Genomic DNA, 144,179 nt, shown 5'->3' on the forward strand with positions numbered 1-144,179 from the left:
TCAAATAGTTCATCATGTAGAGCAGGGGTGCACAACCTGAGGCCCTTGATATCATTCTGTGTGGCCCCCAACCATCTGGTAACAACTATGTTTTGTGACTGCTCAAATGTATTTTTCATGAATTCTTTAGATGGGAGTCCTGCAACTGTAACTTGATATTAATGTTATATACTGTATGTTCAATATGCCATAAATACAGTATTTCAGTTGTTAATACCTCGTTTAAATTTCAATTTTTGGCCCTTGACGTTGGTTCAGTCTGACAATGTGGCCCCCAACCAGAAAACGTTGTGCACACCTGATGTAGAGGGATATCCAGGAAACCCATTATATAAACATACATAACAATAGCATTGAAGTTTGGTATTTTTTTAAGATAAAGGTTTTAAGCTGACCATACACATTCCATAGCTGTTGGGTGAATGATTGTTCAGCTGACAGCTATCACTCCTCCATACACAGGGGTGGGATTCAAATTTTTAACAACAGGTTCCCTACTCAACGGCGGACATGCAGCATCATGACACGTTTACATATACATACACCGCATATATGCAACACACATACACATAAATACACCATATACATGGTACACATACATAAATACACCATATATACACACACCACCCAACTATGGAGCTAAACTGTCAATGGTGCGCAAAGCAATTGAAGTGATCATCTCCAGCAGCCCTGCCGCCACCACAGCACCGGATTGGGACTCAGCCGGTAACTTGGTTCTCCGATCCAGTTGTAATTTTAACAACCAGATCTGGAGAACTGGAGAGAACTGGCTGAATCCCATGCCTGTCCATACACATCCACATTGAACCAAGTATGTAGGTGTTATCAATGGGGTGAGAGAAGAATGTTTCTGCCAGACCCTTCTCCTGGAAGAACAAAACTGTCAGACAAGAAATCTCATCCACATGGTGCTAAAAAACCTGCAGTGTAAACTGACCTGTGGTGTGGATTTTAGGGTATCAATTTATGTTGTGGATATCTATTTATGCTGTGGGTACCCACCCCCATATCTGGCCCAGATCATGATGATTTCTGCCAGCTACAACTTGAAGTTACTCCTGAAAACAACAGTGCCAGATAGTGACCCAAGAAGTAAGGGCTCTATTAGACTGTTCTATATTCAGACAGGACAACTGCATATGGAAAAACCTTTACATCAGCCTATTACACAATCAGTCTTTCCCTATTCAGTTCTAATAGATTTTTGGCAGCACATCCCTGATTACATGGAGAGATGTACTGCCAATAATCGTACAACTTTAATTCAGAAAGATGCAGATCAGTGGACAAATGAGCGTTTGCTTGTTTATTGGTGGCACAATTATACGGGCCAGTTATCGGAAATGAGCATTTATATCAATATTTGTTCCCGATAATTGGCTCAAAAATGTCCAGTCAAATAGGGGCTTAATAGTGCCCCACACAGTAACGGTAGCCTTCCTTGTGCTCCACACAGTAATACTGCCCACTTTGGGTGCCACACAATTATTGTACCCACTTTGTGCTTCCTACATAATTATGTCCCCTTTTGTGTCTCTGGCATGCAGAATAAATGCCCCATATGCGCTCGTGCTCCTCCACAGTACTTTGAAGCATTGTTCTAGTCATAGGCTATTATTACCATCTACTGGATTGTCCCGCATCCAGTCTGCATCGGCCAATGTAAAAAGCCACTCATTCTGGGCTTAAAGGGGTTCTGCACTTTGTTTTAACTGATGATCGATCCTCTGGATAGATCATCAGCTTCTGATCGGCGGGGGTCCGACACCCAGGACCCCCGCCGATCAGCTGTTTGAGAAGGCAACGCTCCAGTAGTGCCGCGGCCTTCTCACTGTTTCCGCCGGCCCACTGATGTCACGACTAGTATCAACTAGCGTGGGCGCGGCTAAGCTCCATTCAAGTGACCAGAGCTTAGCCGCGCCCCCGCTAGTTGATACTAGTCGTTACGTCAGTGGCACGGCAGTAAACAGTGAGAAGGCCGCGGCGCTACTGGAGCACCACTGCCTTCTCAAACAGCTGATCGGCGGTGGTCCCGGGTGTCGGACCCCCGCCGATCAGATGCTGATTATCTATCCAGAGGATAGATCATCAGTTAAAACAAAGTGCAGAACCCCTTTAAATCAGCCCGTGTATGATCATGCTTGCTTCATTTATGTTGCCACAGGTAAAAAAAAAATAAAAAAATGTAAACAATAAAGAAGCAAAACAGGAAGATGTTTTGCCTTATTTTGCTTTATTGGCAGAAGCATAGGCAGAATTACCAACAATCTCATTACAGATTACACTGGCCACAGAGTCAGTCAATTGGATAGGGCCAAATCAGTCCACAATCATTTTCACAAACTCTCTTACATAATCTCTACACACATTCTCTAAACGTATTGACATAAATTAAAGCTTTTGTAAAGATATGTTCCCATGTGTTAGATTTGTTAGAGATATGTCCGTAACTGAAAATCCAATCTATACATGTGAATGGGACTGTTTCTGCAGTATGCACATATCCGGTATGTGATCCAAAGCTCAATTCGCTGAAGCCTATGCAGCACAATCTGAGGAATGAGTGTTCATATGAACATACATTCCCAATAACCTACCTGGGCCTTTAAAGGGTTTGTCTGTCTTTTTTTAAATAAGTGATACTCATCTGACCAGTCCTCTGCTGCTCTCATTTCAGTACTTTCCAGGTCCCCCACCAGTCTCTACTTTTCTGGCCCCTCTCGATACAGGACTGGCAGGGGACCCTGGGAGCATCAGAATCAGAATGGTTGGGGTTAGGGAGGTGAGCTTGACTGTTAAGCCATTATTATTACCTTTTAAAAATGTATCATCGGCTGGACAACTAATTTAATAGCTTTTTCTGTCTTATGTCTTTTCTTTGTTGTGCAGCAATTACCGGCTGTCAGCCTTAAAGGGGCTGTGCAGAAATGGGGGGTTGCAAACCCCCCCTCCCACACACACTTGGCCAGGCCTGTAAAGGAAAGACTGGCTCCCCGCTCCTTCTTCTGACAGCCAATGCTCAGTTGGGCTCCCTTGATGTTAACATGTTTGACATCGCCACAGCTAATTACTGGCAGCGGCATTGACTGGCTCCCATTACATCATGGCAAATGGTCACATGATACAAGGGGTCCAGTCTCTGCCAAACCAGATGTTGACATCGAGGGAGCCCAGCGGAGCATTGCAGACCTGGAGGAGAAGGATTGGGGAGCCAGCGTTGGAAAGCAGGTAAGTACAGGTCCGGCCTAGTGGGAAGGAGGGGTTCTGCCAACCCTTCCTCCATTCTTGCACAACCCCTTTAAATGAAATGATCTATTAAGGCTACTTTCACACTTGCGTTGTTCTTTTCCGGCATAGAGTTCCGTCACAGGGGCTCTATACCGGAAAAGAACTGATCGGGTATGTCCCCATGCATTCTGAATGGAGAGTAATCCGTTCAGTTTGCATCAGGATGTCTTCAGTTCAGTCGTTTTGACTGATCAGGCAAAAGAGAAAACCGTAGCATGCTACGGTTTTATCTCCGGCTAAAAAAACTGAAGACTTGCCTGAATGCCGGATCAGGCATTTTTTCCCATAGGAATGTATTAGTGCCGGATCCGGCATTCAGAATACCGGAATGCCGGATCCGTCCTTCCGGTATGCGCATGCGCAGACTGAAAAAAAGGTGAAAAAATAAATGCCGGATCCGTTTTTGCCGGATGACACCGGAAAGACGGATCCGGCATTTCAATGCATTTTTTCGACTGATCAGGCATTTTTAAGACTGATCAGGATCCTGATCAGTCTTACTAATGCCATCAGTTAGCATACATTTTGCCTGATCCGGCAGGCAGTTCCGGCGACGGAACTGCTTGCCGGATCTCTCTGCCGCAAGTGTGAAAGTAGCCTAATGTCTAGTATGTGTAGAGCCTAAACACTGTGATACATATTTTATATTGCTTCTATTCTCACGTTCATACAGTGTTGTAAGCTGTTCCCTTACTAAATAATTAAATGCCAAGTGCTCCTCTATTGCCTAACCATATTTTAGGAATGATTTTGCATAGCAGACCATAGGAATACACCATTTTATTTCAGTGCAGTTTCCCTGTCAGCAACGAAAATCCTAATTTCCTACATGCCTTCCATACAAAATAATAACTGATTTTACCAGACACACTATAAAGTGCTATTACTACAATTTTACTAATATTCTTCCTAGATAAATGAAGCTCTCCAGCTGGTTATTGTCAAGGGACCCGACCCAATAGCTTTGCATTATACACAGATAAATTAATAATTTAAAAATTAGTATTTGGCCACAGAAAACATGTTAGGCTACTTTCACACTGGCGTTTTGTCTTTCCGTTTGTGAGATCCATTCAGGGCTCTCACAAGCGGTCCAAAACGGATCAGTTTGCATTCTAATGCATTCTGAATGGAAAAGGATCCGCTCAGAATGCATCAGTTTGCCTCTGTTCAGTTCTCCACTCCGCTTTGGAGGCGGACACCAAAACGCTGCTTGCAGCGTTTTGGTGTCCGTCTGATGAACCCGAGCCAAACGGATCCGTCCTGGCACACAATGTAAGTCAATGGGTCGGATCTGTCCTCTATTGACTTTCAATGGTGTTCAAGATGGATCCATCTTGGCTATGTTAAAGATAATACAAACTAATCCGTTCTGAACGGATGCAGACGGTTGTATTATCTGAACGGATTCGTCCATGACGGATCCACGCAAAACACAAGTGTGAAAGTAGCCTAAGGCCTTATGCACACGACAGTTGTTTTTTGAGTCCGCAAATTGTGCATCCGTAAAAAAAAAAACGGATGCGGCATCCGTTTTTTTGGGAGGATACTTTTTTTCCCACAGATCCCTTGTAATAAATGCTTATCCTTGTCCGCAAATGTGAAAAAAGTAGGACATGCACAATTTTTTTTGCTGAAGGGAAACACGGACAACGAACGCGGAACACAAACGGATGAGCTATCAGCATTTTTTTGCTGACCCATTGAAATGAATGGGTCCCCATGCTAGCCGCAAAAAAAAAAAAAAACAGAACGGAGGCCGAGAAAAAGAACTGTCGTGTGCATGAGGCCTAAGTCAGGTATCCCATATACTACCTTGTTCACTTTAAGAGACATTTGTCTGACTATAGATTTGTTAACTAAACAAATAGAGCAAAGTTACATCAATACCTGGCACCGCAGCATTGGAATTGACCTAATGCTAATGGAGACACCAGCTCCAGACATCGGGAGGAGTGCAGCAAGACATGCCTCAGTCTGCTGTACCTGTCTGCAGATTAATGAGGTGATGCAGAATACAAGTGTTAGGTCTGGTGGACAGACCCTCATTATTAACACGACAATAGACTTTTCACAAAGCATTGTAACTCTAATGAGGAGGTTCTGCCACTTACCTGCAGTACAATAAAGATATATTCTAAATACCTTGTCAGTATTTTACTATTCCAACATAGCAATTCTAGAAATGCACCTTTCAGATAGGCCCTTTTACAAGGGCAGATTATCGTGCCCCGTGCCAAGTAAATGTGCCACGATAAGGCAAAATCTCCACGAGGAAGAAAGTTAGTGAAGAGAATTGGCACAAGCTGAGTGTAGCAATATAGATGATGAGAATCATTTTGTGGGGTTGGGCACATCTCCAAGGATTGCTCAATGACCAGAGTCCAATACTGCAACCCTACTGCTGAAAGATGTCGTCGACCAAGGAAAAACTGTTTCTTGTATCCAAAGTGGTCCAAGATATGAGGGAAGTGGGATCAAAAGATCTAAAAATGACAGCTTTCTACAATGCTGATGTTGGCTGTCACGATACAAACAGGAAGCCCCACTGGCAGTACGTGCAGCTCGTGGTTACAGTGTTGTTAAAAAAAAAACTAAGCCCTTGTCAGGTACAAAAATCATTACCCCATAATGGTACTAATTAAAACGTCAATTCATTCCACAAAAGTTATGGCTCTCACAATACAGTAGCACAAAAAAAGTTTTTTATTTGTTTGTAAAAAAAATTATAATAAAACAAATACATATACTGTATTTTTCACTTTATAAAACGCACTTTTTCCCCTAGAAGTGTGTGTGGGGGGGGGAGGGGAATGGCTGTGTGTCTTATAAAGAGAATACTAGTGAGCATTTCCATTATGGAAGCGCTCACTAGTATGCATTAGGTGCTAGGAGGGGGAAAGAAGCGCTGCAAGCGCTTCCGATACTCACCTTCCCTGGTCTTCTTTGCTGGGGCCGGTGCTGCACTGTCCTAACCCCGTACAGCGTCAGGACGTAGTGCGCGCATTATGACCTGACGCTGCATGCTGTCAGGTGACAGTGTAGAATGGGCTGGAGAAGACAGGGGAGCGTGACTTCTGCCGGAGATGAAGAGGAGCTGCGGCAAGGGAGAGGTAAGAGGAGTTTTTCATTTTATTCTGATCTGAGGTCTGATAGGGGTCAGAAACAAAGGGCTGATCTGAGGTCTGATGGGGGTATGACATTAAGGGCTGATGGGGGTCAGAAATAAAGGGCTGATTTGAGGTCTGATGGGGGTATGACATTAAGCTCATTAGAGGTCTGATGGGGGTCAGAAATAAAGGGCTGATTTGAGGTCTGATGGGGGTCAGAAATAAAGGGGTGAATTGAGGTTTGATGAGGGTATGACATTAAAGGCTGATCTGAGGTCTGATGGGGGTCAGAAATAAAGGGCCAATTTGAGGTCTGATGGGGGTATGACATAGAGGGCTGATGGGGTTCTGACATGGAGGGCCGATATGGGGGTCTGATTTGATGTCCTGATATTTATGGGATCTGATAAGAGGTCTGATGAAAAAAAAAAATTCCTCCTCTAAAATCTGGGGTGCATCTTATAAAGCGAAAAATACGGTACATATTTATTATCACCATAATCATACATGTTATATATGCTGCACAGTAAATGATGTAACAGTGATAAAATTGCATTTTTTTTTTTATCCCCCAAGAAAGAATTCACAAACAATTATGCCCCTTAGGCTACTTTCACACTAGCGGCAGGACGGATCCGACATGCTGTTCACCCTGTCGGATCCATCCTGCCGCTATTTCGCCGTGCCGCTGCTCCGTCCCTATTGACTATAATGGGGACGGGGGCGGATATCCAGCACAGCAAGGCAGTGCACGGCGAAAGGCCACCGGACTAAAAGTACTGCATGTCCGACTTTTTAGTCCGGCGGCCTCTCACCGCGAACTGCGCCGGAGCTCCACCCCCGTCCCTATTATAGTCAATGGGGACGGAGCGGCGGTCCGGCGGCACGGCGAAATAGCGGCGGGACGGATCCAACAGGGTGAACAGCCTGTCGGATCCGTCCTGTCGCTAGTGTGAAAGTACCCTAAATGGTGTCATTGAAATATACAACTCATCCTGCAAAAAGATTAAGCCCTCATATATCTGTGTCAATGGAAAAAAAAGAAGAAATGTCTCTCCAAATGCAAGAGTGGAAAAACTGAAAAAATGCTTAGAAGGGGTTGTCCGGCTTAAAAACTATTTTCACAAGCCCCCCTTCTCCAGCGAACCTGTGGAGGAAAGCATACTTACCTGCCACCAGATCTGGCGGGGAGGAGGAGGGGCTGTCAAAATAGTTTTTAAGCTGGACAACCCCTTTAAGGCCAAATAGGTCTGGTTGTTAAGGGATTATAATTTATTTTTTTACAAGGGGACTTTTACTTTTTACCTATGTATTTCAGTGCACTACTAACAATGAAATACACATACAAGCTGTTTGAGCATAGTTGCCCTAATATTGGTTCTCTCAGGGAAGCTTTGGGGACATTTTGTCCCCTATAACCATGAGCTCCCCACTTCATCAAAGCAATTGACTGCAACATCACAAGGGTTAATCTATTATCAGAACTGTGATGAACCTAGCCCAGTTGACTGCAATGTTGTAACCATAAATTATAGATATTTAACACTTAAAGGGGTTGTCCCTCGAAAAATATTCTACAGTTTTCAAACCAACACCTGGATATGAATAGTTTTGTAAATGCATGTAAAAATTTAGCATAGCCACTGAGTTATTCAATAAAATGTATCTGTATAGCGCCACCTGCTGTTTGTTTTTTTCTTATTTCTTTGTCCTGCTCACTGAGAAGGCCGCACATGCTCAGTTTCACCCTTCAGCTGCCTCCTGAGCTGTGATAGGGAGAGCATGGACACGCCTCCTGAACTGCAGCAGAAAAGACACTCCCCTTGAGCTGTCAGCTTGATATCAATCTAGCAGAGCAATGAATCGGGATATCTCTGGATCCATGTGAGGTACAGAGCTGGTTCTAGCTTTGTTAGAAAGACATTGTCATATACTATATTATTTCTGATTTTCATTTTTTACATTACTCTTGGGATAACCCCTTTAATGTACAGGTGAAACTCGAAAAATTTGAATATCGTGCAAAAGTGCATTTATTTCAGTAATGCAAATTAAAAGGAATTGCATTAATGCAACTTAAAATTAGAATATTGTGAAAAGGTTCACTATTCTAGGCTCAAAGTGTCACACTCTAATCAGCTAATTAATCCATACCCCCGGAGCAAAGGGTACCTCAAAATTGTGACTTTGGGTTTTCATAAGCTGTAAACCATAATCATCCGAATTATAACAAATAAAGGCTTGAAATATCTCGCTTTGCATGTACTGAGTCTATCTTATATGTTAGTTTCTCCTTTTAAGTTGGATTACTGAAATAAATGAACTTTGCACGATATTCTAATTTTTCGAGTTTCACCTGTAAATTCAACAGCTAATAAAAGTGAAGTTTAGAGAAACGGCAACTACAATAATATATGCATATGCATGTATACTGTAATCATAAGATTAAACCCACTGACCAGTGAAGCGGGATATATTAGATAGTGAGTCCTTCAGGACTTGAAGTTGATGTGTTGGTAGCAGGAAAAATGGGAAAGTGTAAGGATTTATGAATACCGCTAAAGCATAAAAAGGAAGAAAAATGGCCAAATCTAATAAGGAGGATAACATTTTCTTCAGGTATATTAGTGAAAAAATATTTTTCATGGGGACAAGGCTATCACTGACCACTTAAGTAGCTACTTTTGTTCAGTATTTTCAGAAGGTGGCTTTCAAAATCTTAATGTGTATGGTTACTCATGACATTACTGCTAGCTGTAAAGGCTCAGCCCCAGTGTATTGGGAGGAAGATGTTATGAGTGAACTGGCACATTTGAAGTGTAACAAGTCAATGAACCCAGATGGCATCCACCACAAACTCCTTACATAACCCAGTCTGTGGTTGCTGCTCCTCTTGCTGACTTGTTTAACCAGTCCTTGCTGACAGGGGATGTCCCTGAAGATTGGAGAATGGCCAATGACGTACCTATCCACAAGAAGTGTAGCAGAGAAGAAGCTGGAAACTACAGACCAGTTACCTTGGCTTTAGCAAAGCCTTTGATATAGTGCTACATATAAATCTTATAGATAAATTATTGAAGATTGGATTTAAAGGGGGTTGTGCAGGGGTTTTATTATAAGGATCCTTAGGGTATGTCATCAATATCAGATTGGCAGGGGTCTGACACCCACCACCACTGCCAGTCAGCTGTTTGCTCCATGCGAGCGCTACTTCCAGTGTCGGACTGGGGTGCTTAGGGCCCACCAGTAAAATTTATTTTGGGATCCACCGTACGGATACATTCAAAAATTACCTGCTCACACAGCAGCAAGATGATACCAGATGATTGAATATGGGGGTCCCTGCATCAACTTTGAGAAGGTAGGTCCTGGGCAGAAGAGGACACTGGCAGCTTTCCTCTATACCAAAAAGTCATTTCAGCTCTGATTGTGTCTATAAAAATAAACTGGGGAGTTTCTTTAATAATCTATCAATTTTTTTATATGAACATAGGCTGGTGGAGGTGCTGTACATTGAATATATGTATGTAGTGCAGTAATTCTACTGTGCTATGTGCCACTTGTGCAGGGGGTGGGAGACTAGGGGCCCACCTTGCTCAGGGGCCCACTGGGGGATTCACCTGTACCCCTGTGGGCCAGTCCAAGCCTGGCTACTTCCTCTTCATTACACTGCCCATCATCTCAGAAGTGCAGTGTAATTACAAGCACTTGCTCTATTCACTTGAATGGAGTGAGTACTTGTAATTACACTACGTCGTTGCTGCAAGGGAGATGACGTGTGGAGCGCTGCTTCCTCTTCAAACAACTGATCGGTGAGGATGGCGGGCACCGGACCCCCGCCAATCAGATATTTATGACCTATCCTGAGGACAGTGTTATATGTGCCACCCAGAACTTAAAAACGGTACCTTTGATGTATGTAACGGAGTTTTCTTTTAGCTGAAAATGAACTTTAAAGATTATGTAAATGAGCCCTCTCAAGTGCCCAGGGCGGCGTCTCAATCCTCCGAGCCCCAGGCAGCACCTCCTCAACGGCTCATAACCCCGCCCTCCATGTGCCTCTGCCCGCCCATTTACTCCCCTCCTCTGTCCTTTTCCACTGCAGCTGCGCGGTCAAATTCGTAGCGGGCGCATGCGCAGTAGGTATTGCGATGCCCTGCCAGGAGCGGGCATCGCATTGCGCATGCGCCCGCTACGAATTTGACCGAGCAGCTGCAGTGGAAAAGGAGAGAGGAGGAGAGTAAACGGGCGGGCAGAGGCACACGGAGGGCGGGGTTATGAGCCGTTGAGGAGGTGCTGCCTGGGGCTCGGAGGATTGAGTCGCCGCCCTGGGCACTTTAGAGGGCTCATTTACATAATCTTTAAAGTTCATTTTCAGCTAAAAGAAAACTCTGTTACATACATCAAAGGTACCGTTTTTGAGTTCTGGGTGGCACATATAACACTATTTGATCAGTCTAATATGCCCAAATGTGGTGACAGACTCCCTTTAAGTGTATTTGCAGTTCACTGATGAACAGACACCAGTGAGGAAAGACTGGTTACAAACGGTGTACCTCAAGGGTCTGACCTGGGTCCTATTATTTTTAATATTTTTGTAGGCGAGATAAGAGAAGGTGTGGTAGGCAAAGTTTTCCTGTTTGCTGATGACATAAAAGTGTGGATATTCCTGGAGGCAGTAGTAACATGGAAAAAGAATTAGCTTCTTTGGATAAATGGTCCAAACAATTGAAACTGCAGTTCAATGTGTTTCAATGTAAAATAATGCACTTGGGGAGAAGTAACCCTCAATCTGAGTATCGTACTGGCAGATCTATGTAAGTGGGGACTTCAGAAGAGAAGGATTTAGGCGTCTTCAAATCACACAGCTTCAAAATGAGTGCACAGTGTGGACAGGAGGCTGGGAAAGCAAGTAGAATGCTTGGCTGTATAGCTAGAGGTATAACCAATAGGAAGAGATTGTGATCCTGCTGTATAGAGCACTAGTGAGACCACATCTGGAATACGGTTTCCAGTTCTGGAGATCCCATCTACAAAAATACATAGATAAGACTGAATGGGTACAAAAGTGGGCTACAAAAATGGTGGAGAGTTTGAAGCCCTTGAAGAAAGAAGGGGGAAGGGGGGATATGATCGAAAAGTTTAAGTATGTTAAAGGCATAAATAAGGTTAAGAAGGGAAGTGCTTTTAATTTAAAAAAAATTCAACTCAAAAACATCAAAAACAAGGGGGCACAGTCTAAAATGAGTTGGAGGGGAAGATCAGACCCAATGTCAGGAAATATTATTACACCAAAAGAGTAGTTCAGGCTTGGAACCACAACTCAGATGTGGTTGGGCAATTGGCAGTAAGTGAATTAAAAAATGCCTGGGATAAACACGTCTACCCTAAGATAACTAATAATATAAGAGCATACCTGATGGACATTGTGTTTTTTTTTCAGCAGTCAGTTGTCTATATTTCGATTGGGGTGACTTTGACAAGGGTCTAATTATGATAGCTAGACAACTGTGTTAGAGCATTTCCAAAACGTCAGGTATTTGGGGTGTCGCCAGTATGCAGTAGCTAGTACCTAACAGAAGTGGTCAAGGGAGGGCTAACCAGTGAACTGATGGCAGGGTCATGGACACTCAAGTATAATTTTTTCAGACACAAATTGTCGATTTCTCTCTCCTGCAATTTACAAGATGTCTAAAAATGTGCTATTTATACGTGACATAAATAAATGTGACAGCCACACTACCTTCTAGACCAGTTGAGTGGAGAAAGTTAAGAGTCTGTCATAATGGCATAGCAAGCTAAATGTCACATAGCCATCCCAAAGACATACTGATAGGGAACTCAGATTGTGAGCCCCATCGGGGACAGTTTGATGCTAATGTCTGTAAAGTGCTGTGGAATATACAGCCAGGTCCATAAATTATGGGACATCAACATAATTCTAATATTTTTGGCTCTATACACCACCACAATGGATTTGAAATGAAACGAACAAGATGTGCTTTATCTGCAGACTGTCAGCTTTAATTTGAGGGTATTTACATCCAAATCAGGTGAACGGTGTAGGAATTACAAAAGTTTGCATATGTGCCTCCCACTTGTTAAGGGACCAAAAGTAATGGGACAGAAAAATAATCATAAATCAAACTTTCACTTTTTAATACTTGGTTGCAAATCCTTTGCAGTCAATTACAGCCTGAAGTCTGGAACGCATAGACATCACCAGACGCTGGGTTTCATCCCTGGTGATGCTCTGCCAAGCCTCTACTGCAACTGTCTTCAGTTCCTGCTTGTTCTTGGGGAATTTTCCCTTCAGTTTTATCTTCAGCAAGTGAAATGCATGCTCAATCGGATTCAGGTCAGGTGATTGACTTGGCCATTGCATAACATTCCACTTCTTTCCCTTAAAAAAACCTCTTTGGTTTCTTTTGCAGTATGCTTTGGGTCCATCTGCACTGTAAAGCGCCGTCCAATGAGTTCTGAAGCATTTGGCTGAATATGAGCAGATAATATTGCCCGAAACACTTCAGAATTCATCCTGCTGCTTTTGTCAGCAGTCACATCATCAATAAATACAAGAGAACCAGTTCCATTGGCAGCCATACATGCCCACGCCATGACACTACCACCACCATGCTTCACTGATGAGGTGGTATGCTTAGGAACATGAGCAGTTCCTTTCCATCTCCATACTCTTCTCTTCTCATCACTCTGGTACAACTTGATCTTGACGAAAAATACAAATGTGATAGCACTCTACATCCAGCAATTTGCCTCCATGCTGGATGAGGCATTGGTGTACATTTTGGCCAAAGCGTAGTAAGCCACTCACCACATCAAGGTCGCCTCTATTTAAGTGGTCCCTAACTCTAGTTCCTACCTGTTCATGGCATGGCCATGACAGCCACACAAAATCCAGGGAATGCAGGTCAGCATGCACGCCAAGTACACTCTGCTTTTAACCCTGTCCGGTGCCATTACAGCTTTCATCGGATCCAGGGATGCAAGTACCAACATGCACGCTGAGCCCACCATATACTTCTCCTGGAGCCAAATGGCTACTGGTAGGTTCTATATAAGCAGACTCAGTTTTATACTGACTTTAAAACCAGCCTCCAGGACAGATTGACTGGTCAGGTGTGCAATGACTCCAAGGAGATCGCCACGCCTCCAATATATACTGCAAAGAAAAAATGTGGGGAATTGGGTCAGCACAACCTGTATGTGGTGCACATCACTATGGCGAAATACATATACAAACGAAAAATACAAATGTGATAGCACTCTACATCCAGCAATTTGCCTCCATGCTGGATGAGGCATTGGTGTACATTTTGGCCAAAGCGTAGTAAGCCACTCACCACGTCAAGGTCGCCTCTATTTGAGTGGTCCCTAACTCTAGTTCCTACCTGTTCATGGGCCATGACAGCCACACAAAATCCAGGGAATGCAGGTCAGCATGCACGCCAAGTACACTCTGCTTTTAACCCTGTCCGGTGCCATTACAGCTTTCATCGGATCCAGGGATGCAAGTACCAACATGCACGCTGAGCCCACCATATACTTCTCCTGGAGCCAAATGGCTACTGGTAGGTTCTATATAAGCAGACTCAGTTTTATACTGACTTTAAAACCAGCCTCCAGGACAGATTGACTGGTCAGGTGTGCAATGACTCCAAGGAGATCGCCACGCCTCCAATATATACTGCAAAGAAAAAATGTGGGGAATTGGGTCAGCACGACCTGTATGTGGTGCACATCACTATGGCGAAATACATATACAAACGAAAAATACAAATGTGATAGCACTCTACATCCAGCAATTTGCCTCCATGCTGGATGAGGCATTGGTGTACATTTTGGCCAAAGCGTAGTAAGCCACTCACCACGTCAAGGTCGCCTCTATTTCAGTGGTTCCTAACTCTAGTTCCTACCTGTTCATGGGCCATGACAGCCTCACAAAATCCAGGGAATGCAGGTCAGCATGCACGCCAAGTACACTCTACAAGTTGATCTTGGTCTCATCTGTCCATAGGATGTTGTTCCAGTACTGTAAAGTGTTTTTGAGGCTCACCAATGGTTTACATCTTCTGGTGAACCCTTTGCATTCACTCTGGTGAAGACTTCTCTTGATTGTTGACTTTGACACACATACACCTACCTCCTGAAGAGTGTTCTTGATTTGGCCAACTGTTGTGAAGGGCGTTTTCTTCGCCAGGGAAATAATTCTTCGGTCATCCACCACAGTCATTTTCTGTGGTCTTCCGGGTCTTTTGGTGTTGCTGAGCTCACCGGTGCGTTCCTTCTTTTTAAGAATGTTCCAGGCCACACCTAATGTTTTTGCTATCTCTCTGATTTTTTTTTTTTTTTTTTTCAGCCTAATGGTGGCTTGCTTCACTGATAGTGACAGCTCTTTGCAGGGGCGTAGCTATAGGGGGTGCAGAGTTAGCAGTCGCTACTGGGCCCAGGAGCCTGAGGGGGCCCAAAGACCCTTGCGCCCCATAAGAAGACACCAGTATTATAGAAAGTGCATGTTGGTCAAGTTATAGCTCTGGCTGAAGGGAAGGGCTTGAGTCAAGAATTTGGCATGGGGGGGGGGGGGGTTGGGGGGGGGTCTACTGTTTACATTTTTGCCACAGGCAGCATGAAGGCTATGTGCTTCCCTAGTCACAAAACACTGAGGGAAGGGGGGGCCCAAGCTGAACCTTAAGACCAGGGCCCTTGAGTCTTTAGCTACGCCCCTGGCTCTTTGGATCTCATCTTGAGAGTTGACAGCAACAGATTCCAAATGCAAATAGCACACTTGAAATAAACTCTGGACTTTTCATCTGCTCTTTGTAATTAGGATAATGAGGGAATAACGCACACCTGGCCATTGAACAGCCGAGAAGCCAATTGTCCCATTACTTTTGGTCCCTTAACAAGTGGGAGGCACATATGCAAACTTTTGTAATTCCTACACCGTTCACCTGATTTGGAGGTAAATACCCTCAAATTAAAGTTGACAGTCTGCAGTTAAAGCACATCTTGTTTGTTTCATTTCAAATCCATTGTGGTGGTGTATAGAGCCAAAAAACTTTAGAATTGTGTCGATGTCCCAATATTTACGGTCCTGGCTGGAAAAGCGCTATATAAGTGCGTAAAATAAAAAATATATATATTAAAAAGGCTTTACCTATCCTCAGAATAGGTCTTCAGTAACTTTTCCATGGGGGTCTGACACCTGGGACCCCTGCTAATTAGCTGTTTTGAGAAGGCACCGGCGTTCTTGTGAGTGCTATGGCTTTCACGCAGCTTATCAAGCATAGCGCCGTACATCGTACAGTGGCTGTGCTGGTATCACGCTCAGCCCCATCCATTTCAATGGGGCTAAGCTGCACCTAGGCCACGTGACAGATGAACGTGAAGTCACATGGCCTAGGAAAAGCTGAAAGAAGGCTGCGGCGTTATTGCAAGCGCCACTGCCTTCTCAAACAGGTTGGGCGTCGGACCCCCACCTATCAGATACTGATGGTTATCGGTTATAAAGTCTCAGAAAACCCCTTTAATATTTATCTGGCAAAGTAATATCTCACTGCAATTAATTTACATGTATTTACCTGGTAGACCTATAGGCTATAGCACACAAATTTCACTGTGGAAATCACTTGCTTGGAATGGCCCTTGTGTTACCATATGTTAGATCATCTCCTTAACCAGATCAGACCAAAATAACTAATCTCAGACATAATAGCTATACGAATACAGTCCTGATCAAAAGTTTAAGACCACTTGAAAAATGGCAAAAAATCTTATTTTACATTGTTGGATCTTAACAAGGTTCCAAGTAGAGCTTCAACATGCAACAAGAAGAAATGAGAGTGAGACAAAACATTTTCTTGAGCATTCAATTAATTGAAAATAACGATTAAACTGAAACAGACTGTTTTTCAGCTGATCCAAATTTTAGGACCACATGCCTTTAAAAGGCCAAATCTGTGCAAAGATGTGGATTCATTGTCATTTTCTGTCAGGTAGTCACACGTTGTGATGACAAAGGCAAAAAAACTCTCCCTTTTTGAACGTGGTCGGGTTGTTGAACTGCATAAGCAGGGTCTCTCACAGTGCGCCATCGCTGCTGAGGTGGGACGCAGTAAGACAGTCATTTGGAATTTCTTAAATGATCCTGAGGGTTATGGAACAAAAAAGTAAAGTGAAAGACCCAAAAAAATTTCACCAGCACTGAGCCGGAGGATCCAATTGGCTGTCCGTCAAGACACTGGACGATCCTCGACCCAAATTAAGGCTCTTACTGGTGCTGACTGCAGCCCCATAACCATCAGACGGCATCTGAGACTGAAGGGCTTAAAAAACAAAAAACGTCTTCAAAGACCTCGTCTCCTTGAACGCCACAGAACTGCTAGTTTGGACTTTGCAAGAGAGCACCAAACATGGGACATTCAAAGGTGGAAGAAAGTTTTATTCTCTGATGAGAAAAAATTTAACCTTGATGGTCCTGATGGTTTCCAACGTTACTGGCATGACAAGCAGATCCCACCTGAGATGTTTTCTACGCGCCACAGTGGAGGGGGCGCCATAATGGTCTGGGGTGCTTTTACCTTCAGTGGAACAATGGAGCTTCAGGAAGTGCAGGGGCGTCAAACGGCCGCTGGTTATGTCCAGATGTTGCAGAGAGCATTCCTCATGACTGAGGGCCCTCGTCTGTGTAGTAACGACTGGGTTTTTCAACAGGACAACGCTACAGTACACAATGCCCGCAGGACAAGGGACTTCTTCCAGGAGAATAACATCACTCTTTTGGCCCATCCTGCATGTTCCCCTGATCTAAATTCAATTGAGAACCTTTGGGGATGGATGGCAAGGGAAGTTTACAAAAATGGACAACAGTTCCAGACAGTAGATGGCCTTCGTGCGGCTGTCTTCATCACTTGGAGAAATGTTCCCACTCACCTCATGTAAACGCTTGCATCAAGCATGCCGAAACGAACTTTTGAAGTGATCAACAATAACGGCGGAGCTTCTCATTACTGAGTTCATGTTTGGAAGTTGGATTTCTGTTTTTGGGGGGGGGGGGGGGGTTTAGATTTTTTTTTTGAAAGGGTGTGGTCCTAAACTTTTGATCAGCTGAAAAACAGCCTGTTTCAGTTTATTCGTTGTTTTCATTAAATTGAATGCTCAAAAAATGTTTTGTCTCACGCCCATTTCTTCTTGTTGCATGTTGAAGCTCTACTTGGAACCTTGTTAAGATCCAGCCATGCTAAATATGATTTTTTGCCATTTTTCAAGTGGTCTTAAACTTTTGATCAGGACTGTATATATGCAGCAGGATTAGGCCTGGGAATCTTTATTATCACTTGGATCAACAGATGTAACCTCTAGCACATTGGGACACAAATATGGTTTAAGCATACCTCCCTCATACCTGTGTGAATGAACAGGAAGTTCCTGTCTGATGGTGCTCAACCTGTCCAGCATCACGATCAACAATGATTACACTGTTAGCAATTCTTGTGCAACCATTGTGCCAACCAATCCTGGCAGTGCCCTGGTAGTCACTGTTTAACCCTTATACAGGGATCTGGACTTTGTTGCCAGGCAGCCACCAGGCCGCTACCTCTTGGGATAGTGCTGGTGTGGATGGCTGCTGGCCCATGGGAATCAGAGACACCTGTGGGTGCCATCGAGAGAACAAGTAATACACGTAGTCAACAATCCAAAAGGTCAGGGCAAGTGGCACAGGATCAGTAGGTGAACAGGCACAGGTCAGGAACTAGGAATTAGGCAGACAAGCAGAAAATGGCTGTTTACAGGCTCTAGCTAACTAGAGAGACATAGCAAGATTTGTAGAGATCACCTGATCAGGCAACAGCTGAAGGAAACAGCCAGATATATACTGGAGCAGCTGATAAGCAATTGGACACATACAGCTAACAAAGAGAAAATTAACCCTAACAGTGCTGAAGACAGAGGTACAATCAACACAAACCCTAATTCACACACAGGAAGCTGGCACCTGTGTGCACAGGACAGCGGCGGCCATGAACAACCATTGTAACAATTAGGACAGGCTGATGTCAACAGGGCTGCTCTTTATAAAAATATATCAAGGCTGGGTTTTCATGTTCGGTTTTTTTGAGGCAGTTTTTGGAGCCAAACCAGGAGTGGATTTCAAAAATATTTGAGATAGAATATGTCCTTCATACTTAAAGGGGTTCTTCGGGAATTAAGAAACTGAAAATACTTAAATATTACTTTATTATAAATATATTCCCAAATACCTTCATTAGTTATAATGGCTCTTTTTTTGGGGGAGCAATCATCAGGGGAAACAAAATGGCCGCCATCCTATTAGTACACACAAAACCTGCCCTAGTCACACAGCAACACAAGTTACTTCACAACACTGAGCTAAAGAGCTGCCTCATCCTCCTCTCTGCTTGTCAGGGATTATGATCCTGAATACAACTGATAAGAACTTTAGCTGAATCTCTGTGGGAAGGGGGTTCATGAGGAGACATGAAGTAAAGAGAGGACAGACAGGACAGACTGTGGTAATGTGGGGCTGTGGCAATGGAGACTAGAAGTGCTGCTGCTCATTAGCCAACCTCCTCTCTATATTTCATGTCTCCTGTCACAGCCACTATCTCAGGCTGTGACCTTCCGTCATTGCTTGTTCGGCGCTCCTCGCTGAAGTTCCGTTCCTGTGTAATTTGTGGTTCTTTATGGGTTAACTCCCCTGTGTGCCTATTAGGAGTTAATCCTCTGTCTGCTCCATGGGTGTGGTCTCTCTGCTGCACCCATGGAACCTGTATATAAGGCCTCCTGCACACGACCGTTGTGTGCACCCGTGGCCGTTGTGCCGTTTTCAGTTTTTTTTCGCGGACCCATTGACTTTCAATGGGTCCGTGGAAAAAACGAAAAATGCACCGTTTTGCAGCCGCATCCGTGATCCGTGTTTCCTGGCCGTGAAAAAAATATGACCTGTCCTATTTTTTTTCACGGCCAACGGTTCACGGACCCATTCAAGTCAATGGGTCCGTGAAAGAACACGGATGCACACAAGATTGGCATCCGTGTCCGTGATCCGTAGGTTACTTTTTATACAGACGGTTCCGAAGATCCGTCTGCATAAAAGCTTTTTCATAGCTGAGTTTTTACTTCGTGAAAACTCAGAACCGGCAGTATATTCTAACACAGAGGCGTCCCCATGGTGATGGGGACGCTTCAGGTTAGAATATACTAAAAGAACTGTGTACATGACTGCCCCCTGCTGCCTGGCAGGTGCTGCCAGGCAGCAGGGGGCAGCCCCCCCCCTGTAGTTAACACATTAGTGGCCAGTGGGCCCCCCCCTGTATTTAACATATTGGTGGCCAGTGCGCCGGCCCCCCCCTCCCTCCCTTGTAGTTAACACATTAGTGGCCAGTGGGCCCCCCCCCTCTGTAGTTAACACATTGGTGGCCAGTGCGGCCGCCCCCCCCCCCTCCCCTGTAGTTAACTCGTTGGTGGCCAGTGGGCCCCCTCCCTCCCCTGTAGTTAACTCGTTGGTGGCCAGTGGGCCCCCCTCCCTCCCCTGTAGTTAACTCATTGGTGGCCAGTGCGGCCGGCCCCCCTCCCTCCCCTGTAGTTAACTCGTTGGTGGCCAGTGGGCCTTCTCCCCTCCCTCCCCCTCCTAATTAAAATCTCCCCCCCTATCATTGGTGGCAGCGGAGTGTACCGATCGGAGTCCCATTTCTTTCGCTGGGGCTCCGATCGGTAACCATGGCAACCAGGACGCTACTGCAGTCCCGGTTGCCATGGTTACTTAGCAATTTGTAGAACCATTATACTTACCTGCGAGCTGCGATCTCTGCGTCCGGTCGGGAGCTCCTCCTACTGGTAAGTGACAGGTCATGTCACTTACCAGTAGGAGGAGCTCTCGGCCGGACCTGTCACTTACCAGTAGGAGGAGCTCCCGGCCGGACGCAGAGATCGCAGCTCGCAGGTAAGTATAATGGTTCTACAAATTGCTAAGTAACCATGGCAACCAGGACAGCAGTAGCGTCCTGGTTACCGATCGGAGCCCCAGCGATTAAACTGGGACTCCGATCGGTACACTCCCCTGCAACCAATGATAGGGGGGGAGATTTTAATTAGGAGGGGGAGGGAGGGGAGAGGGCCCACTGGCCACCAACGAGTTAACTACAGGGGAGGGAGGGGGGCCCACTGGCCACCAACGAGTTAACTACAGGGGAGGGGGGGGGCCGGCCGCACTGGCCACCAATGTGTTAACTACAGGGGGGGGCCCACTGGTCACTAATGTGTTAACTACACTGGGGGGGGCTGCCCCCTGCTGCATGGCAGCACCTGCCAGGCAGCAGGGGGCAGTCATGTACACAGTTCTTTTAGTATATTCTAACCTGAAGCGTCCCCATCACCATGGGAACGCCTCTGTGTTAGAATATACTGTCGGATTTGAGTTTCACGATGTAACTCAAATCTGACGGTATATTCTAACATAGAGGCGTTCCCATGGTGATGGGGACGCTTCAAGTTAAAATATACCATCGGATTGGAGAAAACTCCGATCCGATGGTATATTAACTCCTGACTTTACATTGAAAGTCAATGGGGGACGGATCCGTTTGAAATTGCACCATATTGTGTCAACGTCAAACGGATCCGTCCCCATTGACTTACATTGTAATTCAGGACGGATCCGTTTGGCTCCGCACGGCCAGGCGGACACCAAAATGACTTTTTTTTCATGTCCGTGGATCCTCCAAAAATCAAGGAAGACCCACGGACGAAAAAACGGTCACGGATCACGGAAAAACGGGACCCGTTTTTGCGGACCACAAAAAAATACGTTCGTGTGCAGGAGGCCTTAGGCTGAGGTTTCCTCAGTTCTGTGTCAGCTCTCCTGGTGTGTGTTGTGCAGCAGAGTGGCATGACAAGGCCATACAGTTTACTACTGGTGGAGCAAGTCCTTCTCTGCTCATTGTCACTCCTGCTCCCTTGCGTGAACTCCTGCTTGTATTATTAGTTGCCCTGTTTTGTATTTGCCTGTATGTTATGTATGCCTATGTGCCGTCGGTACCTTCTGGTACCTGTTGTCCATTCGCTCCTTCTGTCACTGTCTAGTTCACGCTCCAGAGTGGACCCTGGCAACTTCCTGCGGCAAAGCCTAACCTTACCTTCTGAGGCCCTAGTGAAAACCAGGAGTTGCTTAGTCACGCCCCTCTGGCGTATTACTAGACAGTGGCGCAGTGGGGGTTTTCTCCCACTGTGCTGACGGTACATAGAGCTCATGTTTTGTCTGTGCTGCCTTCCATGTTTTTGTTTGTGCAATAAACTCTTATGTGCCTGTACCTGATTTCCGTTTATTGCTTGGCGACGCGGTGGTCTCTCCTGGGACCTCCAACTCGTGACAGAATGAACAAGTGAACTTTCACCGAGTTTTTTTTTGTTCTGTTTTCTGCTTATCTGTGGTGTGTGTGTGCGCATTCTGTATTTCCCTCTTTATGGTGCCTTTAGGTATCGGATTTGGTTGCCTTGGTGTACTGGCTGCGGTGTTTTCCGTGTATTCTGGTTGCCAGGGGCGACGTCCGGTGTAGCCTTTTAGCTTGCAGTTCTGCCTACGGCAGTGTTTTCCTTTATCGGCGCAGGTATCTGCTTCTGGTCCTGGCCTCCGGAAGGGGGTGTCAGCATGTCTGACCAATCAGTTCTTGGCAGACATGCCATTCTCTGGAGGGAGAGTGGAGGGGGAGGTGTTAGCACACTGCAGTTCACCATCACTTTTGTGGCCGTGTAGGCTGGCTGCATTCCTCTTGGCGTACTGGCTGCGTTTACCGTGTAGGCTGGTTGCTAGGGGCTGCGTGCTGGCTGCGGTCGTCTTATGTGTTCTGCTTGTGTACCTCTGTACCCCTTTGATTCAGATTTTCTTTGTATTCCTGTCTGGTTCCTGTTCCTGGTCCCAATCCTCCGGAAGGGGGTGTCTGCATGTCTGGCCAATCAGTTCTTGGCAGACATGTCATTCTCCGGAGGGAGAGTGGAGGGGGAGGTGACTGCATAGTGCGGTTCACTTGACGTGTATGCCGTGTTGGCTGGCTATCTTCCCCTGGCGTACTGGCTGCGGACCCTCCGTGTAGGCTGATTTTCAGGGGTTGGGCTGGTTGCGGTCGTCGTATGTGTTCCTGCCCTTGTACCTCGTCACCCCTTTGATTTCTGTCCCCTTGCCTGGTTCTGTTTGGTTTGTTGCCCCACTTCTTCCCCTTTCTGTTTGGGAGGAGAGGGGGGGGGCTTTGAGGGGTGGGAGTGTCACAGCCACTATCTCTGGCTGTGACCTTCCGTCATTGCTTGTTCGGCGCTCCTCGCTGAAGTTCTGTTCCTGTGTCATTTGTGGTTCTTTATGGGTTAACTTCCCTGTGTGACTATTAGGAGTTAATCCTCTGTCTGCTCCATGGGTGTGGTCTCTCTGCTGCACCCATGGAACCTGTATATAAGGCCTCCTGCACACGACCGTTGTGTGCATCCGTGGCCGTTGTGCCGTTTTTTTTCGCGGACCCATTGACTTTCAATAGGTCCGTGGAAAAATCGGAAAATGCACCGTTTTGCAGCCGAGACCGTGATCCGTGTATCCTGTCCGTCCAAAAAATATGACCTGTCCTATTTTTTTGACGGACAACGGTTCACGGACCCATTCAAGTCAATGGGTCCGTGAAAGAACACGGATGCACACAAGATTGGCATCCGTGTCCGTGATCCGTGGCCGTAGGTTAGTTTTTATACAGACGGATCCGAAGATCCGTCTGCATAAAAGCTTTTTCATAGCTGAGTTTTCACTTCGTGAAAACTCAGAACCGACAGTATATTCTAACACAGAGGCGTTCCCATGGTGATGGGGGCGCTTCAGGTTAGAATATACTAAAAGAACTGTGTACATGACTGCCCCCAGGTCATGTCACTTACCAGTAGGAGGAGCTCCCGGCCGGATGCAGACATCGCAGCTCGCAGGTAAGTATAATGGTTCTACAAATTGCTAAGTAACCATGGCAACCGGGACTGCCATAGCGTCCTGGTTGCCATGGTTACCGATCGGAGCCCCAGCAATTAAACTGGGACTCCGATCGGTACACTCCTCTGCCACCAATGATAGGGAGGGGAGGGAGCCCACTGGCCACCAATGAGTTAACTACAGGGGAGGGAGGGGGGCTGGCCGCACTGGCCACCAATGAGTTAACTACAGGGGAGGGGGAGGGCCACTGGCCACCAACGAGTTAACTACAGGGGAGGGAGGGGGGGGGCCCACTGGCCACCAACGAGTTAACTACAGGGGAGGGAGCCCACTGGCCACCAACGAGTTAACTACAGGGGAGGGAGGGGGGCTGGCCGCACTGGCCACCAATGAGTTAACTACAGGGGAGGGAGGGGGGGGGGGGCGGCCGCACTGGCCACCAATGAGTTAATTACAGGGGAGGGAGGGGGGGGGGGCCGGCCACACTGGCCACCAATGAGTTAACTACAGGTGAGGGAGGGGGGGGGGGCGGCCGCACTGGCCACCAATGAGTTAATTACAGGGGGGGGGGGGGGGGGGGGGCGGCCACACTGGCCACCAATGTGTTAACTACAGGGGGGGGGGGGCTGCCCCCTGCTGCCTGGCAGCACCTGCCAGGCAGCAGGGGGCAGTGATGTACACAGTTCCTTTAGTATATTCTAATTTGAAGCGTCCCCATCACTATGCCTCTGTGTTAGAATATACTGTCGGATTTGAGTTTCACGATGTAACTCAAATCCGACGGTATATTCTAACATAGAGGCGTTCCCATGGTGATGGGGACGCTTCAAGTTAAAATATACCATCGGATTGGAGAAAACTCCGATCCGATGGTATATTAACTCCTGACTTTACATTGAAAGTCAATGGGGGACGGATCCGTTTGAAATTGCACCATATTGTGTCAACGTCAAACGGATCCGTCCCCATTGACTTGCATTGTAATTCAGGACGGATCCGTTTGGCTCCGCACGGCCAGGCGGACACCAAAACGACTTTTTTTTCATGTCCGTGGATCCTCCAAAAATCAAGGAAGACCCACGGACGAAAAAACGGTCACGGATCACGGAAAAACGGAACCCGTTTTTGCGGACCGCAAAAAAATACGGTCGTGTGCAGGAGGCCTAAGGCTGAGGTTTCCTCAGTTCTGTGTCAGCTCTCCTGGTGTGTGTTGTCTTGTCCTGCTCCTGGTTTGTACTCTCTCTCCCATGCTGCTGACCCATGGGATCCGTGTCTGTCTGCCTGTGCTCTGTGGGTTTCCCTACTTGTTCATTTACGTTCTCTCCCGTCTTCTTTGATGTCCTCTTTCCTGTCTTTCTGTTATCTGTTCTGCCAGTTATGTTTTAGTTACTTTGTGTTTATTCTGATGTCTGTGTTCAGCAAGCCTTTGCAGCAGAGTGGCATGACAAGGCCATGCAGTTTACTACTGGTGGAGCAAGTCCTTCTCTGCTCATTGCCACTCCTGCTCCCTTGCGTGAACTCCTGCTTGTATTATTAGTTGCCCTGTTTTGTATTTGCCTGTATGTTATGTATGCCTATGTGCCGTCGGTACCTTCTGGTACCTGTTGTCCATTCGCTCCTGCTGTCACTGTCTAGTTCACGCTCCAGAGTGGACCCTGGCAACTTCCTGCGGCAAAGCCTAACCTTACCTTCTGAGGCCCTAGTGAAAACCAGGAGTTGCTTAGTCACGCCCCTCTGGAATATTACTAGACAGTGGCGCAGTGGGGGTTTTCTCCCACTGTGCTGACGGTACATAGAGCTCATGTTTTGTCTGTGCTGCCTTCCATGTTTTTGTTTGTGCAATAAACTCTTATGTGTCTGTACCTGATTTCCGTTTATTGCTTGACGACGCGGTGGTCTCTCCTGGGACCTCCAACTCGTGACATCTCCTCAGAGATTCAGCTGAAGTTCTTATCAGCTGTATTCAGGATCATAATTTCTGACAAGCAGAGCAGCGAGGGGGATGAGGCAGCTCTTTAGCTCAGTGTTGTGAAATAATTTGTCCTGCTGTGTGATTAGGGCAGGTTTTGTGTGTACTAATAGGAAGGCCATTTTATTTCTTCTAATGATTGCTCCCCTGACAAAACAAGCCATTATAGCTAATAAAAGGTATTTGGGAATATATTTATAATAGAGTAATATTTAAGTATTTTCATTTTCTTAATTCCTGGAGAACCCCTTTAGGTATCCATTTATGATCCACAACTGGTTTTAGCTTCAGAAAACATGAATGTGGAAACCCAGCTTAAGGGTATGACCACAAGGAGCAGTGTAGCGACGCAGCCACTTTGCGGTTGAATACTGCATGGCTGTACGAGATGCAGCAAGCTCCAATTAACTAATTAGAATTGCCTTGTTTTGTTGGTCTTCACAATCAATAGCTGTGGTTTTGGGGGTGCCAGGTGGCCATTAACAATGAAAGATAACTAAGCAATGCAGTCCTAATTAGTTAATTGAAGCCTGCTGTGGCTTGTATGGTTGTGCAGTGCTTCATCGCAACGCAGCCACGTCGTAACCATGTGTTCGTATAGGACAGAACAGAGTATGTTATACCATATATACAGCCATGCTCTTCCCAATAGTTGGCCCATATAAAGGAGCTGCCGATTACCTGACAAATGAGCAAAACATGGTTATGTGGCTATTGTTCATGCTGCAGCCAAGATTATTGTTGGATGCAGCATGGAAAATACTGAGTTGTTACGCTGGGTAAAAAGCAGATGTCCTGCCTACAATTGTCATGGATGGTGTGCAGAAAGCTGGAACTTATAAATAAACATCCGACTGGCTTGATCCCAAACTAAGGAGCATATGGGTGAGCCCTATAAAACCCCCTAGAGCTCTCCCTGACTGCTATGCCCATGCAAAGGTCTTTATGGTAGACGATGGCATGCCCACGTACCTTATACTATGTGACACCTGAAAACCCTATAATAGTGAGGGGACACGACCACCGGCTCCCTGCACTTAATACGGACGGAGTCAGGGTCACCTACAATCAAGCCAGTAAGGAAACACAAATAAAGGAAACAGACTTATCTGAGGAATCAGGAGAAGCAGCCTCCAGCAGTGAACAACTCATCCAGGAAGTATAAACTGCAAAGTGAGGCAGTATGGGAGGGAATATAAAGGGAGACAATCAGTGCAAATAGGTGACAGCTAGGAGAAGGAAAGGAGATGACAGAGTGAAACCAAAACAAAGAACGTCATGCAAGAGGTAGCGAAGAACATCTAACAGACCTTCTCACAGAGCTGGCGGTGACAACAATATGGAAGGTGATTGGGGGACAAATGATCGTAATAATGATCGCTTGGCCCACTTCATTTTGAATTGGCCCATGTGACAGGCACTTTAAAAGGGGGCTCAACTTAATTTAATTTTGAAATTGTAAGGTTTGGCCAAGCTTTTTCTAATGTATATAGACACCTTACAAAGAAAGGCACTCTAATGCTATTAACATGGTTAACACTGTGTGCAATATATTTGCTCTCTGCCTAAAACTTTAAACCCTTCACGCATTATGACGTATCATACAGCCGGCACCCGCCCACACTAACAGGATGCAGCGATCGTGCCACCCCTGTCATTTAACCCCTCAGGTCGCGGCACCTGTGAGTGAAGGCAGAGGGATGTGGTTCCTTTGCCTTCCAATCAGAGCCCCCGCAGTGAAATCATGGGGCACCATTCTGTTGCCATGGCAGCATTGACCCTGCTGAAGCAATCCAGGCCAGTCATGGCAATCTCCATACGGATCTATGCACGTGGCAAAAGTTTATATCACCCCCTTTCCCACTTTTACATATAAAAATATATAAACAATAAAAAAATAAACATATTAGCTATTGCTGCATCCGAAAATGTCTGAGCTATTAAAACATAAAAAAAAAAAATTCCTGTACGATGAATGCCGTAACGAAAAAAAAAAGAAAAACATGCGATTCGGCATTTTTTTTTGTCATCTTGCCCCCCAAAAAATTTAAGAACCGTGATCAAAAAGACTTACATACCACAAAAATTGTACCAATAAAAAATACAGTTCGGTACGCAAAAACAAGCCCTCATATACCTCTGTAAAGTTATGGCTGTCAGAATATGGTAATGCAAAGAAAATTTAGATTTTTTTCAAAGGATTTTTTTTTTTTTAAAAGTAGTAAAAAAAAAAAAAAAACTATACAAGTTTGATATCGCCGCATTCATATTGAGCCGCAGAATAAAGACGTCAGGTCAATTTGAGCGCACAGTGAATGCTGTGATGCCAAAACCCCCAAAACTTTGGTGGAATTATGTTTTTTATTTTTTTCTTCCAAGCAAATATTTATTTTTCCCATTTTCCAATACGAGATATGGTAAATTAAATGGTGGCGTTAAAAAATGCATCTTGTCCCACAAAAAAAAGTCCTCATATAGCTATGTGAATAGAAAAATAAAAAAGTTATGGTTATTGGAACGTGGGGAGGAAAAATTCAAAATGCAAAAATTAAAATAGGCCTCGACGCCAAAGGGTTAAGCAATCTTCAGCTACCTTTCACAAGTCAGAGGCAGCCATTACACATCCCTTAAAAACAGTAAGTACAGCAGCGTACAGTGGGGTCATGCGGGTCTAGTGATCAGTGGGGCTTTCAGCCTCCTTTATCTCCTCCTTCAATTACTATAGAAACCATCTAGAACATCACATTTTGAATAACCCAGTTATGGAATGTCGGTGGTAATAAATGATTTTATATTTGTGAATATTGCTTGGATAAAGAAAATGATAAGCTCCAGCAGGCGCAGAGCCAATAAACAGAGGCATGTAGCCTGAGAAAGACTTAAAAGGTAGCACTACAACTGTAACTATAGTAAGTTAAGTGGATGATCCGTCCAGATCCTCTAAAGAACAAGGAAGCCTGCTCAGCTTTTATATGAATAGTGCTATCATTAGGATTGCAAAACACGGAAGTACACAATAAAACTCTATTCATTATAAAAATATTCTAATACTGCTGGGAATTTTTATTATTTCTATACTACTAATGTACGGTTACAACAGTCAGAGAAAAGAACAAACTGTAAAGACTACAAGCTTAGGATACTGTTACACTAGCGGTTTTACTGGATCCGGCAGGGTTCAGCAAAAACTCTTCCGTTACTGATAATACAACCATCTGCATCCGTTTGAACGGATCTGGTTGTATTATCTATAACATTGCCAAGACGGATCCGTCATAAACGCCATTGAAAGTCAATGGGGGACGAATCCGTTTTCTATTGTGGCAGATTGTGCCAGAGGAACGGATCCGTCCCCATTGACTTGCATTGGGGGTCATGGCGGATCTGTTTTGCTCTGCATCCCCAGGACGCAAAGCAAAATACAACATGTTGCGGTTTGCTCTCCGGTCTGGGAACGCATTTTGGAGCATTCCGTTCTGTTCAGTTCAGTTTTGTCCCCATTGGCGATGAGTGGGGACAAAATTGAAGCGTTTTTTTGTGGTATTGAGCCCCTATGACGGAACTCAATACCGGAAAACTTTAACGCTAGTGTGAAAGTACCCTTAAGACCCTTTCACACGGGCGAGTTTTCCGCGCGGGTGCAATGCGTAAGGTGAACGCATTGCACCCGCACTGAATCCGGACCCATTCACTTCAATGGGGCTGTGCAGATGAGCGGTGATTTTAACGCATCACTTGTGCGTTGCGTGAATATCACAGCGTGTTCTATGTTCTGCGTTTTTCACGCAACGCAGGCCCCATAGAAATGAATGGGTCTGCGTGAAAATTGCAAGCAAGTGCAGATGCGGTGCGATTTTCACACATGGTTGCTAGGAGATGATGTTAGTCAATTTACTGTATATGTTAGTCAATTTACTGTATTCTTTTCCCTTATAACATGGTTATAAGAGAAAATAATAGCATTCTTAATACAGAAAAGTTGCTTGAGGGGTTAAAAAATAAAAAAAAATGAACTCACCTCATCCTCTTGTTCGTGCAGCCGGCATCATCTTCTTTCTTCTTCTTCTTTCAGGACCTGCATAAGGACCTTTGATGACGTAATCGCGCTCATCACGTGGTGACGTCAGCGCAGGTCTTGTTGGATGAAGATAGAAGATCCTTCTATCTTCATTCAGCAGGACCTGCGCTGACGTCACCACGCTCACCACGTGATGAGCGCGATTAAGTCACCAAAGGTCCTTTTGCAGATCTTCAAAGAAGAAGAAAGAAGACAATGCCGGCTGCGCGAACAAGAGGATGAGGTGAGTTCATTATTTTTTTTTTTAACCCCCTCAATCAACATTTTACTAAGCATTCTGTATTCAGAATGCTATTATTTTCCCTTATAACCATGTTATAAGGGAAAATTATAACATCTATACAACACTGAACCCAAACCCGAACTTCAGTGAAGAAGTTCGGGTTCGGGTCTAGGTACCACATTGCATCTGCGCAATAAAATCTGAACGCAACGCAATCGCAGTCAAAACTGACTGAAATTGTGTGCGCACTCGCGCGGGTTTCCCGCGGTGCACCCGGGACGCATCCAGAGCAAATCCGGGACGCCCATGTGAAAGAGGCCTTAGACAGTATAAGAATACAGTCAGAAAATTCCCTTAACCCTTTAAGGACCCATGACGTAGGCGGGGAGTGAAAAACCAAAACGCAAAAATGGAAAATCCCAGGGTCCTTAAGGGGTTAAAAAAAAAGCAGTGACAATGGCAGGAAGGGGGCGTGACCAGTCACCCCAACAAATTTATGTTATTTTTCGCCAGTTTTCTGACTCAAATGAAGCCAGAAATCCACGTCAGGTCTGAGCTGTCAGAGATTTCTGTTTAGGTGCACGGACTGCCATAGTAAGGAGGGCTGTTGAGCGGGGGGACAGATCTTTGTTGCTCTGATGAATACATTTGTGCAAATCGATCTGCTCACATAGAGAGGAGCATCCTGTCAACCATCACACGACTAAGGCTACTTTCACACTAGCGTTAGCAGGGTTTGGCAGGCTGTTCCCCTGCCGGATCCATGCAAAATCTAGCCCACAAGTGCCGTCGGAAGTCCGCTCCGGCCCCATTCACTGATACCTAGCACGCTGCGTTTCTTGTCCGGCCGCCTCTCAGCATGTTTGCCGTGCTGCGGCTGCATCTCCGACCTGTCCCCATTAAAGTGGATGGGGCCGGAGTGGACTTCCGGCGGCACTCGTGGGCTACAGTTAGCATGGATCACTGTACACAGTGTACAGGGGGTCACGGATATCTATATGCAGTGGTGGGGGTCACATATTACTATATACAGAGTGCAGGAAAGAGAGGGCACACAATTATAGATGGCGAGACCAGTGACTGCTGCTGATATCACTGACCTCAGACATACTGACAGCTCACAAGGGGTTAAAGCTCTGGAACTGTTGGTCTGGCTGTGATATCATGTCTGTGATAAGATCACAGAGCAGAGGGGCCATAAACTGGACAGACACTGGGATTCCTCACAGTTTGCGGTCCACAGCACCATCCTGGCTCTGCTACATCCTCACATGTTGGCAGGATCCTCTCAGTACAGGAGAGATAGAGGGGGCGGAGTCTGCAGTCAGTGAGCTCTGTATCTGCCATCATAGCTTCTCCTCAGTCTCCCTTCCTCCTGCAAAAGTTTCTTTATTTCAGCTTTTAACAAGTGTCCCTGCTAAGCCCCTGCCAGCCAGGGGTGCCAGTCACAGAAGGAAAGCACCTCTGATACAAGCAGGGTGCTTTAGGACCCAGACAGCAGCACACTCCTTCAGGCATGGACAAGGTAGCTCCTCTATGGCAGGAGATGGAAGAGACAGGCAGCTGGAAGGGCAGGACAGGAGGGGGCGTGGTGAGAGCAGGACAGGAGGGGAGTGGTAAGAGCAGGACAGGAGGGGGCGTGGTGAGAGCAGGACAGGAGGGGGCGTGGTGAGAGCAGGACAGGAGGGGAGTGGTAAGAGCAGGACAGGAGGGGGCGTGGTGAGAGCAGGACAGGAGGGGGCGTGGTGAGAGCAGGACAGGAGGGGGCGTGGTGAGAGCAGGACAGGAGGGGGCGTGGTGAGAGCAGGACAGGAGGGGGCGTGGTGAGAGCAGGACAGGAGGGGGCGTGGTGAGAGCAGGACAGGAGGGGGCATGGTGAGAGCAGGAGGGGGAGTGGTGAGAGCAGGACAGGAGGGGGCGTGGTGAGAGCAGGACAGGAGGGGGCGTGGTGAGAGCAGGACAGGAGGGGGCATGGTGACAGCAGGACAGTAGGGGGCGTAGTGAGAGCAGGACAGTAGGAGGCGTGGTGAGAGCAGGACAGGAGGGGGCGTGGTGAGAGCAGGACAGAAGGGGGTGTAGTGAGAGCAGGACAGGAGGGGGAGTGGTGAGAGCAGGACAGGAGGGGGAGTGGTGAGAGCAGGACAGGAGGGGACGTGGTGAGAGCAGGACAGCAGGGGGCGTGGTGAGAGCAGGACAGGAGGGGGCGTGATGAGAGCAGGACAGGAGGGGGCGTGGTGAGAGCAGGACAGGAAGGGGCGTGGTGAGAGTAGGACAGGAGGGGGCGTGGTGAGAAAAGGACAGGAGGGGGCGTGGTGAGAGCAGGACAGGAGGGGGCGTGGTGAGAGCAGGACAGGAGGGGGCGTGGTGAGAGTAGGACAGGAGGGGGCGTGGTGAGAAAAGGACAGGAGGGGGCGTGGTGAGAGCAGGACAGGAGGGGGCGTGGTGAGAGCAGGACAGGAGGGGGCGTGTCTTCCAATAGCAAGGAAACCAGGCAGATCTGCTTAACAAGATATATTAGAACGTTGTTTGTTTCTGTGTTCGTTCCGTTTTTTTTGCGGATAGGATGTGGACCCATTTATTTCAATGGGTCCGCAAAAAATGCGGACAGCACACCGTGTGCTGTCCACATCAGTATGTCCGTTCCATAGCCCCGCAAAAAAAATAGAACATGTCCTATTCTTGTCCGTTTTAGGCATTGTTACAATGGATCCGCAAAAAAAATCCGCAAAACACATACGGTCTTGTGCATGTAGCCTTAATAAGTGCTAATAGAGTGGTCAACCCCTTTAAATGCTCAGATATAGAAAAAACAAACGTGATTGTTAAAGGGTTAAATAATAAGTATTGGCTATGTTAGCACCAATAATCTTTTATTAATCTTGAGAGAATATAAAAAATGGAGCTCACACTGTACATGAAGTTGGTCCATAGGATAGGGGATAACTAATAGATCAGTGGGGCCCCCCACAATCATGAGAACAGAGGCCGTTATCCTGTGGTGTCCCTTGAAATGGATGGAGCAGCTGGTTAAGCATGCACTGCATTGCTCCACGCATTCTCTATGGTATAGCCAGAGCAGTGTCATAGCTAGAAATGACTGGGCCCCACAGCCAATTTTTGAAAGGGGCCCCTCCAACCCCAGCAGCTTCTTTGCAACCCCCTCTTCCCGTACAACCCCTAATCCTGTGGCTAGTCAAGATCGCTCTCTCAGACGAGGCCCGACAGCCGCTCAGTCCATTTCCTAAAGTGTCTCTGTAAATACTGTTGAGTAGACCCTGACAATAAAATCTTTTACTCCTCCTCCTGGGTGGGCCCCTTCTGAGCAGCCGCTTCCCCTATAGCTACGCCCCTCAGCCAGAGTCAATTTAGTACAGCACTCTGCAAGTTCCAGCAGTCCCGCATGGTCAACCTGCTGCTCCATTTATTTGGGGTCTGAGGTCCCTGTTCTTGTAATGGGTTGGGGGTCCTAACAGCTGGATCCCAAATGATCCTATCCTGTGTATCCTGTGTATAACTTCATCCAACTGAAATACTCTTTGAATACATTTTTTTTTAAACAAATGCTGGATTATTAGAATTTCTGGATTATTGCTAATAATTATATCATAAAACAAAATGTTTGTGCACACAAGACTTCAACGGAAGATGATAATGTGCCATCCTGCAAGCTGATTATTCAGCTTCCCCATGTATGAAGAGCAACAGAGTAAGGGTGCATTCACACGTCAGTATTTTTACCTTTCCAGATAAACGTTCCTGTTTTTTGCGGATCCGAAAATCTGGATGACATGAGGATGCTTTTAGCATGTCATCCGATTTTTTGACGGATCCATTGACTAGAATGGGATGACGGAATGCAAAATCGGACAAATAGTAGGACAGGGAATATTTTTTTTCCAGGATCCGAATAACGGAACCCACGGAACGGAACGGAATCACGGAATCGGAGAGCACCATGAGTGCTCTCCGATTATTTGCGGATTCCATTGAAAATGAATGGATCCGCATAACGTTCCGTTTTTAATCGGAACGGATGCGGAACACCAAAACGGACGTGTGAATGGACCCTTAATAACCAAAAAGTGCATAATTCTGATCTCAGCATTACATTTGATGCCCATTTCTAGGTCTTTTGTATGTGCTATATCAGCTAGGTCAAAGTGGTATACTTTCTATGAAGAAATAGTGGGCAGCAGCTCCCCCTAGTGGCTGCTCAATTATAGGCTGGGGCTTCACTGCAATGTCTTCAGGTAAGGTAAATTCACAAAAAAAAAAAAAAAAACATACAAATGATATACTGTAAGCTGAAATAAACGCAGACACATATAATCACTTTTCCTAGACATATGCAATTTATTTCATTTGACACTTTCATTGATTTCCTTTGTGAACCTGAAATATCAAAGACACGATGGGAGGTGTCAAAAGTTATATGCATGAACACGCACAGTAGTGTTTAAATATAAAATTGCTATTATGCATACAACTCAAAATACAAGTATGCATCTCCACAGTATATGCAGCTGACCAGGAAGAGCCGAAGCAGTTGTAAGCATAGCATCGGTGGTGTGAAGGAGGGGCAAGTACTGAGCAGCAGTGATGGTCAGTTCGCAGTGTTCGCCAGCGAACACATGCGGGCTGCCATCTTTAGTAAGGTAGACTCACCCGTCCCGTCCGGTGATGCACAGGTAAGTCCTTATGCTGTGTGCACTGCTGCTTGCTCCACTCTCCTGTCGGTAACCCGGACATGCCGTGGGGGCCGCTACACTGCTGACCTGTCGCCCGCTGTATCACCATCTTGCTGCCCTGTTTCTCTCAAGCCTGAGGCAAGCGGAGCTGGAGCCGCCTGCAACGCTGGGATAGGAGATGAATTTAGTACGCCGGCCTCTGATAGGCTGCCGGCAGCCTATCAGAGGAACAGGAAAGGGACACACCTCTCCCCTGCTCCTCCGCACAGCCTTCTGTTTGTATCGCTGTCCTGAGGACGGCGATACAAACAGATCACTATGGAGATGAGCGCTTCGCTTCCACAATGGAAGCGCTCATCTCAGTGCCTGCCCCGCCGCCGCCTCACACATTGCCCCGCTGCCGCTGGGGGGGGATTTGACCATACCTGCCCCCCCCCCGCATTATTTCCTGGGGGGGATCCGTCCCCCGCCGCTTCCTACGCCCATGCTTCCTTCCAGGCCAGTTTGTTGTTATGCTCTGAAACACCTTAAGGCCTCATGCACACGGACGTTTTTTTTTGCGATCCGCAAAACCGATTTCCGTTGTTCCGTGACTGTTTTTTCGTCCATGGGTCTTCCTTGATTTTTGGAGTCGTTTGGTTGTCCGCCTGGCCGTGCGGAGCCAAACGGATCCGTCCTGACTTACAATGCAAGTCAATGGGGACGGATCAGTTTGACGTTGACACAATATGGTGCAATTGCAAACGGATCCGTCCCCATTGACTTTCAATGTAAAGTCAGGAGTCCCTATTATACCATCGGATCGGAGTTTTCTCCAATCCGATGGTATATTTTAACTTGAAGTGTCCCCATCACCATGGGAACGCCTCTATGTTAGAATATAACATCGGATTTGAGTTAGATCGTGAAACTCAGATCCAACAGTGTATTCTAACACAGAGGCGTTCCCATGGTGATGGGGACGCTTCAGGTTAGAATATACTAAAATAACTGTGTTCATGACTGCCCCCTGCTGCCTGGCAGGTGCTGCCAGGCAGCAGGGGGCAGACCCCCCCCTTGTATTTAACTCATTGGTGGCCAGTGCGGCCCCCCTCCCTCCCCTGTATTTAACACATTGGTGGCCAGTGAGGCCAGCCCCCCCCATCACTCCCTCCCTTGTATTTAACACATTGGTGGCCAGTGCGGCCGGCCCCCCCTCCCTCCCTTGTATTTAACACATTGGTGGCCAGTGCGGCCGCCCCCCCCTAATTAAAATGACCGACCCCCCATCATTGGTGGCAGCGGAGAGTTCCGATCGGAGTCGCAGTTTAATCGCTGGGACTCTGATCGGTTACCATGGCAACAAGGACGCTACTGCAGTCCTGGCTGCCATGGTTATTTAGCAATTTTAGAAGCATTATACTTACCTGCGATGTCTGTGACCGGCCGGGCGCTCCTCCTACTGGTAAGTGACAGGTCTGTGCTATAAGCAATGCGCCACCAATGTGTTAAATACAAGGGAGGGAGGGGGGGCCGGCCGCACTGGCCACCAATGTGTTAAATACAAGGGAGGGAGGGAGGGGGGCCAGCTGCACTGGCCACCAATGTGTTAAATACAGGGGGGGAGGGAGGGGGCTGCCCCCTGCTGCCTGGCAGCAGGGGGCAGTCATGTACACAGTTCTTTTAGTATATTCTAACCTGAAGCGTCCCCATCACCATGGGAACGCCTCTGTGTTAGAATATACTGTCGGATCTGAGTTTTCACGAAGTGAAAAATCAGATCTAAAAAGCTTTTATGCAGACGGATCAGCGGATCCGTCTGTGTGAAAGTAGCCTACGGACAAGGATGACGGACGCGGATGGCAATCTTGTGTGCATCTGTGTTTTTTCACGGACCCATTGACTTGAATGGGTCCGTGAACTGTTGTCCGTCAAAAAAATAGGACAGGTCATATTTTTTGGACGGACAGGAAACACGGATCACGGATGCGGCTGCAGACAAAAAAAGCGACTCAGACCAAAAAAAATAATTATATACATTGCCTACTAGATAAATCAGGAAATAAAATCACTGAACAAGCGGCGAAAATAGAATTGCTCCAAGAATATTTTAAAGACACATATAATAGCAATATAAATAAGAATTTGGCTCAAATCCAACAGTTTCTGGAGACAATAACGATCTCTACGTTAACAGCAGAGCAAAGTGAGAAATTGGATGCCCCTTTGAACGCCCTGGAAGTAGACAAAATATTATCTAGTATCACAAAAAATAAATCCCCAGGAATAGACGGTATCCCGTTTGAAGTCTATGCTCAATATAAAGAAACATTAATCCCGAAGCTATTGACAATGTGGAACGATTCGAGAAAGATAGAGAAATTGCCAGACTCCCTGAGAGAAGCACTAATTACATTGATTCTAAAACCGGGGAAAGATCCAACCTTTCCGGACTCATATCGTCCCATCTAGTTAATTAACACTGACAATAAAATATTGGCAAAGATTTTGGCAACTAGACTTAAAAGTGTGGTGTCAGGATTGGTTCATGAGGATCAGACGGGCTTCATGTCAGGCAAGACCACAACGGATAATGTAATGCGCTATTTTGTGAACACCCAGCTTGAGCCCGTAAATTGTGGTGAACGGCTGATTGTTACATTGGATGCCTCAAAGGCGTTTGATACTGTAGAATGGCTCTTTTTGATGGCAATATTGAAGAAGATGGGACTCGGGGATAAATTTATATCCTGGGTAAATCTGCTATATACGGAAATTTCAACAAAAGTGATATTGAACGGGGAATATTCTGATAATATACATATCAGTAGGGGGGTTAGACAGGAATGCCCTCTCTCCCCCTTGCTTTTTGCTATAGCTATGGAGCCGTTAGCGGATATGATCAGGCAAGACGCAGCAATTGAGGGGTTCAGGTTTGGTGAATACGAGGAAAAGATTGCTTTATATGCGGATGACATTATGCTGTTTGTTGGCTCACACAGATCATTGGTTAAGATCTTTCAGGTGTTTGACCAATATGGTAAATATTCTGGGCTCAGGATAAACTGGCCTAAGTCAGCATGCGTCCCGATTGATCCTCTGAATAATTTTATCCCAGGAGCACTGGAAATTAAGAAGATTAATGAACCCGTTAAATATTTAGGTATTCAAATAACCCCGAACCCCAAGGACTATATCCAACTAAATGTGACCCCTAAAATAAAGGAAATGAAGAAAAAAAATAGAGGTATGGAAAAGACTGTATGTCTCGATGGCAGGTCGTATCTCCTTGGTGAAAATGTGCCTGTTACCATCCCTTAACTATGTCCTGTGGAATTCACCGATAATAATCCCCAAAAAAATATTTAAAATAATAACTAGCATATTAATGGACCTGATCTGGCAAGGAAAAAAACCAAGGATAAAAGCACAAATATTGTGTATTCACGAGAGGGAGGGCGGATTATCAGTTCCTGATGTGGAACTCTATTTTTTCTCCGGCCAAATAAAAAATATGATAATGTGGAATTATACGCAAAAATATAAGTCTATGATCGCAGGAATAAATAAAAGGCTAGAGAAATGTACTATCTTTCAATTAATTGAAGCTTGGATTTTGGGACAACAGAGTAGCAACAAGATACCGCTCTTTGAGCTGATGGATACGGTTTGAAGACAGGCAAGGAAATTGTGGAACCAGGTTGGACTCCATGAGGACACCATACTGTGGGGAAAGTCCCATCTTACTGATTTGAAGTTAAATCGAACAGACAGTGTGGTGGAAACATGGAGTTTATAAACTGGGCCAGATATGGAAGCAAGGCGATATAATAACATATGAAGATCTTAAAAAGGAGTATAAATTGGGCAATTTAGAAGTGAGATTCTTTTACCTGCAACTAAAATGTGCGTTACAAAGGTTGGTAGGAAAAACTACACAAATAGATACTCTTTCGCAGCCGCTGCTTAATATATCTAGGTTAACGGCACGGGGGAAGCTAGTGTCAAAAATATATGAATGTTTGCTACACCAAAAGACTAAGGGAAGAGCAATTTCTAGTCTAATGCATAAATGGAGAGACGTCATAAACCCCCAGCAAGAAGAGCTCTGGGCATCGGCAATACAGCCAAAAAAATAGGGTCTCAAAGAATTTTTCATATAGGATCACCCAATTTGACATACTATACCGTCTCTACTACTCCCCTGAGACACTAATGAAGTATTATAAACCTAAAGTGTTTAGCTGTTTAACCACCTCAGCCCCCTTAGCTTAAACACCCTTAATGACCAGGCCACTTTTTACACTTCTGACCTACACTACTTTAACAGTTTATTGCTCGGTCATGCAACTTACCACCCAAATGAATTTTACCTCCTTTTCTTCTCACTAATAGAGCTTTCATTTGGTGGTATTTCATTGCTGCTGACAATTTTACTTTTTTTGTTATTAATCGAAATTTAACGATTTTTTTGCAAAAAAATGAAATTTTTCGCTTTCAGTTGTAAAATTTTGCAAAAAAAACGACATCCATATATAAATTTTGCTCTAAATTTATTGTTCTACATGTCTTTGATAAAAAAAATATGTTTGGGTAAAAAAAAATGGTTTGGGTAAAAGTTATAGCGTTTACAAACTATGGTACAAAAATGTGAATTTCCGCTTTTTGAAGCAGCTCTGACTTTCTGAGCACCTGTCATGTTTCCTGAGGTTCTACAATGCCCAGACAGTACAAACACCCCACAAATGACCCCATTTCGGAAAGTAGACACCCTAAGGTATTCGCTGATAGGCATAGTGAGTTCATAGAACTTTTTATTTTTTGTCACAAGTTAGCGGAAAATGATGATTTTTTTTTAATTTATTTTTTTTCTTACAAAGTCTCATATTCCACTAACTTGTGACAAAAATAAAAACTTCTATGAACTCACTATGCCCATCAGCGAATACCTTGGGGTGTCTTCTTTCCAAAATGGGGTCACTTGTGGGGTAGTTATACTGCCCTGGCATTCTAGGGGCCCAAATGTGTGGTAAGTAGTTTGAAATCAAAATCTATGAAAAATGGCCGGTGAAATCCTAAAGGTGCTCTTTGGAATGTGGGCCCCTTTGCCCACCTAGGCTGCAAAAAAGTGTCACACATGTGGTATCTCCGTACTCAGGAGAAGTTGGGCAATGTCTTTTGGGGTGTCATTTTACATATACCCATGCTGGGTGAGAGAAATATCTTGGCAAAAGACAACTTTTCCAATTTTTTTATACAAAGTTGGCATTTGACCAAGATATTTATCTCACCCAGCATGGGTATATGTAAAATGACACCCCAAAACACATTGCCCAACTTCTCCTGAGTACGGAGATACCACATGTGTGACACTTTTTTGCAGCCTAGGTGGGCAAAAAGGCCCACATTCCAAAGAGCACCTTTCCGATTTCACCGGCTATTTTTTACACATTTTGATTTCAAAATACTTCCCACACATTTGGGCCCCTAGAATGCCAGGGCAGTATAACTACCCCACAAGTGACCCCATTTTGGAAAGAAGACACCCCAAGGTATTCCGTGAGGGGCATGGCGAGTTCCTAGAATATTTATCTCACCCAGCATGGGTATATGTAAAATGACACCCCAAAACACATTGCCCAACTTCTCCTGAGTCCGGGGATACCAGATGTGTGACACTTTTTTGCAGCCTATGTGGGCAAAGGGGCCCACATTCCAAAGAGCACCTTTCGGATTTCACCAGCCATTTTTTACAGATTTTGATTTCAAACCACTTCTCACGCATTCGGCCCCTAAAATGCCAGGGCAGTATAACCATTTTTTACACATTTTGTTTTCAAAATACTTCCCACACATTTGGGCCCCTAGAATGCCAGGGCAGTATAACTACCCCACAAGTGACCCCATTTTGGAAAGAAGACACCCCAAGGTATTCCGTGAGGGGCATGGTGAGTTCATGGAAGTTTTTATTTTTTATCACAAGTTAGTGGAATATGAGACTTTGTAAGGAAAAAAATAAAAAATCATCATTTTCCGCTAACTTGTGACAAAAAATAAAAAATTCTAGGAAGTCGCCATGCCCCTCACGGAATACCTTGGGGTGTCTTCTTTCCAAAATGGGGTCACTTGTGGGGTAGTTATACTGCCCTGGCATTCTAGGGGCCCTAATGTGTGGTAAGTAGGTAAATGACCTGTGAAATCCGAAAGGTGCTCTTTGGAATGTGGGCCCCTTTGCCCACCTAGGCTGCAAAAAAGTGTCACACATGTGGTATCGCCGTATTCAGGAGAAGTTGGGCAATGTGTTTTGGGGTGTCTTTTTACATATACTCATGCTGGGTGAGAGAAATATCTCGGCAAAAGATAACTTTTCCCATTTTTCATACAAAGTTGGCATTTGACCAAGATATTTATCTCACCCAGCATGGGTATATGTAAAATGACACCCCAAAACACATTGCCCAACTTCTCCTGAGTACGGCGATACCAGATGTGTGACACTTTTTTGCAGCCTAGATGCGCAAAGGGGCCCACATTCCTTTTATGAGGGCATTTTTAGACATTTGGATCCCAGACTAGTATAAATACCCCACATGTGACCCCATTTTGGAAAGAAGACACCCCAAGGTATTCAATGAGGGGCATGGCGAGTTCATAGAAATATATTTTTTTTGGCACAAGTTAGCGGAAATTGATATATATATTTCGTTTCTCACAAAGTCTCCCTTTCCGCTAACTTGGGACAAAAATTTCAATCTTTCATGGACTCAATATGCCCCTCACGGAATACCTTGGGGTGTCTTCTTTCCGAAATGGGGTCACATGTGGGGTATTTATACTGCCCTGGCATTCTAGGGGCCCTAAAGCGTGAGAAGAAGTCTGGAATATAAATGTCTAAAAAATTTTACGCATTTGGATTCCGTGAGGGGTATGGTGAGTTCATGTGAGATTTTATTTTTTGACACAAGTTAGTGGAATATGAGACTTTGTAAGAAAAAAAAATAATATTTCCGCTAACTTGGGCCAAAAAAAATGTCTGAATGGAGCCTTACAGGGGGGTGATCAATGACAGGGGGGTGATCAATGACAGGGGGGTGATCAGGGAGTCTATATGGGGTGATCACCCCCCTGTCATTGATCACCCCCCTGTAAGGCTGCATTCAGATGTCCGTATGATTTTTACAGATCCACTGATACATGGATCGGATCCGCAAAACGCATACAGACATCTGAATGCAGCCTTACAGGGGGGTGATCAATGACAGGCGGGTGATCAATGACAGGGGGGTGATCAGGGAGTCTATATGGGGTGATCACCCCCTGTCATTGATCACCCCCCTGTAAGGCTGCATTCAGATGTCCGTATGCGTTTTGCGGATCCGATCCATGTATCAGTGGATCCGTAAAAATCATACGGACATCTGAATGCAGCCTTACAGGGGGGTGATCAATGACAGGGGGGTGATCAGGGAGTCTATATGGGGTGATCACCCCCTGGTAAGGCTGCATTCAGATGTCCGTATGCGTTTTGCGGATCCGATCCATGTATCAGTGGATCCGTAAAAATCATACGGACATCTGAATGCAGCCTTACAGGGGGGTGATCAATGACAGGGGGGTGATCAGGGAGTCTATATGGGGTGATCACCCCCTGGTAAGGCTGCATTCAGATGTCCGTATGCGTTTTGCGGATCCGATCCATGTATCAGTGGATTCGTAAAAATCATACGGACATCTGAATGCAGCCTTACAGGGGGGTGATCAATGACAGGGGGGTGAACAATGACAGGGGGGTGATCAGGGAGTCTATATGGGGTGATCACCCCCTGTCATTGATCACCCCCCTGTAAGGCTGCATTCAGATGTCCGTATGCGTTTTGCGGATCCGATCCATGTATCAGTGGATCCGTAAAAATCATACGGACATCTGAATGCAGCCTTACAGGGGGGTGATCACTTTTGCGTTGCGTTAAAATCGCAGCATGTTCTATATTCTGTGATTTTCATGCAACGCTGGCACCATAGAAGTGAATGGGGCTGCGTGAAAATCACATCGCATCCACAAGCAAGTGCAGATGCGATACGATTTTCACGGATGGTTGCTAAGAGATGTTGTTTGTAAACATTCCGTTTTTTATCACGCGCGTGCAAAACGCAGTAAATTGACTGAACGCGATCGCAAACAAAACTGAATGGCTTTGTTTGCGAAATCGCACAGTTTTCACTGAACGTATCCGCAACGCATCCGGACACACTCGTCTGCAAGGGGCCTTAGTCTGTAGGAAAAGCAAATATTGGGTCAAAATCAGCATAAACACCATAGGATGAATTTATCAAGCCCTGCATGCCAGAATTCTGCCTGTCAATTGCAAAAAAAAAGATTAGCTCGCACAGGGCGCCTGAACACCTAAGGTCAGCCCTGTGCCCGTGCATTGCGGATCCGCAAATGCGGTCCGCAATACGGCAACGGGAAGCACATGTTCGTGTGCAGGAGGCCTTAGTCGCGCATAGCAACCAATCAGATTCCACCTTTCATTTTCCAAAGGAGCTTTGATAAATCTCCTCTAGTGTTTTTTGGTATTTGGATCACTTATATCACAGTGTTAGGGCTCGTTCACACAGCCGTATGGTTTTTTTAGTATTTTGCGGGCCGTTTTTAACGGATCCGTTTTTTTGTTTCAGTAGTGTTTCCGGTTCCGTTCAGTTTTTCCATATGGCATATACAGTAATTACATTTACAAAATTGGGATGGGCATAACATTCTCAATAGATGGTTCTGCAAAAACGGAATGGATACGGAAGACATTCGGATGCATTCCGTATGTATTCCGTTTTTTTTGCAGACCCATTGACTTGAATGGAGCCACGGAACATGATTTGCGGGCAATAATGGGACATGTTCTATCTTTCAACGGAACAGAAAAACGGAAATACGGAAACGGAATGCATACAGAGTACTTTAGACGCCGAACTTAAAAACACAAGTTCGCTCAACACTGCTCAAGAGCTGTCCTATAAAAGTGAATGGGCACTGCTATTTCTCCAAACAGCTGATCCACAGAGTGCTGGGAGTCGGACCCCCGGCCAATCTGATATTGATAACCTATCCTGAAGATAAGTCCTTAATAGAAACAAAGCAGACAACCCCTTTCAACCGTAGGGTACCAGCGCTGGAAACTGTGCCTTAAATCCCAGCGCCGTACATCTACGATCAATGGCAGGTGTCCGGCAGTCACTTATAGCCAGGCCCCTGCTGTATGCACCGGCATCAATGAAAACACAGATGTTGGCGCATTAACTTTCGCTATGTGCGGTATCACTGTCGGGTCCCGGTGCCGATCAGGTCCCCACGCTGCAGTGACGGGCACCCGATGGCTGGGAAGGCAACCCAATGCCTTCCGTGTAAGGCGTCTTGCCCACGAACGTAAGGGCTCCGTGCCCGTGCTGTGGACCACATATGGCGGTTCCGCAATACATGGGTCACCAGCCATGTGCATTCCGCTGCCCCACGGTCGGTGCCCGTGCATTGCGGACCGCAATTTGCGGGCTGCAGCATGGGCATGGAGCCCTTACGTTTGTGGGCAAGAGGTCTAAGCCTGTGAGATCCAGGCATAAAAACTATGCCAGAACAGTCATTTTCTGCCACCTCGCATAATATCGAGTGATCAAAAAGTCATATGTACCCCAAAATGGTACCAATAAAAACATCACCTCATCCCGCAAAAAATGAGCCCCCACATAAGAAAATCACTCAAAAAATAAAAACCAATGGCACCCATAAACGAATCCATCAAAATCTGCGCTGCAAAAGCCTTATGGCGCTCCTTCCTTTCTGAGTCCTGCCATGTGCCCCACAGCAGTTTACCACCACATATGGGGTGTTGCCATATTCAGGAGAAAATGGGTAACAAATTATGGGGTGCTTTTTCTACTGTTACCCCTTGTGAAAATGAAAAATTTGGGGCTGATGCAACATTTAATTGGAAGAAATCAAACTTTTCATTTTCACAGCCAAGTGTTTAAAAATTCCATTAAACGCTTAGGTGGTCAAAGTGCTCAGTACACCCCTTAATATATTCTTTGAGGGGTGTAGTTTCAAAAATGGGGTCACTTTTTGAGGGTTTCCACTGTACGGGTACATCAGGGTCTCTTCAAATACAAAATGGTGTCCAAAAACCATTCTAGCAAAATCTGCCTCCAAAAACCATATGGCGCTCCTTTCCTTCTGACCACTGCCACGTGCCCATAGAGCATTTTACCATCACATATGGGGTATTTCTGTAAACTGCAGAATCAAAGTAATGTATATTGAGGTTTATTTTGCTGTTAACCCTTGCTGTGCTGCAAGAAAAAAAATTAACATAAAAAAATCTACAAAAAAATTAAATTTAGAAATTTCACTTCCAATTTCCTTTAATTCTTGTGGAACACCTCAAAGGTTAACAAAGTTTGTAACACCAGTTTTGAATAATTTGAGGGGTGTAGTTTCTAAAATAGGGTCATTTATTAGGGATTTCCATTATGTAAACCCCTCAAAATCACTTTATAACTGAATTGGTGCTTATAGAAATGGTTTTGGAAATTTTGCAGAAAATTTGAAAAACTGCTTTTAAAATTCTAAGCCCTCTAACGTCCTAAAAAAATAAAATGACATTTACAAAATGATGCCAACATAAAGTAGACATATGGGGAATGATGACTGATAACTATCTTATGAGGCATTACTATCTGTCTTAGGCCTCATGCACATGGCCGTTGCCCGGCCGTATTGAATGGGTTCGCAATCCGGAGCTGTGGTGTGGAAGAGAGGCACGGAACCCTACGGAGTGCTTCCGCTGTGTTTCTGTCTGTGCCTCCACACCGCAAAAAAATTGTTGTTTGTACGGTGTCCTGTATGGGGTTTGGGTTCCAGTACAAATTCATGGGTTCCAGTTGTTGTGGTGTGGACTGCTGGTAAGTGACAAAGTATACCTGTGCTTTTGTCCCAGTGGTTATTCTTGCCACTGGTTTCTTACCTGCCGATACAGTTTTGCTTATCACTGTCTTCTCGTTATATGTGCATGTTAGGGTGGGTTCACATCTGCATTCTGGATTCCGTTATAACATGGTTATAACGGGAAATAACGGAATCCATAAGATGGAAGTCAAAACGGAAGCCTTTAAGAGGCATTCCGTTTTGATCCGTCTTTAGAAGTCTATGGGAATCATAACAGATCATTCTGGTTCCCGTTATGCAAGACGGAAAACAAAGTCCTGTCAACAGGACTTTTTTCTCCATTCTGCATAACGGAAACGGGATGGATTCATTATGATTCCGATAGACTTCTATTAAGAAGGAATGCCTTTAAAGGCTTCTGTTTTGACTTCCGTCATAATACAAGTCTATGTGTAGTATAACGGATCCGTCCTTCCGTCTTATGGATTCCTTTATTTTCCGTTATAAGCATGCCATAACGGGATCCAGAACGCAGATGTGAACCCACCCTAATGGGGATTCCTTTCATTGTGGAATGTTCTAGGGGTTAGATGACCCCACTCTGGAACATGACAGTTAGTTTGTTTTGCCTTCCCCTTTCACTGCATCTAGGCTGGTGGGAGACTCTGGTTAATCCATGTCTTGGAAGAAGAGGTCGTCTCAGTCCTCTCACTAATCCAGGGATCTTTAGGGTTAGTAGGGCCCCAGGTTCCGGTGTATGAGCCCTCCTTCCATCTGGGTCCGCTCATACGGATAGGAGTCAGGGCGAGGATTAGGGATGCTTTAGGAGGTTACTTGCTCCCTGTGTCCAGGCCTAGTTTCTCTTCCTGCTCCCTATCGTTGTTCGGTGGGGAGTTTCCCCCCACTCCCCACCGTGACAGTATGTCTCACTAGGTGGCCCCTCAATTACTGGGCAGATGGAATACCCAAGGCAGGAGCATAGCTCCATGCACCAACAGAGGCTGGAGGACAACTAAACTCCAGGCTACCAGCCACAGGCAATCTAAGCACCTAGTGACCACACCTAGACAGGGAAGGGAAACAAACCTTAAAGGAGAAGTGTACACACATCATGCATAAACTACATGTTGCCCTAGGCAACCAGCAGACCGAGACACAGCTGTGACAATATGATGTGGAAAGGATAGGCAAGGATGGCCAACCTGAGGCTCTCCAGCTGTTGCAAAACTACAACTCCCAGCATGCCCAGGCTACCTACAGCTATCAGCCTACAGCAGGGCATGGTGGGAGTTGTAGTTTTACAACAGCTGAAGAGCCTCAGGTTGGCCATGCCTTGGATAGAGCATGTCCTATTCTTGCCTGCAATCGCAGAGAAGAATAGGCATTTTCTATTATGGTTGCTGTCATGTGTGGTCCGCAAATTGTGGAATGCACACGGCCGGTATCTGTGTTTTGCGGATCAGCATAACACTACGGCCGTCTGAATAAGGCCTAAGGCTTCACAATGACATCACAGCTCCATACAACCAATCAGCTGCAAGGTGCCATCATGTCTACGGACACCTACTGCACTTATGTAAGCCTTCATTTTCACTTGGAGAATTTTTGACAGAAAAACTGTAACCTGTTGAATCAGATGGCACATTATGAAGGTATTCTCCCCTAGGAGCAATGGATCCAAGGAAGACAGCGTGTGCTGGAACACGTCACTTTTTTTCCTCACAGATTCAGCATGAACCTGTTAGTAAAAATTTGGTGCGCTTATGCACATACCTCCCAACTGTCCCAAATTTCGGCGGATGCCCTGCAAGGACTATGACATGTCATGGTGTGGGGGCACTAAGGGGGCATAAGTACTCTGTGGGGGCACAAAGAGGGCATTCTACTGTGTGGAAGCACTGAAGATGCATAACTACTGTGTGGGGGCACTTACAGGACATTGTACTGTATAGGAGCGCTAAAGGGGCATAACTACTGTGCGGGGCACTAAGCGGCAATAAACTATTGCTTAAGGGCACTAAGAGGGCATTCTGCTGTGTGTGGACATGATTGGGCATATGTAGATAGGCATTGGGCGGACTGAGAGGCATGACAGTGTAAAACCATTTGCCTCAGTGTACTTCGCATGACGCTGATCTTGTGACTCCATTTCAAAAGTTGGGAGGTAGGTTTTTAAAAACTGGTGTAAAGCACAACTGGCTGTTGCCCGTAGCCACCAGCTTTCATAGCTCCTTTGGAAAATGAAAGGTGGAATCTGATTGGTTGCTATGGGCAACTAAACCAGTTTTTCTTTACACCAGTTTGATAAATCTTCCCCAGTATGCATAGCAGCAGACTACATAACTCCCAACTTTTAAAAATCGCAGCGGGACAATATATGCGGCGCGCAACACAGCAGTTTTTTTTTAATACTAGGCCACGCCTCTAACTCTGCACAACTATAGCAGCTGGGGATCGGTTAGGCGAGTAGAAGTTCCTTGAATTTTTTTTTTTTTTCCAGCATGTGGAGCCCCAGGAAAATATTTTTCTTGTGCTTCGGTATCCATTTTTAATATTTGCACATAAATCATCAGATTATAGATATTTTAAGGTCCAAATTGCACCAAATAATGAAGTTCTGGTCTAATATACAGGTAGAAATCATACAGACACCTTAGTATGGGGCAATTTAGTACATTTATTAATGCACATTTATGCATTAATTCCCCAGGTGAAAAGAAGGACATTTAAGGATCAAAAAGAGGGACACTTGGGAGCACAGACTATGGACACCAAAATAGGGCACGTGAGGCCCCCATTCTGCCGACAAGGCACTTTCCTCTATGGAATTTGTATCATTAGTAACAGCAATACATCGGTCTATTCTGTCACGTTTAGCTGGCAGGACTCGGATCCATATTATTATTATTCCAGACTGAAAAACCAAGAGATGTTTAAAACAACGATTTTGTTTCCTGGGCATAGACTGATAACTTGGTGGCAAACCTGTTGGTCTTCGAAAAAATGGCGCCTGCACCGTTTCCGGCGCTTGTGGCATCCTGTACTGGACGGTGCACCGCTGGCGCCGACTCCTGACAGTGGGCTCCTCCAGCCTCCATATTGTCTGCGGCCGCTAGGAGGTAAGTGCTGCTCTCAGTGCAGAGTCTTCGGAGACCATTGCTGCACAGGGAGGACCGCAGTTATATTGTGAGGGGAACTTCTCACAGGTCACGTTTCTGAGAAAGATGGGTGACAACCAGTAGTGTCCCCTTGTGAGTTGTCACCTATGTGGTGGACACTTTTGCACAGTATGTTTATTTATTTTAGGGGCAGATGTTTTGCCTAGAAGTAACATCTGGATGATATATTTCAGCATCTGATATGAATAGTCCGTCTTTTTCATCTGTATGCTCTGCACTAAGCACACGGACCCATTCGTTTCTATGGAGCCAGGCACATAGCCATATTTGTAGCGGATCCGCGTGGCCGTTCTGCCCATTATAGAAGATGTTCTATTCGTCTCTGTATTGTGGACCAGAATAGTCATTTGTAGTAATGGGAGGGAGAAAATTGTGCGGATCCGTGGTCTGTGGACACGGCAGTGTGCATGGAGCCTTAGAAATGTCTCATTAATGTGACGTGTTTTCCAGCAATGGCGTCCGGCACAGCGCTGGTCTATGATGAAGAAATGATGAGCTATCAGCTGCTTTGGGATGAGTAAGTAATCTGTGCAGCGCTTCAGAATATGTTGGCGCTATGGCTGGAGATAAATGGAATACTGCTGTGACTTTTTGTCTCTGGCAGCCCAGAGTGTGCTATTGAGGTGCCGGAGAGACTGTCTTCTTCCTTCAAGAGACTCCAGGATTATCATCTTGTAAACAGATGTGTCCGGGTACCTGTCAGAGAGGCCACGGAGGAAGAGATAACCCTCGTCCACAGGTCTGCACTGAACAGCACTTCTACTTCCTTTGTATGGAAAGGAGACTTAACCCCTTAGTGACTGCCTGTACGCCTTTTTACGGCGGTCACTAAGGAGCCTTAGGCTGGGCTTTTTACGGTCTCTGATGTCCAGAAGCAATGATTTTCCATGGAGTTGAGCAATCCCAGTAGGGATCGCTCGTCCCCATACAGAGAAGATAATTGCTGCATGGAAATGTAGCTTTCATCTCCTCTGATAAGCAGGATGTTATTGGGAACAAACCATTTGCCTGATGAGATGCCCCGTGTAAGGGTACAGCCATGCCGCGGCCGGGATGTGGCCAAGTAACGTGGGGCCATACGAGACACAGCAGCATCATATTGACTTCATAGTTAAAGGCGTATTTCCATGTTGGACATTGAGTCTCAGCTATTTCTGTAAGCACTATAGAAGTGAATGGAGCGGTGGCCGGCTTTGGCAGTGCGGGCTCCGAAAATAGCCAAATGTGCTGCTCGGCTGTTATGCGCCGATATGCCCCCAATGTCCAAGATGGGAATAACCCTTTAAGGCCCCTTGCAGGCGAGCGTTCCTCCCTCAGCGAGTCCCCATCGCAAAACCCGGCCTGACCTCCCAGCACTGACGGGATTCACATAGCATTATATTGATTTATGATGGCATGTAACCCTAAGGGTACATGCACACGTTCAGGATTCATGTGCGGAGAATCCGCACTGAAATCCGCAGGTGTTCGCAGGCAAATCTGTGCGGTCAATCCGCATTAATTGGTGCGGATTTGCATACGGATTTGCGTGCGGATTCGGTGCGGATTTTCCACATGCGGATTTCACTAAGTGAATGAAGAAAATCCGGTCAGGAAAAAAAAAATTAATTGACATGTCGCGGATTTTAAAATCCGCACCGCAGGTCAAAATCCGCGCGGAAAAAATCCGCATCGTGTGCATTGAGAATTTCAAATTCTCATAGAATACAATGGACATGACCTACGGTGCGGATTTTCCGCACGCAAATCCGTGCGGAAAATCCGCACGCAATCCTGATCGTGTGCAGGGGGCCTTACAGTTCTGGAATGTATTGGATAACACGGACAGCATTATGCCAGTGCTGTCTAATACATTCCAGAACTGTAAGGGTTACATGCCATCATAAATCAATATAATGTTATGTGAATCCCATCAGTGCTGGGAGGTCAGGCCGGGTGCTGCGATGGGGACTCGCTGCAGGAGGAACGCTCGTCTGCAAGGGGCCTAATGGTCACGTGGTTTTGCATCCAACCTGCAGCATGGCCGCTGTATGTGGCTGTACCCTAAAGGGGTTGTGTCTGGAAACATATTCTACATTTTTCAAACCAGCACCTGGATTTAAACACTTTTGTAATTGCATGTAATTAAAAATTTACTATAGCCAGTGAGTTATTCAGCAAGATGTATCTGTATAGCGCCACCTGCTGTTTGTCCTTTTCCTTATTTTTGTCCCTCTCACTGAGCTGGTTGAACGCACTCAGTTTAAGGCCCCTTTCACACGGGCGAGTATTCCGCGCGGATGCGATGCGTGAGGTGAACGCATTGCACCCGCACTGAATACCGACCCATTCATTTCTATGGGGCTGTTCACATGAGCGGTGATTTTCACGCATCACTTGTGCGTTGCGTGAAAATCGCAGCATGTTCTAAATTCTGCGTTTTTCACGCAACGCAGGCCCCATAGAAGTGAATGGGGCTGTGTGAAAATCGCAACCATCCGCAAGCAAGTGCGGATGCGGTGCGATTTTCACGCACAGTTGCTAGGAGACGATCGGGATGGAGACCCGATCATTATTATTTTCCCTTATAACATGGTTATAAGGGAAAATAATAGCATTCTGAATACAGAATGCATAGTAAAATAGCGCTGGAGGGGTTAAAATAAATAAATAATTTAACTCACCTTAGTCCACTTGATTGCGATGCCGGCATCTCCTTCTGTCTCCTTTACTGAACAGGACCTGTGGTGAGCATTAATTACAGGTCAAGGACCTGTGGTGACGTCACTCCGGTCATCACATCATCCATCACATGATCTTTTACCATGGTGATGGATCATGTGATGACCGGAGTGATGTCACCACAGGTCCTGAATTTAGAGGCCTAAATCTAACTGCCACCAGCCATATGTTCTGTTAGATAGAAGCTGTGGCAGTTACAGGGGGAGAGATGCAGCAGAAAGGACACCCCCCATGAGCTGCCAGGCTGTTGATAATCTAGCACAGCAACTGGAGCAGTGATTATGGAGATCTCTGGATCCATGTCAGGTCCAGGGCTGGTTCTGGCTTTATTAGAAAGGTATTGTCATGTACTATATGATGTCCTATTTTCATTTCATGGCATAACCCCTTTAAGGCAGGATTATTAAATCTTCCCTGATGTATTGTTCAGATCATTGCCTAAGCGCTCATGTACACGAACGTATTTTCTTTCTGGGTCCGTTCCGTTTTTTTTTTTGCGGACCATATGCGGAACCATTCACTTCAAAGGGTCCGCAGAAAAAAAGGAAGTTAATCCGTATGTCCGTATTTCTGTTCTGCAAAAAACGAACAAGGATAGTACTGTTCTATTAGGGGCCAGCTGTTCCGTTCCGCAAAATAAGGAATGCACACGGATGTCATCCGTATTTTTTGCGGACCGCAAGATATATACGGTCATGTGCATGAGCCCTATTTGTTTAGATGAAAAGATAAAAGAATAGCATTTTAATTTTTAATGTCTAAGTTGCCATATTCATTTGTATATTCTGACCTCACTGATATCCTCACAATCTATTTTCAGTCCTGAATACCTTGATGTAGTTAAGAGTACTCAGACTATGGATTTAGAGGAACTGAAGGAAACATCAGAGAAGTACACTGCGGCATACTTTCATAAGGTGGGCTCTGCCACTGAACAGGTTGTTAGGTGAAATCATCTGTAAGGCCCCTTTCACACGAGCGGGTATTCCGCGCGGATGCGATGCGGGAGGTGAACGCATTGCACCCGCACTGAATCCGGACCCATTCATTTCTATGGGGCTGTTCACATGAGCGGTGATTTTCACGCATCACTTGTGCGTTGCGTGAAAATCGCAGCATGCTCCTCTTTGTGCGTTTTTCACGCAACGCAGGCCCCATAGAAGTGAATGGGGTTGCGTGAAAATCGCAAGCATCCGCAAGCAAGTGCGGATGCGGTGCGATTTTCACGCACGGTTGCTAGGAGATGATCGGGATGGAGACCCGATCATTATTATTTCCCCTTATAACATGGTTATAAGGGAAAATAATAGCATTCTGAATACAGAATGCATAGTAAAATAGCGCTGGAGGGGTTAAAAAAATTATAATAATAATTTAACTCACCTTAGTCCACTTGATCGCGGAGCCCGGCATCTGCTTCTGTCTCCTTTGTTGAATTAGGACCTGTGGTGAGCATTAAGTACAGTTACAGGACTTTTGATGACATCACTCCAGTCATCACATGGTACGTCACATGATCTTTTACCATGGTGATGGATCATGTGATGACCGGAGTGACGTCATCAAAGGTCCTGGAATGAATGCTCAGCACAGAAGGAGACAGACGAGATGCCGCCAGCGCCAGCAAGTGGACTAAGGTGAGTTAAATTTTTATATATTTTTTTTTTAACCCCTCCAGCGCTAGTTTACTATGCATTCTGTATTCAGAATGCTATTATTTTCCCTTATAACCATGTTATAAGGGAAAATAATACAATCTACAGAACACCGATCCCAAGCCTTTGGGTACCAAACACGCGCGATTTTTCTCACGCGAGTGCAAAACGCATTACAATGTTTTGCACTCATGCGGAAAAATCGCGGGTGTTCCCGTAACGCACCCGCACCTTTTCCCGCAACGCCCGTGTGAAAGAGGCCTAAGGGTGAATTCATGTGACACAAGAATACCACATAAAATCTGCACAAAAATTATTTGATGTAACTTGTTACATTTTTCTGTGTACTGTATCTGTTATTGTCAGTTTAACTTACGAAAAACATATCTCGCTCTTCATTGGGGGACATAGCACCATGGGTATAGCTGCTGCCACTAAGATTGGCATTATCAGGCGTGGCCACTTTCCATGGCATCCTCCTCTCAGAGACAGCCTTCTCTCACAGGATCCGTCCTCCACCAGCATTTAAAGGGGTTTTCCAAGATTTTGATACTGATGACTTATCCTCTGGATAGGTCATCAGTATCTGATTGGTGGGAGTCCGAAACCTGGGACCCCTCTCTACTTGAGTTTTAGTAGATTTAGGCCTCATTCACACTTCACCGTTACAATATTTTTCATACTTTTTCATAAGCCAAAATCAGGAGTGAAATTCAAGAAAGAGAAGAATTGTAAATCGTTCCATTATATTTATATATATATATAATATAATTCTTTTTTTTTCTCCTTGAGTTCCTGGTCTGATTTTTGGGGACGTGTGAACTAGGCCTTGGTTTTATATATACATCTGATTTGTTGAGGTTAACATATGACTGATCATCTCTTGAAATGAATAAAGTAGCATTATGCATTTCTGTAAGCGGCCGCCAGCCAGGGCTATAATTCCTTGATGGTTGGCGCAGGGTATCCCAGTGGCTATTGGTTAGTAGATGTCTCCTTCCATTTGGATAAAGTGTTATAGGATGAAAACTGATGGTTGTAATTTATTGGCTACTCTTTCTTTGAATAAACTTCTATATTTGGTACTGTCCGATGCAGAGGCATTTCCAGAAATCATTTACGGTATGTACATTTTTGTATCGGCGTAGACATTGTGCATATTGTAAATATGTCACTTTCCGCAGAACTCGTATCGCTGTGCTAAGCTGTCACTTGGTGGCACATTACAGCTTGTTGATGCAGTGATGTCAGGAGATGTTCAGAATGGAATGGCTCTTATAAGGTAATGAAATATTGATGGGAAGTGTTGTTCCCCTTGGAAATGTTAACGCTGCCATAGACGTCTGACTGACACAGTTGCAATGTGATGTACTATGTGGCTGGGAAACTATCCCTGCTTCCATGGTATCATAGATGGGACAAATGTAAAGCTAGAGTTTTATACTAACTATCCATGAATTGACCACACACACAGATGGCGCCTGTGCTCTTTCCATTTTTTTCACAGACCCATTGACTCGAATGGGCAAGCCTTGCGTGAAAATCTGACGTGAAATAGTACATACTGTGATTTTCCTTATGACCCATTGGTTTTAAAGTGTCAGTGTTCACCCTCAGACTGCACCCGGATGTGAAAATCGCTCCTAAATTGTTGGTTCCATTGGTTTTGTATTGTATCTTTCAGGCCTCCAGGGCATCATAGTCAGAGAAGTGCAAGTAACGGATTCTGTGTCTTTAATAATGTTGCAGTTGCTGCAGAATATGCGAAAAGCAAGTACAAAGTTCAGAGGTGAGTGATGAAGACACTAGTCATATGCCAGATTATAGTCATATTACAAAAGGGCCTTGTAAATAAGCTAGTCAGCCAGATATGACTGGAATGAGACTGACCATTTATAGTTCTGTCTTTAATAATAAACTATTATGTGAGGTTCAAGCACACACTGTACTTTTTGTAAGTATGTGACTAGTATGGATACAAAGCTATTCTATTATCATGTAAAAGCTTAGACGTGATATAACCCATAATGACCAGGGTATTTCTCTTTTTAGTAAAAACTTTTTAAAATACTTTTTTTTACATAATATTATACTATAATAATGATAAACTTTTGACCGGAGATGCAACCAAGATCAACTATGGGGTTGCCTTGTTGACACACACCACTATGTCTGTGTGATATACGGTACAGACTGCATGCTCCAGTAGATAGAATATTTAGCAAGTGACATACTGTATATTGATTTATATTTTTTGTTCCTTTTGTCAAAATGTCTCTTTTCCACTTTTGGTACAGAATTCTAATTGTTGACTGGGATGTTCACCATGGACAAGGGATCCAGTACATCTTTGAAGATGACCCGAGGTTTGCAAAAATATACAAATATAAAAGTGATAGTGGATTTGCATAAATACACAAGGTTTTAAATTGTACATATGTATATGTCTATTGTACATATGTATATATTGTACTCCAGTAAATTCATAAAATAGACATAATTATGTACATAAGAAATATTTAATATACATTATATACAGTTACATGAAGACATAAATATTATAAAATAAACGTTACTCTCTTGGGGTACTTTTTCTGAGATGCTTAGGCCTGCACTGAACCTTAAAGGGGCTATCCAATCCCTATAATGCCCACCAATATGTCCGTGCCCCTCATACTGGTTATACTTACCATGCTCCCTGTAACCCGCGTTGCTTCTGATTCCCGCAGTGCTGCTGCTGCATTTCCCTGTCGCATGGATCAAAACATCCTGGGGCGGGGCGGGGGGGTCTTCAGCCAATAACAGGCCGTGACAGGAACAAGCCTTCATAGCATCGCGGGTGACGCTAGGGAGGCTCGCCCCCTTCACCGTCTATTGGCAGGCACAACCACCTCTGCTGTACTGCAGCAGTGTATCATGTGATAATAAAATGAATCCAACCAGCAAAGAAGGCAATATGGATAATAACCATACATTGTAGTAAGTGCCTTGTATTAACTTTCTCTACATGATAAATGCCATTTGCTGAAGTGAGACAATCTCTTTAAAGGGAGTCTGTCATGCCATGCACAATGGGCTAGCTCTGCTGAATGTAAAGATACCTTTCACTTAACCCCTTAAGGACACAGCCTTTTTACACCTTAGGACCAGGCCATTTTTTTGAAAATCTGACCAGAGTCACTTTAAGTGCTGATAACTTTAAAACGCTTTGACTTATCCAGGCCGTTCTGAGAATGTTTTTTCGTCACATATTGTACTTCATGACACTGGTAAAATGAAGTCAAAAAAATTATTTTTTTTGCACCAAAAAATACCTAATTTAACAAAAAATTTGGAAAAATTTGCAAATTTCAAAGTTTCAGTTTCTCTACTTCTGTAATACATAGTAATACCCCCAAAAATTGTGATGACTTTACATTCCCCATATGTCTACTTCATGTTAGAATTGATTTGGGAATGATATTTTATTTTTTGGGGATGTTATAAGGCTTAGAAGTTTAGAAGCAAATCTTGAAATTTTTCAGAAATTTACAAAAACTCAATTTTTAGGGACCCGTTCAGGTCTCAAGTCACTTTGCGAGGCTTACATTATAGAAACCACCCAAAAATGACCCTATCTAAGAAACTACACCCCTCAAGGTATTCAAAACTGATTTTGCATACGTTGTTAACCCTTTAGGTGTTGCACAAGAGTTATTGGCAAATGGGGAGGAAATTTGAGAATTTCATTTTTTTTGTCTAATTTTTCATTTTAACCCATTTTTTCCACTAACAAATCAAGGGTTAACAGCCAAACAAGACTGTATCTTTATTGCCCTGACTCTGCCGTTTACAGAAACACCCAATATGTGGCCGTAAACTACTGTACGGCCACACAGCGGGGCGTAGAGTGAAAGGTGCGCCGTATGGTTTTTGGAGGGCTGATTTTTATGGACTGGTTTATTTACACCATGTCCCATTTGAAGCCCCCTGATGCACCCCTAGAGGAGAAAATCCCTAAAAGTGACCCCATCTAAGAAACTACACCCCTCAAGCTATTCAAAACTGATTTTACATACATCGTTAACCCTTTAGGTGTTGCACAGGAGTTATTGGCAAATGGCAATGAAATTTGAGAATTTCATTTTTTTGCCTAATTTTCCATTTTAACCCATTTTTTCCACTAACAAAGCAAGGGTTAACAGCCAAACAAGACTGTATCTTTATTGCCCTGACTCTGCTGTTTACAGAAACACCCCATATGTGGCCGTAAACTACTGTACGGGCACACAGCGGGGCGTAGAGTGAAAGGTGCGCCGTTTGGTTTTTGGAGGGCTGATTTTGCTGGACTGTTTTTTTTGGCACCATGTCCCATTTGAAGCCCCCCTGATGCACCCCTGGAGTAGAAACTCCATAAAAGTGACCCCATCTAAGAAACTACACCCCTCAAGGTATTCAAAACTGATTTTACAAACTTTGTTAACCCTTTAGGTGTTGCACAAGATTTAATGGAAAATAGAGATACAATTTCAAAATTTCACTTTTTTGGCAGATTTTCTATTTTAATATTTTTTTTCCAGTTACAAAGCAAGGGTTAACAGCCAAACAAAACTCATTATTTATGGCCCTGATTCTGTAGTTTACAGAAACACCCCATATATGGTCGTAAACTGCTGTACGGGCACACAGCAGGGCGCAGAAGGAAAGGAACGCCATACGGTTTTTGGAAGGCATATTTTGCTGGACTGGTTTTTTTGACACCATGTCCCATTTGAAGCCCCCCTGATGCACCCCTAGAGTAGAAACTCCAAAAAAGTGACCCCATTTTAGAAACTACGGGATAGGGTGGCAGTTTTGTTGGTACTAGTTTAGGGTACATATGATTTTTGGTTGCTCTATATTACACTTTTTGTGCGGCAAGGTAACAAGAAATAGATTTTTTGGCACGTTTTTATTTTTTGTTATTGACAACATTCATCTGACAGGTTAGATCATGTGGTAATTTTATAGAGCAGGTTGTCACGGACGCGGCGATACCTAATATGTATACTATTTTTTTTATTTATGTAAGTTTTACACAATGATTTCATTTTTAAAACAAAAAAAATGTTTTAGTGTCTCCATAGTCTAAGAGCCATAGTTTTTTCAGTTTTTGGGCGATTATCTTAAGTAGGGTCTCATTTTTTGCGGGATGAAATGACGGTTTGATTGGCATCTATTTTGGGGTGCATATGACTTTTTGATTGCTTGCTATTACACTTTTTGTGACGTAAGATGACAAAAAATGGCTTTTTTTACACCGTTTTTATTTTAATTTTTTTACGGTGGTCATCTGAGGGGTTAGATCATGTGATATTTTTATAGAGCCGGTCGATACGGACGCGGAGATACCTAATATGTATACTTTTTTTTTTATTTATTTATGTTTGATTGGTACTATTTTGGCGTACATGCGACTTTTTTGATCACTTTTATTACCTTTTTTGGGAAGTAAGGTGGGCAAAATTTAGTTTTTTATTTTTTATTTTTATGGCGTTCACCGTTCGGGTAAAGTAACATAACCGTTTTATAGATCAGGTCGTTACGGACGCGGCGATACCAAACATGTGTAGGGAATTTTATTTTTTTCATTTTTAATCAGTGATAAATGTGTTTTTTGATTTTTACTTTTTTTTCACTTTTTTTCACTTTTTTTTTTACCCAGACCCACTTGGTTCTTGAAGATCCAGTGGGTCTGATGTCTGTATAATACAGTACAGTACAATATATATTGTTCTGTACTGTATTTTACTTACACTGAACAGATCTATGCTTTTAGCACAGATCTGTTCAGCACCATGGACAGCAGGACGCCTGAGAGGCGTCCTGTTGCCATGGGAACCTTCCCCGTCTGCTCAGAACTGCGCAGACGGGGAAGGGTAAGCACAGGGCTGAGGGGGGCTCTCTGGGGGCTCTCTCCCTCTCCCATCGGGGGGCTGCAAAGGCACAGCAGCCCCCCGATGGGAGAGGGAGGGAGCTCCCTGCGCTGTTAACCTTTTCCATACAGCGGTCCGTACGGACCGCTGTATGGAAAGGGTTAACGGCTGACATCGCATCGCAGATGTCAGCCGTTTATACCAGGGTGCCAGCAATGTGCTGGCACCCTGGTATACCCACTAGAAACCAACGATTATACAAGGGGAGGCGGGCGGGGGATCGCGATCCCGCCTGCCGCACCGCCCGCCTCCCGCACCGCCCGCACTGCCCGCAACCCTCCCCCTGCACCTCCCACCGGGCTAAAATCACTCGGGGGGTGCAGGGGGAGGGATACAGATCTATTTTAGGAATACTAAAGTTTCTGATCCCCGCGGTCAGGGACCGCAGGGATCAGAAACTGCAGAAATCGCAGCAAACCGCAGGTCTGAATTGACCTGCGGTTTGCCGCGATCGCCGACATGGGGGGGTCACGGGACCCCCCCGCGCATTTAGCCTAGGTGCCTGCTCGATGATTTGAGCAGGCACCGGGTTCCGATCACTGCCGGCCGGGCGGCAGTGATCGGAACAACACATGACGTACCGGTACGTCATGTGTCCTTAAGTACCAGGACATCATGACGTACCGGTACGTCATGTGTCCTTAAGAGGTTAAAGGGGTTGTCCCGTAAAAAATATTCAACGTTTTTCAAACCAGCACCTGGATCTGAATATTTTTTAAACTGCATGTAATAAAAAATGTAGCATAGACGCTGAGTTATTCCATAAAACGTATCCGTATAGTGCCACCTGTTGGCTCAGTTCTGCCCTTCGCCAGCCACCAGCCCTATCTTCTGTTAGAAGCTATGACATATACAGGACATGTTCCCTGAGCTGGCAGCTTAAATCTAGTAAAGCATTTGGAGCAATGAATGGGGAGATCTGTGGATCCATGTCAGGTACAGGGCTGGTTCTAGCTGTGTTAGAAAGAGAATGTCATGTCCTATATGATGTTGGATTTTTTATTTGTTGCACTAATCGTTGGATAACCCCTTTTAAAGGCACACAATTGTCAGGCCTATTATTGGGAAAAAAAATTTCTATGAACACTCAAACAAAACGCCTGTTCATTGGGTGAAATGATCTTTCATGCAGCACATTAAATCCTTGTTTCTGGGCAGCCGATTGTGCTGTGTGAACAGTGATATGTGGTCCAGAAACAATGACTCTGTATGAGGACAAGTGATTGCAGTAGACATCGTTCATCCCCAAACAGCTCCTACCTCCACTGATGAGCAGGCAGTTATTGGGAAGGAACGTCCCCTCCAAATAATTTCCTGCTCAGGTGGGCAGTGTAAATCCACCTTTAGCGAGCCATTGCTTCATTCTGGAGAAAAAGTACTTTTAATCTCCTTGATTGTAGATTGTAGAAAACTGGCCCTGTCATGCCAGTCTTGTTGCTAAGTATCAGGGCTGTTGAGTGGTAACATTTGGCTTTTTCTCCCCATCATGTAAGTCGGCATCCTCAAACTGCGGTCCTCCGCCTGTTGCAAAACTACAACTCCCAGCATGCCCGAACAGCCTACAGCAGGGCATTGTGGGAGTTGTAGTTTTACAACAGCTAGAGGGCCGCAGCTTGAGGATGCCTGATGTAAGTAATAAGGCTATTTTATTGTTAATTTCTGAAAGTCCTAACATTTTCTAAATTCCTATAAATAAATATGCCTGCACTATTCACTGGAAAACACTGTTATACAGTTCATAATTTTAAGAAAATCTATGAATATGTCCTCAGAAAAAGTTAGAAAAGCAATTTACTGTATGTATGTTCTGGAAATGCAGAGACTCGTGTGCAAGTATAAATGGGAATAAAAGAAACATTTATAAAGTGGAGCTGCTATATTCAGTACTTGCCATGAAAGGGTTGTCTGGGAATAAGTAACATTTCAGAGGCGCCCACAGCCTGCCTCCACTATGGAAAGATTTATACTTACCTGCTACCCACAGCTCTGGTCCTGCACACTGGCTGTCATGCGTCTATCTTCTGGTCCACAGCTTGCTTACTTACTTCTTCTCTGGCATGGGCATGATGATCTGCACTTCTGCATCCAACGACTGGATTCAGCAAGTGATGTGTCCAAAAAAAATACATCAGCACTGAAGCCAGTCATGGCTGCAGCAGAGCAGGCTTCGGCCCGTCCTCCTATACCTAGCAATGCAGTATAGAGCACAGTTTGCGGAACTGAAAGTGGGTTCTACACACTGGGACACTTTTCAACTGTATTTCATTGAAAATCATATAGATGAAGACTGAACACATACACAAATAAAAATCTAGGCAGGAATGTGAAATATTCTTTTCTCGCCCATATTCCTTGGGGGACACAGGAAACCATGGGTATAGCTCTGCTCCCTAGGAGGCGTGACACTAAGTGAAAGCTGTAAGCCCCTCCTCCATCAGCTATACCCCTCAGCCTGGAGAAGAGACTGCCAGTTTTTTGCTTAGTGTCCAAGGAGGCAAGACACCCCCTGCTTATGCAGGGTTGTTTTCCTATAATTTTTTATTTTTTGCGTTATTTGTTGTTTTAATTCGATTTTTTTCTACCTACAGGGACAACAGAGGCGCATTAGACCCCTCTGTTTCTCCCGGGGTTGAGTTGCGCCAGTGCCGGTAATACCGCACTGCCGCCTCCCCCACAGAAGACAAGGTGGACCAGGGCAGCCTCGCTCCCCTGCGTCCCGCCAGCTCAAGGGTCGCCCGCACGCCAAGTCCCTCCCCCGGCTTCCTGCCACTGCGGTGCCAGTAGCTGAAGGGGCGACCCTGCTGGATGGATTGAGGGTGAAGACAGCGATGGTGAGAGTGGCTGCTCCAGCCTCCCCTTCCTTCCCACTGCTGCTACATCGCGCCGTGATTACCCCCGTTCCTCTAGAGGAAAGGTTCCAAGGGTTCTATTCGAACCTCTTTGTTGTTCCCAAGAAGGGAGGTTCGGTGCGGCCCATTTTGGACCTCAAAAAGCTCAACCGTTTTCTCTTCCTTCGACGGTTTCGGATGGAGTCCCTCCGTTCCGCGGTGGCTTCCCTGGAGCAGGGAGATTTCATGTCTTCCATCGATATACAGGATGCCTACCTCCATGTTCCGGTAGCCCGGTGTCACCATCGCTTCCTCCGATTCGCCGTGGGGGACCTCCACTTCCAGTTTGTCGCCCTTCCCTTTGGGCTGGCAACAGCCCCCCGGGTGTTCACCAAGGTCCTGGCCCCGGTTTTGGCCTTACTCCGTTCCAGGGGTGTTTTTCTGCTACCGTACTTGGACGATATCCTCATCAAGGCTCCGTCCCTTTCCCAAGCGGTTGCCAGCGTGGATCTCACTCTAGAGACTCTGGCGAGATTCGGTTGGGTCATCAACTTCCCCAAGTCCTCCCTTCCTCCCGCCAGACAACTGGTCTTCCTGGGAATGCTTTTAGACACGGAAGCGGCGGAGGTACGTCTTCCCTCGGAAAAACGTCTGACCCTCCGTCGGGCGATTCAGGGTCTCCTTCTCCACCGTCGACCGTCCTTCCGCTTCTGCATGCGGGTCTTGGGGCAGATGGTTGCCTGCTTCGAGGCAATCCCATTTGCGCAGTTTCACTCCCGCCCTCTCCAACGGGCGATCCTCTCCTCCTGGGACAAATCGCCGGAGTCTCTGGATCATCCTTTCCATCTATCGCCTCCGGTACGGTCATCTCTCCGCTGGTGGTTGCAGTCCCCTCTTCTGGGCAGGTCCTTTCTGCCGATCAACTGGTTGGTGGTTACAACCGATGCCAGTCTCTTGGGCTGGGGAGGCGTGTTTCCTCCCCGATCCGTCCAGGGCATTTGGTCTCCATCGGAGTCCAAACTCTCGATCAATGTCCTGGAGCTGAGAGCGGCCCTTCTGTCTCTGCGACACTGGACTCATCTGCTGAAGGGTCATCCAGTTCGTGTGCAATCGGACAACGCCACGGCCGTGGCGTACATAAACCACCAGGGGGGCACTCGCAGCGTTGCAGCAATGCGGGAGGTCACCAGCATTCTCCGTTGGGCGGAAGCCCACGTCCCGGCCCTATCTGCAATTTTTATTCCAGGGGTGGACAATTGGGCGGCGGACTTCCTCAGTCGCACCACCGTCGACCCCGGCGAGTGGTCTCTTCACCCGGAGGTGTTCGAGGCCATTTGCCTTCGTTGGGGCATACCGGACGTGGACCTCATGGCCTCAAAATTCAATCACAAGGTCCCCGCATATCTGTCCAGGGCCAGGGATCCGGGAGCCTGCGGAGCCGACGCCCTCGTTCTTCCTTGGCGAGGCTTCGCGCGCCCATACATATTCCCTCCCATCCCTCTCCTGCCCAAGGTCCTTCGGAAGATAGCGGCGGAAGGCGTCTCGGTGATTCTGGTCGCTCCGGACTGGCCCCGCCGGTCTTGGTATGCCGACCTCATGCTGCTCCTGGCAGACGCGCCCTGGCCGCTGCCCGCCAGGGAAGATCTTCTCTCTCAGGGACCGATCTTCCACCCGCGTTTAGGGTCCCTACGTTTGACGGCGTGGTTGTTGAGACCACCGTCCTGACGCGTAGGGGTTTTTCTGCGGACGTCGTCCGCACCATGATCCGCGCCCGAAAGCCGTCCTCTTCTAGGATCTATTATAGGACCTGGAGGACCTTTTTGGGGTTCTGTGCCGATCTGGGGATTCCTCCGCTCCGCTTTTCTCTCCCCACCGTTTTGTCCTTCCTGCAGAGCGGACTGGCCCAAGGGCTGGCCCTTAGTTCTTTGAAGGGTCAGGTGTCTGCGCTGTCCATTTTGTTTCAGCGCCCACTGGCCCCCCTTGGTCCGGTCAAGACCTTCCTTCAGGGTGTGGCTCACGCGGTTCCCCCGTACCGTCCTCCGGTACCGCCCTGGGACCTGAACCTGGTTCTCTCAGCGCTCCAGGCTTCCCCTTTCGAGCCCCTGCGGACGGTTTCCTTGCGACTTCTGTCCTGCAAGGTTATTTTCCTTGTAGCCGTCACCTCTCTTCGGAGGGTGTCCGAATTGGCTGCACTCTCCTGTCTGGAACCTTTCCTAGTGTTCCACCAGGACAAGGTGGTTCTTCGTCCGGTCCCTTCCTTCCTTCCTAAGGTGGTCTCCGCCTTTCATCTGAACGAGGACATCGTTCTCCCCTCTTTGTGTCCTTCCCCTTCCCACCCGCGGGAGAGGGAGCTTCATCGCCTGGACGTTGTCAGGGCGCTCAAGGTTTACCTGGAGGTAACCAGCTCTTTCAGGCGTACTGACTCGCTCTTTGTGGTTCCGGAGGGGTCGCGCAGAGGGATGGCGGCATCCAAAGTTGCTATCGCCCGTTTTGTCAAGATGGCTGTTACTGAGTCTTATCTCGCCAAGGGCAAGGTTCCGCCCCTTGGTGTTACCGCTCACTCCACTAGAGCGGTCGGGGCTTCCTGGGCTCAGAGGAATCGGGCTTCTACGGAGCAGATTTGCAAGGCGGCCACTTGGTCCTCCTTGCACACCTTCACCAAGTTCTACAGGGTGCATACTCATGCGTCGGCTGACGCTGCTTTAGGCCGTCTGGTGTTGCAGGCGGCAGTTGATTGATGCCTCTGGTGTTGGTCTAGTTTGTTCTGGTCCCTCCCTTCTGGGACTGCTCTGGAACGTCCCATGGTTTCCTGTGTCCCCCAAGGAATATGGGCGAGAAAAGGAGACTTTTGTATTACTTACCAGTAAAGTCTCTTTCTCGCTCTTCCTTGGGGGACACAGCACCCGCCCTTCATTTGGGTTACAGTTGTGGTTCCGGCTTGGTTGCCCCCGTTGGGGCTCGACAGTTCTTTTTTCCGGTTGGTGGTTATCTTTCACTACTTGGACACGCAACTGGCAGTCTCTTCTCCAGGCTGAGGGGTATAGCTGATGGAGGAGGGGCTTACAGCTTTCACTTAGTGTCACGCCTCCTAGGGAGCAGAGCTATACCCATGGTTTCCTGTGTCCCCCAAGGAAGAGCGAGAAAGAGACTTTACTGGTAAGTAATACAAAAGTCTCCTTTTTTTGTGCATTTTGAATCTTTTAGTGTCCTATATTTCTCCTGGCATCGCTATGAACATGGATCTTTCTGGCCAAATCTACGTGAATCGGACTATGATTCCGTTGGAAAAGGCAGAGGAACTGGCTTTAATATAAATCTGCCCTGGAACCAGGTACACAGTTGACATTTGCAAAGAATTGCTAGCTGGTATTACATGATCAAGCACTTGACCTACTTAAAGGGGTTTACCAGGAATTGATAATGATGACCTATCCTCAGGATAGGTCATCATTATAACATCGGTGGGGGTTTGAGTTCCGACACCCCCGACGATCAGCAGGTTCAGGGAGCCGCTGCACTCACTAAAGCTCTGGTGAGCGATGCAAGCTCCTGGCAGCTTTCCAAGGACAGCGCTGTACATGGTATAGTGGCAATGTTTGGTACTGCAGCTCATCTCGATTTGACTTGAATGGAGTCAGACCCACACGGTTCTGATATTGCTGGCTTATCAAGAGGATAAATCCTCAATATAAACTCCTGGATAACCCCTTTAACGGGGTGTTCTCACAATTCACTTTTATAGCCTATCTAATGTCCTCTGGGACCCTCATAAGTAATTCTAATGGGGATTCCAAGCCCTCTTCCTCTTCACACAGTGAATGGAATGGCGGCCAAACGCAAACTCTGCCAACAAATGTTGATAATCTAACCTGAGGAAATGATGAACTGGATAAGGGAGCTCTCCTGACATATCTGTTACATGAATATTGGTATTCCCCTGGAAATAACAATTCTGGAGGATCTTTTCTTAGAACTCTGCATTGCACCATTTCTTATTACTCCTCTTAGAAGTGTATGATTAAATTCACAACTGGGTGTTACCATTCCCCTTGTGAAAGTGTGTTCTACTGATTGTTCCACTTATTTAGTCATACATTTCTTGGAGGAATAACAGAGGAACCCACACAATGTTAAGTTATAGAAATGGATATTGCCGAATTGTTTTATCACGGTAAATACAACAATACTTGAAATCGGACATGTCAGGAGTGGTAAGGGGTCCTCAGCATGCATTGCTGGCCATCCAGTGACCTTGAGCTGAAACATTCTTTGTGATGATCCTGAGTGGCGCAGCATTCGGAATCAATAGTGTATTTTCATAAAGCACCAAACTTGGTTATTTTTGTTCATTTAACAAAAAGGCAGGGGCATTTTTTTAAATAATAAAAGAAACCTTACACTCACCATCCCAAACCCTTTTTCTAGCTCACTCCTCTCTATTGGCCTTTGTTTTTCCGACTGCAGAGGTGATGTGCCCATGTACCTACACAAGACTGGGGTGGTCAATCACTGGTTCTGGCATTGTTGTGCCGTATAACGTTAAAACCTGTGATCGGCTGCAGCGCTCATGGGTCCATGGTATACAGGCATTTCATTACTGCAGTCAGAACACTACATCATAGCTCCAACGGTGGGGAGGATAGCCGTGGCGGCACTGGAATGAAGGGGGTCTGAAATAGTGAGTAGAAGACTAAAATATGTTCTATCCTTGGTGGGTCAGATGCCCATAGTAGGGGAATTGTTCTCCCTCTCACTGGAAAGATTCAATGCAGGAAACTGGTAGATTAACTATATATCATACACTAGTTTGCGTTACCATAAAAAATGAAACAATAATTTTACTGCCTGAAAAGGAACGCTTAAAAAATATACTTTATCAAATAAACTTGTTAAAACTATTTTGTGGTTAAACACCCACATATTTCAATCAGGCTTAAGTGTAAGAAGGAGGTTATTGTTTCTTTAATCATAAGTGAACAAACCTCCTTTCCTAGTACACCATTAATTTGTTATTGGTATGGAGATATCATATAGATACATGTTATCACCCATGTGTCATATAAATAGACTATGTATCACCATGTAACATATTCCTCTCCCTCTATCACCCAAGAATTTTTTTTGTATCTTTCTTGCTCTGTTCTACAAATCAGGGAAGAGAAACTGGGATGACTTGTTTTTGGTAATGTTATAGCCACCAGCGCTCATCAATATCATGCCCAGGTATAGTTCTCATAATCTACCTATCACCCTTTTATTCATGTAGCGTCTGCTCGACGCGTTTCTATGCTTGATGAAATAGCATGTCATCAGGAGAGCAAGTAGCTAGACCTGCGTGCCCAGGTTTAGCTCAGCACTAAAAAGGGCTTGGTGGACGCAGCACGCCCATGCACCTGGCGTGTTAACAGCGTACACAAAGAGAGATAGGAGTAGGCAGCGCATGTATTATGTCTTCTATAGCCATGACTGATCCGTCTTCTATTGTGCCAGATTGTGTCAGAGAAAACGTTTGGCTCCGCTTTGTCAGGCAGACAGCAAAATGCTGCAGGCAGCGTTTTGGTGTCCGCCTCCAGAACAGAATGGAGACTGATCGGAGGCAAACTGATGCATTCGGAGCGGATCCCTTTCCATTCAGAATGCATTAGGGCAAAACTGATCCGTTTTGGACCGCTTGTGAGAGCCCTGAACGGATCTCATAAATGGAAACCAAAACGCCAGTGTGAAAGTAGCCTAATACAGTGCATGAAAAATATGTAAATTCTGCTTCAGTATTCTAAAAAATGTGTTTTTCTTTAGATATCCAATATATATTTGACAATGCGTCAGGCCATATTCACATGCATTTCTGTTTATTTTCTTTTAGACTGGCATGGGTAATGCAGATTACATTGCTGCTTTCTTCCATGTACTCCTGCCTTTGGCCTTTGAGGTAAGTGACAATAATAATACCGTACTTAATAGGCAGGAATGTGAAATATAGGGCCATATGCCTGTATTTCGTATGCTGTTGTGCTCATTTTTTTAATTTCGTTTTTTTACTTTCAGTTTAATCCTGAACTAGTTTTGGTCTCTGCTGGTTATGATTCAGGAATTGGAGACCCTGAGGTACATATTTTCTTCCAAGTTTGACATTATTATTATTACTAGCAGAAGGACTCGGCTTTGCACGAGTATATTTCATCTATTTAATTTAATGTTTGTGTATGTCAAAAGATATCGACAGTATCCTCTATAACAGTGACATCTACAGTGCCCCTCCCCTTTAAAGCTGACCTACAGCAGTGAAGAAAAATGGCTGGGTTGTTATGGAAACCTGGAGTAAAACTGTGGTTATGTGGAGACTAAAGGCCTGCGAGCTTCTATTGACTGATAAGGGTCATGTGACTAGGCTTCTATTGGCTAATGCATTTTTTTTTGGGAATATCTCGCGCAGGGATGTCCTTTTGAACAGCTCACTCTCAGACAGCAGCACTGTGCTGTCTGAGCGTCAGCTGCAGGGAGAAAGTCACCGTCCCTCCCACCCCTGAAGCTGACAGACGTTGAATTTTACCTTAATTTTTTCAATCCATGTCGGCTACGGAGTGGGACGGGGCGTGGCCTAACCAGGTTGGGGCATGGCTTCACGGGTCCTGGGGGCGGGTTTTTTACGTCCGTCTTTTGAGGATGGCCTGAATGGCCACCCTACCTGCCCCCTGAACTGTCACCTCCACAGCACTCCGCTCCCTTCACAGTAACCTCTACAGTGCCTCTCCCCTTTAAAGCTGACCTACAGCAGTGAAGAAAAATGGCTGGGTTGTTATGGAAACCTGGCGTAAAACTGTGTGTATGTGGAGACTAAGGACCTGCGAGCTTCTATTGGCTGATAAGGGACATGTGACTGTGAGTATGGCAGTTGGGATATGAAGAGAAAGACCTGCAGGCTTCTATTGGCTAATGTAGGTCATGTGATGTGCCATATTTGCATTTGGGAAGATCTCAGGAATGGTATGTGCTAGAGAGCTGTGACCCCCACAAGATTTCTTTCCAGGTAGCAAGGGATGTGTATACCAAGTTTCGTTAAAAATAATGGTTGCGTTTTTGAGTGATCGCGGAACATATACATACATGCATACACAATAAATAGAAAGGCCTCATTGAGCAGGCCGAAACGTCGCTTGAATAAAGTTTGGGGTCCTCACCCGTTCACCTTATACTGGAAGTGCTGCCTCATTATTCGTTTTTATATATTTCGTGGAGGAAGAGCCGACCTCTGTGGGGAGTTTGCACCCGGTACATCTCATCTGACTGTGCTGCTGCACTATTTGTATTTTTTTATATATATATAGCTCAGTCTGGAGCAAAATGAAAAAAGAAAACGAATTCCAGCTCTTCACAATAAAAGGCTTCTTTATTCCACTTCTTTAAAAACAGACATCAAATGCAGAGTAGTATGCTGTGACGCGTTTCGGGCTGTTATATCTTAGCCCTTCATCAAGACAACGAAACAAACTTAAAATCTCCTTTTTATACACAGTGAGGAACAACCCTTCCCACTTGATTGGTCAGTTTCCCTGCTCCAGAACAGCATCAGGTGTTCCTGACCTGTTAATTACTAAGAGAAACACCCCAATCAAGTGGGAAGTGATCCACAGTTTCAGAGAGAAAAAACAAACAAAAAAAAAAACAGAAAATACTTCATTTATATTGTAAAGTTAGGTCATGTTTCCTATTCAATCCTCTAGGTATACATGTACCCAAATTAAACATCCAGTATGTTTCACGACTGTACAATTTTTGCCTACGGTCTCCTCCTCTAATTGGAGTTGTGACTCTCTCAATTCCTTGCACACAAAACGCAGAGGTATCGCCCTTATGTACTACCGCAAAGTGTGATGTGGCCGCTGAGACATTGCGTGTTGCAACATGTGGGATATCGCTCAGATGCTTCCGAATTCTTATTTTTAGCTGGTTGATTGTACATCCCAGATATTGCAGCATACAAGCACGGCATGTGATGACATAGACTACATATTCAGTATTGCAGTTGATATATTGCCGCATTTTGTGTATGCTATTGTTCGATGTAGATGCAATATCTTTACTCACTGACATGTATGTGCAACATATGCATTTTTTGCTTCCACATTTGAAGTTTCCTTTCGTGCTCAGCCAGACTGGTTCACACCCTGCGTTTTCCATATACAAACTAGGACTAAATTTTTGTCCTACAGTTGGTGCTTTTTTTGCAATGCATCTAATACCTGCCTCCGCGATGTCCCCCCAACCCTCATCAAAACCTATAACCGGGAAATGTCTACGTAAAATGTTGCAGATAAGGGGATATTCTACACTAAAATTTGTGACAAAAGTCGCAGGATTGCTCAAATTTCGATTGCAGACCTGCGTGTTATCATTTTTTTTCTCTATTTTTTCTTTTCTTTTTATTCGCATTCTTAGCTTGAGTAAATATGAGTGACTCTCTGTTCACCGAAATTGCATATTCCTTGGCTTTTCGAATGTTTTCTCTCGAATATCCCCTGATCTGTAACCTGGTTGAAATGTCAGATGCCTCCTTCTCAAACAGATCGAAAGATGAGCAATTTCTACGTGCCCTCAACATCTCCCCTTTGGGTATATTCTTGGCCACATGTGGGGGATGGCAGGATGATGCATGAAGCAATGTAATCCCAGCTGTAACCTTACGATGGGTACAGGTGTCAACTTTTTTGATCATAGGATCAGCTGATAATACTAAGTCCAAAAAGACAATTGAAGTGGGATCGCTGGTCATAGTCAGTTTTATCGATGGAATACAACCATTCAGAAAATCCACAAATATTATCAAGTCTTCTGCATCACCCTGCCAAACCCACAACATGTCATCAATAAAGCGCCCATACCATTTCAGAGATGTTAGATATGAATTATGGTCCGAAAATAAAAAATTCATTTCCCACCATGACATAAACACATTTGCCACTGAAGGCGAAAATTTAGCACCCATTGAAACTCCGGATATCTGTAGATAGTATAAACCATTAAACATAAAATAGTTATGCTTGAGTAAAAAATCAGTACATACACAGATATAATTACGGAGTTCCAAGGTGTAATTGCTAAATGTATCTAGAAACCATGTCAAGGCTAAGATTGCCAAGTGGTGGGGGATATTGGTGTACAAAGAGTTAATGTCTGCAGTGACCCACATGAACTCCTTCTCCCATGTAAATTGTTGGAAATTCTGAAGTACACTGCACGTATCTCTCAAATAGCCAGGTATGTGGGGTACAAGAGGTTGCAACAAGGAATCAACCCATTCTGACAGTCGTTCTGAGTACGATCCAATTCCAGCAACAATCGGTCTTAAAGGTGGAGGGAAACCCTCCTTATGCACCTTCGGAAGAGCATGGAATATGGGTGTACTCGGATGTTCAACATATATAAAATCCCTCTCCTTATCAGATAGGATGCCAAGGTGCACTCCTTCTTGAAGGATGTCGTACAGCCCGGACTGATATTGGGGGAGAGGGGTAATTGCCAGAGGTAAATAAACTTCACTATCTTTTAACATATTTTCAATTTGTGTTTTATATATCTCACTATCTAGCAACACCACCGCTCCCCCCTTATCAGCTCTCCGGACGACAACATCCGGTTATAGGTTTTGATGAGGGTTGGGGGGACATCGCGGAGGCAGGTATTAGATGCATTGCAAAAAAAGCACCAACTGTAGGACAAAAAGTTAGTCCTAGTTTGTATATGGAAAACGCAGGGTGTGAACCAGTCTGGCTGAGCACGAAAGGAAACTTCAAATGTGGAAGCAAAAAATGCATATGTTGCACATACATATAATATAAAGAGTATGGTGGCTCACTATCGCCTGTAACTATGGGTGGGTGCTACTAAGCCTAATGACTCACCCAGTCAAAAAGGTTAATATTGTATACAGAGAGGCTGAGCACTCTCCCAATGGACCACACAAAGACTATTCAAAAATTATTAGATTTATTACACCAATATATAGATCTAAAAACAAAATCACAATGAAACAAATTACACAATAAAATTACACATTAAGAATAATATTAAAATTGTTGTTCAGATAAAAAGCATAAAATTTTATGATTACGGTGGTATATAAAAGGGTAACATATACAACTTGAATAAAAAGGATATGTCCTAATTGGAAAAAACAAGAGAATCGATAATGGATTATTCGACACTATGAGAATAAATTTTCGACTATAAGAAGATATATATTCGAATAAATATGAAAATTTTCGGATGAATGTCCAAACTGAAATTTTCGATTATGTGAAGATAAATATTCGAATGAATAGGAAAATAAATTTTCGAATAAATGTCCAGACTGAAATTCGATATAGACTTATAGTTATTCTATCGATAATAATCAGTCGATATTCCCTGTATGGCAAAGCGAAATACACACTAATACCGTCTGACTATAGCACACGGTGGCGTCCCACGTGGCTGATGGAGTCAGAGTCGGCGGTACCTGTTTGTAGCAGTTCAGCAGGTGCAGTGTGAATATTGTAGCCCTCCGTGTAGAGATTCTTTGATAAAGAGATTGATTTCAGCTCTGTCACTTCAAGGGTTTAAATGGTTTGAATGTTCGCTATGTGCCATAAGAGTCCATCAGGGTGAAAAGGGGTCAATTCAAATCGTTAGAATCAGGACGTCCATCAGCTGATGTGCTGGTCTTTTGAAACCAGACGCGTTTCGGGGTCTTTTCCTAGCCCCTTCCACCGTAATCATAAAATTTTATGCTTTTTATCTGAACAACAATTTTAATATTATTCTTAATGTGTAATTTTATTGTGTAATTTGTTTCATTGTGATTTTGTTTTTAGAGCTATATATTGGTGTAATAAATCTAATAATTTTTGAATAGTCTTTGTGTGGTCCATTGGGAGAGTGCTCAGCCTCTCTGTTGCACATACATGTCAGTGAGTAAAGATATTGCATCTACATCGAACAATAGCATACACAAAATGCGGCAATATATCAACTGCAATACTGAATATGTAGTCTATGTCATCACATGCCGTGCTTGTATGCTGCAATATGTGGGATGTACAATCAACCAGCTAAAAATAAGAATTTGGAAGCATCTGAGCGATATCCCACATGTAGCAACACGCAATGTCTCAGCGGCCACATCACACTTTGCGGTAGTACATAAGGGCGATACCTCTGCGTTTTGTGTGCAAGGAATTGAGAGAGTCACAACTCCAATTAGAGGAGGAGACCGTAGGCAAAAATTGTACAGTCGTGAAACATACTGGATGTTTAATTTGGGTACATGTATACCTAGAGGATTGAATAGGAAACATGACCTAACTTTACAATATAAATGAAGTATATATTTTTTTTTTTTTTTCTTCTCTCTGAAACTGTGGATCACTTCCCACTTGATTGGGGTGTTTCTCTTAGTAATTAACAGGTCAGGAACACCTGATGCTGTTCTGGAGCATGGAAACTGACCAATCAAGTGGGAAGGGTTGTTCCTCACTGTGTATAAAAAGGAGATTTTAAGTTTGTTTAGTTGTCTTGATGAAGGGCTAAGATATAACAGCCCGAAACGCGTCACAGCATACTACTCTGCATTTGATGTCTGTTTTTAAAGAAGTGGAATAAAGAAGCCTTTTATTGTGAAGAGCTGGAATTCGTTTTCTTTTTTCATATATATATATATATATATATATATATATATATATATTAGTTTGAAAGAAAACAGGACTGCACTCCAGATAAAAGTGAAAAATCAGTGGAGCTTTATTCACCCATAATATGGGTGAATAAAGCTCCACTGATTTTTCACTTTTATCTGGAGTGCAGTCCTGTTTTCTTTCAAACCGTATTTTGGGGTACTGCCGCTGCCCTTGTGGATTTTGCATCCGACTCCTGGTGGTGCTCCCGCTGGATTTTCATATATATATATATATATATATATATATATATATATATATATATATATATATATATATATATATATATATATATTTTAGCATTATTTCCATAAAAGAATGTTTTAATGATATTGTATTTTTGCAGGGACATATGCGTGCCACTCCAGAGTGTTTCTCCCATCTCACTCACATGCTTATGCATCTTGCTGGTGGTAAACTGTGCATGATCCTTGAGGTAAATGCAATTCTCACTCATTTAATTCAAATATAAGCACTTTGTGTCTTTTTTTTCTATGGATACACAGAAAGGCGTAGAAATGCCAGTATCCAGTCAATACAGGACTTGGAATCTTTGAAGGGAACGATCTTTCATTTTCATGAGGATAGCACTGTGTAACTGGACACTAAGGCTACATGCACACGACCGTTCCATTTTTTGATGTCCGCAAACTGCGGATCAGCAAAACACGGATGACGTCCGTTTGCGTTCCGCAATTTGCGTAACGGCATGGACAACCTTTAATATAACTGCCTATTCTTGTCCGCAAAGCGCGGACAAGAATAGGACATGTTATATATTTTTTGCGGGGCCACTTAATGGAGCAACGGATGCGGACAGCACACAGAGTGCTGTCCGCATCTTTTGCGGCCCCATTGAAGTGAATGGGTCCGCATCAGAGCCGCCAAAACTGCGGCTTGGATGCGGACCAAAACAACGGCCGTCTGCATGAGGCCTAAACCAAATGTCTGTCTTTTCTTTATTTGTTGTGCAGTTAAGTCAGGCTTTATGGCATTGTTACTGTCTGGAAGTCCCAAAAATGTCTACATTTCATAATCCCTGCTTTATCTTCTGTATCTCAAGCTTTGAGGTTCTCCAAAACCGTTGACATACACATGAGTAATGCTTCCTTCATGCACAAATTTGCTCTGGCGCATTTTCTTACTGCCAAAAAAAAAAGCCATAAAAACCTATCATATGTATAAATTATATGTGCCATATCGGCCCCTGGATATTCACCCAGCACATGTCCTATGCCATTTGCTAACTGAATGCCAGTGGTCATATGATCAATGCTATGTTTAGTCCTATTCAATTTGCCTATGGATGCACTACACAAGACGTAAATCTGGGCTCTGCCATTTGAGTCTATTTTTAACAAGGGTATGAGCAATATTTTTAATTCATGTATAATAATTATTAAATATTTAGTGAAAAAAAATTAGTTTGTTAAAAAAATAAAATACTGGAAATGCTGTATGAATGAATATTCTCCATTTTCTAGCAATGCACATACAGAGATCTCTTACAGATTTATTTTTGCAGATAACACCAAGCTATGTAGTACAGTCTATGGAAGATGTCCAAGCTGACTTGGACACTGAGTGCTTGGACATCAACTTGGCAAATGTAATTCATTGTAGAAAAAAGTTATGCATCTGGGTACCAATAATTTACATGCATCATATGTAATGGATGGGTAGTATCAATGGGAGAGTCACTTGTAGAGAAGGATTTGGGTGTACTTATGGCTCATAGACTAAGTAACAGCATACAATGTCAATCATCTGCTTCTAAGGCAAACAGGAAATTGTCATGTATTAAAATAGGCATGGAGTCACATGACAGGAATTTAATAGTACCACTTTACAAAGCTGGGTACTAGTCCATCAAAAGAATGCCTTGGAGCTAGAAAAAGTACAAAGGAGAGCAACTAAACTGATCAGTCTTGATTTAGTTTTGAGAAGAGACATCTAAAGGGGGACATAATTAACTGAAATAAATGGGCCGTACAAAAATTATGATGAATCCATGTAAAATCCCCTATGAAATGGTCGACCTCAGGATGGGGTCACAATAGGAACACTGGGTAGTTTTAAAAAGGGCTTAGATGAATTCTTAAAATTAAATAGCATTAATGCTTATTGAAAATTGTAGAAGTCTGGGACTCACTCCCCTTTACTAAAATTCACATCCCCATCTAGGCCTTGGTTGACCTTGATGGACTTATGTCTTTTTTTCAACCTCATTAACTATGTAACTATATCCTGTCACAATTGTTTAGTCCGGCTATTAAGAGTTGGCATGGTAATACATTTCTTTATATAAAGGTTATTGATGTGACTTAGCTTTAAATGTAATTTTATTAGAGAGTATGCAGTCACCAGCTTCTTTTCTAACAGGGCGGCTACCATCTCCGCTCTCTGTCAGAATCTGTTTCCATGACTGTAAGAACATTGCTCAGAGATCCAGTACCCAGGTTGTCTGGAGAAATGACGCCATGTTACAGGTGTGTTTTATCATTCTTCATATATAGTGCCTTGAAAAAGTATTCATACCCCTTGAACTTTTCCAAATTTTTTCACCTTACATCCACACACTTAAAGGGGCTCTCCGGGATATAAGCTGTTCTTTATTCCTTGACTACATGAGTGGAGCATCTGAGCATTTCCTTCGCTTGAGATTCGTCTCCGTACAGGATTCAAATGTATGGGCCCCGGCGAGGGAAATTCCTCATCGCTGAAGTCTCAAGGGACTTCAGTGGATAATTTCGGGATTTGATTTTTCAGCTTTAAAAACATTTTGAGCTTTGCTTTTGGTATGGAGATACTAGCCGGTACCAAAGACGTCTTCAGATGGCCGAAGTTATTCACCGAAGTCTTGCGAAACTTCCGTGATAACTGTGTTCACCTCGCCAGAGCCCATACATTTTAAAGCTGTACGGAGATAGGTCTCCATACAGCATTAAAACAAACTTTTGAGCAAATTGACTTCTGATCTTTGATTCGAAGCTCGATTCGCTCAACACTAGCCAGGACCATGGGAGTACACCTAGGTCATTACCTTTTCCCATAATATGCAAGCATGGCCGCTGCTGATTGGTCAGAAATGTGTGTGTGTGTGTGTGTGTGTGTGTGTGTGTGAATCCTGTTAAAATCTACTGTGTTTATATATGTTTTTGGGATAATTTGCTGTGCGTTTTGGACATATGGGGGCAGTAATGTGTTTTATCTTTATAGTGCTTTAGAATCCATACAGAATACAAGGCATGCACATTCCCCATACTGGAAGTGTTTATTGCATGATGGTAATTATGTTATTTTTTGTTATTTAGGTTTATACTGTACTTCTTAGCTGACATATATCACTTTTTTACCTTTGCTTCTCTATTCATATCTTATAGGGAAGATAAAGCAGGAACCTGCTTAGTCATTTTTTTAATGGCTTACTGAAAAGATGATGACAAATGGCAGCTTTCAGGACTACTTAGGTCTCTTCATTAGGCATAATATAACACAATATCGGAAGCTGTGGAAAGAATACTGTGATTTCAACACTTATTTATTTTTCTATGTCCTTTTGTGTATAAATATGTGACTCTTCAGATATTGTGTTAGGGCCCCATTAGAGTGTCCAGTGCTCGGGCAAGATGGGTGCCAATGGATAATAAACACGTCCATTGTCACCCGTTACATAGGCCAATATGAAGTGAATGTGGGAAGAACAATTGCTAGCACAGTCCTTCACCCCCAATTCAGTTCTATTGATTATGTCCAGCACATCCCTGATTAAACAAAGCAGTGTGCTGACGATAATTGAGTCTTTTATGCTGCTTAAAGAGGTTATCCAGGAAAAGATATTTATGACTTATCCTCAAGATAAATCATCAGTATCAGATCTGTAGGGTGCAAGACCTGGGACACCCGCCGATCAGCTATTAGGAGAGGCCTTGAGCACTGCAGCCTCATCATGGCCCAGTGACATCACTGTACATTGGTCATATGGCCTAGTTGTAGCTCAGCCTCATTCAAGTCAATGAGCTGCAATACCAAGCACAGCCACTATAGAATGTACGGCACTATTCTCGTAAAGCTGCCGGGTCCCTACCTCGATTACCAGAGCTCCGGTGATCACAGCGGCTCCCCGAAACAGCTCATCGGCGGGGACGCTGATGTGATAATGATGGCCTATCCTAAGGGTAAGTCATCATTACCTTTTACAGGATAACCCCTTTAAAGAGGATCTGTCACCCGGTTCAAGCGTATAGCCTGGTAGGGCTTATGACACAGACAAAAACCATACCTTTATTTCTCATGTAGTAGGTCCAGTATGGCCGAAAAAGCAACTTTTAAAAATATGCAAATGAGGAATTCAAGCACTCGGAGGCGGGCTTATGCCTTCCGAGCACTGCTTCTGGGACGCCCCCGTTCCTTGCAAATGCCGGCCTTCTGCACCTAATCATGCCCTCATGTCCTTTGACAGCGCTAGATCCGCCAGTCTAGCGCTGATATCCTGCACCTGTGCACTCGCATCCGTGGCTGTGCATGCGCACTGGATCTTTTCCTTCCCGGCTCGTGTGTATGTCCAGTGCTCACGTGCCATCGTGGAAGCGAGTACGCAGGTGCGGGATATCGGCGCTAGACTGGCGGGTCTAACGCTGTCAGTCAAAGGACATGAGGGCATGATTAGGTGCAGAAGGCCGGCATTTGCAAGGAACGGGGGCGTCACAGAAGCAGTGCTCGGAAGGCATAAGCCCGCTTTCGAGTGCTTAAATTCCTCATTTGCATATTTTTTAAAGTTGCTTTTTCGGTCATGCCGGACCTACTACATGAGAAATAAAGGTATGGTTTTTGTCTGTCATCAGCCCTACCAGGCTATACGCTTGAATCTGGTGACAGAGCCTCTTTAAGGCTGCCCGCTGTGGCTCACTGCTAATTGCCAGGCTCCATGTCTTCTTGTTAGGCCTTACTTGGAAAAAATACCATGTACAAATGCTAGCCAACAATTCCAAGTGTGGTCTGGCAATTAGCGGGCAGCCGCATACGGATCCTGCTGTCGGTGGCACATCATATGCAGTCAGTCGACAAACAGGTGTTTGCTTGTTTGTTGGATGGTCTGCAGCACAATTACATGGGCTAGTTATTGGGAAAGAGCAATCCTATGAACGCTTGTTTCCAATTATTGGCCTGAAAATCATCCAGTGTAATAGAAGCTTAATAGCTACATGAGATAAATGCATGTGTAGCTTTGTTACTCTGCAATTGCAGTTTACTGTGGTTACTGTTTCCAAAAATATAAAAACATGGGTCTCACCTCCACATGCCCTTCACAGTTTACGTTGCTCGTCTGCATAATTAATAGTGTGCAGCACCGTAATCTACATACTGTACTGTACAAGGCATTTGTATACAGTTTGATCAAAATACATAAGGCCACTAACCACTGCAAGGTTGCCTCTGCAAGTGGGTACCTATTCTAATTTCTTGCAGTACCACGTGGTAAACACGTGCCATAGCACCGCTCCAGCAAGCGGAGGGAACCAGCAGACCAAGAGCACCCATGCTGTCAAACTTGCCACTGGTCCCCACCAACCTACAGGCACAGCGCCACAGCAACCGTGTCAACCACGCATTACTGCACCATGAGAACAGATGTCTAAAGCTCACCTTTCCATGTACTCTCGGGATCTACAACTGAGAACAAGTAGGGGTTTATTAACCCTTACTGTAGTTACTGTTTCATTGTTTAAGGGAATGTTCACATGGAGGATTTTACATCGCAGCAGAAACTCCCACCGGCCCGCGAACTACTGTGCTGTCTCCCATTGAAAACAATAGGAGGCAGACACCACGGAGCCATTGCTGGAATTTTGGTGCAGTAGCCACACCATTATTCGCCAGAAAATTACACTGTGTCAGTGGGCCCTAAGGGCAATGTTACACAAGGCTTTTTGTACCAGTTTTTAGCGCCAAAGCCAGTGTTGGGTTGGAAGAGAATGAAATATATAAAGGAAGGACTTCACTTTCCAGCCAGAAAACTGATCTGCCATGCGTAAACATTTTTCTGCCAGTCAGTTATTATAGTGTGTAAATGGCCTCATAGCACTTTAATCCTGATGAAGGATGCTGATGAGCTGTCGAACAAGCATGTGTTTATCGGCTGATCAGCGACACAGTAAAACAGAACTTTTATGGATGAACGCTTGTTCCCAATAATTGGCCTGAAAATCATTCGGTCTAGTAGGGCCCTTTGTGCCTGATGAAGAGACCTAAGTAGTCTGGACAGCTGCAATTTGTTATCTTTTCAGTTGGCCTTTAAAAGCTATCAAATACTGAGGACTCACCGTTTTTTATCTTTACTATCTACTAACTAAAATGGTAACAAAAATTTTAAAAAACTTCCTTCTATAATCCAAACATTACCTAGACTATGGTGCTTCAAACTGAAATTTCCGGAACGTTTCTGATTTATCTTGGCCCTCTACATGAATAACACATGGCGATTGACACCCAGCGATGCAAATTATTGCTACTTGCATGGACACCGCATGGATAATCAGGCTAATGCCTCATTCACACAGTCAGTGTTGGGTCAGTGATTTCCAAAGCCAGGTGCGGCTCTAAACACAGAATAGGAGCAGATCTTTCCCTTATTTCTTATGTCTGTGGAGGCTCCAGTCCTGGTTTGGGCTCATAATCGCTGACCAAAACACTGACGTGTGAATGAGGCTTAACTGAGCAGGCAATTATGAGGGACAAATAGTGAATTCCCAATAATTGCCTGTTGGTCAGAATGGGAGAAAGCTTTATATGCAGCAATCATCTGTATGGGGACAAAGGAGCACTGCCTGGATATCTCCTCTTCATACAGAATCATTGTTTCTGGGCAGCAGATCCCTGATTACACAGCACGATCTGCTGCCCAGGAACAATGATTTAGGTGTCTTCATCGGCGATGCTTTCACCTGATGAGAGTGTTTGCTTGTTCATTCGGTGATTGTCTGCACCTAGAAACGCTCCTTCCCGATAATTGCCCCAATTGTCAGCCCTTGTAGAGGGGCCTTCAGGCACTGTTAGGCCTTGTTCACACTTCAGTTATTTGGTCAGTGATCATGAGCCCAAACCAGGTGTGGCTCAACACAGAGCAGGAACCGATCTTTCCATTATACCTGATCTCTGTGTAGGATCCACTTCTGGTTTTGGCTCACAATCACTGATGGAAATCATTGACCAAATAACTCCAGTGTGAACTAGGCCTTACATCCAATGTAGATAAAATTTTGAATGTATTCAAAGTCTGTGTGGATACTGTAATAGTCACTATTTCTGCTTTTAACTTTGAAATACTGCAAAGATTATTATTTTGTACCAATTTAGAAGCTTTTTATTTTTCTATGGTAATTTTTTTGATTGAGCTTATAAGCAAAAGTAAGGCTTCATCAATCCTTCAACAGTGTTCAGTCAACTTCCAACAAACTTTTTTTCCATTGATAACATGGGAACATGAAACCTACAAATGTATGCTAAAAGTAGTTTAGTGTTCCTTTTGAAAGGATTTATCATCAGTCCTACATCCCATATGCTGCAGGCGTAGCAGACTGGCCATACGTAGTCTCTGTCATTTAAAATAAGTTATGGAACGTTACAAGGAGAGGCTGAGCATATGCAGCCATCTCTCTTCTGGCTTATGATTTGGAAACCAGATGGTCTCTGGAGCAAAACATTGTCAGGCAAACCTTTTAATAAAAAATGCTGTTATTTACTGTTTAAGCTTGATGCCCTAGGATCTTATTTTGAGATATCGACATATGTGCATAGACATTAATTATCACTTACCTGTAATCATAGCTGAACTTCTCCAGTAGGAAAATTAGGACCATTACTGTCATCAGTTGTAATTGCACATTTTCTCCCTAAATGTATATCTTAATATTTATAAAGTTTCGTTAAAGCTTTAATAACGTTGCTGTAATAATAACCGGTCATTAATATTTTTTGTGCGTTTTTATTTCATGTTGAAAGAAACAAGGTTAGTAGAAGAGATAAGCACTATTGGCTTGAAAGCCCTGGAGCCGTTGCATGTAGATGCATCTGCTGTGGATGAGTTTCTGGAAAATCATATGAAGAAGATCCTGCACCCGACCCCACCAATCACCACCTTGGTGGTAGCTCCTGTAGAGAACACACTTAACCTTCCTGCTGGTGTGCAGTTAGAAGAAAGCACCGTGACCCCAGAGCAAGCAAGACAGGCAATAAGGTACAATGTCAGTTTCTTTCTGTCTGCAGGGGTTAAATTCCTGTTCTGCTCCCTTCAAACCTCCCAATTCTCCCTAAAAAAAAAAAAAGGTAGGAAAAAACTGGGTCAGATCGCATGTATGACATCTGCATGGATAGGGAACGTGACATCACTGGGTGTCCACAAGAACATCTGTGCTGTGCCAGGATTAGCGGAGTGGGCACAGGCCCTTACGCTAAGAGGTCAACAATGTGCGAATATAGGGAATTTAAGGCACAGCAGAAATAAGGACTTTGGGTGCCAATTTCTTTAATAGAAAGCCAAAAGACGTTAATAAAGTCTATTAGAAAAAAATATTTTTAGGGGCGTTTGGGTCATAAAAAAAAAAAAAAAGTAAAATGAAAGTTTAGTTACTTTTCCACCCCTTAATTCAGAATGCCATACATGTACGGCATTAGGCTACATGCACACGACCGTATGTGTTTTGCGGTCTGCAAATTGCAGATCCGCAAAAAAAAAGGATGACGTTCTGTACGGCATCCGTTTTTTTTTTGCGGATCAGTTTTTTTCTGCGGATCCATTGTAATAATGCCTATCCTTGTCCGCAAACTAGAAAAAAAATAGGACATGCACTATTTTTTTTTGTGGAGCAACGGAACGGACATACTGATGCGGACAGCACACGGTGTGCTGTCCGCGTTTTTTGCAGACCCATTGAAATGAATGGGTCCGCATCCTATCCGCAAAAAAAAACGGATCGGACACGGAAACAAAATACGGTCGTGTGCATGAGGCCTTATGCTCAACAGCTTGTATGGAGGTGCTGAGGCCGCTTCTTACATGGCAGGTGCCGGCTCCAATGACACCTGGTAATACTGAAACCGGTCAATGAATCCCTCAGATACTGCAGCATCTGTGAAGATAGCCACCTCCCTCTGCCTTCTAATTGGAGCCCCACAGAAAAAATTTAGATTATTTTTTTTAAGTAAGGCTACCTGCACACGACCGTATGTGTTTTGCGGTCCGCAAATTGCAGATCTGCAAAAAAACGGATGACGTTCCGTATGGCATCCGTTTTTTTGTTTTTTTTTGTGGATCAGTTTTTTTTGCAGATCCATTGTAATAATGCCTATCCTTGTCCGCAAACTAGAAAAAAATAGGACATGCACTATTTTTTTTGCAGAGCAACGGAACGGACATACTGATGCGGACAGCACACGGTGTGCTGCCCGTGTTTTTTGCAGACCCATTGAAATTAATGGGTCCGCATCCTATCCGCAAAAAAAAACGGATCGAACACGGAAACAAAATACGGTCGTGTGCATGAGGCCTAATAAAACGAAATAAAACCTATAAAGTTTGATATCAGTGCAAGTGTACTGACCAGCAGAATAAGGATGTCATGTCATTTTTAGGGTAGAGTGAACCTAGTAATATCAAAAAAAACCTTGGCAGAATTTTTTCTTCTTTTAATTTTACCCCACAAAAAACTATTTTTTTCCCAACACAAGACATGGTACATTAAATAGAGCCATTAAAAAAGACATCTTGTCCCGCAAAAAAAAATAAGCCCTCATATGGCTGTATGAATGGAAAATATAAGAAGTTATGACTATTGGAATGTGGGGGGGACAAATAAAAAATGCAAAAATGAAAATAGGCACAGTCTTTAATTCAGAGGAGTCCTGTAACTGACACTGTACCTATAGAACTCTCAGCAAAGGAGACACTTCAAATGTTTTTCCCTAACAAGATTTTGGCTCTGCTGTGTAAAAAATACAGTGAACCTGGCAGATGACTTTGGTGCCCTATCCTAGAGTAGGATATGATAAAGGGAGAGAAGTTGAGCTCCATGATACATTAGGTTTTTTATGACTTAGAGCAGGATTTCTTAGTAAAAAGCAGAGTAAATCCTGACAGGACTCCTAGGAGAGCCAGGAGGAGTCCTGACAACCGTGCCCACACATGAATCACTGTATGTGTTTTAATGTATAGATAATTTAGTATACACATGTTAAACTAAGTAGGATTTGGAATAAACCAGAAATGGACCGCACTGCTGTGTGAGGTGGCCCGGATGGGTGCTCTCAGCCCACAGATTCACCCAATCTATAAGCTGTAACAATATTTCAAAAGAAGGGCTGGGCACTCACAATATATGGAGTATGTGGTACTTTATTAAATAAAATGGTATAATACTGATAAAATTAGCAATAACAATAATACTAATAAAAATATATAATGACACTACAATCAATAAACACAATAAATGTGTCTGGCCAGACTATATAGTACCTTCACAATAAAAACAATTAATTATTAAAACCACAGAGTTCCAATAAAACGCAATGGTTATCCTTAAACCCGATGTCCATAAATTTCACATCAGTAGACACTGCTCAAAAAAATAAAGGGAACACTTAAACAACACAATGTAACTCCAAGTCAATCACACTTCTGTGAAATCAAACTGTCCACTTAGGAAGCAACACTGAGTGACAATCAATTTCACATGCTGTTGTGCAAATGGGATAGACAACAGGTGGAAACTATAGGCAATTAGCAAGACACCCCCCAATAAAGGAGTGGTTCTGCAGGTGGTGACCACAGACCACTTCTCAGTTCCTCTGCTTCCTGGCTGATGTTTTGGTCACTTTTGAATGCTGGCGGTGCTTTCACTCTAGTGGTAGCATGAGACGGAGTCTACAACCCACACAAGTGGCTCAGGTAGTGCAGCTTATCCAGGATGGCACATCAATGTGAGCTGTGGCAAAAAGGTTTGCTGTGTCTGTCAGCATAGTGTCCAGAGCATGGAGGCGCTACCAGGAGACAGGCCAGTACATCAGGAGACGTGGAGGAGGCCGTAGGAGGGCAACAACCCAGCAGCAGGACCGCTACCTCCGCCTTTGTGCAAGGAGGAACAGGAGGAGCACTGCCAGAGCCCTGCAAAATGACCTCCAGCAGCCCACAAATGTGCATGTGTCTGCTCAAACGGTCAGAAACAGACTCCATGAGGGTGATATGAAAGCCCGTGGTTTTAATAATTAATTGTTTTTATTGTGAAGGTACTATATAGTCTGGCTAGACCTATTTATTGTGTTTATTGATTGTGTCATTATATATTTTTATTAGTATTATTGTTATTGCTAATTTTATCAGTATTATAGCATTTTATTTAATAAAGTACCACATACTCCATATATTGTGAGTGCCCAGCCCTTCTTTTGAAACACGTTAAACTAAACCATACCGTTGTCGTGAAAGTGCAGACCAATCTGCAGGCAGCATGTTACAGAGCCGGAGTGGGATTAGCTGACTATCTAAAGGGTCAGCAACCTCCAGCGCTCCAGTTGTTGTGACACTACCACTCCCAGCATGCTCCAGTCACTTTTGAATAGCCAAGCAAGTGTGCATACTGGGAGTTGTAGTTTCACAGCACCTGGAGTGCCAAAAGCTGGTGACCCCCTGATCTAATGTGTATATGGGCCTCCCAACTCTCCACAATGGCAGATATCAATGGATTTCAACATTCTTTTTGGTGTTGGGTGATAAGCCATCCGCCAGAGGTGTGTCTGGCAACAGCGCTCTCCCATTCACCACACATGCACATTCTCAGCTGAGCAGAGTGCCCAAGTGTATGGGGGGTCAGATAGAGAGGTGTGTGAGTGTGTGTGTGTGTGTGTGTGTGTGTGTGTGTATATACAGTACAGACCAAAAGTTTGGACACACCTTCTCATTCAAAGAGTTTTCTTTATTTTCATGACTATGAAGGCATCAAAACTATGAATTAACACATGTGGAATTATATACATAACAAACAAGTGTGAAACAACTGAAAATATGTCATATTCTAGGTTCTTCAAAGTACGGCCTCCTCCACGTCTCCTGATGTACTGGCCTGTCTCCTGGTAGCGCCTCCATGCTCTGGACACTATGCTGACAGACACAGCAAACCTTCTTGCCACAGCTCGCATTGATGTGCCATCCTGGATAAGCTGCACTACCTGAGCCACTTGTGTGGGTTGTAGACTCCGTCTCATGCTACCACTAGAGTGAAGGCACTGCCAGCATTCAAAAGTGACCAAAACATCAGCCAGGAAGCATAGGAACTGAGAAGTGGTCTGTGGTCACCACCTGCAGAACCACTCCTTTATTGGGGGTGTCTTGCTAATTGCCTATAGTTTCCACCTGTTGTCTATCCCATTCAAAGAGTTTTGTGTTATGCACACTCTTGGCATTCTCTTGATGAGCTTCAAGAGGTAGTCCCCTGAAATGGTCTTCCAACAGTCTTGAAGGAGTTCCCAGAGATGCTTAGCACTTGTTGGCCCTTTTGCCTTCACTCTGCGGTCCAGCTCACCCCAAACCATCTCGATTGGGTTCAGGTCCGGTGACTGTGGAGGCCAGGTCATCTGGCGCAGCACCCCATCACTCTCCTTCATGGTCAAATAGCCCTTACTTTCAAAGTTTTCCCAATTTTTCGACTGACTGACTGACCTTAATTTCTTAAAGTAATGATGGCCACTCGTTTTTCTTTACTTAGCTGCTTTTTTATTGCCATAATACCAATTCTAACAGTCTATTCAGTAGGACTATCAGCTGTGTATCCACCTGACTTCTCCTCAACGCAACTGATGGTCCCAACCCCATTTATAAGGCAAGAAATCCCACTTATTAAACCTGACAGGGCACACCTGTGAAGTGAAAACCATTTCAGGGGACTACCTCTTGAAGCTCATCAAGAGAATGCCAAGAGTGTGCAAAGCAGTAATCAAAGCAAAAGGTGGCTACTTTGAAGAACCTAGAATATGACATATTTTCAGTTGTTTCACACTTTTTTGTTATGTATATAATTCCACATGTGTTAATTCATAGTTTTGATGCCTTCAGTGTGAATCTACTATTTTCATAGTCATGAAAATAAAGAAAACTCTTTGAATGAGAAGGTGTGTCCAAACTTTTGGTCTGTACTGTATGTATATATATATCTGCTCAGCGCTGTCTGAGGGAGCCTCTGTGGCTGCACAGTTCTGTACAGTGACATGTTATAAAAGTCATTATTACATTATTGCTGTGGTTCCAGCAGTGATTGTCAATCTGGTTTGCTTTTCAGTGTTTTCAATCCGGATGAATTGAATAAAAATCTATTAAACTCTGTGAGTAAAATGCTACCAGCTCTTGAAAAACTTGTGAACAGAAAGGTGAGTTTCTAGTTAATTTAGTTGGGTTAAGCACTAAAGAAGTGTTGCAGTAGTAAAATGTGAGATCATGTTAGTTATTAGTAGAAGCAAGATGGGTAGGTTTAATAGATTTTTTTTATTTTTTAATTAGCTTTAAAGGGCTTCTGTCACCCCACTAAAGTGATTTTTTTTTTTGGGCTAGTTAAATTAGTTATATAGCGATATATGAAAATATAATTGTGTTACTTACATTGATCCAGCAGTTTATTCAAAAAACGAAGTTTTATCATATGCAAATTCGGTCTCTACCAGCAAGTAGGGCGGCTACTTGCTGGTAGCTGCTGCAGAAATCCGCCCCCTCCTCTTGTTGATTGACAGGGCCAGCCAGGATCTCCTCCTCCGGCCAGCCCTGTCGGCATTTCAAAAATCGCGTGCCTGTGTTCATTCGGCGCAGGCGCTCTGAGATGAGGAGGCTCGTCTCCTCAGAACTCCCTCAGTGCGCCTGCGCCGATGACATCACCGAAATAGAAGACGTCATCGGCACAATTATATTTTCATATATCGCTATATAACTAATTTAACTAGCCCCAACAAAAAAAAAATCACTTTAGTGGGGTGACAGAAGCCCTTTAAAGTAAAAAAAAAAAGTATAGCTTAGGTCTCATTGTGTGGTCTACACAGAGTCTTAAAGGGGTTGCCTCACGTCAGCAAGTACCATTTATCATGTAGAGAAAGTTTAATACAAGCCACTTACTAATGTATTGTGATTGTCCATATTGCCTCCTTTGCTGTCTTGATTCATTTTTCCATCACATTATACATTACTTGTTTCCATGGTTACGACCACCCTGCAATCCAGCACCGTGCCTGCACACTATACGACAAAGTGCTGGCCTCTCTGTTGGCCGGTACCATGGGAGTGCACATAGGATGGCGCTTTTTCCTATAGCGTGCAGGCACGGCACCTGCTGCTGGATTGCAGGGTGGTCACCCCCTGGATAGGACCATTGTATAAGGTGGTGGAAAAATGAATCCAGCCAGCAAAGGAGGTAATATAGAGAATCATAATACATTAGTAAAAAGCATTGTATTAACTTTCCCTACATGATAAATGCAATTTGCTGAAGTGAGACAGCCCCTTTAACTTGCCTTGATAGCTCATATTGTTCCTCTCGGCTGTTAATCAGTAAAGGTATGACATAAAGGGCACAACCACACAGTACGGCCATGCTGCACTTGGGGTGCAGCTGCCTGCAGCTAAGTACAGTGTTGCCATATGAGCCACTGCTGCATCCTATTAACCACTTAAGGACCACAGGTTTATACCCCCCTAGTGACCAGGCCCTTTTTTACAAATCAGCACTCCACAACTTTAACGGTTTATTGCTCGGTCATGCAACTTACCACCCAAATGAATTTTACCTCCTTTTCTTCTCACTAATAGAGCTTTCATTTGGTGGTATATCATTGCTGCTGACATTTTTACTTTTTTTGTTATTAATCGAAATTTACCGAAATTTTTGCAAAAAAATGTAATTTTTCACTTTCAGTTGTAAAATTTTTCAAATAAAACTACATTTCTATATAATTTTTTCTCTAAATTTATTGTTCTACATGTCTTTGATAAAAAAATGCAATAAGTGTATATTTATTGGTTTGCGCAAAAGTTATAGCGTTTACAAACTATGGTACAAAAATGTGAATTTCCGCATTTTGAAGCAGCTCTGACTTTCTGAGCACCTGTCATGTTTCTTGAGGTGCTAGAATGCCAGGATAGTATTGGAAAGAAGACACCCCAAGGTATTCCGTGAGGGGCATGGCGAGTTCCTAGAATTTTTATTTTTTTGGCACAAGTTAGCGGAAAATGATGTATTTTTTTATTTTTTTTTCTTACAAAGTCTCATATTCCACTAACTTGTGACAAAAAATAAAAACTTCCATGAACTCACTATGCCCATCACGAAATACCTTGGGGTGTCTTCTTTCTAAAATGGGGTCACTTGTGGGGTAGTTATACTGCCCTGGCATTTTAGGGGCCCTAATGCGTGAGAAGTGGTTTGAAATCAAAATGTGTAAAAAATGCCCTGTGAAATCCTAAAGGTGCTCTTTGGAATTTGGGCCCCTTTGCCCACCTAGGCTTCAAAAAAGTGTCACACATGTGGTATCGCCGTACTCATATACCCATGCTGGGTGAGAGAAATATCTCTCTAAAAGACAACTTTTCCCAATTTGTTTTATACAAAGTTGTCATTTGACAAAGATATTTATCTCACCCAGCATGGGCATATGTAAAAAGACACCCTAAAACACATTGCCCAACTTCTCCTGAGTACGGCGATACCACATGTATGACACTTTTTTGCAGCCTAGGTGCGCAAAGGGGCCCAAATTCCTTTTAGGAGGGCATTTTTAGACATTTGGATTCCAGACTTCTTCTCACGCTTTAGGGCCCCTAAAATGCCAGGGCAGTATAAATGCCCCACATGTGACCCCATTTTGGAAAGAAGACGCCCCAAGGTATTCCATGAGGGGCATGGCGAGTTCATAGAAGATTTTTTTTTTTTTTTGGCATAAGTTAGCAGAAATTGATTTTTTATTTTATTTTTTCTCACAAAGTCTCCCTTTCCGCTAACTTGGGACAAAAATTTCAATCTTTCATGGACTCAATATGCACCTCAGCGAATACCTTGGGGTGTCTTCTTTCCAAAATGGGGTCATTTGTGGGGTGTTTGTACTGCCCTGGCATTTGAGGGTCTCCGCAATCATTACATGTATGGCCAGCATTAGGAGTTTCTGCTATTCTCCTTATATTGAGCATACGGGTAATGATATATTTTTTTCTTCTGTTCAGCACAGATTTCTTCATTCGCATCGATCAATGTGGATGAAAAAATCTCTGCCAAAAAAAAGGAGGGGAAAGGCGTCTGCCAGGACATAGGAGCTCCGCCCAACATCCAAACCCACTTAGCTCGTATGCCCTGGCAAACCCGATTTCTCCAATCGATGTGGATGAATAAATCATTGCCGGGATTTTTTTTTTTTATATAAAAAATGTTTGCCAAAGCATATGAACACCGCCTCTCAGCTCATAAGCCTCGGCAAACGTATCTTTTTTACTGCAGAGGAGAAATCTCGTCTTGCAGCGCCGCATACATCGACTTTTGTGTAATCTGACAGCAGCGCAATGCTTCTGTCAGAATGCACATCAGTGCTGCAGCTGCTTGATCGCTTGGTCCACCTAGAAGGTAAAATAATAAATTTATTAAGATTAACTGTATATAACATTTGAACTGAACATTAACTTTTATAAACTTTTGAAACAGAACAATAACTTTTTTGCTTACCTGTGATTTATTTTATTTTTTTACCTTTAGAGGACAAACCTCTCCTTCCCCATGGGACAATGTGCAAAGCGCCCAGAGATGTGGCGAAGTACATTATGCACTTTGTCCCAGGTGAAAGGAGAGGTTTGTGGCAGCTCTGTGTGAAAGGGCCCTAAGACCCCTGTGTGCCTGTCCTGTGTCACGCAATCCCTATACTAATAGTGTACCTGTGTGTGGAACTTGCGGAAACACTCCCCTAAGCATAGGGCAGGCTGGTCAGGACAAAAAAAGGTGGTGTCACGCCTTATTCCACCCCTGCTACAGACACGACATATTTTTCTTGGGGAACACTGAGTTGGGGTACCAGGATAGACACTCGGGAAGTGTCTGGCTTGTAGCCGGCTCACTACTTCAGGGACTTGGGGCACGGACCCTCCTGGATACAGGATTTTCGAAATGATCTCTTCCTGGAATTTTAGGAAGGATCCTGTTCTCTCAGCCTTACTGTAGAGAATAAAACTATTATATACAGCCAATTGAATCAAATATACAGACACCTTCTTATACCAGCGTCTGGTGCGTCGGGAAACTAAATAGGGAGCCAACATCTGGTCATTGAAGTCCACCCCTCCCATGTGAAGGTTATAGTCGTGGACAGAGAGGGGTTTCACAATGACTCCAGTTGCCCTTTCAATTTGGACAGTCGTGTCTGCGTGAATGGTGGACAGAAGGTAAACGTCCCTCTTGTCCCTCCAATTCACCGCGAGCAGTTCTTGGTCACACAAGGCAGCCCTCTCCCCCCGTGCAAGTCGTGTACTAACGAGCCGTTGGGGGAAGCCCCGGCGACTAGGTCGCGCGGTGCCACAGCATTGAATTCCGACTAGATGTAAGTGCCGAAAGAGGGCCACGCTTGAGTAAAAATTGTCCACGTATAAGTGGTACCCCTTGTGGAGTAAGGGTGACACTAAGTCCCAGACAATCTTGCCACTGCTCCCCAGGTAGTCAGGACATCTGACCGGCTCCAGTTTTGAGTCTTTTACCTCATAGACCCTAAAATGATATGTATAGCCTGTGGCCCTTTCACAGAGCTTATACAGTTTGACCCCATACCGGGCGCGCTTGCTGGGGATGTACTGTTTGATGCCAAGGCGCCCGGTAAAATGTACTAGGGACTCGTCTATGCAGATGTTTTGATTAGGGGTATACGCATCTGCAAATCTGGATGACAAATGGTCTATGAGGGGCCGAATTTTGTGGAGCCGGTCATAAGCAGGGTGGCCTCTTGGATGACCGGTGTTATTGTCAGCGAAATGCATAAAGCACATGATGACCTCAAAACGTGCCCTGGACATTGCAGCAGAGAACATGGGCATGTAATGTATTGGGTCTTTAGACCAATATGACTGCAATACATTTTTTTTTGTTAGACCCATGCTGAGGATAAGGCCCAAAAAAAATTTAAACTCGGAACCTGTGACTGACTGGTTTCCACCGGTAAGGCTGGGCATAGAAGCTTTCCGGATTGGCGGTTATATACTGTGTGGCATAGCGGTTGGTTTCTGCCACAATTAGGTCATAGAGATCCGCGGTGAAGAACAGCTCAAAAAACTGAAGGGCTGATCCTAATTGAGCCGTCTCCACGCGAACTCCAGACTGGGCGGTGAAAGGGGTCAATGCGGGTGCTGCGGAAGCAGGGGAGTGCCAATTAGGATTTGCCAGCACCTCTGGGAGACTAAGGGTTCTGCGAGCCTGTGAACGCGGTGGCTGCGACGGGGGAGTTATTTCACGTGCCACCGTACCAGCTGGAACTGCCCTTCTGGTGCTTGCCACTACACCAGGGAATACGGCAGTGCTGGTAGAAGGTCCAGGATGTGCTGCGCTGCTGGTGTATGCCGCACCATAAACAAGATCAGCGCTAGCACCACTCTGCTGCAAATGAGGCTCATCATGCGGGGTATGAGGAACCCTGACATGGGATCGGGTACGCCTGACCGTAGCAGGGACCTCAACCTCGTCATCTTCGCTAGCGGTTAGAGTGCCACTGCTGTCTACAGGTTCATATTCTGAACCACTGGATTCAGCGGGTGAGGCGTCCCCATCGCTTTCATCCATCACGGCCAGAATCCTGTAGGCCTCTTCAGCGGAATACCCCTTGTTTGACATTTTGGTTTCACTAAATTTAGGGGGTATTCCTCTGAGACTACCCAGGAAAAAAAGCAAACCTACCTAGTAAAAAGGAGTGCTTGCGAAGTAAAGCTGCGATCGCTAATAAAGATCCAAAAAGCTCAAAAGTGATCTTTATAGCGGCGCAGCGATTTTACGGTGTTTTGCAGTGATCAATTCTGTCACTGCGGTGGGGCGGACTGAACGCAAGTGTGGGCACAAGATCAGGCCTGATCGGGCGAACACTGTGTTTTGTAGAGCCTAAGGTGACCCTAATGTACTTATATAGATCTGATTGCGATCAGTCTTGATCACTTACAGATACTATATAGTACTAGTGCTGATTAGCGACAGCGATGACGCTAATCAGCGACTAATCAGTGACTGCGGTGCGGTGGGCTGGGCGCTAACTACCTAACAAGTAGCTAACTACCTGGCGGTGATGAGGGACCCTTACAGGGGGGTGGACAAGGGGGTGATCAGGGAGTCTAATATGGGTGATCAGGTGCTAAATAAGGGGTTAATAAATGACAGGGTAATGTCTAATGTGTAGTGTGGTGATTTGGTGCTACTTACAGAGCTGCCTGTGTCCTCTGGTGGTCGATCCAAGCAAAAGGGACCACCAGAGGACCAGGCAGCAGTTATATCAGACGCTATTTTCAAAATAGCATCTGACATAACCATTTCATTGGTCATTTCAAAAATCCACAGCCTGCCAGCCAATGATCGCGGCCGGCAGGCTGCAGATGAACTTGTGAACTACGCGATCCTGTGAACGCGCGTTCACAGGAAATCTCGGCTCATGCGAGATGACGCCGATCGGCATTAGTGTGACCTGGCAGCGCCGCAGCAATCGCGCCTTTCGGCGTTAGCGAGACGGGAGGTGGTTAAAGAGGTTATCCGAGTAATGAAAAAAAAATATTATAAAACTCCTCAGGACTTACATATACATTAGTTAAACCTACTTACACCTTTGCATAGTTCTGTTATTCATGCTTTGTTTACATGCTGCAGCAACGCTGTGGGGGCGTGTAACAACAATGCCTGAGCTGTCCCTCATGAATATTTGTGGGTGTGACTAATCTGCCCTTCCCCGCCCCCTGCACTGCAATGCTTGCTCTGTACAACCTAACCTTGCATACAAACACGGTCACATGATCATCTCCTAGCTCATACAGGCAGAAGATCTTACTGTCACATTGATATATGTAGATAGAGATATAGATTTACTGATCTATATCTCTATCTACATATATATCATCTCATCAGCCCTCATATAAACCCCCATGCCTCTCATCAGAAAATATATACCGTATTTTGGGGAGGGGGGGGGTGGAATGGGGGAAAAATGCCCCTGCGTCTTATGGGGCGAATGCTGACATTTTTACATTGCAGGCTGCGATGTATGAGCGGGCGGGGAGGGACTGGGAGGAGGAGCTGGGGGCCAGCAATTGGGGCGGTGCAGTCACTGTACTCCGGCCCCGCCGCTCCAGTGCTGCAGTATACAAATATAAAATGTCTCATTCAATTTAAAAGTAATTAAACATGCCCCCTCACTTTTAATATTACCGTACACCCTAACAGCTTCTGTAGAATGCAGGCAGCCCGGGCGGGCGGCAGCGTAACTCCCTGATGTCACGTGCCTGCACCGCCTAATTTATGAATGAAGCAGGCGGCGCAGGCACGTGACGTCAGTGAGTGACGCACCAGCCGCCCGGCCTGCCTGCGTTGTACATAAGCTGTTAGGGTGTACGGTAATATTAGGAGTGGGGGGGCATGTTTAATCACTTTTAATTGAATGAGACATTTTATATTTGTATACTGCAGCACTGGAGTTGTGGGGGGGAAATCTGTGGATGACAGTTTTATGGGGGACATCTGTGGATGGCACTGTTAAGGGGTGGGAGGTCTGTGGATGGCACTGTTCCACAGATCCCCCCCCATAACAGTGCCATCCACAGATGTCCCCCATAAAACTGTCATCCACAGATCCCCCCCCCCATAACAGTGCCATCCACAGATGTCCCCCATAAAACTGTCATCCACAGATCCCCCCCCCCATAACAGTGGCATCCACAGATCCCCCCCCCCATAACAGTGCCATCCACAGATCCCCCCCATAACAGTGCCATCCACAGATCCCCCCCCATAACAGTGCCATCCACAGATCCCCCCCCCCCCATAACAGTGCCATCCACAGATCCCCCCCCCATAACAGTGCCATCCACAGATCCCCCCCCCATAACAGTGCCATCCACAGATCCTCCCCCCCATAACAGTGCCATCCACAGATCCTCCCCCCATAACAGTGCCATCCACAGATCCCCCCCCCCATAACAGTGCCATCCACAGATCCCCCCCGCCCCCCATAACAGTGCCATCCACAGATCCCCCCCCATAACAGTGCCATCCACAGATCCCCCCCCCCCCCCCATAACAGTGCCATCCACAGACCACCATTAGTTCCAAACCCACCAAAAGCACACCTTTTGGTAAAAAAAAAAAAAAAAATTCTTATTTTCCTCCCGAAAAACCTAGGTGTGTCTTATGGGCCGGTGCATCTTTTAGGGCGAAAAATAGGTTTTTTGTTTTTTTTTACATTTTCAGAGAGCCATAGGTTTTATATTTTTCTGTCACAATTTATTATGTGGGGGCTTGTTTTTTAGCGGGCGGAGGTGACGTTTCCACTGGTACTATTTTGTGGTAAATAAGACTTTTTGATTGCTTGGTGTTACACTGTTTGTGGTTGATGGTGACCCAAAATGAGCTCCTGACAATTATTATTATTTTTTTTAAACAGTTGGTTGTTACGGATGTGACAAATTTATTATTTTTCCTATTTTTTACAATAGGAATACATTTTGTTACGTCAGCTGCCGTGGATCGAGTGGGCGCAGCTCCTGCAACCACTTGAACACAGTGCCCTACTGCGCTGGGCGGCAAGCTACGTCCTGCTGCTCTGTACACGTATGGTTCTGGCCTGGAAGAGGTTAAATAGAGGACAAACTTGTGATGTGAACCCATCCTAAGGGCCCATTCACACAAACATATGGCTGTGGTGCCTGTATTGCAGAACAAAAGTAGTGGTCCGCAAAACACGGTCACCATACATGTGAACTGCATGTCACGGATGGAGATGCAATGACTTGAATTGCTCCGTGATGTACAAGATACGGCAAAACATAGGTTATGTCTTATCTTTTGGCATATTCTGTGGATCGCAGACCCATTCAAGTCAATGGGTCTGCATCCGTGAAAAGGGATTCACACAGCTGGTGGCTGTGTATATTGCAGACCGCTATTTGCAGTCCGCAACACTGGAACGGCGACCATATGGTTGTGTGAATGAGCTCTTAGAAGTAACATATAATGCAGGTGAACCGGGATTCTCTTCTTATTTTGCACTATTCACAGTGGTTGCCATAGAATTGCACTACCATTGCACATAGTGCTGCTACACATCCACTACACAGATATGCTGCACGCATTACACACACAGCTCTGCTACACAAACACATGCATGCATTATCAGCACTGCATGCACAACACATACAGATTTAGTGCACACATACACAGCTCTGCAACACAACCACTATATATAGATTTGTAGCACACATACAAATCTGCTACACAACCACTATGCATACAATTGCTGCACACATTACACATACACAGCTCTGCTACACAACCACTACATATAGAGTTGCTGCACGCATTGCACACTGCTATAAAAACACTACACATGGATTTGCCGTACAGATTACACACACAGCTCTGCTACAAAACTAGGCAAAGATATGCTGCACTGCTTACACAACCACTATACAAAGGCTTCTTTCACACGTGACACACACAGATTTGCTGCACACATTACAAAACCAGCTCTGCATGAATCAGCAACCTAATGCGCACGCTCACACACACCACTACTGCAGTCACGACACACACAGCTCTGCTGAATGATCATGTCACTCCCCCATTTATCCACCCCAAGCACCCTACCAAACTGCCTTCCCTCCGTTCATGTGACTGATCACATGACCATGACATCACCGAAGGTCATCTCTCCCCTATGTGGGGATCATTGGTTTTCAGCTCTAGGATCGGCTGCTGCAACTCCTGCCAGGGCCGGCCTTTGGGGTGTGCGGGCTGTGCGGCCGCACAGGGCGCCATAGCAACAGGGGCGCTGGGCGGCCGACAGCTCGCAATGTAATATGCGGCAGGCGAGACTGCACTTGTGTTCTCCCTCGGGGCGCTCCCTCCATCTCCCCCTCCCCTGTCTGACCTGATTCCTCCTCCCCTGTGTCTGACCTGCCTGCTGCCCCCGCCGCTGCCAATAAGAAGAGAGACAGGAGGAGGAGCTGTGGCCACTGCGCCACCAATGAAGATAACTGACCTGTAATACAAATACAGGAGGCGGGTGCCGGAATCAAATAGCCGGCACCCGAGCTTTGTGACAGGGAGCTGCGATCAGCTGCAGTTGAGTTAACCCTTCAGGTGCGGTACCTGAAGGGTTAACTGCCGCTGATCGCAGCTCCCTGTCACAAAGGTCGGGTGCCGGCTATTTGATTCCGGCACCCGCCTCCTGTATTTGTATAAGAAACGTTGGTGGCACAGTGCGCCCCCCCCCCCCTTCCCCCAACACCCCAGTATAAGAAACATTGTTGGCTCAGTGGGAAGTGCCAATGAGGGTTAAAAAATAATAAAAAAAATTAACTCACCTCCTCCAGTTGATCGCGTAGCTGCCGGTCTCCTGTTTCTTCAGGACCTGTGGTGACGTCACTGAGCTCATCACATGGTCCATTACCATGGTGATGGATCATGTGATGTATCATGTGATGAGCACAGTGATGTCACCACAGGTCCTGAAGAAAGAACAGGAGACGATCAATTGGAGGAGGTGAGTTAATTATTTTTTTATTTTTTAACCCTCATTGGCACTGCCCACTGCGCCACCAATGTTTATTATATTGAGGGGCGGCGCACTGCGCCACCAATGTTTATTATACTGGGGTGTTGGGGGGGCGCACTGCGCCACCAATGTTTATCATACTAAGGGCACTGCGCCACCAATGTTTATCATACTGGGGTGTTGGGGGCGCCACCAATGTTTATCATACTAAGGGCACTGCGCCACCAATGTTTATCATACTGGGGTGTTGGGGGGGGGGGGGGGGGTGCACTGCGCTCATGTTTATTATATTGGGGGGGCGCACTGCACCAATGTTTGTTATATTGGGGGGGCCCACTGCGCCACCATTGTTTATTATACTGGGGTGTTGGGGGGGGCGCACTGCGCTACCAATGTTTATCATACTGGGGTGTTGGGAGGGGCGCACTGCGCCACCAATGTTTATTATATTGGGGGGGGCGCACTGCGCACAACGACGGGTTAGGGAAATTTCACAGCAGAGTGCGCATGCGCTGGGAGCATCGCCGGCGGTTAGGGTAGGATAAAAATTATGGGCCAGTGCACAGGTGCGGTGATCGGATGGATGTTCTCAGCTGGACACCGGCCGACACTGCGCATGCGCTGGGAGCCTCACCAGCGGTTAGGGTAGGGAAAAAGCACTGGCCCGTACGTAATTTTTCCCTTCCCTAACCGCTGGTGAGGCTCCCGGTGCATGCGCAGTGTCGGCCGGTGTCCAGCTGAGAACATCCATCCGATCACTGCGCCTGCGCATTGGCCCATAGTTTTTCCCTACCCTAACCGCTGGCGAGGCTCCTGGCGCATGCGCACTCTGCTGTGAAATTTCCCTAACCTGTCGTTGTGCGCCTGCGTGGCGCTGCACACCTCCTCACGTCATGTCCGGTGCGACCGGAAGTGACGAAGGTAGGGAAATCTCACGAAGTAGGGAAGTATAACATTACACCGGCCTTTGGGGTGTGCGGGCTGGTAACTACTTGGTTGGATAGTCAGCCAGCCTATGCCATGATGCCAGCAACAAGCAGTGTTTTTTTGTTTTTTTTTGGGGGGGGGGGGCGGCGCCACAAGGTTAGCTCGCACAGGGCGCCTGAACACCTAAGGCCGGCCCTGACTCCTGCAGATCAGGTATAGGGACTATGACTCTCACCATTCTGTGCCAGTGCATGCTGGGGCTTGTAGTCTCACCTCAGTTCTGGTTCTGTTCACTGATGGGCATATATTTACTTTTGTCTGGTCGTTGTGGGTGGCTTTGATGGCAGGGGATCGGCTGTGTCTCACTGCAGAAATGATTTCACACAGCTGCCGGTACATGCGCGATCCCTCACAGGAGGCGGCCGGCAGCCAGATGAGAGAGAGGGGGATGGTCACAAAGGCTCTGACGTTTCGTGTACAGAGCCGGCCCACTCACTAAGGCAGGGATAAGCCTGTACACGAAACGTCACCACAGGAGGCGGCCGGCAGCCAGATGAGAGAGAGGGGGACCAGCACACAGGCTCTGACGTTTCGTGTACAGAGCCGGGCCACTCCCTAAGGCAGGGATAAGCCTGTACACGAAACGTCACCACAGGAGGCGGCCGGCAGCCAGATGAGAGAGAGGGGGGACGGTCACACAGGCTCTGACGTCTCATGTATAGAGCCGGGCCACTCCCTAAGGCAGGGATAAGCCTGTACACGAAACGTCACCACAGGAGGCGGCCGGCAGCCAGATGAGAGAGAGGGGGACCAGCACACAGGCTCTGACGTCTCGTGTACAGAGCCGGGCCACTCCCTAAGGCAGGGATAAGCCTGTACACGAAACGTCACCACAGGAGGCGGCCGGCAGCCAGATGAGAGAGAAGGGGGACGGTCACACAGGCTCTGACGTCTCATGTATAGAGCCGGGCCACTCCCTAAGGCCTATTGCACACGACCGTATGGCTTTTTCAGTGTTTTGCGATCCGTTTTAAACGGATCCGTTGTTCCGTTTTTTTGTTTCCGTTGTGTTTCCGTTTCCGTTCCGTTTTTCCGTTCCGTTTTTCCGTATGGCAAATACAGTATACAGTTATTTCATAGAAAAAATTGGGCTGGGCATAACATTTTCAATAGATGGTTCAGCAAAAAACGGAACGGAAACGGAAGACATACGGATGCATTTCCGTATGTGTTCCGTTTTTTTGCGGACCCATTGACTTTAATGGAGCCACGGACTGTGATTTGCGGGCAATAATAGGACATGTTCTATGTTAAAACGGAACGGAAAAACGGAAATACGGAAACGGAATGCATACGGAGTACATTCCGTTTTTTTTTGCGGACCCATTGAAATGAATGGTTCCGTATACGGACCGTATACGGAACGCAAAAAACGTCCAGTAAACGGGAAAAAAAAACGTCCGTGTGCAATAGGCCTAAGGCAGGGATAAGCCTGTACACGAAACGTCACCACAGGAGGCGGCCGGCAGCCAGATGAGAGAGAGGGGGGACGGTCACACAGGCTCTGACGTCTCATGTATAGAGCCGGGCCACTCCCTAAGGCAGGGATAAGCCTGTACACGAAACGTCACCACAGGAGGCGGCCGGCAGCCAGATGAGAGAGAGGGGGACGGTCACACAGGCTCTGACGTCTCGTGTATAGAGCCGGGCTACTCCCTAAGGCAGGGATAAGCCTGTACACGAAACGTCACCACAGGAGGCGGCCGGCAGCCAGATGAGAGAGAGGGGGGACGGTCACACAGGCTCTGACGTTTCGTGTACAGAGCCGGCCCACTCACTAAGGCAGGGATAAGCCTGTACACGAAACGTCACCACAGGAGGCGGCCGGCAGCCAGATGAGAGAGAGGGGGACGGTCACACAGGCTCTGACGTCTCATGTATAGAGCCGGGCCACTCCCTAAGGCAGGGATAAGCCTGTACACGAAACGTCACCACAGGAGCCTGGTGGATGATGTCGGGGGCACGTGACCCGCATCAGCTGTGCAGAAACACTGCATAATACATGACGTGAGTAAATTACAAATGTATTTTTAAGAATGTTATAAGCCAGATTAACATATATACATATAACTCAGACAACCTAATTAAAGGGTTTATGTCATCAGAAAAATCATTATGTAGCTGGCTGACATTAGCGATGTGCTAATGTCAGCAGAACATAACTGTAATGACTCTCCCTACCTGCCGCCATTCGCGCTAAATTATGACTGTTATAATATGCAAGCACCTAGAGGCTCCGTTCTCTCACTGTTTGGCACGCCCTTGTAAAGGTGATTGACATCCTCGGTCTCCTCTGTGCCCGTAAAATCCTGCGCCTGCGCCGTCCATTTTAGTATTCGGCGCAGTGAGTGAAGGACTGCAGCAGGCGAGCGTCCTTCACTCACTGCGACTACGCCGAATACTAAACTGGACGGCGCAGGATTTTATGGGCACAGAGCAGACCGAGGATGTCAATCACCTTTACAAGAGCGTGCCAAATATTAGAAAAACATGGCTGCTTTCTTCCAGATCAGTGCCACAACTGTGCATGGGTCGTGTCTGGTTCTGCATCTCAGCCCCATTGATGTGAATAGAACCAAGCTGCATTGCAAAATACAACTTGTAGTTTAGATAAACATGACTCATATTTTTTTTTTTAATCATAGACAACCTCTTAAACTCAGCAGTATCTTGAAAGAAATCCATTCGTAATAAATGTTTAATATTTCTGTTTTGTTTTTTTTAAGACAAGGAATTGTATTACCTGTTCTCCAAATGCTTCTCTTTCTGCTGCAGTTGCAGTACGACAAGTTTTGGCTTTGGGTTCAGAAAGGTATGTGTACGACTGTCAGAAGGCTGCATTATTTCTTCCTATACGAGCCATATATTTAATTTCAAGGATAGAAACTAATCCTGTCATATGAGTTTGGGAAAGGCTTCCCTGAACCTCCAGAATTGGATCAGATCAGTTCAATGACTCTAAGGGTCCATTCACACGTCCGGATCCGTTCTGCAATTATTCGGAACGGGTGCGGACCTATTCATTTTTAATGTGTGCTGTCTGCATCCGCACTTCTGTTCCGCAACTGTCCTCAACAAGACAAGAATAGGCATTTTGTAATATAGTGCCGGCCATGCACATGGCCGGTGTCAGTGTTTTGCAGATCCGCAAAACACTTACGGACGTGTGAATGGACCCTAAATATGTTCACACAGGACATAGTCAGGTCCATAAATATTGGGACATTGACACAATTCTAACATTTTTGGCTCTATACACCACCACAATGGATTTGAAATGAAACGAACAAGATGTGCTTTAACTGCAGACTGTCAGCTTTATTTTGAGGGTATTTACATCCAAATCAGGTGAACGGTGTAGGAATTACAACAGTTTGCATATGTGCCTCCCACTTGTTAAGGGACCAAAAGTAATGGGACAATTGGCTTCTCAGCTGTTCCATGGCCAGGTGTGTGTTATTCCCTCATTATCCCAATTACAATGAGCAGATAACAGGTCCAGAGTTCATTTCAAGTGTGCTATTTGCATTTGGAATCTGTTGTCAACTCTCAAGATGAGATCCAAAGAGCTGTCACTGTCAGTGAAGCAAGCCATCATTAGACTGAAAAAACACAACAAACCCATCAGAGAGATAGCAAAAACATTAGGCGTGGCCAAAACAACTGTTTGGAACATTCTTAAAAAGAAGGAACGCACCGGTGAGCTCAGCAACACCAAAAGACCCAGAAGACCACGGAAAACAACTGTGGTGGATGACGAAGAATTCTTTCACTGGTGAAGAAAACACCCTTCACAACAGTTGGCCAGATTAAGAACACTCTCTCCAGGCGGTAGGTGTATGTGTGTCAAAGTCAGCAATCAAGAGAAGACTTCACCAGAGTGAATACAGAGGGTTCACCACAAGACGTAAACCATTGGTGAGCCTCAAAAACAGGAAGGCCAGATTAGAGTTTGCCAAACGACATCTAAAAAGCCTTCACAGTTCTGGAACAACATCCTATGGACAGATGAGACCAAGATCAACTTGTACCAGAGTGATGGGAAGAGAAGAATATGGAGAAGGAAAGGAACTGCTCATGATCCTAAGCATACCACCTCATCAGTGAAGCATGGTGGTGGTAGTGTCATGGTGTGGGCATGTATGGCTGCCAATGGAACTGGTTCTCTTGTATTTATTGATGATGTGACTGCTGACAAAAGCAGCAGGATGAATTCTGAAGTGTTTCGGGCAATATTATCTGCTGATATTCAGCCAAATGCTTCAGAACTCATTGGATGGCGCTTCACAGTGCAGATGGACAATGACCCAAAGCATACTGCAAAAGAAACCAAAGAGTTTTTTAAGGGAAAGAAGTGGAAAGTTATGCAATGGCCAAGTCAATCACCTGACCTGAATCCGATTGAGCATGCATTTCACTTGCTGAAGACAAAACTGAAGGGAAAATGCCCCAAGAACAAGCAGGAACTGAAGACAGTTGCAGTAGAGGTCTGGCAGAGCATCACCAGGGATGAAACCCAGCTTCTGGTGATGTCTATGCGTTCCAGACTTCAGGCTGTAATTGACTGCAAAGGATTTGCAACCAAGTATTAAAAAGTGAAAGTTTGAGTTATGACGATTATTATGTCCCATTACTTTTGGTCCCTTAACAAGTGGGAGGCACATATGCAAACTGTTGTGGTGTTGTATAGAGCCAAAAATGTTAGAATTGTGTCACTGTCCCAATATTTATGGACCTGACTTTATATGCTGAGGATTTTCATATGCCCATACCTGCAAAGAAAATTTAGTAAATCCTATCCACAGGCTGATGATAAAATCCACAGGGTGAATTGACCTGTGGTGTGGGTTTTAAATCTGTAGCATGTCAATTTATGCTGTGTATTTCTACTGTGGCTCTCACTCTTGCAGTGCACAGGTAAAACCCTTTAGCAAATGCTCAACTCAAGACTTTTTTTTTCCATGAATCCTTAGTACCTTTCTCGTTAATGTCATTGGGGGACACCGCACCATGGGTATATGCCCAGCTACCACTAGGAGGTGACACTAGATATCAAAAAGGTTGGCTCCACCCAGGTGGGCTATACCCTTCTCACAGACACTAGGCTAATCAGTTTTAGTCTAGTGTCCGTAGGAGGCAGACATGACCTGCTGTTTTTTTTGCAGGTCTTGCTGCTTTTTTCTTTTTATTATTTTATTTTATTCCTTTTTCTTTTCGTCTGCAGGTCTCTGCCTGCTGCAGGATGGGCCTCCATCATGGATATCCACTTTAGTTTCACCCCCTGTGGGCGCGTACTTTGAGTACCTCGCCTGTCACCCAGTCCCCCATTACTGCATCCGCAGTGGCATGCCGGTAATCCCACGTAAGTGCGAGTTTGCTAAAGGGGTGACCCTGCGGCGCCTGAAGACACCGGATGGTAAGTATTGCTCCCTGCGTCCCTGTCCCATGGGGTCTCGGTTAGTTCCCCTCCTTTGGTAGGGGGTGGGTTTCACTTTATTCGGGGGGCCTGGGAAACCCTTATCCTCCTGGCCACCCATGCCCCTTCCCTTCTACCTTAGTCCCCGGCTTCTGCCGGGACTAGGCCGCATCTTCTCTGGCCTGGCCTCTGGTCCCAGGTGCGCCTTTTTGCCCTGTTTTTTCCATTCCTGAGCGTCGCTCTTCCTCAGGAGCCCCCCACAGCAATTTTTTTTTCTTTCCAGAGGGCCCCCGGCTTCCCGCGGTTCCGTCACGTTGACGGCTCACTTTTTCCGGCCGCTTCATTAATCAAGGCCCTGTCCTTTACCTTGACTAGGCCGCATCTTCCCCTGCCCCCTTCTGGCTTCCCGGGCTTTTTTCCTGGCCCCCCCCCCCCCCCCCCTATCTCATTCAAGTGTGGGCTTTAGTCCCATGGGCGGAGTTTTCACTTGACTCCGGCTTCTGGGCCTCCATCTTGCCAGCATCAAGGATCATCCCATACAGCCTTCCTGCACGCTTCTGCGGCAGCACTCCTTCAGAGACACAGCACCTGGGGTCTGGTAGGACAGCCTCCGGCTGACTGCTTTTCTTTTTTTCCGGCTTCCAGGCTGGCAATGCTGAGAAGTCCCCCATTCCCAGCCCACCTTCGGGGTCGCTACATATTTTTCGTGGGTCGCCACGTATTTTTCGTAAGTCTCCATACGATCAGCCTGACCCTGTTTGTGCGCAGTCCCTGGTCTCCAGGCTCCCTGCCCCCCCTTTCTGCATAGGCCCCTCCTGAATGGGTCCCTTCCCTGTCCAAGGCCATAGGGAATCTAGCCCTACCCTCCCAATCTATGGTGGAGTTATTGGACCTCTTGCCTGCCCAAATGCGGTCGCCTCTGCCTCCCCAGGGACTTTTCTGCTAACGGAGTATGCTCACGCTAAGACACCAGGTCCTGTAATCGACCTTGGGTTGTCTAAACTAGGTCCTGCTTCTCCTCTGTGTCCTCGGGTCACTTCCAGGACAGAAATCTCTGCCCTCATGCGTTGTTGTTACTGCCTCTCTGCTTTGTTTTCAGAGTTACATGGTCTAGTCCTGACAGAGTACTTGGATCACCACTGGATGTTCTATCCTGCAGGAATACGCAGCACTGTGAGCACCAGCCGTTACTGCAGTTTTTGGGTCATCGCTGGATGTCCTCTCTGATATGGCTGTGACAGGACTTGTCAGCGCCACACACCTACTTGGTGGGTGGAATTTTCCGCTGCTCGCTCTGGTATCGCAACATGGTCCCGTAGTTCTTCCATGGTCTGGGCATTCTTGGTACTCCTTTATGTTCTCTGATTAGTGTGCTACATGACAGAAGTGCCGTTCGCTTGGGCCTTGCCGTTGTCTGCACCTGTCAGTTTCTTCCCCCTTCCTTGGGGGTTTCATTGTGCTCTGCTGGTAGCTGGTTTCTACTTGTCAGTGTGGTCTCTCCTGGCTTCCCCTGGTGAATTCTGCATCCTTTTCTGACATATAGATGTCTGGCGATTCTTTTACAAAATACAGGGTGCTGTACGTGCCCCTCCCGGGGCAGTGTTATACAGTATGCTAGTCACTACACTTGGGATGGTTGGTTAACCAGGGCTGATGTTTTTTTCCCTATGGTTGCTACATTTCATTTTTCTTTTGATAATCTGGCTATTATTGTCCTCATGTGGTCCAGTTATGTGGACCCTACTTGAGCCTCTCACTGGGTAATCCTGCTTGGAGTACCTGCCCCAATGGTTCTTAGACCATCTAGCTACCCTGGCCTTCACTGGCCGGTTGCCTCTGGGGAAGCTACTCATGGCATCTCTGACCACACATGCTCTGTAAGACGGCTGCTTCTTTAGGCCCGGTTTGGTTCTTTAACCTCCTGGGTCACCATAGGCTTGTTTCCCTCTTGAGATTCAAATCTCTCATTCCGTCTCCCCAGGTTCAGGTCCTGGTACCTTGGAGTTGTTGCTCCGGTTTGCAATTTACATTAGTTTTGGCCACTTCTTGGATGGAGCTTTCCCTCGATTGAGACAATCTAAATTGATCTGAGACAATTTAGAGTTTTTTCCTACAGGATCCTCTTACTGGTCGGGTTCCCTTGCTTCCACGCCTTATGGTATTGCCTTCCTTTTGCCGAGGGGTGGTCCACTGGGTCTTCCTTTAGCTAGTCTCCAGGAAGTTTTTTTCCGGTTCAGGACTGCTCCTGTCCTTTGCCCAGGCATTTTCTCTCCCGCCTGGTCCCCTCATAGTCTAATTTTTCTTGTTGGGTCTGTCCTCTTATAGATCCTCCTCCCTGGAGCATCCTTCTATATGCAGAGCGCTAGGTCATTACCAACAGACACCTTCCGGTTGTGCTGCTCTCCTGTTTCTTCAGGGGGAGCCCTGGCTCTTCCAGATCCTTCCTCGGGCTCTCTAGTGCGCACTTGTTCAACTCTTGGTTCTTGCGCAGAACATGTAGCCCTGCTCCCTATTCTCTAGCTTCTCTATTTTCCCACCTTTGGGTGGAGCTGGGTATTTCCCCAGGCACTTGTCCTGGCGGTCTCCCATAATTTTTTTTCTAGGACTCTTCCTGGTCCTGGAGCCTCTCGGCTCACTTCCTTAGTTTTCTATCTACCATTTCATGCTATGGCCTCTCCTGGTCCTGTTGGGTCACATGGTTCTCCTGCACCTATGCGTCCAACTTTTTGCATGAGATTTTCTTCCCACCCTCGGGGACTGCTTTGGGACGTCCCATGGTGCTGTGTCCCCCAATGACATTAATGAGAAAATTAGATTTTTGTACTCGCCATAAAATCCGTTTCTCGTTCAATTCATTGAGGGACACAGATTCCACCCTTTGTTTTCATTCTCTTTCTGTCACTGAGCTGCTGCTCTTCTTTCTTCCCCGTTCCAGGACATGTTGGTTCTTTGCTTTTGTTTCTCTCTCCTACTGCTATTGGTACAAACTGATTAGCCTAGTGTCTGTGGAGAGGGTATAGCCCACCTGGGCGGAGCCAACCTTTTTGATATCTAGTGTCGCCTCCTAGTGGTAGCGTTATACCCATGGTGCTGTGTCACCCAATGAATTGAACGAGAAACTGATTTTACCGCAAATGCTTTCCTATGTGGACAGACCCTAATGGGCTTGTCTAGTCATTTAAGTTTAAACCCCCCCCCCCCACAAAGAATGCTTTACAAAAAAAAAGGGTTATAGTCACCTTACTCATATAGCCTGCGATTGGCTGTAGTGTCACTTGTCCAAATCTAGAGGGAGCAGGAAGTAGAGACCACGACCCTACAGTCGCAAGAAATCCAAGCTATGCGACCCCATTCACTGCATTGTAATTCTAAATAGGTTATATAGTTACAAAGTGCTTAGCATGCTTGACTAATTCATTGACTAAATTTAAAGAGGACCGGTCACCTCTCCTGACATGCCTGTTTTAATAGCTTCATGCATTCCCCATGTAATAGCAACTGTGGAACATCTATTCTTATGGCTATATTTTGTACAATTTTTTTAGAAGTAATGAATGAATTGCTAGCAGTCTGCAGTAAGGGTACAGAGGGGTGTTACCAGTCGGGGACTCACAATATCCAGTCAGTGCTGCCATTTTCAGACTGTGCAGGGACACCCCCCTCCCTCTAACTGGTTACCTCCCCTCTGTACCCTTACTGCAGACTGCTAGCAATTCATTAATAACTTCCAGTAGAAATAATAAAGGAATGGCACAACACAGAGCCATAAGTATAGATGCTCCAGAATTGTTATTACATGGGGAATGCATGAAGCTATTAAAACAGACATGTCAGGAGAGGTGACAGGTCCTCTTTAACTTATTACATTTACTCACAACCCAGTAACTCGTATTCAGAACATAGAAGATTGGATTCTAATAAGTTGTCCAGGTTTTGTATAATGTATTCATAACATTTATTTCTACTATGTATGTACAGGGTATTTTGTATCATTATTGGGGATGTGGATATGAAGCCTGAATTAACAAGTGATGGGTAAGTGGTCATGATATAAATCATTTATGTGATAAGCATTTATCATTGTTTTATGAAATACTGGGCAATTTTCAGTTTTTCGAATCCTCACCAGTTTCATAATGTCCACTAAACGACATGTGAAAACTGATTGATACACAAGTAGATAACTTTGATACATAATGCTTAGAAAATTTATGTTTTTTTATTAATTGAGATAAATACCTTTACTTGCTGGCTACCCCCTGCTGATGCTGCCACCCTGCTTGATTAGATTTTTTAAAATATCTCTCCTGCGCCCCGCTCCCCCTCCCCCCCTGCAGTTTTCCCGCTCACTATGCTAATACTGAGAATTAGTACAGGGAAGAGGAGATGCCAGGGTTTCTCAATGGCCGTCTTCTTCTCCCTGGCTGCGCCGCGATCCAATCACAGTGGAGAGCATCACAGCCAGGGAGAAGGTGAGTTTTTTTTTTCTCCCTGGCTGTGACTCTCTCCGCTGTGTTTGGATCGCGGCGCAACCAAGGAAAAGGAGACGTCCATTGAGAAACCCTGGCGTCTAGTCCCTGTACCGATGCTCAGGATTAGCATAGTGGGGGGGTGGTCCGTTCACTGCACGATGGATGGAGCTGTGTAATTCTGTTACCGACTAACGACACAGGAGCTGCTCAGAAACAGCTGATCGGGAGTCAGTCCCCCCACTGATTAAATAGTGATGGCCTATCCTATGGATAGGCCATCAATATTCAAATCTTGGAAACCCCTTTAAGCTAAATTAAATTTGCTTAAAGCATACCTATACTTTCCTCATAATGCAAACTAAATGCATGGTCCTGTGGGCTTATTTTTTCTCTGCCAGCCCCATTCTTGAAGCATCCTCACTTGTAGTTCACTGGAGTTCTGGGGGCGGCTCTACAGCACTGAAGTATGCCAATACTACACATGCTGAGACTTACGGTCCATAGTGCTCACTGTCCAGTCAAGATTCAGGCCCTAAGAAATAAGCCTTCCTCTGCCGTGTCTTTATGTGCTTTGCTATATTACAGTATGTCCACAGATAAAACGGGGGATAACGGCCATAGTCCACGCACTCATCCATCACTCCCCAAACAGTTAGTCCACTAACCCATGCCCCAGCTCTACGTCTCTCTCGCCCACATTATCATCATCATCACCTTCATTCCTGCTTAGTGCATACACAGCCTCTGAAAAGCTTGGTATTTAGCCCCTGGATGTGTATAAAGGAACCAGATGACAAAGCCATAGATGGGAGACAGCAACTTAGCAAGGAGGGAGACCCCTAGTGGCCAGCTATTTAGGTTATTTTTAAAGGAAGTAGACAGCATTTTTGTATAAAAAAAAAGTTATTCAGATTTTTACTATTTAGGACACTGACTATCAGTTAAACATAAAGTGTGCGAAAATACAGTGACCATTTAAATTTCCCTACAGGAAAACTCTATGCCTTACAATCTCTGGAGACAAAATGCCTGAAGAAGCTCAATCACAGTATCAGACGTTTCTCAAGTGGAAGGAAGGAAGTAAAGTGGAACAGGCAAATGAGCTTTATAATTTCTCTTTACCAGTGTGAAAGCATTTTTGCATGGTGCTTAAAGGGTTTCTGTCACTAGAATGTTCAGTATTAAACTGGCTGACATTAGCACATTGCTAATGTCAGCTGCACCTAACTCTGCTATTCCAATGATTATCCCTGCCCCGTTACTGTAGAATTCTTACTTTTATAATATGTAAATGAGCCTCTAGGAGCAGGGGGGGGCGTTGCTCCTGCACCTAGAGGCTCCCGTCTCCCACCTCAAGTCACGCCTTCCAAGTGTTGATTGACAGGGCCAGGCCTCGTTCGCATCCTTCTGCCTGCCCTGTGCCCTGGGGAAATCTCGTGCCATTCGGTATTCTGCGCAGGCGTGGTGAGGAGGCTGGCAGCCTGCAAGCGTCTTTCCCTCACCACGCCTGGTGCAGCTGACATTAGCACATCGCTAATGTCAGCCAGTTTAATACTGAAAATTCTAGTGACAGAAACCCTTTAAAGGAGTTGTTCAGATGGTGGTTTTAAAAAATGGGACAGAATGGCATGAAAAAAAAAAAAGTTACTCGCCAAGCCAGTGCCTCAAAGCTTCCTGGGTCCACTCTCATCTCTACTGCCTGGCCTCTCTGAAGACACAGGAAATGACCATTCAGCCACTCGGTGGCTACAGTAGTGACCTACCTGAGCCAGTAATTTGGTTGATTTGTCATTTCTTGTGGCACAGAAAGTAGAAACTGGTGCTGCCCTAACAGTTCCAGCGCATGCTGATGAGTCCTTGTATTCATGAACTCCCAGCTCTTCCTGCCTCCTGCTGCTGATTGACAGGTATTTTCCTACTGCAATCAGAGGTAGGTAGTCGGGAGAGCTGGGAACTCATGACTATCGGCACTCTTTGGCATGTGCCGGAACTGTTCAGTACAAGACTTTAGCAAAAGCTGGGGCAATTCAAGAAAGTGACAGTGTTTATGTCTCTGTGTTATTCTGCCCTCATTGTGTGTGTTGTGTTTGTCTGTGAAACTAAAGTATTTTTCTGTTGCTTTGCTGTCTTTTAACAGGGCCCACATGAAGGTAGCAGCTTTTTCTATGCACTGTTACGATTTCTACTTCCACTGGCTTATTCCTACCAGCCTGACCTTATTATATTAACTGTTGCAAGCAATAGGAGTATTGGTACAAAGGATGTTGCTTTGCTTACCAGTCTACTACAAGGTCTAGCTGATGGTGCAGTACTTGCTGTAGTTCCGGTAAGCTGAGATATTGGGGCATTTTAAGACATTGTGAATTTGGACTACACAGTCTAAAAATGTGCCAGATTTATCAAATGTCTAAAGGTGGATAATACATCTGGCACACCTTTAGTCAGTCTAGTCTGACCTAATCCATCTATTAAGTTGGTTTTCTTTACACTAGAGTTGTGTGCCAAACTCGTGACTCCTGTGTGGTCCAATCTTAAGCCTTGCCCCTCAGTTCACACACCTCTTGTCAGACAAGTTTCAGGAAGTGTCCAATGCTGCATTTAAACGGCAGATTATTGGGGACAAATGTTCCTAATAATATTCAATCCTGATGTGCCGCAGATCACCTGATGAACGAGCAAAACTCTTGGTTTATCATTAGAAATTTTCTGAGGTGCAGACACCCCAATCACCTATTCTGCGGAGCATGTTGTCTAAGCAGCACTCTACTGCCTTAGAAACAATAAATATGAGGACAAGCGATAGCAGTAGGCATCGCTCGTCCTTATACAGTGGAAGTGTAATTTTCCTACCGCTACTAACAAGTGGCTGATTGTTGGGAAGGAACACATCTTTCCTAATGTCTGGTCATCAGCGAGGTGTAAATGCACCTTAAAACACTTGAATAAATGTGGTACAAATCATGTACATAGTTTTTTTGGCGCAAATTGCAATAGAATTCTGGAACACTTTGATCAGATAAATCTCCCCTTTAAAGTCATTTTGTTGACAGGAGTGCCATGTGATACATGATATTAAGTGCAAGTCATAAGGGGGATAATTGACAAGTTATCACACAACCTGCCTTTATATCGGCAAATATTGCCTTTTTGTAAGACCAGATCCCAGCACCAGGCAAAGAAGCCACGATATTATATGAACAGAGGTCACAGAGGTGTAAAATACAGATGTACAGCCACACACCCACCCACCATTCATAAGGGGATGTCTGCTCAATAATTTTACACACATAAGTCTTCTGTAAGGTGCCAGTCACAGAGTTAAGTGTAGTGAACCATACTGGATACAGCCTAATGGTCGCACCCATACATACTAGTAAATCAGAGGGGCTGCCCATTACCTTGAAACAAAACAAAGACCAGACCACATCCTACATAAATTATATAAATATGTATTATAAAATATTTTTGCCAAAATTTGCAAGCTTACCTTCTGCGTCAAGGGTCCTTATTGTCTTTGAGTCTCTATGGCAAAATCAGTGCCTGATGTAACAGTATGGGCGTGTCCAACTGGCTGGTAGCCAACTCGGGGCACTACATGTAACCTTGCTACAGGCACATTATAGAAACCTTATCTGTGTGCATTTAAAAGCCTAAGGCCCCTTTCACACGAGCTAGTTTTCCGCTCGGGTGCAATGCGTGACGTGAACACATAGCACCCGCACTAAATCCTGACCCATTCATTTCAATGGGTCTGTGTTAGGGGTGGGCGATATATGCGATATAAATTTGTGCCACGATATGAATTTTGTGCATATCGCCTATATCGCCGGACCGCAATATGATCGCGCTCTCGGCGCGCACCATGTTCTCCTGAGCCGGCACAGTGGAGAAGGAGGGAATCCCTCCCTCCCCACTGTGCGCGGCTGCCGCTGACCACCAATGAGAACAGAGTAGGAGGAGGAGGGGAGGGACTGTGGCCACTGCGCCACCAATCATTGGTGGCAGTGGGCAGTTCCGATCGGAGTCCCAGCAGTGTAATGCTGGGGCTCCGATCGGTTACCATGGCAGCCAGGAGTCACGCTACTGAAGTCCTGGCTGCGATGGTATGTTAGTGAGCAGCATTATACTCACGTGCGCCGTGGCCGCCGGTCGCTCCTTCTTCTGTCTCTGCGGCGCATTGCTAATGCTTATAGCATTAGCAATGCGCCGCACAGACCTATGAGAAGGAGCGCCCGGCGGCCACGGCGCGTGTGAGTATAATGCTGCTCACTAAAATACCATCGCAGCCAGGACTTCAGTAGCGTGACTCCTGGCTGCCATGGTAAACGATCGGAGCCCCAGCATTACACTGCCCACTGCCACCAATGATAGGAGGGGGACCCTGTGGCCACTGCCACCAATGATTAATACTGGGGTGGGGGGGGGGGGGGGTTGAGTTACCAGAGGGGGCTGATAAGAGGAAGAGGCTGGGGGGCGGATCAGGGGCTGGGGGGCACATGAGAGGCTGGGGGGCGGATCAGGGGCTGGGGGGCACATGAGAGGCTGGGGGGCACATGAGAGGCTGGCTGCCATGGTCAGCTCCCTGCTGTTGTGTGCACAAAGCAGGTCAGCAGGGAGAGTGTAAAGTCCTATTCACCCTAAAAAAAAAAAAAGTTTAAACACCCCCCCCCCCCAAATATAGAAAACAATATATCACGATATATATCACATATCGCACATGCTTAAAATTATATCGCAATATAGATTTTATGCCATATCGCCCACCCCTAGTCTGTGTACATGAGCGTTTTGTTTCACGCATCAGTTCTGCGTTGTGTGGAAAACGCAGCATATTCTATATTTTTCACGCAGCCCTGGCCCCATAGAAGTGAATGGGGCTTCAGTGGAAAACGCATTGAATACGCAAGTAAGTGCGGATGCAATGCATTTTTCACTGATGGTTGCTAAGAGATATTGTTTGGAAACCTTCCGTTTTTTTATCACGCGCGTGAAAAACGCATCAAAACGCATTGCACCCGCGCTGAAACAACTCAACGCAATCGCAGACAAAACTGACTGAACTTGCTTGCAAAATGGTGCGAGTTTCCCTGAACGCACCCTGAACGTATCCGGAGCCAATCCATCACACTCGTGTGAAAAAGGCGTAAGCATCCACTTCCCTCAGGCACGTGAGTGGCTGTACATGGCGACCTCTTTCACCTAGCATTGTGACTTTAATAAAGTTGTGGTGGCTCTACCAGCCTAGACCTACGGTATAGGTGCACACTCCACGACCCACCCATGGTCGGTAAATCAACAATATATAGAAGTAAAAATTATGGAGGGCACTCGCTTATGTGGTGTTGCACAGAAATACACAACTGGTGGTTAACAGTGATGGCCAGTTCGCATTGTTCGCCCACGAACATATGCGGGCTGCCATCTTTTTTCACAAGTCTGGCGAGGCACAGGTAAGCCCTTACCTGTGCCTGTGCCGCGAGCCGGTCTGAAAACAAATGCGGTTCCGAGAACAGCCCGATGAAGGCCCCCGGTGGCTGTTCTCGGAACTGCCTGCTCTCGCTGAGCGCTCTTGTTTTTAGTCCGGCTCGCGCACAGGCACGGGTAAGGGCTTACATGTGCCTCGCCGGACTTGTGAAAAAAGATGGCAACCCGCATATTTTCTCGGGCGAACAATGCGAACAATGCGAACTGGCCATCACTGGTGGTTAATAGACAATTATTTATTAACAAAAATATAAATGAGCCAAGGTATGCAATCCAATTGATTCCCAAAATTCACAGTCTCATGGTATTAGTGACTACATTTCCCATGGAACTGTAAATCGGCACACATGAAATACAAACATCAAAACATTATATAAAACCATAAAAGATGAAAAAAGAAAAATATAAAAAAAAATCAATGTTAAAATAAATCTGATGAAATATATAGAGCGCTTCTTTTAAATGGCATTGCACTTGTGTTGGATGTTAGTGCAACCATTAATAATCATTAGTCACACACCAGCATAATCAAACTGATGGATATACAGTACTGTATTAACTTGTGCCCCTTTATTGCATCTAAAGACTCCCAGTTTGTGTAAACTAGTGTCTATAGGGAGAGAACACTTTAAATGAGCATCATATCCATCATAAACATGTGGCAGCAGATTAGTATAAGTGTTGGTCTATCTTAGTCTCCAGATTAGTGAGTGTCCTCTAGCACTGTGACTTGCCTGCATCCTCCTGGGATGTGGTGTTTTATTTTCCCCTTGTATCGGTAAGTATGGACTTTTTCTGGATAAATGTACTGAATGATCTTATCTGTATTTTAATTTTTTTATTTTTTTTTGGTGTGGTTTTTCATTTAAACAGGAGACGGAAAAAGAAATCATAGAAGTTTTATCTAACGTCCTGGTCAACTGCATTTCAATGTCCTTTGGACCTTACATCCCTCCTGCTAAAGAATCTATAGGGAGCCTAACACAAGAGCCGACTGCCATGCAGTCAAAATGGAGAATGCTGCAATGTCTAGGTATGTCTCTATACTGCTAACCATTTCACTTAATATGTACAAATACTGAAAGTGATGAGAAAAGCAAACTCATGACATCAGACCCAAGATATGATGCGTCTGTGATCACTGGACATCATTTTTGGTTATTGGGAAATATTGAACTAAATATGTATTTATGGAAAATACCCTAAAAAGGCCCTGGAAGAGTGGATTCAAGAGGCATCATTTTATGCCACAGGCAATTTTGTGGCTGAATCTGCATTTCTTGTATCCAAATTTTGATGCAGATTTGCCACAGTGCAGAGGATGATATCCAAATAATATCCACAAGTCATGCAGATTTTGTGGTTGGTTTGTCTGTGGTGTAAAATTACTATGTCTGTATCCACCATAAAGTGTCCAGTTTTGCCACATGACAGCTTTAAGTTGCAGTTTAATAAAAAAAAAATTCAGATATGTTGCTGGTCCACGTAAGATTACATTGATAAAGTCTATTTCATGTAAATTTAGATCAAGTGACGTTGGGGTTTGCAACACTGGTGTATGGGCTAGATAAATCTTCCCCTATGTTCCTGGAGCCAACACATATATCCAGAATGAAATGGCTCTGTAGAGAGCCTTTACTCTTTTAGCACTGCTCAGAGACTTGTATTATTCTAAGCATTAATTCTCACAAACTTGTCAGTGCTTCACAAGAATAACTCCATGGCCTAGGTGGTTTGAGTGGCTTTCATTATGGAAATCATTATTGGAATAGGGCTACAGACTTTACCAAAGTGATCTTCCCATATGTACGTATCTGAAAAATTAATCTTAGCCAGATTTCTCCTTTAAGTTTTGACAGCATACATAAAAATAAAAGTTTATACTGCTGGCATATTGAAAGCTTGTGGCATAGGTATGTAAAATTTGTCATTAATTGTGTTTTTTTTCCCCAGCAAAGTTAGAAGACTATTGAACGGAAAGGCTGATACACAGAAGACAGATTTGGCGAGAAGAGTCGGGGAGAAAAAGACATAACTGTATTTGATAATGTCTATGTGAACTAGGGTTGTCACTAGAGATGAGCGAATTTAAAAAAAATTAGATTCGGACGGTTTGCCGAATTTTTCTGAAAAACTTGTTTCGATCTGAATTTATTTGCGGCGAATCGCGTTAAAAACAGCTATTTCCTGGCTGCACAGAGCCTTTATAGTGGTGTAGAACACTGTGCCTTGCAGTAACACGCATAGGGAGTCTGCTGTGGTAGTGACAGGCGTCGCACTTAGAATCACTGCACACTTCACTTATTTGGGCAGTCACGGGGCCAAAACTGACCAAATAACTCAAGTGTGAACTTAGCCTTACAGGTCGATGTTAGCGTCAAGAAGAAGCGCACTCCTTTTACAGTCATCAGCTGATTCCACATAGATGTCTACAGAACCTGTTCTATTAAACGCCTCTATAAGTAGAGCCCCCCGACAGAGTGGAGAGGGTGTCAGTAGTAAGTTTGTGTTGATGTCACTGATTTTTTTTTTTGCCCTTCCTCTGATCCGTCTGAACAATAACCCCCAAAAAACGGATCCTGTCTGTTGAGCATCCACCTTCACTCTGTCAGCATTTGGTCAGTAATCCATCAGTATTGACTGTATCCAAAACAGAGATGACACGTGAATGGAATATTTGCATGTGTTCTGTGTTTTGTACCCACTCCTGCTTTTGGCTACCAAATCACAAGCCAATTCTTTTTTCTTTTTTTTTTTTTCTTTTTTTTGAACGGGGGAGAAAAAAAACTTTTTTCACAAACAGGACATTAAGGCCTCCTGCACACGACCGTTGTGTGCACCCGTGGCCGTTGTGCCGTTTTCCGTTTTTTTTCGCGGACCCATTGACTTTCAATGGGTCCGTGGAAAAATCGGAAAATGCACAGTTTTGCAGCCGAGACTGTGATCCGTGTTTCCTGGCCGTGAAAAAAATATGACCTGTCCTATTTTTTTCACGGCCAACGGTTCACGGACCCATTCAAGTCAATGGGTCCGTGAAAGAACACGGATGCACACAAGATTGGCATCCGTGTCCGTGATCCGTGGCCGTAGGTTACTTTTTATACAGACGAATCCGAAGATCCGTCTGCATAAAAGCTTTTTCATAGCTGAGTTTTCACTTCGTGAAAACTCAGAACCGACAGTATATTCTAACACAGAGGCGTCCCCATGGTGATGGGGACGCTTCAGGTTAGATTATACTAAAAGAACTGTGTACATGACTGCCCCCTGCAGCCCCCCCCCCCTGTAGTTAACACATTGGTGGCCAGTGCGGCCGGCCCCCCCCTCCCTCCCTTGTAGTTAACTCATTGGTGGCCAGTGGCCCCCCCCCCCTGTAGTTAACACATTGGTGGCCAGTGAGCCCCCCCCTGTAGTTAACACATTGGTGGCCAGTGCGGCCGGCCCCCCCCTCCCCTGTAGTTAACTCATTGGTGGCCAGTGGGCCCCCCTCCCTCCCCTGTAGTTAACTCGTTGGTGGCCAGTGGGCCCTCTCCCCTCCCTCCCCCTCCTAATTAAAATCTCCCCCCCTATCATTGGTGGCAGCGGAGAGTACCGATCGGAGTCCCAGTTTAATCGCTGGGGCTCCGATCGGTAACCATGGCAACCAGGACGCTACTGCTGTCCCGGTTGCCATGGTTACTTAGCAATTTGTAGAACCATTATACTACCTGCGAGCTGCGATCTCTGCGTCTGGCCGGGAGCTCCTCCTACTGGTAAGTGACAGGTCATTAAGCAATGCGATTAAACTGGGACTCCGATCGGTACTCTCCGCTGCCACCAATGATAGGGGGGGAGATTTTAATTAGGAGGGGGAGGGAGGGGAGAGGGCCCACTGGCCACCAACCAGTTAACTACAGGGGAGGGAGGGGGGGCCCACTGGCCACCAACGAGTTAACTACAGGGGAGGGGCCCACTGGCCACCAATGAGTTAACTACAGGGGAGGGGGGGGGGGGGGGCCGCACCGGCCACCAATGTGTCCACTACAGAGGGGGACTGCCCCCTGCTGCCTGGCAGCACCTGCCAGGCAGCAGGGGGCAGTCATGTACACAGTTATTTTAGTATATTCTAACCTGAAGCGTCCCCATCACCATGGCAACGCCTCTGTGTTAGAATATACTGTCGGATTTGAGTTTCACGATGTAACTCAAATCCGACTGTATATTCTAACATAGAGGCGTTCACATGGTGATGGGGACACTTCAAGTTAAAATATACCATCGGATTGGAGAAAACTCCGATCCTATGGTATATTAACTCCTGACTTTACATTGAAAGTCAATGGGGGACGGATCCGTTTGAAATTGCACCATATTGTGTCAATGTCAAACGGATCCGTCCCCATTGACTTGCATTGTAATTCAGGACGGATCCGTTTGGCTCCGCACGGCCAGGCGGACACCAAAAAAATGTTTGGGTAAAAAAAAAAAATGGTTTGGGTAAAAGTTATAGCGTTTACAAACTATGGTACAAAAATGTGAATATCCGCTTTTTGAAGCAGCTCTGACTTTCTGAGCACCTGTCATGTTTCCTGAGGTTCTACAATGGCCAGACAGTACAAACACCCCACAAATGACCCCATTTCGGAAAGTAGACACCCTAAGGTATTCGCTGATGGGCATAGTGAGTTCATAGAACTTTTTATTTTTTGTCACAAGTTAGCGGAAAATTATGATATTTTTTTTTTTTTTTTTTTTCTTACAAAGTCTCATATTCCACTAACTTGTGACAAAAAATAAAAACTTCCATGAACTCACTATGCCCATCACGAAATACCTTGGGGTGTCTTCTTTCCAAAATGGGGTCACTTGTGGGGTAGTTATACCGCCCTGGCATTTTAGGGGCCCAAATGTGTGGTAAGTAGTTTGAAATCAAAATGTGTAAAAAATGGCCGGTGAAATCCGAAAGGTGCTCTTTGGAATGTGGGCCCCTTTGCCCACCTAACCTGCAAAAAAGTGTCACACATCTGGTATCTCCGTACTCAGGAGAAGTTGGGCAATGTGTTTTGGGGTGTCATTTTACATATACCCATTTTTTTATACAAAGTTGGCATTTGACCAAGATATTTATCTCACCCAGCATGGGTATATGTAAAATGACACCCCAAAACACATTGCCCAACTTCTCCTGAGTACGGGGATACCAGATGTGTGACACTTTTTTGCAGCCTAGGTGGGCAAAGGGGCCCACATTCCAAAGAGCACCTTTCGGATTTCACCGGCCATTTTTTACAGATTTTGATTTCAAACTACTTACCACACATTTGGGCCCCTAAAATGCCAGGGCAGTATAACTACCCCACAAGTGACCCCATTTTGGAAAGAAGAGACCCCAAGGTATTCGCAGATGGGCATAGTGAGTTCATAGAAGTTTTTATTTTTTGTCACAAGTTAGTGGAATATGAGACTTTGTAAGAAAAAAAATAAAAAAAAAATCATCATTTTCCACTAACTTGTGACAAAAAATAAAAAGTTCAATGAACTCACTATGCCCATCAGTGAATACCTTAGGGTGTCTACTTTCCGAAATGGGGTCATTTGTGGGGTGTTTGTACTGTCTGGGCATTGTAGAACCTCAGGAAACATGACAGGTTCTCATAAAGTCAGAGCTGCTTCAAAAAGCGGAAATTCACATTTTTGTACCATAGTTTGTAAACGCTATAACTTTTACCCAAACCATTTTTTTTTTATCAAAGACATGTAGAACAATAAATTTTGAGAAAAATTTATATATGGATGTCGTTTTTTTTTTCAAAATTTTACAACTGAAAGTGAAAAATGTCATTTTTTTGCAAAAAAATCTGTAAATTTCGATTAATAACAAAAAAAGTAAAAATGTCAGCAGCAATGAAATGCCACCAAATGAAAGCTCTATTAGTGAGAAGAAAAGGAGGTAAAATTCATTTGGGTGGTAAGTTGCATGACCGAGCAATAAACGGTGAAAGTAGGGTAGGTCAGAAGTGTAAAAAGTGGCCTGGTCATTAACCACCTCCGGACCGCTGTACGCACAGACGCGTCCTGGAGGTGGTTGATTCATTCCGCCTGGACGCATATACGCGTCATCTCGCGAGACGCGAGATTTCCTGTGAACGCGCGCACACAGGCGCGCGCGCTCACAGAAACGGAAGGTAAGAGAGTTGATCTCCAGCCTGCCAGCGGCGATCGTTTGCTGGCAGGCTGGAGATGTGTTTTTTTTAACCCCTAACAGGTATATTAGACGCTGTTTTGATAACAGCGTCTAATATACCTGCTACCTGGTCCTCTGGTGGTCCCCTTTGTTTGGATCGACCACCAGAGGACACAGGTAGCTCAGTAAAGTAGCACCAAGCACCACTACACTACACTACACCCCCCCCCCCCCCCCCCCGTCACTTATTAACCCCTTATTAGCCCCTGATCACCCCCCTGTCATTGATCACCCCCCTGTAAAGCTCCATTCAGATGTCCGCATGATTTTTACAGATCCACTGATAGATGGATCGGATCCGCAAAACGCATCCGGACGTCTGAATGAAGCCTTACAGGGGCGTGATCAATGACTGTGGTGATCACCCCATATAGACTCCCTGATCACCCCCCTGTCATTGATTACCCCCCTGTCATTGATTACCCCCCTGTAAAGCTCCATTCAGACGTCCGCATGATTTTTACGGATCCACTGATAGATGGATCGGATCCGCAAAACGCATACGGACGTCTGAATGAAGCCTTACAGGGGCGTGATCAATGACTGTGGTGATCACCCCATATAGACTCCCTGATCACCCCCCTGTCATTGATTACCCCCCTGTCATTGATTACCCCCCTGTAAAGCTCCATTCAGATGTCCGCATGATTTTTACGGATGCACTGATAGATGGATCGGATCCGCAAAACGCATCCGGACGTCTGAATGAAGCCTTACAGGGGCGTGATCAATGACTGTGGTGATCACCCCATATAGACTCCCTGATCACCCCCCTGTCATTGATTACCCCCCTGTAAAGCTCCATTCAGATGTCCGCATGATTTTTACGGATGCACTGATAGATGGATCGGATCCGCAAAACGCATCCGGACGTCTGAATGAAGCCTTACAGGGGCGTGATCAATGACTGTGGTGATCACCCCATATAGACTCCCTGATCACCCCCCTGTCATTGATTACCCCCCTGTCATTGATTACCCCCCTGTAAAGCTCCATTCAGACGTCCGCATGATTTTTACGGATCCACTGATAGATGGATCGGATCCGCAAAACGCATCCGGACGTCTGAATGAAGCCTTACAGGGGCATGATCAATGACTGTGGTGATCACCCCATTTCTTTATACAAAGTTGGCATTTGACCGATATATTTATCTCACCCAGCATGGGTATATGTAAAATGACACCCCAAAACACATTGCCCAACTTCTCCTGAGTACGGTGATACCACATGTGTGACACTTTTTTGCAGCCTAGGTGCGCAAAGGGGCCCAAATTCCTTTTAGGAGGGCATTTTTAGACATTTGGATTCCAGACTTCTTCTCAGACTTCTTCTCGAATTGCTCTACCAGGCTGAACCCCAGTCCTTTATTAAGGGCTGAGGTTCAGTCCGGCGGCAACTCGATACTGGAAAGATTAATGATCAAATCTTCATTTAATGCGGTTTCAGTCTCTACTATTGTCTCCAAGACACTTGTTTCCTGCTTCTCATGGATTTTCGAACTCTGTTTGTTCCTTCTCCGTCCACCTCTCCTTGTTCTCCTCTTATGGAGTTTTTTTGTACTTTTTCAGTTGATGTATTAGGGTCATCTGATGCACTAGAATCAGAATCGGTTGTCCAAAAGTCCGTTCTATTTCTCTTTTGTGGGCGTCTCCTACGTTGTCTCCTTCTTCCCCAATCAAATACCCTCCCAGTTTCATAGTCATTTTTATCCCGCAAAAATGTATCCTTCTTATTCTCTTTTATTTCTGTTTGTGTGATAACCAACTTCCTATTAAGTTTTCTTCCAAAAACTTGTATTTGGTTTTCAGTTAGGCGTGTACGTAATTCCTCTTTTGCTTTTAATAAGGCAAAAAAATTCCTTCCCTACTCCAATCAGGCAATCAGAATAACTCCCTGGATCAACGACACCTCTTTAGTAGCTATAGCTTGTAATATTATTACACTCCAGAAATACATCCAGGCCCCTCTTGAATTCCTGATGGTGAGTACAATAAAGGAATTCATGAGGGGCCTGGATGTATTTCTGGAGCGTAATAATATTACAGGCTATAGCTAGTAGAGAGGGGTCGTTGATCCAGGGAGTTATTCTGATTGCCTGATTTATTCCCCTAAAGTGGGGAAAATTGGCTTCTACCTCACAGTTTTTTTTTTTTGCCTTCCTCTGAATCAACTTGCAGGATGACAGGCCGAACTGGATGGACAGATGTCTTTTTTCGGCCTTATGTATTATGTTACTATGTCATTCACTGCCTCATATTCTTGTTCATTTCTATGCAGCACCATCTTTAAAATTTGCATTGAAAAGTCCATATGTAATTTTTTCCATTCCAAATTAAATGACACGTCATCTTCATATTGTGCTAGCTCTTTGTATATTCGTAAACCGCGCGGTACTCTCCCGCTGTCACTATATGATCTCAAAGAATTAACCAACCAAAACAGTCGTGCCTCTTTGTCGGCTAGTTGGGAAATCTTCATTTCTAAAGTCTTTGTACTGATTGCCTGTAAGTTGTCTTTGGAGTTACACTCCGTAAAGAAGACGTCCGCCCCTTCTCTTCCCTCATTCAAACCTGGAACCACGTCTTCAGACATAACCAATGAATGTACACAGCTGCAGCGAAACCAAATGTGTGCTCTGCCCGTGGAAAATGCAAGTCCATATAATTCACCAAAAAGAGCAATTCAGGCGGCACTACACCAAAACGTTGCTATAATGAGCATATAAATCGTCCTCTGTGTAAAACGGGGTAGTATGCAGCTTTCGGCGGTGCCTGCTATAATACACTGTAAACAGAGTCCAATCCTGATTTCAATACCTAGGGAATCATAAGTCCACCGAATGCAGGCAACACCCTGACAACGCGAACATTGACAAAACCCTGTGACTGCAGGTCACTCCCAGTTTACTTACACAAAGTCTAACACCAAAACATGCGCTTTTTATGTGCACAGGCCCATGTATATTTGAATACTCCTGAGGAAGCAAACTATACGCGAAACGCGCGTTGAGGAGCGCCATTGCCCTGGTACCTGTCCCTGCTCTGTTGGTATGTAGCCCCATACACCTGCTTTACCTTGTATTTTCGGATCTTGTGTCTGCTACTTAGGTATTTATGCACACCTGTGTATTGAGGCAAGCGCACCCTTGCTATAGATTCTCCATGCTCCTGGTATTATATCCTTTGGGATAATAGATTACACATATATTACATACATGGAGATTTCTTTACGTCTGTCCATTGGATGGGGCAGGTAGCAGTGTGATGCAGGATTGTGGTTGTCCCTGCTCATTTATTGTCTTATAATATGTATCATGTATGTCTTTTATGGATATTGAATAAAATTGATTTGTATTTTCTCATACCGGTGTGTCAAGCACTCTTTTTCTTTATTGTGGTATGATGATAGTGTGCCTACCTAGGGAGGGGAAGGGGGGTGAATTCTCTCTTTGCCCTTACCCTATCCCCCCCTCCCCCATTTTCCCACTACCCAATACCATACTATATCTAGAGTCTGGTGTGGCAGCCCATCTGCACCTGATACCTCATTGGAAATGTGTTGATTTGTTGCTATGATCCATACCATGTTTGATAAATGTCAACTCTGAATCTTAAGCCTTTGTACTATTTGTATGAGCCATGTATGTTTCACTTATACCTTATTCAATAAAATTACATTTGAAAGGACTTTAGAGTACTACAGCACGGTGGCTCAGTAGTTAGTACTGGGTTTTAAAACTAACCAGGGACATCGGCATGGATTTTGCATGTTCTCCCTGTGTTTGCATGGGTTTCCATCAAGTCAGGCCGGACTGGAGCGCAGCGGTGGGGGAGGACGCGCATGAAGAGGCCGGGCGGTGAAGGACTGGTGAGGAAAGGGTTAGTTGTTGGTGGGGGCGGTGTAGGAGGAAAGGCGGGAGTTGCCTGGGTGGCGGGGGGCGTGGCCGGAGACGGAGGAAGGAGGCGGAAGTGAGGTCAGTGCGGCCAGGGGATCCAAACGAGCAGGACGTACCTCAAGATGTCGGCGCCAGGGATGTCCGTGGAGGAGATGCTGGAGAGGTTGCGGCGAGAGGCGGAGGTGAGGGGGCCTGGCTGGCTGCAGGAACAGGTGGGTGCCTGCATTGTATCGCCTGCTCCGGCGGCTACCCCCATTGCTAGGGCTGCCCGGCTGCGGCGGAGCATACCGCCGGCACGCCTAAGCCCTGAAATCACCCCCCGGGCCCGGCGCCGAATAGGGAGCCCCCCTGTGGACCCTCGGCGGCGGAGAGCGGCCGCTCAGCCTCCTGCGAGCCGCTCTCGCCGTGGGAGGAATCCCGATTCTCGGCGGGGCCCTGTGAGGAGCGGGACGCCCCTTCCCCCGTTCCCTGCAGCAGGGGACACGGATGCGGGACCAGGAACGGTGGACCGGCCCAGTCCTTCCTTAAGCGGGCGGTCCACTCGGCATTCAGAAAGGATCCGGGTTCCTCGGGCTGCTCTGAGGGGAGAGGAATACCAGGGCAGGCCCAGAGAAGATTCCAGCAGTGTGGAGGAAGATCCCCTTGCGGCGGTGGGTGCTGCGGTCTCGTCCCGGCGTCCAGCCAGCGTGGTGCAGAGGGTCGTGCAGATGGTCCAGGAAGAGCAGCCGTCGACATCCAGGAGCTTTGATGGTGAAGTGGCGTTACGGCGGGAGTCAGGATCTACGGCAGCGGGAGTCACAGCGCCCGTGGTGCCTGGTGAGATTGGTTGGGGATCTGTTTTAGCTCAGGGTTTCCCGGGTGGGGGTGGTGGGAACATGGGTGAATTTGGTAAAGGTCTGGGGCAGTTTTTGGGGGGATTGGCGGGTTGGTTGTCAGGTATGGGTGCTGGTGCTGGGTCTCCATTGCCGGGGTGGGGAGTGGTGCCGGGGCTAGGGTCAGGGACGCAGGTTGTTACGTCAGGGGCAGGGTCGGTGTCGGTGGAGACGCAGGCGGGGGGGGAGGAGGAGGTGCAGAGGTTGGATGATAGGGCTCGGGGTGAGGTGTACGTGTGCTTTGAGGGGCCGCTGGGGGCACATTTAAAGCAGGAAGTGAGAGAAAATATCTGGAAGGGAGAGTATGTGGAGATATTCTCGCTGCTCCCGTTGGAAAGGTTTAACCTGGATAGGGGTAAGAAGGACGAGGGAAAAAAGGAGATGAGGATAAGCGTAGGCATCGATTGATTCCACGTACCTTTGCTAATTGGCTACAGGCGTTTGCCATATTAGCAAGTGTCATTGGGGAACGGGCGCCGGAATGTTGTTCGGCGCTGTTTTGTTACCAGGACGCTATTGGGGAGGCTTATAGGGTGTATGGGGGTGTGGGCTGGCTCCGTTATGACGAGCAGTTCCGGCAGCGTAAGGCGGTGAGGCCTGATATTCGGTGGGATCATAAGGATATTGGGTTGTGGTTGAGGGTGACGGCGCCTCCTAGGTCTGGGCAGTCCTTTCGTGGGGAGTCCGGGGGGTCATCCCCTGGGGCGTTGGCAGCGGCATCGGCAAAAGGATTGTGCTTCCTTTTTAATGAAGGAAATTGCAGATTTGGGGCCAAGTGCAAATTTGAGCACGAGTGCACGGGGTGTGGGGGAGCCCATGGAGCTAACCGTTGCTTCAAAGGGGGTAAGAATAGGGGGAGTGACGGTGCTGGAAAAGGGACGGACGCCGGTGCGGGTGGAAGAGATGCAGGTGTTCCTAGATAGATATCCGGATCAGGTTGCGGCCAGGTTGTTGGGGGATGGTTTTAGGTTTGGCTTTCGGATTCCATCAGTGGTCAGCGGGGCCTACGGTTCTTAGGAATCTTAGGTCTGCGCTTGTTCACGCGGGTGTTGTGGCGGAAAAGTTAAAGAAGGAGGTGGAGTTGGGGCGGATGGCGGGTCCATTCAAGGAGCCGCCGATTCTGGGATTGAGGGTGTCCCCGTTAGGTGTGGTGCCTAAGAAGGAGCCGAATAAGTTTCGGCTCATTCATCATTTGTCTTATCCAAAAGGTGCGTCGGTCAATGATGGTATAGATCCTGAACTTTGTTCGGTGGTATATACCTCCTTTGATGCGGCGGTAAGATGGGTGAGGCGGTTGGGGCAGGGGACGTTGATGGCTAAGGTGGATGTGGAGGCAGCTTTTCGTTTGCTTCCGGTACACGTGGAGAGCATGGGTTTGTTGGGTTGTTTTTGGGATGGGGAATATTTTGTTGATAGGTGTTTGCCAATGGGGTGCTCTCTGTCATGTGCATATTTTGAGACCTTTAGCTCATTTTTGGAATGGGTAGTGGTGGATGTTTCAGGTTGTTCATCCGTTATCCATTATTTGGACGATTTTTTGTGTTTAGGGCCGGCAAATTCGCGGGTGTGTTCTTTGTTGCTGCACACGGTGCAGTCGGTTTTTGCGCGTTGGGGCCGGTGACAGAGTTGTGTTTTTTGGGGATTGTTATAGATACGGAGCGGATGGAGTGCAGGCTTCCGCAGGATAAGTTGGTAGATTTGCGTTTGGAGATTGATAGGGCCTTGGTCAGGGAGAAGATTAGGTTGAGGGATTTGCAGGGATTTGCAGTCATTGTTGGGTAAATTGAATTTTGCTTGTCAAATTATGCCAATGGGTAGAATTTTTTGTAGACGACTGGCTGCTGCTACGGCGGGGGTGTTAGCGCCGTATCATTTTATCAGGTTACGCAAGGAGTTAAAAGGGGATTTAAGGGTGTGGGCGGAGTTTTTGGGTCAGTACAATGGCAGGTCTTTGGTGATGGCGGAGTTGTGTGATAGTGTGGAGTTCGAGTTGTACACTGATGCGTCGGGGGGAGTGGGTTTTGGGGCTTATTGCCAAGGACAATGGTGTGCGGGAGTATGGCCGGATTCGTGGGTAAGTCGGGGTTGGGTGAGGAACATGGCGTTGCTGGAACTTTTTCCCATTGTGATGGCGGTAGTATTGTGGGGTGAGAAATTTGAAAACAGGAAGGTGCGCTTTCATTGTGACAATTTGGGGGTGGTTCAGGCTATCAACAGTTTGTCCGCATCTTCCCCGCCGGTGGTTAGGCTGTTACAGTTTTTGGCATTACGATGTTTGTCGATTAACATGTGGTTGGTGGCAGAACATGTGGCTGGAGTGTCTAATTCAGTGGCGGATTCTCTTTCTCGTTTACAGTGGGAGCGGTTCCGGCTTCTTGCGCCAGAAGCGGAGCTGGAAGGTCTGGAGTGTCCGCCGTGGCTGTGGGGGATCCTGGAGGAGAAGTGATGGGGATGTTGAGGGATTCGTTGAGCCCGGGTACTTGGAGGGAGTATGGTAAGGCGTGGGCGACCTGGGAAACTTGGAACGGATCCTGGGGGGCTGGTGTTGGGGATGGTGATGTGAGGTTGTTAATGTTGTTAGGGCAGTTGAAGGGCGAAGGGTGGTCGGTGTCAAAGGTGAATCATTTGATTGCGGGGGTAGCGTTTGGCTTTAAGTTGCGGGGGTTGCCGGATTTGACTAAGGGTTTTTTGGTTAGGCAAGTGTTGAAAGGGTGGCGTAGGGGGGCAGGCAGGGTGCCGGATTATCGGAGGCCGGTGTCCTTTGAGTTGCTTGTGCAAATGGGTGATAAGTTGAGTTGTGTTTGTAGTTCTGGTTGGGAGTTAGGGCTGTTCAGGGCTGCATTTGCTTTGGCGTTTTTCGGTGCTTTTCGCTTGGGGGAGTTGGTGTGTGACAGTGTGAGTAGAGCGGGGGGACTTAGGAGTGCAGATGTTGAGTTAGCGGGGGATAGGGTGTATGTCCGGATTCGGAGGTCAAAAACTGATCAGGAAGGCAGGGGGCAGCGTTTTACGTTGTTCCCGGTACCAGGTTGTAGTATGTGTCCGGTGCGGTGTGCAGGGTCTTATGGGGCGGGGCTACAGCGTAATGAGGTTCCTTTCCTTAGGCATGAGGACGGCTCCTTTTTGTCTAGGTTCCAGTTCCTGGCGGTTTTAAAAAAATGTTTGAAGCTTTTGGGTGTGCCGGTCAAGGAGTATTCTGGTCATTCGTTCAGAATTGGTGCGGCAACTGAGGTAGCCAGGTGGGGCGCCAGTGAGGAGGTGATTAGGAGGATTGGGCGTTGGGAGTCGGTGCGTTTCAAATCATATGTGAGGCCTGCATTATTATAGTGGTACGGGTGGTGATAGGTGGGTTTTAATTTGTTCCTTTTTGTGTTCACAGGTCGGACGGTGGCGGCTTTGGTATGGATTCTGGGGCACTCCTATGTGTTCTGGGGTGCGATCAGAGCAGATGTGAGGCAGAGTGGGCGACAGTTGGGTTTTAGTCCGGAGTGTGCGACGGTCAGGTGGTTAGGGGTTAGAGGTATGTTGTGGGGTGGAGTTTTGCGGGAGGTGCATCATTTTGTGCGATTGGATCGTCCTCCGGATGTGTTAGTTTTACATGTGGGGGGGAATGATTTGGGTAAGCGTCCTTTTAGGGAATTGGTCCGTGATGTCAAGTTTGACTTGCTCAGGATTTGGGCGTTGTTTCCAGGGATCATAACAGTTTGGTCAGACATTGTGCCGCGGAAGGTGTGGAGGGGTGCGAGGTCAGTGGAGAGCCTTAATAAGGCTCGGATTAAGGTGAACAGAGCAGTTGGCCGGTTTATGGCAAGGAATGGCGGTGTTGTGGTGCGGCATGAGGTGTTGGAGAAAGGTGAGGGTGCATTTTGGAGAGCAGATGGAGTGCACCTGAATGCGGTGGGTACGGATTTGTGGGCTCTGGGGCTCCAGAGTGGTGTTGAAAGTGCTTTGCGGGTGTGGAGGGACGCGCAGGGTTGAGGTGGTCAAGCTGCGCGTTCTTGGAGGCGGGGGAGGTCCTTGAAGTGGAGGAATATGGTGGTACCTGAGGATGGGAGGGCCCCGCGGGAGGGGCTGGACTCTCATTGAGGAGCTGGTAGGAACTAATTCCGCGTTCCATCAGTTGCTGCCTCCGAGCTGGGTTCAACGGCTGGGGGCAAGATGGAGACGCAGGTGTTCCAGCGTTTATGGAGTTATTGGGGCTTCTAGGACCTCCCTCGTCATGTGTTAACTTATGTTATATATTTTGTATGTATCCAATAAACGGCTGCTGTGGCCGATTAAATCCAAGCAGTGGTGTGGTGTGTTTATTTCCGGGGTTAGGATGTGGGGTGGCGGTAGGATGATGGTTGAGCTAGTGGGACTGAACAATTAGCCAGTGCCCTCTTCATGAACTCCGGTTTTCTCCCACACTTCAAAAATAAACAAATAGGCAAACTGGCTTCCTACAAAATTTCTAGTGTGCTGTATGTTGGGGTCCAGCGCCTATACGGTAGCCACTGACTTCCCAGGGAGTTCCCCTAGGTCACACACCGACTGTATCCCTGCACTTTGAGACTTAGGCCCACTAGTAAAATTATTTCTGGGGGCCCACTGTACAGATAACTACCAATATTACCTGCTCACAAAGCAGCAAGACTGTGGGGGTCCCTGCATGACTTTAAGGCAGGTCCTTGATGAAAAAATAAAGCTGGCTGGCCTGCCTCTGTATCTAGAAGTCATCACGACCCATGGGCAGACTGTCCATAGACCCTTCAGAATAATTTCCCAGCGGGTGGATGCGCAGGAGGCTGCCCAAGCCCTTCTCATGGTCACCAGCAAGGTACATGTATAGGCGCGGCAGACGCCGCATTTGTGTGAGGGGAGGCTCCAGCTGCGGCTATATAAGGTGGGGGCTGCGCTCTCCTAAAGCGACGCGATCATCAAGGGCGACACTTCCGGTTGATCTTCTGCGCATGCGTCGGCGTGGAGCGCGTTTTTTCAAACATCCTCCTGCGAGCGTTCGGTCAAGTAAGTTAGAGGGCATCGGCCGGGGGCACCACAGAGTACATCGGCGGTACGGCAGCGCAGTACACGGAGGGTAAGCGGGGGGCAATGACAGCCGCAGGCGCCGGCAGCTCATAACAGTGGGCAATCTCATTGCCAGGCGGCATGTATCATGGCAGGCACAGGCAGCCCTCGACATGTCTGCTGGTCTGACCCGATGTTCAACCTTGTATTTCTGTCGTGCATTTCTTTTCAGGTGGGGGCACGTTGCCAGCAAGCTTCAGCTATAACATAGGCATATTTCGTTATCATACAAAGGTATTGGCAGGTGGCTGCAGGGTTCATGGGTCCAGCATGCAGCGGGGGATGCACTCATTTCTATGTTTGTACTTTTTCTACAGCGCGGCAGGTTTCATTGCTAACACGGCAAGGTATATATATAAAAAAAAAACAAAAAAAAAAAAAAAACATTTTTACTGGTTATCTGCCTGCTGGGGTAAATGCCTGCGATCTTGATAATCATTCTGTTGCATGATGAGAACTCCTGCTCTTACGAATATTCGGCCCATGATATTGCACAGGGGGGGTAGCACGACTCCCATGATCACCACGCATAGTCTTTTATATCCCCCTTTTTGTTTTATAATAGCGCCATCACCATACCCAGTAGTCCGTAATTCATCTGGACCCCACAGGGGGCGCATGTACATTTCACGCACGCACGCAAGTCCGTCACGTCTTCGGATACGATTTAAGTCCTGTCACGACTTCAGGCAAAACGCAGGTCCGTCACGCTGTCAGGACACGATTTAAGCCCTGTCACGACTTCAGGTAAACGCTAGTCCATCACGATTTCAGGACACGATTTAAGTCCTGTCACGACTACAGGCAGAACGGAAATCCCTTGTGAGTGCTGGACACGATTCAAGTCCTGTCACTACTACAGGCATTAACTCAAGTCTGTAAATAAATAAAAAACAACCCCAAATTTTAAGTTCAGCTCACTAAATTTACATCCAAACCTTTAGTTCATGCTCCAACTTATTGTCATGTCGCACACATTTCCTCTAACAGCCAGAGTCACACTACTCACTATGTTCTGGGGGACATTCGCACATATTGTATTTTCATGTCATCACCAGGTACGGGCACACAGTTAAGGTACTACTTCACAGGTGATTAATTCCAGGGTGCACTAGTGCATGCGAATTCAGGGGTACATTCGGGAAAAATGGCCTTCATGTCTCATACTATTTTAGATGGAACCATCACAGGATCAAGGGAGCCAGGGTACGGTCGATTCGCCAAGAAGTCTTGATCTGCTGTATGATAGGGATCATTCCCATTCCTTGATATCCTGGACCATTCCCAAATTGGCAGTGGAACTCCTGAGGAGAGGTATCGCTTTTCCGGCATCTGCCAGGAAGGCTGAATTGTATAGTCTTCTTCAGTCGGATTCGGGCCCCAGTCAAGAGACAGTCTCCATGAATACCATTCAAACATCTATCACTCAGCTGCATGCAGCAATCAACAACATGTCTTCTTCCATGTCCAACTTCCAGGCCAGACTTGAGGTCATCGAAAGTAGGGCATCCACATCCACTGGCGACAGTCAGGGTCCGGTGGTTCCATCCACGTCCACCGCCACAGGCATCAATGGCCCGCCCAATTTTTCCAACATATCCCCGTCTCACTTCATCCCTGCTAACCTAAGGAAAGACATCTTAGAGGGTAAGGACATTAACCTAGCCTCATTATTGATAGCCACTCACGAGGTGCCGGACAACAAAACAATTGCATGTGGCGAAGTGTCAGTCATACTAAAATCCAGGGACATCAGACTAAACAGAAAGCTCAGCATCACGGAATTTGTATTGGCTTTCAGCTTGTACAGAGACGTGATCTGCTCAGTGTCACCGATTCGCAGAGAAGAGTTAGACATTTACCTTTACAAGGTGGTGGACCTAGGCCACAAGTATGGGGGCACGGCGTTTTATGAATACCACCGCTCTTTCTCCGCCAAAGCTGCAGCATTATTAGCCCAATTCCAGCATACTGTTGATTGGGCAGTAATGGATACTGAGTTATTCTGTCGACACTTCGCCGGGCTCAAAGCACCGGCATGCTTCAACTGCGGGTCCTATTCCCATTCTGCAGAATGGTGTTCAAACGCCAGCACGCGGGTAGACATTCCCATCCCTAAAAACTCCCCGGATCCATTTCAGTCTAAGACGGTCTCTGGGGTGGATAAGTTAGGTCGGCCCATTACAGGGAGTGCAGAATTATTAGGCAAGTTGCATTTTTGAGGATTAATTTTATTATTGAACAACAACCATGTTCTCAATGAACCCAAAAAACTCATTAATATCAAAGCTGAATATTTTTGGAAGTAGTTTTTAGTTTGTTTTTAGTTTTAGCTATTTTAGGGGGATATCTGTGTGTGCAGGTGACTATTACTGTGCATAATTATTAGGCAACTTAACAAAAAACAAATATATACCCATTTTAATTATTTATTTTTACCAGTGAAACCAATATAACATCTCAACATTCACAAATATACATTTCTGACATTCAAAAACAAAAAAACAAATCAGTGACCAATATAGCCACCTTTCTTTGCAAGGACACTCAAAAGCCTGCCATCCATGGATTCTGTCAGTGTTTTGATCTGTTCACCATCAACATTGCGTGCAGCAGCAACCACAGCCTCCCAGACACTGTTCAGAGAGGTGTACTGTTTTCCCTCCTTGTAAATCTCACATTTGATGATGGACCACAGGTTCTCAATGGGGTTCAGATCAGGTGAACAAGGAGGCCATGTCATTAGATTTTCTTCTTTTATACCCTTTCTTGCCAGCCACGCTGTGGAGTACTTGGACGCGTGTGATGGAGCATTGTCCTGCATGAAAATCATGTTTTTCTTGAAGGATGCAGACTTCTTCCTGTACCACTGCTTGAAGAAGGTGTCTTCCAGAAACTGGCAGTAGGACTGGGAGTTGAGCTTGACTCCATCCTCAACCCGAAAAGGCCCCACAAGCTCATCTTTGATGATACCAGCCCAAACCAGTACTCCACCTCCACCTTGCTGGCGTCTGAGTCGGACTGGAGCTCTCTGCCCTTTACCAATCCAGCCACGGGCCCATCCATCTGGCCCATCAAGACTCACTCTCATTTCATCAGTCCATAAAACCTTAGAAAAATCAGTCTTGAGATATTTCTTGGCCCAGTCTTGACGTTTCAGCTTGTGTGTCTTGTTCAGTGGTGGTCGTCTTTCAGCCTTTCTTACCTTGGCCATGTCTCTGAGTATTGCACACCTTGTGCTTTTGGGCACTCCAGTGATGTTGCAGCTCTGAAATATGGCCAAACTGGTGGCAAGTGGCATCTTGGCAGCTGCACGCTTGACTTTTCTCAGTTCATGGGCAGTTATTTTGCGCCTTGGTTTTTCCACACGCTTCTTGCGACCGTTGACTATTTTGAATGAAACGCTTGATTGTTCGATGATCACGCTTCAGAAGCTTTGCAATTTTAAGAGTGCTGCATCCCTCTGCAAGATATCTCACTATTTTTGACTTTTCTGAGCCTGTCAAGTCCTTCTTTTGACCCATTTTGCCAAAGGAAAGGAAGTTGCCTAATAATTATGCACACCTGATATAGGGTGTTGATGTCATTAGACCACACCCCTTCTCATTACAGAGATGCACATCACCTAATATGCTTAATTGGTAGTAGGCTTTCGAGCCTATACAGCTTGGAGTAAGACAACATGCATAAAGAGGATGATGTGGTCAAAATACTCATTTGCCTAATAATTCTGTACAGGGTGTATATATATATATACAAAAACGCGAAAAATTTGAATATCGTGCAAATGTAACTTAAAAGGTGAAACTAATATATGAAATAGACTCATTACATGCAAAGCGAGATATTTCAAGCCTTTATTTGTTAGAATTTGGATGATTATGGCTTACAGCTTATGAAACCCCAAAGTCACAATCTTAGGTACCCTTTGCTCAGGGGGTATGGATTAATTAGCTGACTAGAGTGTGACACTTTGAGCCTAGAATAGTGAACCTTTTCACAAAATTCTAATTTTAAGTTGCTTTAATCCAATTCCTTTTAATTTGCATTACTGAAATAAATGGACTTTTGCAAGATATAATTTTTCGAATTTCACCTGTGTGTATATATATATATATATATATATATATATATCAGTACAGACCAAAAGTTTGCACACCCCTTCTCATTCAAAGAGTTTTCTTTATTTTCATGACTATGAAGGCATCAAAACTATGAATTAACACATGTGGAATTATATACATAACAAACAAGTGTGAAACAACTGAAAATATACTGCTTTGCACACTCTTGGCATTCTCTTGATGAGCTTCAAGAGGTAGTCCCCTGAAATGGTCTTCTAACTGTCTTGAAGGAGTTCCCAGAGATGCTTAGCACTTGTTGGCCCTTTTGCCTTCACTCTGCGGTCCAGCTCACCCCAAACCATCTCGATTGGGTTCAGGTCCGGTGACTGTGGAGGCCAGGTCATCTGGCGCAGCACCCCATCACTCTCCTTCATGGTCAAATAGCCCTTACTTTCAAAGTTTTCCCAATTTTTCGGCTGACTGACTGACCTTCATTTCTTAAAGTAATGATGGCCACTCGTTTTTCTTTACTTAGCTGCTTTTTTCTTGCCATAATACAAATTCTAACAGTCTATTCAGTAGGACTATCAGCTGTGTATCCACCTGACTTCTCCTCAACGCAACTGATGGTCCGAACCCCATTTATAAGGCAAGAAATCCCACTTATTAAACCTGACAGGGCACACCTGTGAAGTGAAAACCATTTCAGGGGACTACCTCTTGAAGCTAATCAAGAGAATGCCAAGAGTGTGCAAAGCAGTAATCAAAGCAAAAGGTGGCTACTTTGAAGAACCTAGAATATGACATATTTTCAGTTGTTTCACACTTGTTTGTTATGTATATAATTCCACATGTGTTAATTCATAGTTTTGATGCCTTCAGTGTGAATCTACAATTTTCATAGCCGTGAAAATAAAGAAAACCCTTTGAATGAGAAGGTGTGTCCAAACTTTTGGTCTGTACTGTATATATATTAAAAACTAGTATCAATAAAAACTACAGATCGTCCTGCAAAAAACTAGCCTCCACCGTGGAACTGTGGTCACACAGCGTCGGGTCACAGTGAGCGCTTATGTGCACTATGACCTGACGATGTGTGAGGATACAGTGCAGCGCAGTACGGGCCGGCTGGTGACCACGGAGTGGTGAGTAATAACAAGCGCTTCACTCCCGCTCCATGGTCACATGACACAGACAAAACTTTGATGCTAAAAATTAGCATTGAGGATTTTTGTGTGTCGAAATAACTCAATCGAGCAATCGTTTCAGCCCTAATTTGAAGGAGGTTGTCTGGGCTGCAGCCAACTCTGTACAGCTGCCTCTGCCTCATGGTTGCTGTAGGTCTCGGGTTACTCCACAAATAACTATTTTACATCCTTACATGTACTATTTTACATCCTTACTAATGAGCAAATTCATAGCAAAATTACAATTATATTAGAAGGTCATATAACTTCATTATACACTAAATAAGCTTATTTGACAACTCATTTAAGCACCTATTTTGCTTCAAGGGGTTGTCCGGGATTTTAATATTGATGGCCAATCCTCAGAATAAGCCATCATTATCTGATCGTCAGGGATTCGAAACTCGGCATCCCCCATAGATAACCTGTTCGAGAGCAGCGCCAGCGCAGGATCTACACGACTATTGTACATTGTATAGTGAAGGGAGCCTGTAACTGCAGCGCTGCTTCCATCTACTTTAGTGTGATCAGCACTGTGGTTACCAGCTCCATTCATTATACAGTAGACAGAGCTGTGTAGTTTCTGTGGTGGAGATACTCTGATGCAGCAGATTGGTGGGGGGTGCAGGGTGTCGGACCCCCGACAATCAGATATTGATGGCTCGTCCTGAGGATAGACCATGAATATTAAAATACTGGAATACTTCACATTCATGTAGGTAAGTTTTCATTTTGATGAGCTATTGTGAGGGAAATTACCCCTGCGTCTATGATTATGGGTTCCAAATTCAAATAGTGTAATGTGCACAGAGAAGGCTGATACACGCAATGGTTGTAATCAGTAATCTGCTTTATTGTAACATTGCCAGCGTGCCTGCAAAGAGCTGACACTTGTCTAACATTTTAATAACCTCTAATTGAACTCTGGTTCAGATAGCTATAGGATATACAAGATGGAGTTCTATCTCTCACACTATCCAAACTCACATTAGTTACATCATAAATACCAGGGAGAATGTACCCTAGGTTGGGTAGCAAGGAGTTGTTTTATATTGGGTATTCTGTGCTTTACAGTAGGTATCAGGATATTTATGTGCATTAGTGTTGAGCGAGCATGCTAGGCTGAACTGCTGTTCGGCTGGAGCATTGCTATGCTCGGCACATTGCAGTGCTCGGCCGAATACTGCAGGTGCTCGAGTACAATTTCATACAATGAAAGTAAATTGGAGACCTGAGCATCAAACCAGGCACCCCCTGATCTGAAGAAGAGAGAGTGTCTGGTTCACAAAAAAAGGTTAGAAATTGAAGGAAACCCCATCAAAATGGTTTGGAAACAGCATTAAGAGGATGGCTTGATGCATCTTGGACTTGGGAAAGACATGCAAATGAGTAGAATCTGCCTTGTTTTTCAGCTGAAAAACCATTTGCATGGAAAATTTGCGATCTACACTACTCATGAACAGCACCATCTATTGGATTCATAGTCTTGTCATAAGACTATGAAACCAATAGATGGCGCTGTTCATCTTGTTGTGGCGCTACTAAGTGGGGCACCTTGCTCCACAGAGTCTACAAGCTTATATTATCGCAGATAAAGTGCTAGAAGATGTGTGAATGATAGCAGCAATCCGATATACACCTCAGTGTTAGCATAGGCTATTATAGGCTGAGTGCTACACAGTGTGTGGACTCTGTTGAGCAGGGTGCTCCACTTACTAGCACCCCAACAAGATGAACAGCGCCATCTATTGGTTTCATAGTCTTATGACAAGACTAATAATCTTGTCATTAGACTATGAAACCAATAGATGGCGCTGTTCATGACTCATGAACAGCACCATCTATTAGTTTCATAGTCTTATGACAAGACTATGAATCCAATAGATGGCGCTGTTCATCAGTAGTGTAGATCTCAAATTTACCATGAAAATGGTTTTACAGCTGAAAAACAAGGCAGATTCTGCTCATTTGCATGTCTTTCCCATATGCCCATGTTTATGCAGATGAGTTTTTACATGACAAAACTGTATAGAAAGGTTATTGGATATTATGTTAGAACCATCAGAAAACTTTTTGTCACCCTAATGATATTGATCTGGGTGTGCAGGTCCACCCAAGCCATCCAACAGATGTGTAGCAACTTTGAGGCTTTTTGGCTCTCAGTCAGATGAGAGCTGGTTTGGAATGTCTCATAGTGCACAAGGCTGCCATTGTAAGATATGCTGACTGTTATCTGTCTCATGGATAGATTGTTAGCTTCCGCATACCTGGCTTTGGCATATAGCCTTTGTGTGGTTATCTACTGTATGTCATAGATAATAGGAGTCCAAGACGCATCCAGCTATCCTCTTAATGCTGTTTCCAAACCATTTTGATGGGGTTTCCATCAATTTCTAACCTTTTTTTCTGAACCAGACACCCTCTTCTCTTCCGAGCAGGGGGTGCCTGGGATTCTCCTATTGACTTCCATTGTGCTCGGGTGCTCGGTAGAGCACACGAGCATACCCATGTGTTCCGCCAGAGCACATGAGCACTTTGGTACTCGATCAACAATATTGTGCATATCTTTATAAAATGCTTTTGAATGTCTTGATTTGGAGACAGATTGTCCATTCTGATCACTGCAGGCATTCTGTGAGTCCTTATTATTTTGTATGTATGAAATATATGCGTAATTATACACACATTATGTAATGTAGATAATAAAACGTCAGTATTTAGCTCTGCTGCTTTACCTCGGCTGATCATTTGTTTCATAGGAGGTCTATTGTGCACTCCAGATAAATTCCTCTGTAGAACAGTCTAGAGAATACTGGTGGTGTCTTGCTTGCTGAGCTCAGCTGTCATGTTTTCATGTAAATGGGTATTTTATTTCCTTTTTCAGTCCTTGCATGCTGCCATCTCAGTAACTTTATGCATTAAAATGTTATTTTGTTAATCTTGAATGTTTACTTGGAATTTCCTAGTTGTGAAGATAAAGACCATAATAAAACTGGGAAATGTCATTTTTCCTTTTATAGGAAGGGTCTTCTATCAAAATGGTGTAAAAAGAACTGGCTTATTTTCCCTTAGCAACCAATCAGATTCCACCTTTCATTTTCCAAAGGAGCTGTCAAAAATGAAAGGTGGAATCTGATTGGTTGCTAAGGGCAACTAAGCCAGTTCTACTTTACACCAGTTTGATAAATGACCCCATAAATGTTGTATTCCATGTGGAGACCTGAATACCATGGATATAACTGACAGAAAAAGGGGAATTTTTTATTTTATTATTGGTCTAAAAATAAGGAGCCCTTTATTCTGTACAGAGCTGAGATGCTCTAGTAGCAGCCTTTGTATTTTCTGTCTTTTCCTTCAGACCAGTTGCTGATGGACTCCTTATCTCTGCTCTCTGACCTCCTAAACACTTATTATAGCTCAGTTCTTATCCTTCTAATGTGTTTATGACCTCTCAATAGTTAGAGATGAGGCTTATTAGATGACGTCATAAAGTGAAAGTATAAGTCACACAGCTAGAAAAACAGTTAATCCTTTGTGACAGAATGGCTCAATATTTTTAATAAAGGCCAATTAAAAAAAAGATTTTAGCCAAAAGTGAGTAACATGCAATCATTAAAAAAAATGCCTCCAAAGGTGTATATAGTACACACAAGGATAATAAACTTTGTGATATAGCTTGTTAAAATGAAGTCTTTCTGTTATTAGCAACCTCAAATACCCTGTGTACTTGACTGCTCTGTAACTGTAATTCTGAACTCACTTAAAAGCACTAGAGTTTGTTACAGAGGGATCACTCTACACAGGGGAGAGATACTGGCCCAGATTTACTAAGCCTGTAGATGGCGTACGCTTAGACACGCTAGAGTTATCACAGAGGTTCAGGCTGAACGATAAATCTGCTGCAGGGATAGACCCTTTTCAAGTCTATTGGTTTTCTTACTTTGAGACAGAGTTTTACAACAGAATTGCACCAAACTTTTCATGCAGTATGGTGCATCTTAGGCACGCCCCCTTTCCCATGAATCTCCACCTATTTTCTGCTAAGCCTCACCTCTTTTCAGACATGACAGGAAAAAAGCACAGAGGCCCTAGATGCACCAAATTGAACGACTTTTTTGGGGGAAAAAATGTGCATATACATTAGTAAATCTGGGCCTCTGTGATTCTGTGGGGAAAGGGTGACGAGGCTTCTCATTCAGGACCCAGTACTCTTTCATTAGGTGCAGACACAGTATTGTGGGCTGGTAGACAAAGTGCAGTGCTTCTGAGTCCAAGTGAACATTAGAAAAACTGGCAATTAGAGGTTGAGCCTGAAGAGTTAGAAAACTGATTAAAAAATGCCTGATAACGGTAATATTTGGGTTGCAAATTCTGATCTTGCTTAAGCATACCCACTTATCTGGAAAGGAAATCTTGTTGCTAATTCTTTGAAGCGGCATTCACTATTCATCTATTCTACATGTTCTAGTGTGTCACCTCAAGCCATTGTAATGCATGAATACTATACATGGCAGTTCACATCTGTATACTCATTCCAGTTCTCCTACTACCGTATGTGTTCACAATCTGCCATGGAATGAATAGAAAGCATGGAGGAGATAGGTTACTGATGTTAATAGGGATGGAGGTTTTGTGTGAAGCTATGTCACGTCTGCTAGTAGTAGGCAAGACCTGACAACGCACAACGTCTTGTTGGGAACTCAATGTGTCTTCCCACTAAATAAAATATGTCAACACAACCTCCAGATTACAGAAGCTGTTAGAAGGAGATGACAAAGACAATGAAGGTTTAACCTCCACCAACCAGTACCCAAAAGAGACAGTACGGAAACGTCAGAACTCAACCCGCAGCTCCAGAAGTAGTGACTCCTCTCATTTTTCAAGAAAGAGTTTCAAGCTGCATGTCAGATTAGAAGATGTTACCATGTCGGTCAAGAGCAAAAATGATAGATCCATCAACCCTTGGCACACATGGAAGAGCCCTACTCTTAGAAGTGCTGTGAAATGGGCTGTAACTGAGAAAGACAACAGCAGTGTGCCAAGTTCAAAAGAGGTATTTCCTATGTCTACCTGCAGTGGCCAATGGGTGCACAAATTTGAAGGTAATACCTCCATAAACTTGTCCAACCATTGGCCACTGTTGCCCTATATGTTGACCACAGATGAATCACTGAGCACCATTCCTTAGGCTACTTTCACACTTGCGGCAGAGAGATCCGGCAAGCAGTTCCGTCGCCGGAACTGCCTGCCGGATCAGGCAAAATGTATGCTAACTGATGGCATTAGTAAGACTGATCAGGATCCTGATCAGTCTTAAAAATGCCTGATCAGTCGAAAAAATGCATTGAAATGCCGGATCCGTCTTTCCGGTGTCATCTGGCAAAAACGGATCCGGCATTTATTTTTTCACCTTTTTTTCAGTCTGCGCATGCGCATACCGGAAGGACGGATCCGGCCTTCCGGTATTCTGAATGCCGGATCCGGCACTAATACATTCCTATGGGAAAAAATGCCTGATCCGGCATTCAGGCAAGTCTTCAGTTTTTTTAGCCGGAGATAAAACCGTAGCATGCTACGGTTTTCTCTTTTGCCTGATCAGTCAAAACGACTGAACTGAAGACATCCTGATGCAAACTGAACGGATTACTCTCCATTCAGAATGCATGGGGACATACCTGATCAGTTCTTTTCCGGTATAGAGCCCCTGTGACGGAACTCTATGCCGGAAAAGAACAACGCAAGTGTGAAAGTAGCCTTAGGGCTCTTTCACACTTGTGTTGTCCGGATCCGGCGTGTACTCCACTTGCCGGAATTACACTCCGGATCCGGAAAAACGCAATTGTACTGAAAGCATTTGAAGACGGAACCGTCTTCAAAATGCTTTCAGTGTTACAATAACTGCTTTCAGTGTTACAATAACTGCAGTCATTGAGCATGGACTCCCATATTGTTGAGTGGATTAGGCAGTGGCTGAGTGACAGACAACAGAGGGTTGTAGTCAATGGAGAACATTCAAAACAAGGTCATGTTACCAGTGGGGTTCCACAGGGGTCTGTACTGGGACCGATTTTGTTTAATATCTTCATAAGTGATATTGCAAAAGGCCTCGCTGGTAAGGTTTGTCTTTTTGCTGATGACACAAAGATATGTAACAGGGTTGATGTTCCTGGAGGAAAACGCCAAATGGAAAAGGATTTAGGAAAACTAGAAGAATGGTCAGAACTCTGGCAACTGAAATGTAATGTGGATAAGTGCAAGATAATGCACCTGGGGCGTAAAAACCCAAGGGCAGAATATAGAATATTTGACACAGTCCTGACCTCAGTATCTGAGGAAAGGGATTTAGGAGTAATTATTTCAGAAGACTTAAAGGTGGGAAGACAATGTAATAGAGCAGCACAAAATGCCAGCAGAATGCTTGGATGTATAGGGAGAGGTATAAGCAGTAGAAAGAGTGAAGTGCTTATGCCGCTGTACAGAACACTGGTGAGACCTCACTTGGAGTATTGTGCGCAGTACTGGAGGCCATATCTCCAGAAGGATATAGATACTCTAGAGAGAGTTCAGAGAAGAGCTACTAAACTAGTACATGGATTGCAGGATAAAACTTACCAGGAAAGGTTAAAGGACCTTAATATGTATAGCTTGGAAGAAAGAAGAGACAGAGGGGATATGATAGAAACTTTTAAATACATAAAGGGAATCAACTCGGTAAAGGAAGAGAGCATATTTAAAAGAAGAAAAACTACCACAAGAGGACACAGTTTTAAATTAGAGGGGCAAAGGTTTAAAAGTAATATAAGGAAGTATTACTTTACTGAGAGAGTAGTGGATGCATGGAATAGCCTTCCTGCAGAAGTGGTAGCTGCAAATACAGTGAAGGGGTTTAAGCATGCATGGGATAGGCATAAGGCCATCCTTCATATAAGATAGGGCCGGGGGCTATCCATAGTATTCAGTATATTGGGCAGACTAGATGGGCCAAATGGTTCTTATCTGCCGACACATTCTATGTTTCTATGTTTCTATGTTTCTATGTTACTATGGCAGCCAGGATGCTATTAAAGTCCTGGCTGCCATAGTAGTAGTGGGGAGTGGGGGAGCGGTATACTTACAGTCCGTGCGGCTCCCGGGGCACTCCAGAATGACGTCAGAGCGCCCCAAGCGCATGGATGACGTGTCCAATGCGATCACATGATCCATGCGCTTGGGGCGCCCTGACGTCACTCTGGAGCGCCCGGGGAGCCGCACGGACGGTAAGTATACTGCTCCCCCGCTCCCCGCTACACTTTACCATTGCTGCCAGGACTTTAGCGTCCCGGCAGCCATGGTAACCATTCAGAAAAAGCTAAAAGTCGGCTCCGGCAATGCGCCGAAACGACGTTTAGCTTAAGGCCGGATCCGGATCAATGCCTTTCAATGGGCATTAATTCCGGATCCGGCATTGGGGAAAGTGTTCCGGATTTTTGGCCGGAGCAAAAAGCGCAGCATGCTGCGGTATTTTCTCCGGCCAAAAAACGTTCCGTTCCGGAACTGAAGATATCCTGATGCATCCTGAACGGATTTCACTCCATTCAGAATGCATTAGGATAAAACTGATCAGGATTCTTCCGGCATAGAGCCCCGACGACGGAACTCTATGCCGGAAGAAAAGAACGCAGGTGTGAAAGAGCCCTTACTCTCCTAATACTTTGTTAGGATTGTATCCAATGCTCTGTTACTGAACAGCCTGGACTCCAGACTGACACATTTTACACTACACTGATACATTGCAGCTGACTTTCAGGAAAGATATTTGTGCTGCTGATGTATTTATCTCATAGACTGGATTATGTTCACTGGATACAATTGTAGCAAATAATAATAGAGGAACAGCACAACATAAAATCATAAGAATAGATTCTCCAGAATTGTCATTTCATGTGGAATACAATAATTTACTAAAACAGACAGCTCAGTAGAGTTGAGCGGACACCTGGATGTTCGGGTTCGACGGGTTCGGCCGAACTTCGGAAAAAAGTTTGAGTTCGGGACCCGAACTTGACCCGAACTTGACCCCGAACCCAAATCCTATTGAAGTCAATGGGGACCCGAACTTTTGAGCACTAAAATGGCTGTAAAAATGTCATGTCAAAATGTGGTTAAGAGCATGGCAAGTGCTCTGCAAACAAATGTGGATAGGGAAATCACTTAAAATAACATAAAATACGTAAAAATAAAAAATAATGATCTTGATCTAGGAGGACCAGGTCCATATGGAGAAGGAGGTTGAGGAGGCAGTGGATGTGGCGGTGTAGGTGGAAGTGGCGGTGGAGGAGGAGGAGGTAGCCTACACTGCTTTTTGGTTTTAAATTTATTTTTATTTTTTTAAATTAGGCTACACCCCAAAACATTGGGAAATATAACGCTCCAGTCGTGCTAAACACACGTTAAGACAATACACCGGCTGCAGGGCAGGCCAGCACCTCCAAGGCGTAAAGGGCAAACTCAGGCCATGTGCCCAATTTGGAGACCCAGAAGTTGAAGGGGCTGACCCCTGTCAGTTAGTTTGTGTAGGCATGTGCATACTTACTGCCCCACCCACCATGTCACACGTCCCCGTGATGTTCACGATCCAATTTGATATCTGCTCTATCAACTTTCCCTGTTCTTTTATGTGCCTACTTTGGTGATTACGGGTGGCAGAGAGGGAGCGTGAGAAAAAGAGACCAAATTTAAGGGAGATAAATTTATGAAAATTTTTGGGGATCAAGAAGAAATGTGGGAAAAGTTATTGAGGCGCAAATGTGTAACAAATTACAGAAGCCCAAATGTGGGCCAAAAGAGTCAAGTGGAATTGTGGGAAAAGCTATTGAGGCGCAAATGTTGGCCAAAAGAGTATAGCGGAAATGTGGGACAAAGTATTGAAGCTTAAATGTGGTACAACTTGCTTAAGTTTAAGCATTGAATCAAAGGAGGTGGCGCGCATCAATTAAAGAAACATTTCAGACATTTTATTCCCTGTCACCTATGCAGAGCAGGGGTTTATTCACGTCTAAAACAGAAAAATTACAGAAACTAATTAACCTGTCTACTTGGTAGAGCAGGGGTCTGACAGAAAACAATAGTTTATTGTCACCCGAAAAAGTAAAATAAAAATTATAAAAATTTATTAAGCTATCAACTAGGTAGAGGAGGGGTATATTACACCCTAAAAATGGTGAATTTGACCCTAAAATGTAACTAACAAATGTTGTTTTTTTTTTTTTACCGGTCTAATAGGTATAGCAGTGGTACATCACACCAAAAAATTTGTGAATTTCACCATAAAATGTAAGAGACAATTTTTTTTATTGTTTAACCCGTCTACTAGGTATAGCAGTGGTACTTCCCACCCCAAAATTGTTGAATTTCAA

At 45.3% G+C, this 144,179-nt stretch overlaps 1 protein-coding gene across 2 annotated transcripts; it reads left to right on the forward strand.

Annotated features, from left to right (window-relative positions):
• Positions 1–48,343: 48,343 nt before the first annotated feature.
• On the forward strand, positions 48,344–115,604 carry HDAC10 (histone deacetylase 10). Of its 2 annotated transcripts, XM_040412015.1 has the most exons (21): positions 48,344–48,401; positions 48,912–48,978; positions 49,066–49,200; positions 52,003–52,099; positions 54,022–54,119; positions 54,522–54,626; positions 55,135–55,203; positions 64,824–64,950; positions 67,483–67,548; positions 67,665–67,724; positions 73,674–73,763; positions 75,710–75,816; positions 76,547–76,614; positions 81,329–81,563; positions 86,653–86,740; positions 100,831–100,916; positions 107,499–107,555; positions 108,984–109,086; positions 110,130–110,318; positions 114,350–114,509; positions 115,430–115,604. In XM_040412015.1, the coding sequence occupies exons 2-21, from the start codon at positions 48,914–48,916 to the stop codon at positions 115,447–115,449; spliced, it is 2,025 nt and encodes a 674-aa protein (XP_040267949.1). In that variant the 5' UTR covers positions 48,344–48,401; positions 48,912–48,913; the 3' UTR covers positions 115,450–115,604. The 2 variants fall into 2 exon arrangements, with proteins under 2 accessions (XP_040267949.1, XP_040267960.1); XM_040412026.1 differs by lacking the exons at positions 48,344–48,401; positions 52,003–52,099.
• Positions 115,605–144,179: the final 28,575 nt, after the last annotated feature.

The sequence above is a fragment of the Bufo bufo genome, chromosome 1 (assembly GCF_905171765.1).
Source record: "Bufo bufo chromosome 1, aBufBuf1.1, whole genome shotgun sequence".
Lineage (NCBI taxonomy): Eukaryota > Metazoa > Chordata > Amphibia > Anura > Bufonidae > Bufo > Bufo bufo.

What these genes read in the sequence shown, in the direction of transcription:
- HDAC10 (XM_040412015.1), top strand. Translation starts at nt 48,914, where the DNA reads ATGGCGTCCGGCACAGCGCTGGTCTATGATGAAGAAATGATGAGCTAT. An exon ending in GAAATGACGCCATGTTACAG is followed by an intron (nt 75,817 to 76,546) that starts GTGTGTTTTATC and finishes TTATCTTTATAG; the next exon opens with TGCTTTAGAATCCATACAGA. An exon ending in CAGTACTTGCTGTAGTTCCG is followed by an intron (nt 110,319 to 114,349) that starts GTAAGCTGAGAT and finishes TCATTTAAACAG; the next exon opens with GAGACGGAAAAAGAAATCAT.